Genomic DNA, 143,732 nt, shown 5'->3' with positions numbered 1-143,732 from the left:
TAGACACACAGACTCCTGTCTAGACACACAGACTCCGGTCTAGAGACACAGACTCCAGTCTAGACACACAGACTCCAGTCTAGAGACACAGACTCCAGTCTAGACACACAGACTCCAGTCTAGACACACAGACACGGGCCCCACACCGCGTCCCAGGCCGCTAGTCTGGCTCCGCGCCGTCTTTGTCCCCTACTTTGGGAGTGTCGCTTGGCACGCGACCGTCACCACGCCGCTACCAGCGGACGTCTGTGAGAAGAAAATAATAACTTCACAACTCATCGGATTCCTCCAGCATGAATAAAGATCCTGATCCGTAGAACACGCAGTGGGCTTCCGGCGCGCGTGTGAGTGCCGTCACGCCGGCAGGCTGGAGACGATGTCAACAAAGTCACAGAGGGGCCTCTCCCTCCACACTTCCCACAGAAACCAGCGATGTCGTGACGAGCGACTCCGTCCCGCCGGGGAAAATAGAATATTAGTACGGGAATTTATTTAGTTATTTACTACATTTTCTAGTTGAGGTGAAACGTGTCGCTGCTGCTATTCAATCAACCGTCCCTCATGTGGATTATTTTTTCCGTGACAGCACTTCACCGCTGGATAAAGGCATCCCCCTCCCTATGCTATGCTCATCACGGGGGGGAGGGGGGGGGTCTGTTTGACCATGTGGCCTCTTCTCCTGTAACGCTGCGTGTTTTCACGATGCGAATTGGGTATAATGCGATGAATGTGTGAGGGTGGTGATGTTAATGTGAAATCTGAGACTCAAGAGAAGGGTAGACGCATGAGCCGTGGAGAAATGAACAACTTGTGGTACGCCCAATGCAGCGGCGACATCGCAGGAATTGCTTGTCCCGTCTTTCGTCAAATAAAACTAACATCAGAAGGTGACAAGATGGTGGTAGTGGTGGTTTTGGTTGTGGTGGTGGTTGTTATTGTGGTGGTGGTGGTGTACCTGCAGCAGGTTGTGGGTTTCATCCTCCAGCTGCCGCACCCTCGCCTCCAGATGCTGGATGTACATTGCTGGGTCATCTACGGCGGGACACAGATGCACAAACGTGAGTCATCATCATAACAACAACAACAACTTCCACTTCCGCGTTCAACGCAATCGACAAAATGACGGACAATTATTTTGATAAAGGAAACCTCGTTTGATGATCTCCCGGCACAAGTGGGGAAAGCGAGCGCCAGTAGAATGTCAGCGGCGCGCACAGAAGTGGAACCCAACGGGGAGGAGGCACCACGGCCAGCAATCGGTAGAACGCACGGCACAGCCCTAGCTACAACCAAGCCACAACCAAACCACAACCAAGCTACAACCAAGCCACAACCAAACCACAACCAAGCTACAACCAAGCCACAACCAAACCACAACCAAGCTACAACCAAGCCACAACCAAGCTACAACCAAGCCACAACCAAACCACAACCAAGCTACAACCAAGCCACAACCAAACCACAACCAAGCTACAACCAAGCCACAACCAAACCACAACCAAGCTACAACCAAGCCACAACCAAGCTACAACCAAGCCACAACCAAACCACAACCAAGCTACAACCAAGCCACAACCAAGTTACAACCAAGCCACAACCAAACCTTGCCGAAAACTCGGTGAAGAGCCACTTCATTAAACGCGCGGCCACGCCGGCTCTGAGATGATCGCCTTTAGGGCCTCTCACGCGCTAACGAGGTGCGAGTGTGATTAGAGCGCAGTGGTGGAGAGGAGGAGGAGGGAGGAGGAGGGAGATGGAGGGAGACTCCACATACAGACAGCATTGGTGGGGTCTGTGTCAGGGTTAGTGTCAGGGTTAGTGTTGAGTCTGTGTCAGGGTTAGTGTTGAGTCTGTGTCAGGGTTGTTGTCAGGGTTAGTGTCAGGCTTAGTGTTGGGTCTATGTCAGGGTTAGTGTTGAGTCTATGTCAGGGTTAGTGTCAAGGTTGTTGTCAGGGTGAGTGTCAGGGTTAGTGTCAGGGTTAGTGTCAGGGTCTGTGTCAGGGTTAGTGTTGAGTCTATGTCAGGGTTAGTGTCAGGGTTAGTGTCAGGGTCTGTGTCAGGGTTAGTGTTGAGTCTATGTCAGGGTTAGTGACAGGGTTAGTGACAGGGTGAGTGTCAGGGTGAGTGTTGGGTCTATGTCAGGGTTAGTGTTGAGTCTATGTGAGGGTCTATGTGAGGGTCAGTGTTGGAGTCTGTGTCCGGGTTGTGGTCTCCCTGCCACGACACGCCACGTGCTGCCAGAGAGCACTTAAGAAGTTGCACTCAAGACCACGCGCCGCCCGGCTCAGCGGAGTTAGAGACGAGGCTGAGGGCGCTACTTGCACACAGGCTATTGTGCAGCTCGACTGCCTGTGAGCCATTGCATTACAGCGCAGGGCTTAGCCATGTAGCGGAATGCCTTTCCCTCGTCTGGCTCACCGACTTTGTCCAAACGCGACAATTTAGAAAACAACTCGCCTTGTCGCTCACGCTAAAATACGTCAGCAAAATGAGCGTAGCCCGCCTTTGTGTTGTAGAGTTGCATGCAGAAGGGGTTGCTTCGGGACTTGGCAGGCAGCTGACGAGCCTCTAAGTTGTCTGACAGAGACTGCGCGTGGTAATGGAGAGCGTGTGACTAATTGAACTGCGTGTCGAATCACGACTCTGTTTAATCAGGAGCCCCGTGTCTAATTGCCACCCTGTGTCTAATCGACAGAGTGTGTCGCATCGAGACCCTATGACTAATCGAGAACCCGCGTCTCACCAAGGCTCCGCGTCTAACCGAGGTCTCGTGTCTCACCGAGGCTCCGTGTCTCACCGAGGCCCCGTCTGGTGCCAGTCACGAGTCCACATGCACGCGTGAATTACGTTTGCAGCGGCAGAACGGCTGTAATATTACGACCGCATTCCGCCGGTTTACTCGGGAAAGCCTCGATGAGCCTCAAGGCGCGCTGTTCACGAGGGTCCTGCCAACATTTTCGCAGTAGGGGCGGGGGGACAATGTTACCGTGTTGTGTAGTCGCGATGTAAGACTGGAACAGGATTTCTCCACAACTCTGGCTGTCGCCTGATGGGGCTGGTTGTAATGACCGGCGGAACGGCCCAGTACTTGAATTGTAAATATTGTGGGTTACTCTTCAACACACCGGTGTGCTGAACTAGTAACTCATTGTCTTTCTTACGTGACAAACCTTACTAATTGGCTGTATCGGGTGGTGGCGATCTAACCCAACAACCTCGATTATGGATAATATTGGTCGCGAAAGCCGAATATTACTACGTGTTAAACTAATCGCAATTCATAATTATTTCAGCACTGGGATGGTTGGCCCAGATAATTTTACGTTGAACGTTTGATGTTATTGTTGTTTTTGTTTCATCTGTACGTGCAGTGTAGGCAACAAGCGTGTTATGTCATCTCCCGGCGTGTGCCATTCTTCCGCAAGCTGCAGACATAATTGTCGTTTTTTTCTTTGCGTCACGCGCAAAATAGCTCGTTGTGTAACGGCACACGAACCCACACCACGCATCACCGCACGAACCCCCACCACGCGTCACCGCAATTGATGTCGGCGGCAAAACAAACGGCGCCTGGCGGGGCTGAACGATGGCGACCCCTCGCTATTTTACATTTCACTAGAAACGCTTTTTTGCAAACGATGAAAAATATCCCGATTCCTGGCAAGCCAACGTACGCGGCGGCAACCGGGCGTTCACCCGGCCAGCACGTTATGATTGTGGACGACGTTCTAACATCAACTCGTATGCCTCTTCTCCACGCTTTCCATATAAGGTTGCCAGTTGTTATCCATTCGCTTGGTCGCGTAAGTCCGTCCGTCCGTAATGTAGAGTCACGATAACACCCGTGAGGATGACCAAGATGAGTGCAGCCTGTAGTACAAGGTGGACGTGTTTTCGCCATAACGCGGTTCTTCCATTTGGGAACACTTCGCACAACGGGCACCGTTATAACGCAGAACGCGTGGCGTTATCACACGGAATGTGTGTCGTTATAACGCAGCTTCTGAGCGGTCAACGATGAACTACTTTCTTGAGCTCCGTGGCTACGTTACAGAGTGATACAGGAAGGCGGCAGCCTACCCTCAGTTATTTGTCCCGCCATCTCACCGTGTGGTGCGAGTAGTCGTGCATCACATCCCGCCACACTTTAGCGTTACATTATTTATGGGGAAATTGCTTTCGCTAAACGCGGCACTTTTTAGGAACGCATGGACTAACGAGACCGCACCAATGAGACGAACGCCCAAATCAACTCTTGAGCCAGTCATGACGATCTGCCCGCCCCTGAATTGTGATGACTCTTTGCATGGCAGAGGTGGTTGCCGGGGAGGGAGGTGAATTACGGGGCTGAGGTGGCGAGATGTTGACCACCTCGCCTGGTATACAGGAGTTCGTGGGTTCGATCCGAACCCTGACGCCTGCTGCTGTACCCTTGGAGGTTGCTCGTCTCTCTCTCTCCCTGTGATCACGTGGATTTTTCTCTGAGTCCTCCGGGTTTTCCTTCAATATTTAGAATCAACATCACGCTTTTAGAGTATTTGGCTGCTATACATTTCCACACGATAAGCAACTACGTTGAGCTATCATTTGTAGCCAGGACACTTTTTGAAAAGGCGCTATATAGCTCAGTGGGCCTTACCTAATAAAAAAAAATGTACATGCCCAACACTCAGCCCATCATCCCTCCGTGGCGATAAAACGAGTACCACTACGAGTACCACTACATCAACGTGGGTTGTTCTACGCATGGGCTCGCTCCCACCATAAGATTGTGGAATTCCCACCACTGGTTTTGGAAATGCTCATTTAAGGAAAAACAATCGCTTCTGACTTCAAGTCGCACACACAGAGAAGCAGACCCCGCACGCACCCAGCCACGCGTGTGTGCGTGGCTGGGTGCGTGCGTGAGCCAGAGAGGAGCCGACAGACAGAGCAGTGGGACCTCAAGGTCGCTCAATGTAAATGCGTGCGCTTGTCCCTAACGAAGGCTGACAGCCAATCAGTACCCCGCAGTGCCCCCGCCGCTCGCGATGACGGGACAGGCCGTGGGGGTGAGTGCGCGTCGCGCGTTCACCAGATCCCGAACGAGCGCACGACACACGCCTCGCCCCTTCTTCCCACGGTCGTCTCTCCACGTACCGTATACACACCAAAGTACCTTTGTTTATCACACAAAGACAAACACACACACACGTGCACAACAAAGACAAAGACCCCCCCCCCACGTATAGCCTTAACAGACTGCAGGGGCAAGTGCTGTTGAAGAGCACCTATGAAGGCCGTCACGGCACACGAGGGGGTGGGTGGCCAGCACCACGCCTGGCCCCCTTTGTCTCCTGAGTGGTTATGTTTGCACACCGCACCAGGTACTAATTTAAGGCCGAATCGACCTAGGGGAGGCCTAAGACCGGTTCAGATAATCGTCACTGGTGGTGGCCGTGAGTAGGAATCGAACTTGGGTCGCCGGGTTCGTAGCGCAGCGCGCTAACTGCTACACTACACACACGCACACATCCCGTCAACCGCACGGCCTTGTGGGGAACGCATCCGGCCGGCAGCATTGGTTTGACGCAAGGAAACTCGGGACCAGTTTTGACATTTCAGTGTCTCATCAGCAGAGTCAGGCCTGCGTCAACGAATACCGGTGAACGACCAGATGTGTTTAGCCACCAACGGCTCTCATCTAGCAGATACACCACGAGATCAAGAGCCACCGATGCCACCCACACTCCGCCATCGTTTGCTTCCTCCTGCTACATCCTAGAGTTGTTGTAAAGTTGAAACCACCACGGCCACCATCTGGCCTTAGGTTCCCCCTCTTCGTCACCGACCTCTGGGTGCTATAGAGGGAAGCTCACACGCAGTACAGAGGGCAGCTCACAGTACAGAGGGCAGCTCACAGTACAGAGGGCAGCTCACACAGTACAGAGGGCAGCTCACACACAGTACAGAGGGCAGCTCACATTACAGAGGGCAGCTCACAGTACAGAGGGCAGCTCACACACAGTACAGAGGGCAGCTCACACAGTACAGAGGGCAGCTCACACAGTACAGAGGGCAGCTCACATTACAGAGGGCAGCTCACACACAGTACAGAGGGCAGCTCACACAGTACAGAAGGCAGCTCACGCACATTACAGAGGGAAGCTCACACACAGTACAGAGGGCAGCTCACACAGTACAGAGGGCAGCTCACACGTCTATACTGAGCATTCATCAGCAGGATCCCTTAATCCCAGGGTCGTCGAATTTGTTATCGCTTTGGCTTATGTTTTATATTTTGAAAAAGCTGACCAGTACGCTGTGAATTAATCTGCCTGTCTGCGCGGCTGGAAGGAGTCCTGATGAAATGTGCTGACTACACATTAGCCGTGCCGGCCAGCCAGCGCATTTCACATCGCTTTATGGACACGTCGGCTCCACTCCGTCGCCTAGGACTGACGCTAGGAAGAGATGCGCACGATGCGGTTGAATGTGCCTGCCACACTCTCCTGACATCCTGTTGTTGTGTCTGTCTCCGAGCTCCTGTCCGAGTCTGATGTTGTGTCGGTCTCTGACCGCTTGTCTGATGTTGTGTCTGTCTCTGACCCCTTGTCTGCCAGACTCAAATTTTCTGACAATTTGTCTGCCTGAGCGTCCGCGTCAGCAAGATCCTGAATGTTTGTCTGTCACACTTCTGATTTGATAATTTGTAGATGTGAAAAAGAGCTTTAGAGCTCATATAATCTCTCCAGTATAAATACGTATTCTGATTCTGAAAAAATATATATTCTGATTCTGATATGTCTGTTTGCCAGACCTTCTGAAACTCATGAATAGTTATCTGTTCATGTGTCTGTCTGTTTGAATGAAGTCTGTCTGTCAGACTCTTCAAACTCATGACTTTTTTTCCATCGGATAAACTCCCTAATCTCCTCAAACGTGTTCTGTCTGTGTGTGTTTCAGGAAGATCTGGTTTTCTGACATTCTGTCTGTTCGCTTACACATGTTAAACAAAAAAAAACTTTTTTTATATTTTACCAGGTAAGGCCCACTGAGCTATGTAGCTCTTTTTCAGAAGCGGCCTGGCCACAAATGATAGCTCAACGAAGTGGCTTATCACGTGGACATTTATATAAGCCAAATACTCTAAAAGCATGTTGATTCTGAATGTGGAGGGAAATACCGGAGGAAACGGAGTAAAATCCATGCGACAACGGGGAGAACGTGCAAACTCCAAATATACAGCAGGCGTCAGGCTCGGGATGGAACCCACGACCTCCTGTGTACCAGGCGATGAGTTAACATCTCAGCGGCGCCCACTTGCTTGTCTGCCTCTCTGTCTATTTCCTCCGTAATGTCTATTCACCTGTCAAGAATCTGTCACCTGTCGAGACGTCCATTTATATTCAGACACTCTGCCTATACACATACATCTGTATCCATAATAGAGGTTGATATTGGTCGCGACAGCCGACGTGTTAAACATACGTCTGTCCGTTGAATTTCTTTCGCACTATACATAGCCAACCGCAGCAATTAATCGGAGGTACGAGGGAAGGACAACAAACTAAACACAAAACGTACTTCTCGATCAGCCAGTCAATTTTCTGTCTGCATATTCATCAGCTGCTTGTTAGTCTTGTCTCTAGTTTCGCCAATCTGTCCGATCTGCCCGTCTGCCCTCAGGACAACCACCAAGCGCGTTGCTCCTGGCCACCCTATCTCGCCGTCTGGGGGGACGGGTGGCAATTATCGAAAGTGATATTTATTTAATTGCCGTAATGCGTTTTAATTGACTGATTAAATGAGTTTGAAAGGCAATTAATTGTGAGGGCCCAGCAGCGGTGCTGAGGAGTGGCATCACCTTGGGAGCCCCCCACTCTCCGCCAAAGGGTGTTATTACGACTCGGCCTCTTGCGCCATCTCACAGTCAATCGATCGGTCATTCGGTGACGACGCCACCCGCGCTAGCGGCGATGCTGCCATAGCCACCACGGTGGCTAGGGGATGTTAACTACCTCGCCTGGTGTGCAGGAGGTCGTGGGGTTGATCCCGAACCTGACACTTGCTGCTCTATATCAGGAGTTTGCGTGTTTCTCTCCCTGTCACGTGCATTTTTCTCCGGGTCCTCAGGTTTTTCCCTCCACATTTAGAAAAATGTGTTCGGAGTATTTGGCTGTTGTAAATTTGTACCTGATGAGCCACTTGGTCGAGCTATCATTTGTGGCGAGGTCGCTTCTGAAAAACAGCTGCATAGCTCGGTGGGCCTTGCCTGGTAAAATAAACAAGGTGTTTAAGTGTTTAGTGTTTCATGCGTCATGGATGTGTGTACGTTGAACTTCTTGGCACATGAGTCTGTTCCGTAACCTCCTGCCAGGGGGGCGATCAACACTTCATGTGGCCTCAAAGTGCACGTAGCCTGGTACAAGCGCCGTGGTAACGTCACCGCCGCTTAGTGGTGAATGGTGGTTGTTGCAAACTTTTTTCGCATCTTACGTAGCCGACGGTGCTAATCGAAGGTGCGTGAGCGCAAAGAACAAAAACTCGACCCATTGATCAAAAACATTGTGGCCTTAAAAGGTAAATAATACAAAACATCGCACCTCCTCGCTTTGACATTCCGCCTCTTCCCTCCTCCTCTCCCTCGAAGACACTTGGTGGAACCATCAAACGCTTCAAACTATTCACAAACAATTTGGTATTTTACCAGGCAAGGCCCACTGAGCGATGTTGCTATTTTTCAGAAGCGATGTGGCTGTCACAAACGATAGCTCAACAAAGTGGCTCATCGTTTGGAAATTTATAGCAGCCAAATACCATAAAAGTCGAAGGGAAAACCAGATGACCCGGAGAAAAATCTACGCAACCACTGGGAGAACGTTCAAACTCGAAATATACAGCAGGCGTCAGGGTCGGGATCGAACCCATGACCTCCTGTATACCAGGCGAGGTAGTTAACAACGTGGCACTTCAGAACATGAACAGCAGGCCGATGATACACATCTACTTCATGAATGGCTCATTCAAGACAAAATCCACAGCAATGTGACTGTGGCCATGGAACTCAAACTGTCTGCGCTCCTTCAAAAGGGGAGGAAGATCAACACGACACCAACTCTCTCTGCTTAAGCCCTCCTTCTCGTTGGTTTACTCCGAAGCGAAAAGCTAAACGCTCATGATTTAAACAGAAAGGAATTTGGCCAAACATCCCAACGGAGCGTGAGACTCCTCCTGAAGACGAGGGTTGAGACTTGCCGAGGCCTTCACGAACTCTGCCCTGGAGCTGTGCAGTGATAGTGAATCGTGTGTAGACTTCAGGCGCAAAGAAAAGTCTGCTTCGAATAATGAATGCGTTGTTTTTATTAAATGTAGATAAACACCGAATGAATAAGAAGCCACGATGTAATGCGTAGGCTTTTGTGACCAATATTACTCATAATAAAGGGTTTTGGGTTAGGCCGGGATAGACAAGAGCAGGACTGCACTACGGCATAGTGTAACTCTAGATATATATTAACACTATTAGACTTTTATTAAAACAGGTAAGGCGCACTGAGCTATATAGCTCTTCCAGAAGTGATCTGGCTATCACAAATGAAAGCTCACCAAAGTGGTTTATCATCGCGTGGAAATGTATAGCAGCAGCCAAATACCTTAAATGCGTGTTCATTCTCAATGTGCAGGGAAAGCTGGAGGACCCAGATAAAAATCCTCGTGACCACAGAGAGAGAGAGACACGCAAACTCCAAATAGACAACAAGCAACGTCAGGGCCAGGATCAACCCCACGACCTCCTGCATACCCGACGAGGTAGGTAAGATTTCGACCCCGCGGCCAGATTATTAAGATTGTTTACGCAGGAGAGCCTTGCTGAGTCTCAATAATATGTTTTCAGGAGGGTCCTGCCAAGTGTTCGCAGTAGAGGGGGCGATGTTGCTTTGTTTGTGATTCAAATTGAGTAATTTGAGGGTGATTTTTGCAGCATTGGGAAGCTTGGCTAATACCAGTGATTTATTTGGGATTTTAGTTTTTGTTTTAAGCTACGAGAGGAAAGAGGAGAACCCGGAGGAAACCAACGCCGAACCGGGCGAAAGGAGCACACAGACTCGGTGCACACAGAGGGAGAGACTCGGTGCACGCAGAGGGAGAGAGGCGGCAGAGTCGGGAATCTCGAACCCAGGGCCCGTCTTGCCGCCGCGAGGCAGAGCGAGCGTCGCGTCTCTAGCGCGCTGCCACCCACCCCGCCGCTCCATGCGGGTGGATGAGGTCGTGTTACAGAGCCGCTCTGGGACAACACGCGAAGCCGCCGCAGTTTGCACCGCACGAGAGCCGACACCGCACACAAGGAACACACATTTGTCCACACGTCTCGAGAGGTGAGGAGGGGAGAAACCACGGCCCGCGGTTTCACTTCGTGCGGACGGCGGCCCTCGCCACTTGGAAAGGGCCCTCAAACGACACGGTCACGAGCACCGTTTCTGACCCCGTGCCCCGACTGGACATCTGTAAAAGCGAGCTTTTTAGCTCATCGGATTCCTCCTGCAGTATAAATAAACACTCTGAATGCGATTCTCCGCTGCACTGATCAGGTACGAGAGGGAAACATTATCCATCTGGCAACAACGGCGGGTTTCAATCTTGTTTCAGCAACACTCGGTCACTCCTCCTGTCACACGGCTTCATGCCAGCAGCGAGCCTTCCACACTTTCATACGATGGCCGCAAAGTGCACCTAGCCTGGCACGGGAGCCTGTGGTGACGTCACTGCCACTTAGTTGTGAATGACGCCTGTTGTTGTGAGTGAGTGAGCGCGTGTCTCACGAGGACGGGGCTGCGTGACTAATAGGTTTCACACGCGCACTTCTGCATTCATATATCCACTGCTGGCAGTAAATCAACATTGTACGGTCTTGCACACGGCCTGGAGAAGCCATCGCAAATAATAACCAAAGACCACGGCGACGCATTGGCTCACAGAGCACAACAAGACGTGGTACCAGTGCAAATTAAGACAGCGCCCGCCACACAGAGGCAATCACAATGATTACAGCCATGCCCTTTACCCCAAGAAAGCCCCACTAAGTCTATAGATTTATTTGTTCCGAACGATCCTGCTGCAGTGGGTTGTTTTCTCAAATTCCGTGCGGCAAGACAACCGGAGGAACCCGGAGAAAAACGCAGCACGCATTTCAATCAAGGTGGCTCTGTTTACCCGTTCCCGGCTTTGGTAAGCGGTAATCGATTGTAAGGACGGTCACCGGTGCAATGGGAACTGTTGAACGACGCCGCTGTTTGATTGCAGGCAATTAAACGACAATGACAAACACTCTCGCTAACTGGGGACCGTGTCAGTTCTTGCCTGTGAAAGGATGTTTGTCCCAAAAACCTTTCATTGACATCACCTCCCGATGGGATCATTATTTTAAACGCTGTGCTAAAAGTCAAAACGGGCCAAGTCAAAATAATGACTTCAAATTGCCTTGCTGTGGGTTACGGGGCTGTTATTGCGAAGGCGATCTGTATCACGGGAGTTCCATTTCAATTTCTCATTTAAATGAGAGCACTGTGAATTTCCACAATCCACGGGTGGCCTTGCTGAACACAAATGTCATGTACCTACGTATGTTGAACTTCTTTCGCACCGCACGTAGCCAGCCGCGCTAATAGGAGGTGCAGGGGAAGGACAACAAACTAAACACAAAAAGCAGTCCTAAAGAAACGAGTTTTCAAACTAAATGATGATTTAGAAGTGCACAGCTCCGGCGGCTTTATAATATCGGAAGAGCGTTCCAGACGGCCGCAAAAGCGCATCCGAAAGCGCACGATGCAGTGACCGTCTGATTTTTAATTTGTGGTTATTCCCCCGCACCTCTGATGAGCACGGTCGGCTACGTACGGTGCGAAAGAAGTTCAACATGCAGTCCGTAGACAACGCCTCTCTACGCGGGGAGGGACGCACAGCGAGGTGAAGTGAAGGGGAGAGAGGCGGGGGGCAGGAGGGGTGGGGGGTGGATGGGGGGGGGCTTATCACTCCCCGAGGGGGGGGGGTAGTGAGAGCTCAAAATAGCTCCTCTCCCCAAACACACGGCGGCATCTTGCGTTTAGTCATCGTTTCGCCGGCTAGTCAACTGGAGTCAAAGTCAAAGAGTTCCGCCTGCTCAAATGAACGACAGCCCATCTCCTCTGGCCGACGGCCCCGCCAAAGGCGGTGGCGAAAACTCCACATTGCCATGGCAGGAGCCGGTTTATCCACAGGCCCGATCACTGTTCGTTCACAAGTCGTCATTTAAAATGATGTGTTTTCACATTACGTATAACAAAATCTCGATGAATGTTTAACACGTAGGCTTTCATGACCAATATTATTCATGTTAATAAAGTTTTTTTTTACTAATTGGCCGTGTCGAGGGGTGGTAGGTTAACGACACATTTATATTTACGCGATCTAACCCAAAAAATATCAATCTCTCGAAGAAGCCTTCCATATATGTTTCTATTCAGGTGATGTCATCAGAGGCTAGGTAGGCCTGAGCTCTGGATAGTGCTTGGTTGGGTGAACACCACCCGGCTAACGCAGGCGTTGTCGGCTTATGTGGGCGACACCGTCAGCAGAGGGCAGGACAGTCCATTGCTGTACCCCACTTCCACGTCCCTCGCTCTCACCAACCCGTACGGTGAAGTACGGCCAATGTGTAACCACGCTTGGCAACATGTTAAATACCTCGCCTGGTTCCCAGGAGGTCGTGGGTTAGATCCGGACCCCGACTGCTGCTGTATAGTTGTCGTGTGCATGTCTCTCTCTCTCTCTCCCCGTGGTTCATGTCGATTTTTCTCCCGGTCCTCCGGTTGTCCCCTCTGCATTTAGAGAATTTGGCTCCTGTAAATGTTCACGTGATGATAAGCCACTTTTGTTGAGCTGTCATATGTGGTCATTTCGCTTCTGAAAAAAGGAGCTGTATAGCTCAGTGTGCATTACCTGGTAAAATAAAAAATAGTTTAGTTGTAGTTGTCTAAAGTGTTACTCCACCCTGCCGCCCCCCCAACCCCCGCCGACGCACACGGTGCAAAGAAGCCCTCATGCAGCAGTGGATAGGCAGCGTGCGAGCGAGCGTCGATGATCGCCGTCGCCGAGTGAGCGAGCGAGCCCGCGATGGACCCCGTGGTGTAGAGAAAGCGACTCCCATCACCAGAACCCATCGCCCCCCCTCCACCGCCACCATCACCACCACCGGCGCTATCGTGCAATCGACATTTATTTATCCAGAATTGAAGCTTTCGTGACTACAGAAATCACTATACTCATTGGTTCTTTCGCTAAAGTCACGTATGTAGAAATAAATAAATTAAAATAAATCACAAATAAAATAAATCACAAATCAAATGAAAATAAATCACGACGTTTCGAACGCAACACAAGCGCTTCATCGTGAGTGCATGCTGCCCATCCCATCCTTTAAAGCCATCCATTGCACAATTGAATTTATGGGGCACAGGAGACAAATCAATTCGAGAGGAGGCGGCGGGAGGGGAGGCTGGGCGAGGGTGTTTTGGGCTTGTTTGCATATCATTATCATATCATTATCATATCATTATTCGGGACAAGACAGCCCAGGGGTAGAGCGTTCGCCGCTTGTTGCAGAGGCTTGCGGCTCGAATTCGGCAGGCCGCCCCAGTCATTACTACCGGTGCGTTAACCGTAAAATAATACGCGCCGTCTACTTGGCAGTGGATGTTAAAGAACCCGTGACGTCCTTGGCAAAGAGTCGGCTACGGTTTGCCAAATTTGGACAATTACCTGCAAACGACTCAATTGGGGGTGCCCGCGTAGCGACATCGCCCCCTTACTGTGACGCTTCTGCAGACTATGTCGATGGAACACCGCGCCTTTGCGATAGCCTCGCGCTGTAAGAACGGTGCAAATACCAAATAAAATAAATTATATTACTTGGGGACCACGTATTATCCGGTGGAACCAATTTACATTCCCTCATGGGCAGCAGCGGTCAAAATGAAACCTATTCATCCTGCGGCGCCGGCTCACTGCCGCTCCCCGCTGCGGAAACACCGCTGCGGAAACATCGCTGTACAAGAATAGGAACCGATCTATTCCCATACTACGTGTTTGGGATTCTGAGATGTGCCGGTGTGTACGTTGAACTTCTGTCGCGCCGTACGTAGCCAACCGTGCTAATCGCAGGTGCGGGGGAAGGACAACAAACTAAACACAGAAAGCAGTTCTCAAGAAATTAATTTTCAATTTATATTTAAAAGTTCAAAGCTCCAGTGGCTTCCGAATATCAGAAGGAAGCGCATTCCAGACGGCCACAGAAGCGCATCTGAATGCGAGCAATTTCGCAATTATTTTTGTGATCATAAACCATCACGCAGACCGGAGTCTGCGTGATGGTTTATGATCCTTGACGAGATCAGCAAGGTATTGCGGTTCGTTTGTGTGTAATGAATGCGTACCGTGGTATCCCCCAGCTCTATTCCGCCACTGCGTATGGCATCTACCAAAGAGGCTCCGACCTATTATCCACTAGGGCCCGACGCGCACCGACGCTCCACTCGCTGGCCGTGAGCTCTCAGCGGACCCCAGCGCTTTCCTCCCGTCGTGTAAACACGCGGACTGGGACCAACGTTAATTTAACGGACGCTTAAATTATTCAGGCAAAAACTTTGGCCGCAGATGACAGGGTCGCAGGGGGTGTCTAGGCTGGGCCTCTTGATGGAGGGGGTGGGGGGGCTCGCGTCTGTCCGCCCATCTACCGAGAAGGGAGAGCGCGGGTGAGCGACGAGCGGCTCAATGGGACACAAGCTGCCAAAGCCAGAGCAGCGAGGGAGCCTCCATCCTCGCGAGGAGGTTTGAGCGTACGAAGAGAACGAGTGTCCGCTGATAAATACACAAACGGACGTCCTCAGTGGGATGGTAACACAGACGGACACATCTCCCGGCTGTAGAAATGAACAGCCAGAGGTGGCCCGGATGGCTCAGATGCCAGGGCACTGAGCTGGTGCCGCCGAGGTCACGGGATCAAATCCAGGCAGCCACTTGTGATTAAAACCGGTCTGTGGGCTCCAGTTGCAGTTGCACCGCCTGCGCACTCGATATCCACGTCACTGCGTCCCCATGGCGTTCCAACGGCTGACTGGCGCGTGCCGCCCATCCAGCCTCCGGTGCGGCCCGGGCTTTGGTAGACGTGAGCGGACAAGAGAGACGTCCCGCGCGCAATGGGCGAGGCCATCTGCCGCGGACAGACGCTCTGAGCGCCCCAGAGGGCGTTCGTAACGCCGTTGGGGTCTCTGTCACGACAACCCTCCCCCCGCTCCCGCGTGGCGCGATCTCGCGCGTCGTCGTGGGCAAAAATTATAGCTCAACGAAGTGCTCATCATTACGCGGAAGATTATTGCAGCCAAATACTCTCATCGCATGTTTCTAAATGTGGAGGGAAAAACTGGAGGAACCAGAGAAAAATCTAAGCGACCACAGGGTGAGGCATGCAAACTCCAAATATACAGCCGTCAGAGTTGGGATCGAACCCACGACCTCCTGTAGACCAGGCGAGGTAGTTAACATCTCCTAGCCACCGTGGCGATACCCCAAAATGCACGGAATCTACTGAACCACCGCGAGCAGCCACACTGTCGTTCTTGAGCCACAGGCCCCCCTGAGGCCTTGTAGACTTGGACAGTGGTGCCTCGGTGATGTTGGCTACAGCTTTTAGTTAAAACCAATATCCCGAATGAGCACCGCACTCGCCGATCCCTCCGATGGACAACCTCCGGGATTTAAACTCAACCTCGAAAATCGATGCTCGTCCACACCATTGGCCTGCATTCAATTGAATCTGCGCACACCTCACCGCCCCGAGCTTCACTACTGCAAAGTCAAAGAGCACCCGGCGGCGTGCCATTGTGGAAACAACCGACCAGACTATCGACCCCACGGTAGTAAACCACTCTGAACTCTAAGTGGGTCTCTGTGCCAGTCAATGAGTCACTATGCGAGTCCATACAGTAATGAGCCACTGTGAACTCTACGCGAGTCAGTGGGTCTCTGTACGAGTCCACACAGCAATGAGCCACTGTTCACTCTATGTGAGTCTCTGGGTCTCTGTGTGAGACCATACAGTAATGAACCACTTTGAACTTTATGCGAGTCTGCGGGTCTCTACGCGAGTCTATGGGCCGTCACGCGAGACCAGGCACTCCGTTCCTTGGCCGCCACTCCACGATCATTCCTGATTATCGTCCATTATCCCTTCTAGCGACGTGTCCTGCCCCAAGCCCACTTACTTCCCTTAGCAGTGTGGGTGGGTGGTGTCAACTAATCACTGCGTATTATTATTATTGTTCTCGTGCGAGCGTTTGTTGATATTGCATTCGTGAAACATAAAAGTCCCTCATTGCATGTTTAAGTGTTTGGCAGAAGCTAAAAGCCGCTTTATTTAATATAAAAGTGGTGCTCATGCTAATTGGCCTTTCTGTTGCCAAACTGCGAGAATCTTTGCCAGTGTGTCGAGGAATTTGGGCTGCTCTTTTAATCACATGAGCTACCCCTATCTGGCTTCAGAGTGACCAGGCCTTGCATGAGCGATTCCAGTCATACGCTCCTCCGCATATCTGTCCGATCACGTAAAGTAAAAAATATAAATGTAGGCAGCACGTCAGCCATGCACACACAGAGCATTCTGCGAGTGCATCATTTCACATCGTTGGCTCAGTAAAATCAAACTCTGGACCACTTTCAACATCGTCTCGTATGGGCGACAGGGTGGTGGTGCAGTGGCAACACACGTGCCTCACAGCATGAAGTCCCTGGGTTCAAACCCTAACTCGGGCATCTTCCTGCATGGAGTTTGTATGTTCTCTGCCTATTGTATGTATATTGAGCTTCTTTCGCACCGTACGTAGCCAACCGTGTTAATCGGAGGTGCAGAGGTAGGACAACAAACTAAACACAAAAATCAGTTGAAATAAATTCGAGGTAACAATCTGGATGATTTAAAAGTTCATAGCTCGAGTGGTTTCCTAATATCAGAAGGAAGAGCGTTCCAGACGGCCGCAAAAGCGCATTTGAAAGCGCGCGATGCGGTGGCCGCATTTGTTCGATGGTCAGCCAAAAGCCACTAAAACGAACACAATGTTAAATGGCATTGAGCACAAACGGCCGAACACTGAAGAGTTGCCTACAAACTGCTCGATAAAGATCACACAAGTCAGCAACGTCACGCCCCACTGAGACAATTTGGCAAGACCCCCCCCCCACCCCCCTGAAAAAGGAGTCTTAGTCTTCACTGGGTAAACACATTATTATTATAATAACCAATGCTGGTGAACTGCCAGATGTGTAATGAGTAACTCCACAAACGAGCTGCAAAACTTTCCCTTTTTGTTTACACACATTAAGGATAATTGACCCTGCGACCTTCAGCTAAAGAGGCGCACATTCACTGGTAACGACAAGTCATTTAGGCCGACTTCCCCTCGGGCTCTGGCAAGCGCCCTTCAGAGCATTTTGTGCTTCTGCGGCCGTCTGGAATGCTCTTGCGATAATAGGAAGCCACCGGAGCTATGCACATTTAAATAATCTAGATTGACAAACTAATTTCTTAAGAACTCATTTTTGTGTTTAGTTTATTGCCTTCCCCCTGCACCTCTGACTAGCACGGTTGGCTACGTAGCTGTTGCTCTGTCTACATCATCCGTACGACCAAGTATAAGTCCCTTCATCCCTAAACGCACGAGCTAACTCCAATAACCCCACAACCGCTCGCCAGAAAAAAAAACCCACGCGCTCTCTCACTGCTGGCAAATCCGTGCCGCCCGCAACGGGCTGAACGCGATCACTGCAACAGTGTCATTACACTTGAAAAATGACAATCTTTTACAGGTCAAGGCGTGTGGTAAATAATCCCTCGGGGCAGTGCACAAAAGGGGACCATGTTTTGTTTGTTTGGGTGATGTAAAGTCACGTTTAGAAGACGCCACGCTTCTGACGCGCATGTCACAGCAGGAACGGGATCACTGACGTGGACATCCGACAAGAGACATCGAGCAAAAAAAAAAGGTGAAAAGTGCGCAAAGAAGCATGGAGAGGCACGTGCTTGGAACCGGAAAAGAAACACTCGGATCAGAACTTCCGTCGGTTGTGGGGAGTAGGTGGGTTTTACTAAATGGTGTCACTCGAAGGGATGGTGATGGTTGTGAGAGACTGATGATGGAGTGGTAGCCAAAAGGTGGAACACGCCAGCGAGGACTTCCGCCGTGGACACGGAGCGACAAGATCAGCTCGTGTGCAGCAGCGAGACGGACAGTGGCATCGCAAGACCACGAGCCCGTGGCGAGGGCTTGGGGAAGCCTTCATCCAGCAGTGGACTGATCATGGCTGATGATGGCAGGACCCTCCTGAAAAAAAGTCTTCAGCCTCAGTGATACTTTCCGAGGTAAATATCTGGCATGTCACTCTTGATGCTCCCGCGGTGGTGAGATGTTAACTACGTCGTCTGGTATGCAGGAAGATGTGGGTTCAATCCCGACCCAGATTCCTGTTCTATATTTGTAGTTTGCATGTCTCGCCTCCCCATGGTCGCGTCGATTTTTCCCCGGGTCTTCTCTCCACATTTATAAACACGCGTTTAGAGTATTTGGCTGCTATTTAATTTCCACATGATGATGAGCCACTTCGTTGAGCTATCATTTGTGGCCAGGTTGCTTCTTTAAAAAATCTACGAAGCTCAGTGGGCCTTACCTGGAAACATTTTAATTGTTTATAGTTTAGTTTCGAGATACATTTGGGGAGTGTCAACCAGACTGAACGATTCATCTCATCTATACTGTGGTCAACCCCCATACTGCAGGTCACACCAACACACACGCACCCACTTACTCACTCACTTACAGACTCAACCACCCTCCCACTCACTAACTCACCCACCGCACTGCAGGTCACAACACTTTATACTTCTTCCCTTGCGCCGCTTCACTCTGCAAGTCCCTTCCAATTGCCTCTTTTCCCAATTATAATAATCTTGCTCAATTCAAGAAAATGTACAAATGATTTTCCCTTTCAACATTTACAATGTTGTCTGTTGCTCGCTGCTCGACACTTTGGGCTTTTAGGGCCTGCGCCTCGCAATTGTGTTTAAAAATAAATTACATTTGAAAAATGTGCAGCTTCTGTGGTTTGCGGAGTGATGAGCACTGGAATGGAACGGCGACCGTGCGGGAAGTCGGAGCGTGAATTCGGAGGGCATCACCGAGGCCTCGCGGTCAAACCGCCAACGCAAAGCGCTTTCTGATTTTTCCGCTCCACACGCGGCGGCGATTGTTAGCAGCCAGCGCGGACGCCGGAACGACGCACCGATGTCATCGATGGGGCCAAAGCAATTTCCGCGCACTCAACGACCGCAAAAACGTAATTACTTTTGAACTACAGCCCCAATTCCGCAGCCAACGTTTTATCTCACTGGAAATTCGGTTGTGTGTTTTGAAATTCATGCGACATCGGTGTTTACCGTTAATGTGTTGTTCATTGTTAATTTGTGAGCCCGTGATCAAGGAACCAAAACACGCGTGATTTTGTCTGATATCGGAAGCCAAGCATGATTGAGCCAACATGGTGAAGTATGGTCAAACAATCCCACTGGCCGTGGGGAGGCCTTCTTCCAGCAGTGGATCGACAATGACTGATAACGAATATTATGACACCAACATCATCATCACCATCATTGGCTATGATCTGCAGGATAAAGACCTCCACATGCCATCACCATCCTTCACAACCCTGTGATGCAACAATCCGCCTCGTGGTGCCACACATTAGCCGATTCCATCGCTCCATCTCCCCCGTGGACGAAATTTTTATCCCTTGGCCGAAATTTGTATCCCTTGGCCAGACAGGGGCATGCATAATGGCCACTTTCGCAATTGCTGCACAACGAAATGGTGATGCGCTTTAGTGTAAAAAAAAGCAAAATAGAAGCAGTTAATCGACGCCCTCAAAGCTGGCTTGCGGCTGCCTGCGTAGTACACTCGTGGGGGTCAGGGCCTGGAATTCTGCAATCCCCATTCATCAATCCGGGCTCCACCCCCACAAGTGCCGAGGTCACCGTGAGTTTACACGGGAGATAATGCCCCGGCGCACTCCGTGTAATCAGCCACGCACGCGCAGCCTGGAGTTTCCTACAAATAACAGCGGAGCGCTGTTTGGTATTCGCGCTGCCGTTCTCACGTAGCGCACGGCCTGCTGTCGTGAAGGAAGGCGCTGCTGCTGCTGCTGCGTCTCACAGACAGACCTGGTGTGCAATCATTTTACAGGAGGGGGCAATGTCGCTGGGTGTAAATCCAATTGTAACCACTGGATAAACGTCATGGTTGGTACTCGAATTGTAAACGTTGTGGGTTTACTCTCCAACACACTGGCGTTGTTAACTAGTAACTAAATGGCATGTTCTGTTTACGTGACAAACCTTACTAATTAGCTGTGTCGGGTGGTGGCGGGTTTAACGACACATTTCGAATTAAGCGATCTAACCCCAAAAAATCGATTATTGATAATATTGGTCACGAAAGCCTACCACCACGTGTTAAACCAACGGAGACATTTGCTGGGTAATTGTTTTACTCGCTTTTTTGCCCGTACAGGGACGGGTGTAGATTGCAGTAAATCTGAAATATTCAATAGAAAAATTGTTCAGCTCATGATTATTAATGAGGGGAGGGGGGGGGTTGCCCCATGTGGAGTGACGTCACCCGTTAATGGTTATTGTGGAGGGGTGCGGCATGTGGAGTGACGTCACCCGCTCATGATTATTAATGAGGGAGGGGTGCGGCATGTGGATTCCGCGGCCTTGTGCGTTCGTGTAAATTTCCACGCGGGCATGAATATTAATGAAGAGGGGGGGGCTCTTTTGCAGTGAAGTCACGCACGGATGTAGCACTGTGCTGCTTAGATTTATTTTTTACCGTCACTTTCTATAAAGAAAAGTCATGTTTGAAGCGACTTTGCGTAATAAATTATTTAATTCAGCTCGACCTTCCTCTGCGTTAGTGTAAAAATCCACCCACTCATGAATATTAATGAGGGGGGTGGCCCTCATGTGGAGTTACGTCACGCGGGGGGGGGGGCTTATGTGGAGTGACGTCACGTGCAGGACACACATTGTTGGCTCATTATAGTAGCATGTTGGCAAGTTTTATGCCACGACACACGGCGGCCTTGCAAATCGCGGTGAATACACCCCCAGTAGATTGCAGCTGTGAGACTACGCACCAAGCGGCGAATTCGTTAACTGATTAAGCATCTGCAGCAACTTACTGCAATAAAAATGTTCATGTTTTTAATTAATATCCATAAGTTAAACTATTAAACTATTTTTTATTTTACCAGGTAGGGCCCACTGAGCTATACGGATCTTTTTCAGAAGCGCCCTGGCCACAAATGATAGCTCAAGGAAGTGGCTTATCGTGTGGAGATGTATAGCAGTCAAATACTCTAAATGCAAGTTTGAAAATGTTGAGGGAAAAACCAGAGCAAAATGCACGCGACCAAGGGGAGAGAGAGAAATGCAAACTGCAATATATGGGCATCAGGGTCGGGATCGAACCCACGGCCTCCTGTATAACAGACGAGGTAGTTAACGTCTCGCCACCGTGGCAAAAAAGCGTGGGGGAGGTGCGTGCTCGAAATTACACTGTGAGGCACAGAGGAACACGCGGTTTAGACACAGGAAGGTTAAAAGTCAACATTCAAACTCTTTAAGAAAAGTGAATGGGCTGGGGCAGGACGCGTCGTGACGAGACGGCCGGTGGGCGGGAAAACAACCGAGTGGCAGTCAAAGGAGAGAACGCGGCCGAAAGGGCCTCAAAGGCGGAGATGGAGCAATGGAATCGGCTCACGTGCAAGCGCTAGACGGATTGTTGAAATAAATTTGCCAAAAGCATCTATTATTCGTGAGATGAAAGCATCAGACATTTTTTCAGGAGGGTCCTACATTGAGCAGTTTGACCAATCACCATCATCAGCCATGATCAGTCCACTGCTGGATGAAGGCTTCCCCAAGCCCTCGCCACGGGCTCGTGCTCTTGCGATGCCACTGTCCGTCTCGCTGCTGCACGTGAGCTGATCTTGTCGCTCCGTCTCCACGGTGGAGGTCCTCGCTGGCGTGTTCCGCCCTTTGGCTGCCACTCCGTCATCAGTTTCTAACACCCGTCACCATCCCTTCGAGTGACACCATTCAGTGAAGCCCGCCTACTCTCCGACTCCCTGACTACGTTTCGTTCCTCATGCCATCTCAGGACTGTGAACAATAGTGTAGGGGTGTTACAGAGAGCCCGTTATGCATGGCAGCCTATGGTAAACAAGCACAGTGGGCGGGGCTACGTCAGTGCACGGGCAGGTGCCCTCTACGACGTCCGCGCTTCGGACGTTACGATCCCCCGGGGCCCCACCCCTCAGGGAGGGGGGTGTATAAAAGGGGAATGTATCAGGGGGCTCGGGAGTGATGTGTTAGCTAAGAAGAGAAGACGGAAGACGTCCTAGATAGAGCCCTGGTCTCCCCCTGGTACGCCGTCCTTGTCAGGACCGCACAGGCTCGAGCCAGTGGCGTGGTACCAGAGCCAGAGCCAGTGCTGGTCTGGACTCTTTGAGTACCGGGCCCGACTGACCAGTGTCGGGCCAAGATAGCCTCCCCTAGTCCACGAGAGGAGGACTCTGAGGCAGGCTAGGGTTAGCTAGGAGGTGTGTCCTCAGATAGACGGGTGAGGGGGCCGATACCCCCTCAAGTGTGTATGTCACAACGTATGGTGTTAATAAACCAGTGTGCCTCCAACTATCCGGTGTGAACGAGTCGTGAGCGTTACTACAATAGCATTAGCGAGACGTTAACTCCCTCACCTGGTATGCAGGAGGCCGTGGGTTCGACCCCGACCCTGACGCCTGCACTTCGTTGAGCTGTCATTTGTAATACCCAGGTCACTTCTTAAAACGAGCTATATAGCTCAGTGGTAAAAATACATTTTTAATGGTGATAGCTTTGGAAGCCTTCATCTTCCAGCAGGAAGAAATCACGACTGATGGAATTATTTGCATTAAATAAGCCAATCAGCTTCTGTGGCCTTGTGGTTGAGTCTGATTCCTGGCTATGACATCAGTGGCGCATGATAGGTCCAAACGAGTCTTGGCAATAACCAGCCCCCGACCTTCACCTGCCCGTACTGACCAGGATCCTGATGCATGGCCGCATGGCCAAGCAATTGCGATTATCGACAAGGCTGGGCTGCGGTGGGGTGGCACAATGGTAACACTAACACGCCTCACAGCAACAAGAGCCTGGGTTCTATTCCCAAATTAGGTACCTTTCTGTGTCCGGTTGGTATGTTCTACCCCCTGTTCTGCACAGGTTTCTTCCCGGTTCTCTGATTTCCTTCTATAGCAAAAAAACCCCCACGTGAAATGCAGCTGCTATTGGCCAAACATCCCACTGATGAAAAAGCAACATCGCGCCCGACTGTGAAAACGTGGCGGAACCCTCCTGAAAATAATCTTGAGACTCAGTGACAGCTTCCTGGGAAAACGAGAGTAACACGAATAATAAACCAATAAGAACTTTAAAAGGCATGAGGGTGGCCATCATCCAGCAGTGGATCGATGGCAAAGGGTCGCCTGGATTCCTGTTGTTAGTGGCGAGGAGGCGCCACACACGGTCGCGGAACCCCGTGATGAGGTCGCCTCACACTCGAGTGCACGGCAAAGGGGCGAGGGCAGCGTTGGATGGCAGGGTTCTGATGGCAGCGTTCTGATGGCAGGGTTCTGATGGCAGCGTTGGGATGGCAGGGTTCTGATGGCAGGGTTCTGATGGCAGGGTTCTGATGGCAGGGTTCTGATGGCAGCGTTGGGATGGCAGGGTTCTGATGGCAGCGTTGGGATGGCAGGGTTCTGATGGCAGGGTTCTGATGGCAGGGTTTTGATGGCAGGGTTCTGATGGCAGCGTTGGGATGGCAGGGTTCTGATGGCAGGGTTGGGATGGCAGGGTTCTGATGGCAGCGTTGGGATGGCAGGGTTCTGATGGCAGCGTTCTGATGGCAGCGTTGGGATGGCAGGGTTCTGATGGCAGGGTTGGGGTGGCAGGGTTCTGATGGCAGGGTTCTGATGGCAGGGTTCTGATGGCAGGGTTGGGATGGCAGGGTTCTGATGGCAGCGTTCGGATGGCAGGGTTGTGATGGCAGGGTTCTGATGGCAGGGTTCTGATGGCAGGGTTCTGATGGCAGGGTTGGGATGGCAGGGTTCTGATGGCAGCGTTGGGATGGCAGGGTTCTGATGGCAGGCCACCAGAGTGCTGGTCCTCAGCTCAGAGGCAAAGAAAGAGGATTTTCTTTCCACTCTGTGACTTTAAATAAAAACACAAAGGTTTTGACTTTAGCCATTTTTTTCTAGAATTCCACCACCGGCTAAAATTGTGCCGCCGCCGTTTACGACGGTCACGGTTCACAATCACCAATCAATGTTATTATTTGTTTACCATCAACGGTGCAGCATGTGTAATCCATTGTGCCCGAATAATTTTAATAAACCAGATCAGGTTCAATGCACGTGAATCAAATCATCAATTCTCTCCAGCACGATTCAAATCACGAACCGTGGAGTGCAGGAATCGATTGTAATTACAAAAACAATTAAGAAACCGTGTGTGTGTGTATGTGTGGGTTCCAGTCACAAGCGTCGTGGTGACGTCAACCGCCACTTAGTGGCGAATGTCGGTTGTTGTTCCAGTCACGGCCTTGAACAACAGCTGGTTGAATCCGATGCTGGAACAGTTGGGGGCTCTGTCACAATGATCACTGGTGGCGCACGACAGGATTTGGACCACGTCCAGGCGAGGTAATATTTGGCTGCTCATCGAACACAGACGGTCACTGCATCGCGCGCCATGAGATGAGCTTCTGGAAAGCTCTTCCGATATTAGGAAGCCACTGGAACTATGCACTTTTAAATTTAGAATGAAAACTCATGTACTTAGAATTGCCTTTTGTGTTCTGTTTGTTGTCCTTCCCCCACACCTCCGATTAGCTTGGTTGGTTACGTATGGTGCAAAGGATGTTCAACATACATACGTAAGCAAACTTGTGTTCGACTCTCCTAGGTCGACTCAGTTTAAAACGAGAACCCGGTGCGGTGTGTAAACATCAACAACAGCTAGACAAACGGTGGGGTGCTGGTCAAACCAGCAATTTCTGCGCTGTGCCGGCCTTAACAGGTATTCACTAACATCACCTACCCTGAGAGAATCTGTGTCTCTCTGCTACATCAGATACACGTCATATACAAAATGTTTGGTAACGTTATTTCATCTATCACGAAATCACCCGGAATGTGCCCGATCTCGGCAGATTTCCAAAGCCAAGTCAGCTTTGAGCCTGGATAGTGCATGGCCGGACTACAGTCACTCACCAAGCAGATGCTCTAGGCGGCTGTGGTACTATCAGCAGAGGGTAGTGCGGCAAAATCCATCGTTGTGCTATACATCTATGCTACAACGTCCATGTTTCCCACCTTCACCAACGAGCACTGACCAACGCGGTAAAGTACGGTGAGATTCCTGACGCAAACCTGCACCGGTGTGGGAGGAGGCTCGCATCCAGCAGTGGATTGGCAAAAGGGTTGGACGTGCACTTGTCAACGTGGTCAGACACGGCTTGACTGAAAATCGGACGGTATGAGTTCAAGTCCAGGTTGGTGACGGTGTGGGGTGAGAGGGGGTTGTCAACTCAGCCCATCATCTTCACTCATCCGCGGCCGATAAAAAACGAGCACCGCTTTTTCCCGATGTCTCGTTCGACGATGGGGTGCACAATTTCAGGGCAGCAATGGTGCACGTGGATGCGTGCCGCACGGTTACGAGACATTCTGAACGCAACGCACGCACCGCTGCGTTTGGCAGCCGTCGCTCCCCCACCCCCACGGGGCACTGGAGTCGAGTTGGAGCAGAGCACCCAGCGCATTCTGCGCGAGACTTTGTCGCGACCACCTCAGGGCTAAACGCCCGCCTCCCCCCATCGCACCCCTCGTCGTCGCCGTCTTCGAGGCAAGCGTGAGAGGTTGCGGTGACCAGGTCCAACCAAACAGGCCCCGCTACATTCCGTGTGCGCGCACACATACATACACAGGTGCACACACAAGCTCACTGCCACCCCCAATCCTCCACCACCAGTCTGCACTTGCAGCGATAGCCAATCGAAAAAGGCGGCCAATGCATCGTGGCGTGTTCAGATGCGCTTCTGCGGCCGTCTGGAATGCGGTTCCTTCCAATATTAGGAAGCCATTGGAGCTTTGCACTTTTAAATCATCTAGATTGAAAACTGATTAATTTCCAACTGCTTTGCTTAAAACTGCGTTTTGTGTTTAGTTTGTTGTCCTTATCCCGCGCAGAGGCAGCCGTACGACCGCTCATTGTTCTGTTGCTTGATCACGTCATATCCAATTCACATCCACGTTATGAAAAAATGTGTTCCTTACTACATTCATCGCGTTATGCCCAATTCGTGTTATGAAAACACGTGGTGTTACAGAACAGACTGTAATCACCAGGGGAGGCCTGTCCGCCTTCGAAGTCAAAAGTGGCGAAAGTGGCCACCACCGGGGCCATGTCACCGCTCCCCACCGCCCACGCACGCGGGGGGGGGCGCGGTGCCTTGGCACGCCGCGATAGGAATGCTCGGCGGCGGCGGCGGGGGGGGGCAGCAGCAGCGCGGCAGGCTGCGACCCGCCTCGCCTGGCCCGAGCGAGCCTGGCGGTGGAGCGGCCAAGCATTCCTCTCACTTCGCGAACGCAACTCCGCGCGGCCCCGCGCGCTGGTTTGGAACACACCTTACAGGTCTGAACTAAACTATATACTCTTTTAAACATTTTACCAGGTAGGGCCCACTGCGTTGTTATATGGGTCTTTTTCAGAAGTGACCTGGCCACAAATGATAGCTCAACGAAGTAACTTGCTTATCATCGGGAGGAAATTTATAGCAGCCAAATACCCTTCACGCACGTTTCTAAATCTGGAGGGGAAAACCGGAGGACCCAGAGAAACATCCATGTTACCAGGGGGAGAACATACAAACTCCAAATATACAGCAGCAGGCGTCAGGGTCGGGATCTAACCCAGACATCCTGCATACACGGCGAGGGATTTAACACCTCACCACCGCGGTCGACTTTGGCCAACAGGTTTGGTTGCCCTCTCTGCTGGTTATACGTTTATTTACGTGGCGGGTTCAGATTCATGGAGTGTTGCTTGCTTGTTAATTTTGTTATATTCTCAATGACACGAATGATTATTTTTGTGTTGGGTATTGCAGGTATAGTTTTGCATAGAACAAAGACCCCTATGTAACAGGGAGTGTCCTTGCCTATAAACATCTGGCAGTTCACCAACTTTGGTTCAAACAAGCCTGACTATGCTGATGCGTCACTTAATGTCGAAACCGGCGCAGAGTTTGCTGGTGTTGACCCAATGCTGCTGAAATTATGCGCTCCCAGAAGGCCGTGCGGCTGATGGGATCTGTTTATTATATAGAGGAGCATGTGAAGGCAGAGCATTATCTGCTTATTTATTTTATTACGTATATCCTTCACGACGACGCTACATGATTATCTGGTTTTCCCAGGACCATCCTCTTGGGGAGGAAGCAAGCCGTCCTGGGAAATATGCAATCTTCCTGGGATATTAAAAGCCACGGTTTTTATAGTCCGAGTAAGAATCCACCACTCAAGACATGAAGTTCCCCCCCGTTATGTTGGTATTGTGCGCGATTCTTTTTCCCATTAGAGGTCCAATTTTTTCTGTAACTCAACAGGTGGTGACCCAATGCACCAATGAGAAAGGTTGGTCTCAGTGGATACAGCTGCGCATGCTCCGCACAGATAGATTCACGAACCTACTTGCATTACCGGCCATCTCTTTTGAGTTTCACAGATCTCCACGTGATCCGTCAACCCGTGCCTCCAAATCGTTGGACTACATAGTCACCCACAGAGTGATGTTTTGAAACATATAATTTGTTTAAAAAATAATTAACAGACCTTTTTGTTAAAGAAATGCACTACGAGACAAAGGCTTTCTCATACCGTGCACGTTTCAGGGGTTATTTTACCACAAAATACTTCACCACGCTGGTCAGTGCGAGTCGGTGAATGCAGGGAGTAAGACGTGGGAGCATAGAAGTACACAGCACAGTACAATGGAATGTTCTGCACTGCCCTCTGCTGCCCACAATTGGGTGCCGCAGCATCCTGTTTGTGGGAATTGTGGGTACACGTGAAAGCACTAGCCAGGCTCAAACCAGCTTGACATCTGAGATACGACGAGATCTGGGTGCATTCCAGATGATTTAGTTGTGGGCAATGGTCATAGTTAAAACAAAAACCCCGTCATATATGTTTCCGTGCATAAATGGCTTTCATTGGTCTGGAGTGGAAAATGATTGGAAAAGTAAAGTTCAAGCCAAGAGGTTTCCCTGGTGAATACACCTGCAGTAATAAGCGGGGCGGCCCGATTGGAAAGCGGCAAACGCGCCTCCGCTGGGGCACGTCACCGCCCCATTCTAACCAGAGCACACAAGAGGGAGATAACATATTTCAAATAACATTCAGAACTGTCCGCCCACGCCAGGATCTTTTTCATACTGGCGTGCACGGCCAAGTCGGGGTCTACGTGCCAAAACCACGGAGGCAACTTTATCGCTGTAGCTGGGAGGGGGGGATGGATGGTGTGACAAGATCACAAGGCATGTTTTATCAGGTGGGGCGTCTAAACACTGAACCAAGGCCTGCTACCTCTCAGGGATCAGTCAACACGAGCAGGCATTCTATTTTAACTAAACTATTCGCCACTGATGTTATAGTCAGGAAATAAACTCAACCTCAAATCCACAGAAGCTGCAGGGATTCTGATTGGCTGACTGCATTCAAATCATGATCATCAGCCGTGATTTTTCTTTGTTGGATAAAGGCCTTCCCAAGCCATCGCCATTAAGTGACCTGGTTATCACAAACGATTGCTCAACGAAGTGGCTTGTCATGTGGAAATTACGAGCATTCAAATACTCTAAATGCACATTGATTATAAATGGAGGGAAAACAGAAGGATCTGGAGTAAAAATTCACACGACCACGGGGAGAGAGACATGCAAAGTCTAAATATACAACAGGCGTCAGGGTCGGAATCGAAGACCTTCTGTATACCAGGTGAGGTGGTTCACGTCTCGCCACGGTGGCACCCTTACACGAGGCACGAGGTGGCGTGAACCTGTGAAGCCGAGCGTGCGATGGTTTTTACAACCGCTAATTTTTTAGATGAAAAGAGTTCATTGGATAGGGGTACACGAGCAGCAGTGGGGGATAATTTTCCATCAACATCATCACCACGATTCCATGGGCAGAGCGAGGTGTCCACATTCCTCTGTCTCCTGCGTCAATATGCTCAAGTAGTGCAACATCTTCCTGGCACCAATCTCTTCTGGCGGCGGCGTCGTCAAAACATTCTCTGTTAGGTCTCATATTTTTACGAACAACACATTTTTTATTTTCCTGTTGTTGTCCATCCTACATGTGTCCAAATAGTGTCAGTTTCCTTCTCATCACTGCCTGCATTATGCCTTCTATGTGCAACCTTTTTCTTACTTCTACTTTGGTCACTGGGCGAAATAAATAGCGGGGTTTCTCCGGGCACTCCGGTTATCTCCCACAAGAATCAAACCACTGCTTTCTTTAAATTGGCCAAAAAAATGGCCAAACATCCCAATGCAGGACTTGAGTAATTAATACAAATAACAACATAAATACAAAAACGGTAATAATAATAGCAGCACAACAGTCTCACGCAAACACGTGGCTACGGACAGTTGCCTCTTGGATGCCCCCGGTGTGTTTTTTATCGTGAACTTCCCCGTGACGGTGGGGCAGATGAGGGTGTGGAAACGAAAGCGAGGATGGTATTTAATCTTTAGAAAGTCCGAGTGTTTAGTGGGAGGTGGAGGAGGGCTTCAGTGCTCACGCGACTCGTCTGTAAGTGCAGCAAAGCAACTGCAACGTCTCTGGGCATCGATCACGGGGGCGTGCGAACAGACAGCTTGGAATGAACAAGGTCGTGTGGAAATCGCTTGCACCAGCGGGAGGCTGGAATGGTAAAGGGGCACCACGATGGCGAGATGTTAACTACCTCGCCTGGTATACAGGTCGTGGGTTTGATCACGACCCTGACGCCTGTTGTATATTTGGAGTCTTGCATGTTCTCCCCGTGGTCGCGTGGATTTTTCTCGGGGTCCTCCGATTTTCCCCTCCACATTTAGAATCAACATGCTATTCGAGTATTTGGCTGCTATAAATTTTGACACGATAAGCCACTTTGTTGCGCCATCATTTGTGATAGCCAGGTCATTTCTGAAAAAGAGCTTCACAGCTCAGTGAGCCTTAGCTGGTAAAATAAAAAAGTTTATAGTTTAGTATAGTAAAAGTACAGCCCTGTAATTACTTGCTCATGCCACTGCGAGTCAGCCCCTCCAGCGGATATGTTGGCCTACATTTCCAAACTGGCTCTTGGAGTATCACACTTAGACCGCGCCACATGACCTGCCGATGCGACTGTGGTGTACCCATTTATACAGCTTGATGGACCGCGGCTGGGTGAGGGAATAAATAACGTGATCACTGTCACTGACTGCCGCGCCTGAATATCAATTCGAACCAGCGGCCTCCGGATTTCAAGTCCAGCGTGCGAACCGTTACACCCACGGCAGCATTGATTCACCGACTAGCATTCATTATACCGAGGCTCACAATACGTGCAACAAACGGATTGCATGCGAATCGATTATTAATGATTTGTGACGATGGGAAACCGATTTTCCATGGAGGCTCATGGAAAGGACAAAACTGTACAAACGAGACGAACCAAGTAAGAAGAATCACGCACACGCATGTGTCCGTAACGCTTTCCAACATGCGTTTGTTCTGGGGAGTATTATGCATGTTGAACTTGACTTAAAGCTTTCGTGACTGCAGGAATTCTTATTCTTTGGGTCTTTCGGTAAAGTCACGTAGATAAATACAAATGTATACAAATAATAAATATAAAATAAACAAAAAACTACGTTCTGACGATCGCTTGTGGTGTGATCGAACGTCGTAGTTTTTTGTTTATTTTATATTTATTATTTGTATATATTTGTACCTATCTACGTGACTTTACCGAAAGACCCAAAGAATGTTGAACTTGTTTCTCACCGTACGTAGCCAACCGTGCGAATCGGAGGTGCGTTTATCACCAATTTGCGAAACTAACGGTCGCCATCTCTCGCTCGGAGTGCAGGAAGCAGCATGTCCGTAGGGCACGTTGAGATAGCAGGGACTCGGCTAGTGGCCCTGCCCACCAGGGAGTGCCTTGCCAGGCAGGGCTGGGACACAGAGGTGGGTCCTTTTGAGCTCCGGTGTGGGAAATTCTCTTAATTAATTTGGTCAGTTAATGAACGGAGGTGATCGCTGTTCATCTGCAGAAGCGAGATGGATTGGGGCATGACCAATCTGCGAATAATGGCAGCAGCGTGCCTGGGGAGGCCTTCGTCCAGCAGTGACTTGAAATTGGCTCATACCGACAGGGACCATGAATAACTCGACAATTGCTGCAGTGCTGGGAAAAAAATATCCCCAAAATCACCAACGCAGTGACTGATATGAGCATATATTTTTCTACTTTGGTCTGTTGAGTCATCGACCCCGAGGTTAAGGCTAGAACACGCAATCATAACACCAGCATGATGCCCCGAGCAGGAACCCGCGGAACTTGTGGTAAAAGGATGGCGAATTTGTACGTTTTATCACCACTGCCTCTCCTGGACCTCACCAATGTCGCATGATGTTATAACCCCCCCCCCACCACTCCCATGACGTCATAATTCCGTCGTCCACCTCACCCATCTCGCGTGACGTCAACCTTCTCACCAACGCACCCCAATTTAGCGTCACCTCATCACCCCTCTGCTGCAACTCATCAGTGTCGCGTGACGTCATCACTCCTCCTGGCTCCTCACAACCTTCTACGTCTCGTGATGTCATGAACAGCCCCCACCTCCTATCACCCCAAATCTTGCGTGACATCGAGACTCCTCTTCCCCAACAGCCCAGTGTCTATCAGGTCATCAGCCCCTCCCCTCCACCTCACCAGCGTGGCGTCATAACGCCCCCCCCATCCCCACCCGGCCAGCGTTACAGACAAACAAGCGTCTTATTATATAAGATCGAGATGATTAAATATCTCTGCAGGGGGCCGTTGCATTACACTGTGTGGCGCTTCATAATTACTGCTACGCACGTTTGCCGAGTAAAACCTCGCTGAGTCTTAAGGTTCTTTCAAGAGGTTCCTGCCGAGTCTTTGCAGCCAGGGGAAATGTTGCAATATGTCATCGCAACTGAACCATTTGCAGGACATTTTCCAGCATTGGGATATTTAGTCAATGTCAGTAAAAACTCAAGTAAAACTATTTTTTTTTATTTTAGTAGGTAAGGCCCACTGAGATATGTAGCTCTTTTTCAAGTTCCCTGGCCACAAATGATAGCTCAACGAAGTGGCTTATCATGTGTAAATGTATAACAGCCAAATATTCTTAACACATGATGCTGATTACATGTGGAAAGAAAAACCGGAGGACCCGGAGACAAATCCACGCAACCAAGGGGACAGACACACAAACTCCATATATTCAAGTATCATGGTCGGGATCGAACCCATGACCTCCTGCATACCATGCGAGGTAGTTAATATCGCGTCACCGTCGCGGCCCACTACAACGTATGTTTTTTTTTAGCTATGAAAACCGGAGGACAGAACAGGGGGAGAACGTACAAACTACACAATGGTAAGGCAGCCAAGTCAGGAATCGTACCCAGGCCCGACCACCAAAACACATGGTGGTATTGTGTGTACTGGATAGGAGTGCCTAATGGTGGCCACAGCAGCAGCAGCACACGCGTTCCTCGCCGGGAGAAAGATTAACCTCGCCGCCAAATCGTAATGAAAACAATGAATGCTTATTAAGGGCTGAATGAACGACTTTCATGCTGCAGGTGTACGGGACGTCGAAATGAAACTTTTTTGTATAAATTCAACACAAAGCTACATTGAAAGCACATGCAGGAATGGCCTCGGTGATTTACGTGGAGTGTACGCAGTAAAAACAAGGTGAGGAATTTCAAGCACGTCCACCAGTGACAAAGTCCAACATAAACACACGCACACCTCGTACATTAAGGCATGCATGCGTAGCCGTTGGAACACCACCTTTGACCAAATCACACGGAGAGTGCCCGATCTCGACAGATGGGTGATCACCGTGTGTAAAACAGGTTGCTATAGGCTGCTGCGGGTCTGCGTTGTCAGCAGAGGGTGGCGCCACGGTGGAGAGATGTGAACTACCTCGCCTGGTATAGAGGTCGTGGGTTCGATCCCGATCCTGACGCCTGTATATTTGGAGTTTGTATGTTCTCTCCCCCTGTGGTCGTGTGGATTTTTCTCCAGGTCCTCCAGTTTTAGTTTTTTTCCTCCACATTTAGAATCAACATCACGCGAGTATTTGGCTGCTTTAAAATTTGCACATGATAGGCTGCTTCATTGAGATATAATTTGTGGCCAGGTCGCTTCTGAAAAGAGCTATACATACATCTCAGTGGGTCTTACGTGGTAAAATAGAAAGTTAGTTTAGTCTTTAGAAAAACCCATTGTTTTACTATACTTACACGCTTCCACGTCTACGCTGGCTGCCTTCACCAACCCAGCACTGACCAGCATGGTCAGGGACGGTAAAATAACCGCATGCCGCAGGGGAGGCGCCCCTCATCCAGCAGTGGAGAGACAACAGGGCTGCACGGGTGCATGTGTACATGAGCACAACGGCTGAGAATGCAAAACCGGAAATGGACAAACGTTAAAAAGCGCAAGTGAACGCGCACGGCATTGAGCGAGTACCGTATGTACGTGTGTGTGCGTGTGTACACACGAGCACCGTATTCAGCCATGGCCCTCTTGGCTTCCCCTCAGCCGTCACATGGCAACAAATAAAAACCTCAGAAATGTATGGATATATGTACGTTGAAATTCTTTCGCACCGTACATAGCCAACCACGCTAAGCGGAGGGTGCGGGTGAAGGACAACAAACTAAACACAAGAACCAGTTTTAAAGAAATGAGATTTCAATCTAGATTTATTTTTCCATCTATCATGTATGATAAGACCAGTCGAGTAATGCGTTTGGCATGGGCCCTGGCACCAGAAATAAAATTGGGGCACCCCCTGTCCAATTTCACGCCCACCCCCCCCCCCCTTCATCATAGCCCAGCACGTGGGTCTCCTCCGGGCCATAGGCCCCAGTGCAGTGACACTGCCAACTCACACAGTGGGCACGCCACTGCTCAGGACCACACCTAGGATGTGGGTTGCCGTTAAGGGAATGGGCGGGTGTGATTGGTGGCTCAAGTACGCGGTAGAGATATGCGTGAAACTCCCAATCCTGCCCAAAGCTGACTACTGGGCCACAAAAGGGCGTCAGGAGATGACAGTACAGCAACAGGGTCGATGAACCCATAAGTGTGGAACTTTGAACATTAACCACGCTCGAATCTACGGCCAATTTTCTCTCGGTATTCTGGGGTCAAGCGGTGGTGCAGTGGTTGGCATCAGGAACTATGAACCCGGCAACCAAAGTTTTATCCCGAGCCACGGCTACCATGTGGCAAGTGATATATTAACTGGTCCTGGGGCCTTCCCCTACTACCTTCACGAAGCCGCACGAACCAGTGAGGTGAAGTATGGTCAAACCCCGCCTCACCAACACAGTGTGCGGAGCCAAAGTGAATTGACAAATGTCTGTAAATTATATTTATTATTAATCTGGTTTTTCATGACACATGATACAAAACACCTCTTGAGGTCATCCTCTTCACGATCCATGGGCAGATATCCCACCGGTATCCACTGCACATTTCGTCATCTGTTTCTACTTTCCACTGTCTTGTGCCAATATGCTCAAGTAGTGCCACATCTTTTTGGCACCGATCTCTTATGTCGTCAAGTCATTTTCTGTCAGGTCTTCCTCTGTTTCCGGTTCCTTCCATTTTTACGGACAATACAATATGGAACTAACCAAATATTACATTGCTGGACCCTTCTGAAAAATATTCCTTAGACTAACAAAAAAAAGGCTCTCCCAGATATCCAAAAAATTCTAACAAGAGACTTTACAGTTTTTGTTTGTGTTCGCACTCTGCTTCATTACGCATAACCGACAATTAATTCACACTTAGAATTACTCCACTGTCCCGCACCGAACTCCAATAACCAACACCAAGATGAAACAAAAAAATTATCACAGATGCAGCAAAACATGCCTGGCGTAGATAATTTCTTTTCAATAAATTACAATCAAATTCACGCACGCCAGACATTTGCACTGCACTGTCTTCCACAGAGCGCCTTGCTCAGTGCAGCGTTATTCCAGGGGGAGGTTGAGAGGAAGGAAAGTAGTGCAGGAGTGATTTTGCACGATTGCTCTGCAGCACCCAGAGCGAGATGTAGCTCTCCTGCGTGGCTCCGCGACACTCGCACACACTGTACCCTAGGCATGTAACGATGAATTGCCACAAGGAATTGTCACAATTCGTGCTCATGGATTGATTCAAGAGTAATGATATTTATCAACGCGCAACCCTTACAAACCTAGGTTATCACGTGTGTGCAATATTCATACACTGTAAGCTCTATTGAACAGTTATGACTTTCATTTTCTACTGAACTGGTGAACTGCCTGTGAGGAGCCTCGAACACATCAAAGCAGCGAGTTCCAGGCCGATGGTCTGCTGACCTCCAAAGCTGCGTGGCCCGAATCTCGCTGTCCGAGCGTGCGGAAACCATCAGCAGGTCGCCATGAGCTGCCGAGCAAAGAGGGCGACGATTGACAGTGGAGTGGACGGGCGCACACCACGTGTCAATTAAGAGTTGAGTTTATGAAATATTTATATTAAAAATGCCATTTTCCCACTGCCTCATTTGTGCCGTCCAACCTCTGATGTTGGTCTCCTGTGTTGTATATTAAAACAAGGTACAAGTGCAGCCCTGCAATATCTTGCTACACTCCACTGCTGGCAGAAGACCAATCATGTAGTTTCCAACCTGTGGTTCACCACTGGTCTGCAATGCTTTTGGAATTGGTCCGTGGAATGGAGGCAGATACGACGATTTAGTCGGCTTATTAAAATAAAAACATTATTGCTGAGTGGTGGTGTGTGAAAAAAATAACGGTTGAAAGTGGTCCGAATGTCTAAAAAGGTTGGGGAACCACCGCCTAAGAGAGCATTGTTGGCCTACTCTTCCACACTGACTAAACTTCTTGAAAGAGGTCGGAGTCCCCACACGTTACCTCACCACACCACATGCAAGCCACCGATTGACTGTGGTGTACAGTACCAATGTATACTTCTGGCTGGAGGACAGAGGTGGGTGGGGGAAGATTCAAGAAACGTGCCTCACTGTCTCAACCGCCACGCCGGGAGATCGAACCGGGTGGCCTTTGCATTGCAAGCCCAGTGTGCTAACCATTGCACTGCGGCAGCATTCCTGTCCAGCACACACACACGTACACACGCACACACACGCGCGTCACTTTAATTTGCATCTTGTTTGCACTCTGGAGTGTACCGTCTCATACCATCGGGGTTTGTTCTGCCCCTTTCATTTGTTCTGGCTTACACTATCCCCGTTCAGTACGGTTTGTACCCTTTCGTATGTTCTGCGTGACTCGGTTTAATTGTCTGTCCATTAGCCCGAAGGTATAATTAGCAAATTGAAGCCCTTGGAGAGAAACATGTAACCATTGCACGTGATAAGAGATCGAATCTTCAAACTAGAGGATAAAAATTATGCAGATCTCTCTCCATATATATCCAACCAGGAACCCACAACATTGCTCTGAAGAAGAAATTCCAGAAGTTCCAGATGCCACACCTCAATTTGCATCGTTACTTAACAACCGATCGCCAGGGTGCGATCTGTTCAGCTGCCCCCAAGCGTGAGAACCGCAAGCGCCTCTCGTTACATGCCGACTTCAAGGCCAACATTTGCCCCCGTTTACTTCAACGGGGACTTTGTTGAAAACTCATTTCCTTAGAGCTGCTTTTTGTGTTTAGTTTATTGTCACCTCCCCCCGGCACCTCCCGATTAGCGCGGTTTGCTACATACGGTTCGAAAGACGTTCAACATACATACACAGCAGCCTCACTTCATTTAATGCCGAGCTCCGAGGGGCCGGCACTCAGGTAATGGACATGGGGGAAATGGCTCATTCGCCCCACCAGGGGTGCGACACACAGCCCCCCACCCCAGTGTCAGGGGCTGGTGAAATTTTTTTATCGGTGATCAAGCCAATACACGTTGGGCATAGCAGACTTCCGTACTGTACAGGTTGGTTCAGATGTCTTGTAAACCTCATTAAATTCTATAAAACTTAACATTTGTTTTATATACCAATGTGTGTGTAATGTAATTAATTTCCCCAAAAAAATGTTCGGATTCGATTCATTGGGGGATCACAAGACATTTGGACCATCCTAAACATGGCGACGGTGAGAGCTCGAGCGGGAGGATACACGCTGGACAGGAGCAGACCGTACAATACTCGTTCTGTCGTTTGTTGAACATTTGTTTAAAGTTTGTCTAACGCCGACTTGTGTTGTGGCCACCCCGCCACCTCCCCCCAAGACTTTTGTTTCGGCCCCCATCTAAACAAGCTCACGCCCGCACGACAAGACAGGGGGGTGTGACGTTTGTGGGTAGCACACGCCGCAACCTAACGGCGAGGTGGTAATAACAGTAATCATCTCCTCTGTTTGAAAAAGCGCCTTTCATATTGATGTACATCTCAAAGCGCTGTGCATACACGTAAACTACACTCACAAATATAAATCAAATCTAAGCGAAATAGAAAGCTGATCACAACAATATTGACTGCTCTCTAAATTCCAATGAAACGAAAGACCTATGATGAAAGCGAATAATAATAATAACTGCACCACCCGCGGAGACTTTGGAATAGAGCCGCGTGCACCGACTTAACTTAATTGTTGACGGCGCAAAAAAAACACGGAGGTGTCACGAGCAAGGAGAAAGCAAAGGCACGGAAAATGCAAGCGTTAGCACCCAACTCCACGCACCCTGAGAGAGCGCTTAAGTCTCGACTTGTCAAGCAGCAGTCGTTGGGAACGCCTCAAGAATCACGCGGAGTGCCTCTGTGTGGGGTCTCAGAGCCTTGAGAATGATCCCTCAAGAAAGGAAATGGTGCTCTAGTCTGGCTGAATGAGAAACAGGCATTAACCATTGAGTTATAATAACCTTAATCTGGCTCTACAAGCCTCGGGCATTCAGAATGTGTGTATGGTGAAGTTATTTCGCACCGTACGCAGCGCCAACCGTGCTAATCGGAGGTGAGGAATGAACCCCAATGTTCCTAAGGGTGCTTCGGTGTGGCCTCGATGACAGAGGAAAGTGTCAACTTTAATGGAGTACTTATCTTCCAAGGGATGCCTTAAGATGCTTTAGTCAGGCTCTGCAAACCTCAGGCGCTGTGATATGAAATTCATCCTGAACGATCTTCAATGGTACCCGAGTCAAACTCTGTCGACGTTGGGTATTAACAATAAACGCGAAAAATCCGAGTGGTGATTTAGGTAGTTGACCATTGTGTATGGCTCAGGAATTAACAGTGAACTCTTAACAATTATAATGGAACATCGAAGCTTGAAGCCAAAAAACATAAAGCAGCCCACAGAAGAATTCATCCCAAACATAACAGTGGACAGCGACTCATCACCACCTTTGCAATTCTATGAATCTGATAATACCGAAAAAACCTAAGAAGTCTGATAATAGGGTTTTCCCCTTTTTTCTGGCAACAAAACAGGTGTTAAGATGTTGTAACACCAAACTGAAATCTTTTACAAGGAATCATGTCTGCATTAACCACAATGCTTGTGGTGAGAATTCAAACAAAAAACATACTCTGATTAAAAAAAACACTCTGATTCTATGAATAGTAAAGATCTGGAGGGGGTGGAAGGGGTCCCAATTAAATTTAATAATCGATAATTTTTTTGTCACGATGGTGAACAGAGTCTGCAGTGATTACAGGAGTTTACAGGAACAGATTACATACATCACACACAAATACTTAATAATCGATTCTCGCACATGGACGCATGTTTCACGAGCGTAAAGAATCGATTTTAAATAATCACGTGTGAATTGTTAAATACCACGACACTTACGGTGCACTTATGGTGCAAAAGTATAACGCGTACCTGATAAAGGCGCAGCCCTGCGATTGCTTGCTCACCACCACTGCTGGTGAAAGGGCCTTTACTCGAGGGAGCTCCTGAGCTCCCATCTAGAGGGTATTTTTCCGACTATTTCGCACCGGCCAGACATCTCGGAAAAGGTGGAGCACCCACATTTTATCTGACCACACGTGATCTGCTGATTGGCTAACTGTGGCATTCCCATGTATACTGCCGGGTGAACAGAGGTGGGAGCCGGGGGGATTTTTAAGAAACTTGATCAAAACTGCCGCGCAAGGAGATGGAATCAAACCTGCAACCTCTGGATTGCAAGTCGAGAGTACTAACCATTACAACACCACTGCGGTGGTGGCGTCCTCCTCCCAACGCAGTGCATTGACTCTTATTTCACTAGACAGACATGGGTGTCAGGGCAAACAGCCTTGGCTATTGATACCAAAACAACAAACAAACAAAACCACTACTCATGCAGCAGGCTGCTCGCCCAACGCAGAGCGCTCGCCAGAGACAAAAACACGGAAGCAAAACAATCTTGTTTTTGGTGCATGGGGCCAAAGGCAGCAGCACCCATTTGTATTCACAGAAATCTATCGACCAACATTGGCTGCAGTTTTCAAATAGGGTACCATAGATTTAAAAACTTCGCACCTGTGCATTTTTCAGTGTGAGACTACACACACGCACATCGCACACTTGCATGTAAGAGAATTGGTTAGAAACGAAAGTGAAGGGTGCTGGTGCTTGTGCAGTTGTGACAGCTTCTTGTGTAAGGGAAAACTAGGGCCGGATTTTTGGGAGGTGAGGAGGGGGGAAGATGACATTTGTCCAGGGTACAACTCTGAATAAGGTCCCACAAAATAAAGATTTTTTTCTTAACAAAATTCGGACTGTTTATTCATATTATCCTTTTAATATGAACAATATAAACAATGCTATCTTCATTGGAGTGTGTACCGCAATAGATTCGGGTTTTGTGTGTCTTTACATGTCAGGAGAAGGGGTGGTCTTGTCTGCTCTAGTGTGAGGGACAAGGAATTAAAATCCGGCCCTAGTGACCACCTGTTGATTGATGTATGTCTGGAGCTTCCAAAATGCCAGTCCCTCACGTCTTCTATCAGGTAACTGCCCCACATCGACAGCAGCAACACCTCCACTTTTTTGTATGCAGCTTCTTAGCTCAGGCCCAAATACTCAACATGTCAAGCAGGCAGCGACAGATCGCACTATTAAAGATGTGATAGATAAGATTTAACACGTTTCTTGAATTCAGCAAGGTTATAAGAGACAATGAGAGAAGATTCTCAAATGCAGCAGTGCGAGGGAAGAAGCAGAGCGAGAAGTGTTGTGACCTGCAGTGTGGTAGGTAATTTGGTGAGCGTGTTGTTGTGACCTGCAGTGTGGTGAGCAGGTGAGTTGTCGTGACCTGCAGTGTGTTGGTTGAACACTGTGTCGATGAGGCACGTGAGTCAGTCTGGTAGACCAAGTCCTCAACATGGGTGGAGAGTTCAATGAGTGAGATGTGACATGTGGGCTAAGATTTATCTTTATATTTTACAACATCCCAGTCTGCACCTCAGTGCACACTCAACACACTCGTCGTTTCCAATATAGAAGCGTCCTGCTGATCAAATGAGCAATGGCGGCTTACACTTATCGCCATTGACAGTCCTGAACGAGCCATGAAGAATCCACATCCCTACGGTGGGACCAATCTCACCGTTGACTTCCCACAAAGTGTTACCTCCCACTTGCTTATTGAGCCTGGAGAGATGACAACGACGATTTTGATAACAATGGGCTCAATTGGCCCCTGACTTTGACCTTGTGAACTCTGGATTGTGAGTCAGGCAGTCTGCCACAGCACCGCATATAGCAAGGGTCATCTACAAAATCATGAAGAATAAGCCCTCCCTGACAGAACGGGGTGAAACCTTAAATATTTCTAAACTACACTCCTCCCTCAACCACCCGGTCACGAGTGACCTCCAAACCGTTGATCCAACAAAGCTGCATACATTGTACGTGAGTGACATTACTCAGAATTTACGAAACTATTCCCATAGGAACACGAAGAAAGTTCGGAAATGTCTAAAACTATGTAAGTTTACCATAGGATGACATTTTTCATCCGTAGCTTTTTTGATCAAGTTGAAAGGTCTTAGGTCACACGTAGCTCAGTGTCAATACCATCGGTCCCTGGTTACTTCCGGTCAGAATGAGCCTTCACTCGCCTACAAGTGCTGTGACTGGCAGACGGACTCACAACAGACGAGAAAATCATTTTTTTTATAATGTAGACTAGATGGCAGCCCATCCTATGGACGGGGTGAATCTTCCTCCACGTGTAAGACTCTGGAGGGAGAGACAACCACGTGGCCGCACGCAGGGGAGCTGGAGTTTGGGAAGCTCCGAAGCTACCGGCGCGTACGAGGTGCGGTTCTCGTACCGCTCACTCCGTTGGGGTAGCCGAGCCCACGGATCTGCTGCTGGTGCTGCTGCTGCTGAGCATCCACAAGGTCCTCTGCAGACGCCCTCAGCTGAGCCTCCCGGGCAACAGCGTTGGCACCTCCTTGTGCCGCCACCGCCGCCGCTGCCGCCGCCGCCTTGTGCTGGTGATCCGGGCTGCTGGTGCTGCCGCTGCTGGACGAGCTGCTGCTACTGCCGTCGCCTCCGTCTCGCACGATCGCCCCGCCAGCCGGGGTCCCCGCGCCCGGCGAAGGCGCTGCCACGGCCGCTGCCGCAGCGACGACTACACCGGCGGGTGCACCGACGCCACCCGTGGGGGCGACGGCGCCGGTGGCGCCCGTGAGGCTCGTCTGGCTGCCCACGGAGCCGCGGCTGCCTGCGGCGCCACCGTTACGCTCCTCATCCAGCATGAGGCAGAGCTCCTTGAGGTCGGAGTTCTCGCGCACGAGCGCGTCCTGGCGCACCTCCAGCTCGCGCAGGCGCCGCTGCTGCGCCGCCACCTCCTTGCGCAGCACGGCGGCTGTGTAGCGCCCGAAGCGCTGCCACTCCCACGCCAACTTCTTTGCCTTCTGCCGGTCGTCGTCCAAGAAGCAGCAGAGGTCGCGCAGCTCTTGCGCGTCGTCCTGCAGCCGCTGGTTGACGTCCTTGAGGCCGCGGATCTCGTGCAGGTGAGTCTGCAGGCGGCGGTTCACCTCCTTCATCAGGTTGCCGTGGTCCATCATCAGCGACATCTTGTCGGCCTCGGACTTGCGCAAGCGCCGCACCAGCTCCTCCTTGCTCCAGCGCAGCAGCTCCTCGTCGGGCAGCTTCGACAGGTTCTCCTTGGCGTCCTCGCCGCTCTTCGCCATGACGGTCACCGTCGAGTGCGATCGGTGGGGTGCGCCGGGGCCTATTGTCCTCCCGGCCACTTCGCAAGACGGGCTCGGTGTCTCTGGATGTCTTCTCGGTGTGGCTCGATGCGACAGCGGCTGCTGCTGAGATGCTGAGGTGATGAGTATGATGCGTGCACTGTGATGGGGGTGGATGCTGAGGTGTATTCTACTTCGTAAAATATGTAGGTAGGTCTCCCCCCTTCCAATATCTTAGTGTCGATTTACGCTCACCTAGTAAATGAGAATAAACTATAAGATATATACACTTATCACCCGTTCAAAATACTTATGTGAATGGGCTCTCTACAAGTAAAGGATAGTAAACGAATAATGTACACTAGTTACGAGAACGCTCTTGCAAGTCTTGTATCAATAGGGTTTCTATTGGAAACGGCTACTCCAATCTAATACATATTCAGACATTATATACACACAACCCTTACACACCACCAATGAGATCCCACTTAGGTAAAGAACAGTAAACTAATAGATCTAAGACTTGCATCAAATGGGCTCTGTATTAGCAAAGGGTATCCCACGAAAGTAATACAAAATATACACTATACACGGAATTAGCCTTCGAAGTATTTTATCATTTCGCGTTCTATCTAGCCTAGTAAACAGATAACATTAAATCGTGATAATATTCACGCAGTTACAAGAGAAGGAACTGCCTGTCAAGAGCCCGGTGTCAAATGGGCGAATTATTCAGTAGAGGCCACTAAAATAAATCCGTCTATGTATATTGTAAAGATATATAGACTGCACATTCTCTCTCCTGCATACAATGTGCAGATATAGGTCTCTGCCTCGGCTGGTAACAGTATATACTCGTCTGATTACTGCATACAGTACTATTAAGAGTGTTGTGTTACAATATACACAGAAGTGAGCAAAAACTGTTAACACTCCATAATGAATTAACAATCCTCCAGTATGTCCAAAGCGCGTACAGTAGTCTTTACTGCATTGCATATGCAATGCTACAGTATATAATTGCACGTCACTATATTATACAGTGCAGTGCATAGACCAACATTAGACGGAATGCATTTGTACACTGTGTTGAAACCTAGAATAACGTAGTTTGATTACTCACTACTTAAAACGATACACAAACTAATTGTTGTAAATGTGTACTGTAACGCAGCGTACGGCATACAGTAAATCACGACAGTATACATATACTGTATTGTACAGGAAAACCAAAACGCTGGTCGATAGATATACTCCGAACGATTAAATCCCAGAATGGTAAAATGAAGACGTCAACAATAATGAAACCACTGCGTGTGTTGTGATGGAATGGTGGTGGGTGAGGTTGGCGGTTTAAGTCTCTGCTCAAAGCGAGGTCCAATGACGTCTCCACAGCAGCCGGCGTCTTTCTCCTGGCGGTACTCCCCCCACCTCCTCCTCGTCTCCTCTTCCTCCTCTTCTCCTGCTCTTCACCTTCTCCTCCTCGTCGTCGTCGTCGTCTCTACAAACTCCTCAATCCGCCCTCAGTCGAAAGTCGCCTCCCATCCCATTCATTCCAATGGTAGCAGCAGGCAGCGCTGAGGTAAATTGTACTTCATAATTTTTTAAAATCATTATTACAAATATATAGAATACTGTTATAATAAAAGAAAATAGTATTGTGTTTGACCCGCGATGTTTATTGAGTGGACGAGAGCGATTATCCCGCGATCGGCGGTGGTTGGCGGCTCTGAGGCGAGCCGAGTCCGCGCTCTGAGGCGCCGCCGCTTCTCGCTCCGCGCGCGCGCGAGCCCCGCGGCCTTTCCCGCGCGTTACGTCACTTCCGGCGCGAGGCCCCCCCCAACCGTCGCACAGGCCAAGCCCCGCCCCTCATAGCCCGAGCCCCGCCCCTGAGCTCCAGTCCCACCCCTAAGCCGAATGGTTCGCTCCTTCATTCGATAACACTGTGGCACGATACCTCGTAAGAGACGTTTCGGACAATGGCCCTTATTCATGGTGTAGTACAGGATATAAAGAAGGGCCATTCCACGACATAAGCCCCTCCCTCCTTTGCACCTAAGCCTCGCCTCGTCCCCATAAACCACGCCTCTCACTTTAAGCCCCCGCCCCCTCCGTCCTACGCCCCTCCCACAATCACCGCCCCCCGTATTCACTCCACTTACCCCCTCGACAATACTGAGCCTCGACATGACCACGTGCGTCGATTGTTCCATTCAACTCGTAGCGCCCCCCAGAGGCAGTCCACCACACAGGTGACAGGCGTCTTCACTGGGGTCAAGGGGGCCTGGGCTCAACCCCCCAGGGTCTCAGAGTGCGCGTCTCCCTCTGCGTCTCTCTGACTCACGGCACAGACAGCCGGCAAGAGGTGGCGTAGCGCCCCCCAGTGGCGTAGCCCCCCAGTGGCGTAGCCCCCCAGTGGGGTAGCCCCCCAGTGGCGTAGCGCCCCCCAGTGGCGTAGCCCCCCAGTGGCGTAGCCCCCCAGTGGGGTAGCGCCCCCCAGTGGCGTATGATAGGCGACGTTTCGGTCCACGGTGTCTGGGAGCTGTTAACTACCTCGCCTGGTACGCAGGAGGTCGTGAGTTCGATCCCAACCCTGACGCCTGCTGCTGCTGCTGTTTATTTTGAGTTTGCGTCTCTCTCTCTTTCTCTGTGGTCGTGTGGATTTTCATCCGAGTCCTCCGGGTTTCCCCTCCACATGTATAATTGACATCACGCGTTTAGTGTATTTGGCTGCGATACATTTCCACACCGTGATGATGATGATGATAAGACACTTCGTTGAGCTATCATTTGTGATCGCTCACCGAAGCTACACAGATCCGTGGGGCCTTACCTGGTAAACTACAAAAGAGATAGTTTTTAGATGTCAGAGAGGTGGAGCCCGTGACACACGTGGACTCGACCCGCTCACACGCAAGTCGCCCCTGAGCCAGTGCTGACGGACTCCGAAGCGAATGCAGCCAACACGTCCTTCATGGACCAAGCACGCAGCCTCATCACCAACACCTCCATCACCATCACCACCATTACCATCACCAACATCACCACCACCATCACCACCATTACCATCACCACCATTACCATCACCACCACCTCCACCATCACCACCATTACCATCACCACCATTACCATCACCAACATCACCACCATTACCATCACCACCACCTCCACCATCACCAACATCATCATCATCACCATTACCATCACCAACATCACCACCACCATCATCATCACCACCATCACCACCACCTCCACCATCACCACCATTACCATCACCACCATTACCATCACCACCATTACCATCACCAACAGCATCATCACCACCACCTCCACCATCACCACCATCACCAACATCATCACCACCACCATCACCACCATAACCACCATTTCCACCACCACTATCATCACCACCACCGTCTGTCTCATCAGCAGTAGCAGGCTCCCTTGAAACAATGCTGGCGAACTGGCAGATGTTACAGGCAAGGACCCTCTCGTGAAGATATGGGTCTGTATGTATGCACATGTGTACGTATGTTGAACTTCTTTCGCACCGTACGTAGCCAACCGTGCTACTCGGAGTATCTTTCCTCGTCCTCATTCAATGTCGCTGAAATGATGCATTCCAAGAACGTCGTGGGCCGATGGATTGTGTACAAATGTGACTTCATGTCATTGCCGTGGAGAGGCAGATGGACGTGGCCGCCTGTGACCCCGCACTGTTGAGGCGACAGAGAGGGGGCGAGCCACTGGGGTTCAGCGAGGGGGGGGGGGGCTTGTGTGTGTGTGCTCCCTTCTGTACGGGGGGGGGGGAGGGGGGCAGAGTGCTGCTGCCTCGCTCGCACACGTGGGGGTTTCTCCGGGTGTCTAGACACATGAATTGGGCCGATGCCACCTCCATGAGTAGAGGACCGCAGAGCTCGGGCAATTGTTGGTAGCGCCGGATCCTCACCGCGTGGCTGCTGCTGCTGCTGCGGCTGCTGCTGCTGCTGCTCCTGCTGCTGCTGCTACTCCTGCTGCTGCCTTCCCACTCCTCGTCTGTGGTCCCTCCTCCTGGCGCCTCCGAGTCGTCCTCTCTCTCTCTGAGTCGTCCTCTCTCTCTCTGAGTCGTCCTCTCTCTCTCTGAGTCGTCCTCCCTATCTCTCTCTCTGAGTCGTTCTCTCCCTCTGAGTCGTCCTCTCTCTTAGAGAGAGAACAGATATTTTGCAGTGTGTTACTAATTGAAACTATGTTAATATGATATTGTTTGCTTATCTTGATTACACTACGGATACGTCTTTCAAATGACTTGCAGTCAACACTGATAAGAAATTAATGTTTATTGAACTTAATGATTACCAGCTCAGCAGAGAATTACAGGCACTTCTATAAAACTTGTACCGTGATATTGTGTTTGACTTGGGTATATATTAATTATTAACATTATCAAGGTACATCACGTTTAAAAAATATACACTTACTATAACCTTAAAATAATGTGGTATGCCCACTAAAGACGGTAACGAGAGGGTGAATTTACCGTGAGCAGTGAGAAAGGCCGACGACATACAGCCCTGTGGGCAAGGCACGACTTGTCATCACGTGGCCTGACTTGTAACTTGTAAACTAAACTACTTAAAACTTAAACTTGTTTTTGTTGTACCAGGTAAGACCAACGGTGCTCTGTATGGAGGGAAACCCAGAGGAGCCGGAGAAAAATCCACGCGACCACGGGGAGAGAGACACGCAGACTCCAGCAGCAGGCATCGTCAGGCTCGTGATCGAACCCACGACCTCCTGAGTTCTCACAGCCGGTTAACAAAATAAACTGTGTATCTCGATGTGTCTCCCTGGGTTCATAGGTATCTCTCTGTATCTCTATGTGTAATTGTCACGGTGTGTGTGTGTGTGGTTGTCACGGTGTGTGTGTGGTTGTCACGGTGTGTGTGTGTGGTTGTCACGGTGTGTGTGTGTGGTTGTCACGGTGTGTGTGTGTGGTTGTCACGGGGTGTGTGTGTGGTTGTCACGGTGTGTGTGGTTGTCACGGTGTGTGTGTGGTTGTCACGGTGTGTGTGTGGTTGTCACGGGGTGTGTGGTTGTCACGGTGTGTGTGTGGTTGTCACGGTGTGTGTGTGGTTGTCACGGTGTGTGTGTGGTTGTCACGGGGTGTGTGGTTGTCACGGTGTGTGTGTGTGGTTGTCACGGTGTGTGTGTGTGGTTGTCACGGGGTGTGTGTGTGGTTGTCACGGTGTGTGTGTGTGGTTGTCACGGTGTGTGTGGTTGTCACGGTGTGTGTGTGTGTGGTTGTCACGGTGTGTGTGGTTGTCACGGTGTGTGTGGTTGTCACGGTGTGTGGTTGTCACGGTGTGTGTGTGTGGTTGTCACGGTGTGTGTGTGTGGTTGTCACGGGGTGTGTGTGTGGTTGTCACGGTGTGTGTGTGTGTGGTTGTCACGGTGTGTGTGTGGTTGTCACGGTGTGTGTGTGTGGTTGTCACGGTGTGTGTGTGGTTGTCACGGTGTGTGTGTGGTTGTCACGGTGTGTGTGTGGTTGTCACGGTGTGTGTGTGTGTGGTTGTCACGGTGTGTGTGTGGTTGTCACGGTGTGTGTGGTTGTCACGGTGTGTGTGGTTGTCACGGTGTGTGTGTGGTTGTCACGGTGTGTGTGGTTGTCACGGTGTGTGTGTGGTTGTCACGGTGTGTGTGGTTGTCACGGTGTGTGTGTGGTTGTCACGGTGTGTGTGTGGTTGTCACGGTGTGTGTGTGGTTGTCACGGTGTGTGTGTGGTTGTCACGGTGTGTGTGTGGTTGTCACGGGGTGTGTGGTTGTCACGGTGTGTGTGGTTGTCACGGGGTGTGTGTGGTTGTCACGGTGTGTGTGTGGTTGTCACGGTGTGTGTGGTTGTCACGGTGTGTGTGTGGTTGTCACGGTGTGTGTGGTTGTCACGGGGTGTGTGTGGTTGTCACGGTGTGTGTGGTTGTCACGGGGTGTGTGTGGTTGTCACGGGGTGTGTGGTTGTCACGGTGTGTGTGGTTGTCACGGGGTGTGTGTGGTTGTCACGGTGTGTGTGGTTGTCACGGTGTGTGTGTGGTTGTCACGGGGTGTGTGTGGTTGTCACGGTGTGTGTGGTTGTCACGGGGTGTGTGTGGTTGTCACGGGGTGTGTGTGGTTGTCACGGTGTGTGTGTGGTTGTCACGGTGTGTGTGTGGTTGTCACGGGGTGTGTGTGGTTGTCACGGGGTGTGTGTGGTTGTCACGGTGTGTGTGGTTGTCACGGTGTGTGTGGTTGTCACGGTGTGTGTGGTTGTCACAGTGTGTGTGTGGTTGTCACGGGGTGTGTGTGGTTGTCACGGTGTGTGTGGTTGTCACGGTGTGTGTGTGTGGTTGTCACGGGGTGTGTGTGGTTGTCACGGGGTGTGTGGTTGTCACGGTGTGTGTGTGGTTGTCACGGGGTGTGTGTGTGGTTGTCACGGTGTGTGTGTGTGGTTGTCACGGTGTGTGTGTGGTTGTCACGGTGTGTGTGGTTGTCACGGTGTGTGTGGTTGTCACGGTGTGTGTGTGGTTGTCACGGGGTGTGTGTGGTTGTCACGGTGTGTGTGGTTGTCACGGTGTGTGTGGTTGTCACGGTGTGTGTGTGGTTGTCACGGGGTGTGTGTGGTTGTCACGGTGTGTGTGGTTGTCACGGTGTGTGTGTGGTTGTCACGGTGTGTGTGGTTGTCACGGTGTGTGTGTGGTTGTCACGGTGTGTGTGTGGTTGTCACGGGGTGTGTGTGGTTGTCACGGTGTGTGTGGTTGTCACGGTGTGTGTGGTTGTCACGGTGTGTGTGTGGTTGTCACGGGGTGTGTGTGGTTGTCACGGTGTGTGTGGTTGTCACGGTGTGTGTGTGGTTGTCACGGTGTGTGTGGTTGTCACGGTGTGTGTGTGGTTGTCACGGTGTGTGTGGTTGTCACGGTGTGTGTGTGGTTGTCACGGTGTGTGTGTGGTTGTCACGGTGTGTGTGTGGTTGTCACGGGGTGTGTGTGGTTGTCACGGTGTGTGTGTGTGGTTGTCACGGTGTGTGTGTGGTTGTCACGGTGTGTGTGTGGTTGTCACGGTGTGTGTGTGGTTGTCACGGGGTGTGTGTGGTTGTCACGGTGTGTGTGTGGTTGTCACGGTGTGTGTGGTTGTCACGGTGTGTGTGGTTGTCACGGTGTGTGTGATGGCACGTTTCATGACGACAGGATGTTAACTAGAGCGAGGGTTAACACTGCTCATGTATATATTCTATGGGTTTAAAAAGAATAATCACAGCAAGTGCTGCGAGCGCACGCTCATGAAGGGAGCCCTCGCGCACGAACAACAAGTCGCGGTGCTGCGCCCAGAGACCACGCAGTGCTCATGTTTACACACGGCGTCTGGGTTATCCAGTTAAGGCCGAGTCGATCTAGGCGAGGCCCCAGGTCCGGTTCCGATGTTCGCCGATCGCTGGCGATCGCGAGCGGCGATCGAACTCGGGACCGCCGGGCGACCGAGCACGGAGCGCGCTGACTGTTGCGCCACCGCTCGCTCCCGTGAGCACACACACGCACGCGCACACACACGCACGCACAAACGCACACGCGCACACACACGCACACACGCACACACACACACGCACACACGCACACACACACACGCACGCACATACGCACACGCGCACACACACGCACACACGCACACACACACACGCACACACACACGCACACACACACACGCACGCACATACGCACACACACACACGCGTGCACGCACGCACACACGCGCGCGCCATCGGTCAAACACAGGGATGTAACCTTAGAAGGAATATACAAAAACAACGAATGCATCAACAAATCCCTAATAATCAAGAGGCAAAAGGGCAGCGTCACCGCCGCGAACGCAGAGACGGGGTTTTGACGACGCGAGGAGGGCGAGAGTTTAAACATCTCGGTTCAGCGATTTGATGACGACGGCCAAAATCGTCGCCGTGTAAGAACCCTCCGCCACCCGACGGGACCCAAACGCACCGAAGTTGTGACGCGCGCGCCAGCTGCGTCACCGCTCGCCCGTCGCCGCCGTCGTCGCCGTTGTTGTCGTTGTTGTTGTTGTCGTTGTTGTTGTTGTTGTTGTCGTCGTGCTAAAACTTTTTTTCCGGAAATATTTTGGTATTTTTTTAGGAGGTAAGGCCCCACTGAGCTCCATCGCTGTTTTTGTTTTCAGAAGCGACCTGCCCATCACAACCGCGAGCTCGACGAAGTGGCTTCTCATCATCATCATCACGTGGACATGTCTAGCAGCCGAATACTCTTGACACGTGATGTCGATTCTAGACGTGGAGGGAAAACCCGGAGGGAGCTGGAGAAAAATCCACGCGACCACGGGGAGAGAGACGCAAACTCCACATATACAGCAGCGGGCGTCAGGGTCGAGATCGAACCCACGACCTCCTGTACACCAGGCGAGGTAGTTAACATCTCCTAGCCACCGTGACACCCGTTTCACAATGCGCCGATTGTTATTAAACTCGCCGGAGAGCAACCACTTCTCGCGGCCGGGTTTAGCAACGAGACCGATTGCTGCGATTGCATGGAATGAGATTCGGGTGGCTCAGACGAGAGAGAGGTTTCTTGTCAAACTTGGCCCGTTGCTCGTTCGCTCGCTCGACGATTCCGTTTGCTGCCGGATGGTGGAGGGGTTCTCAACAACGCAGATTTGGCCGGGATCATTGCCGTGGCCGAACCCACACATCCGATGTCAGAACGATACAAATATAAAATATTTTGGGCAAAGCGGGGGAGGGGCGGGACAAGCTTAAAATATAAAGTATAGAAAGTCTCCGTCGAATGAGTTTATATATATACACAGGCTATGCGGCCAGGTCACGCAGAATGCGAGCGGCACACCGCGCACGCAGAACGACGCGAGCGGCACACCGCGCACGCAGAACGACGCGAGCGGCACACCGCGCACGCAGAACGACGCGAGCGGCACACCGCGCACGCAGAACGACGCGAGCGGCACACCGCGCACGCAGAACGACGCGAGCGGCACATCGCGCACGCAGAACGACGCGAGCGGCACACTGCGCACGCAGAACGACGCGAGCGGCTGCCGGGGCGAGGAGGAGGAGGAGGAGGCGGCGGCCCGCAGGGGGCTGGGTGCTGCCGGTGCAGCGCCGCTCCTGCTGCTGCCGCCGCCGCCGCCGTGCACCCCCCACGGATGCAGCACGCGGAGAAGCGACTTCGGCCCGCGGAGACGCTGGGGGGAGGAGGGAGGGTGGGGGGGGGGCCCGGGTGGAGATGGGAGGGGGGGCTGAGAGGGGTTCGATGAGGATAGGAGAGCGGAGGGGGGGGCTGCCGACGTCACTGCGTGCACCCCCTGCGTCGCTACGATTCGAGCGTGGCGACGACTCCATGCGATGGGGCGGGGCGGGGGCCATCCGGAACGTCCGCGCCGGGCGGCTCTGCGCTGTGTGTGGGGGTTAGTGGGGGGGGGGGGGGCTAGTGGGGGGGGGGGGTTAGTGGGTGGGGGGGTTAGTGGGTGGGGGGGTCACGATGACGACGCTGGGACTCAGCGGTTGCCGAACGGCTGGCTCGTCACGAAGATGTGCAGGCGTAGCAGCGAGGACGTGTGCAGGCCCAGCAGCGGGTGCACCGTGAACACCTCCAGCTCCAGGGGGATGTCGCGAGGCCCTCGCACCGCACGGATCAGCGCCAGCATCGCCGTGTGCTCGTTCAGTTGCTGCGGGAGGAGGGTGGGCGGAACGTTGGCCGGATGGGTGGGGGGCGAGAGGATGGGTGGGTGGGTGGGCGAGAGGGTGGGTGGGTGGGCGAGAGGGTGGGTGGGTGGGCGAGTGGGTGGGTGGATGGGCGAGTGGGTGGGTGGTTCGAGTGGGTGGGCGGTCGAGCGGGTGGGTGGGCGAGCGAGCGGGTGGGCGGGCGGGCGAGTGGATGGGTGGGTGTGTAAGCGAGAGGACGGGTGGTAGTGTGGGTGGGCGTTTGGGCAGGTGGGCTGGCGAGCGGGCAGGCGGGCATCAGGTTGGCAAACGCGACCTGCCGCTGGGGGTGACCTCTCTCACCCTGAGCACGAATTCCTTGGCCTCGTTGCCGGCGCGGATCTGGAAGGAGTTGTAGGCGCCCTGGTAGTGGACGCGCGACTGCAGGTAGAAGATGTCTGCGGGGACGCGGCGCCCGCCCGCGATGTCCATGAACTTGTAGCGCACTGAGTAGGGCAGGTCCGTGCACGCGGGCAGCTCGCTGGGGCACACGCACAGGCTGCACACAGACAGACACACGAACAGACACACGCACAGACACACGCACAAACACACGCACAGACACACACGCACAGACACACACAGACACACAGGCACACGCACAGACACACGCACAGACACGCACAGACATACATACACACGCACAGACACACGCACAGACACACACACACAGACACACGCACAAACGCACAGACGCCCAGACACACGCACAGACACACGCACAGACAGGTGGGTGGGCGAATAAGCGAGTAAGTGGACGAGTGTGTGTGGGTGATTGGGTACTCGGCTATATAATGCTGTACTTTATTTGGAGTTTTTTTCTCCGGGTCCTCCGGTTTTTCTCTCGGTTCTCCACACAAAGTACACGCGTTTAGAGTATTTTGACTGCTATAAATTTCCACATGATAAGCCACTTCATTGAGATATCATTTGTGGCCAGGTGGCTTTTGAAAAAGAGCTACATAGCTCAGTGGGCCTTTGGTAAAATAAAAAAATAGTTCAGTTTTGGGTACGTGTGCGGGTGAATGAGTGAGTGGGTGAATAAGTGAGTAAGTTGGTGAGTGAGTAGATAAAGTAGTGCGTGGGTAGTTGAATGAGTAAGTGCGTGAGTGAGTGGGTAGTTGGATGAGTGAGTGGGTGAATGAGTGGGAAGTTGAATGAGTTAGTGGGTAGATAAATGAGTGGGTTGATAAATGAGTGAGTGAGTGGGTGGGTGGGCTGATGAACCAGTGAGCAGGTGAGTGAGTGGGTAAGTGGGTAGTTGAATGAGTGAGTGGGTGAGTGAGTGGGTGAGTGAGTGGGTAGTTGAATGAGTGTGTGAGTGGGTGAGTGAGTGAGTGAGTGAGCAGGTAAGTGAGTGAGTGAGTGGGTGAGTGAGTGGGTAGTTGAATGAGTGAGTGGGTAAGTGAGTGAGTGGTAGTTGAATGAGTGAGTGGGTGAGTGGGCTGATGAACGAATGAGCGGGTGAGTGAGCGGGTGAGTGAGCGGGTGAGTGAGCGGGTGAGTGAGCGGGTGAGTGAGCGGGTGAGTGAGCGGGTGAGTGAGCGGGTGAGTGAGCGGGTGAGTGAGCGGGTGAGTGAGCGGGTGAGTGAGCGGGTGAGTGAGCGGGTGAGTGAGCGGGTGAGTGAGCGGGTGAGTGAGCGGGTGAGTGAGCGGGTGAGTGAGCGGGTGAGTGAGCGGGTGAGTGAGCGGGTGAGTGAGCGGGTGAGTGAGCGGGTCAGTGAGCGGGTCAGTGAGCGGGTGAGTGAGCGGGTGAGTGAGCGGGTGAGTGAGCGGGTGAGTGAGCGGGTGAGTGAGCGGGTGAGTGAGCGGGTGAGTGAGCGGGTGAGTGAGCGGGTGAGTGAGCGGGTGAGTGAGCGGGTGAGTGAGCGGGTGAGTGAGCGGGTGAGTGAGCGGGTGAGTGAGTGGGTGCGTGGTCCACTCCTCGGTGGACTCGACATGAACACGCACTCGTCTGCGGACTGCGTGTAGGGCTCGCGACACACGAGCGCGTCGATGCAGCGGTGCCCGCCGGGCAGGTTGTAGCAGCGCTGGGAGTCGCGGCAAGCGGGTCCCCCAGACCCCCCCTCACACTCGTTCACGTCTAGCCGGGGGGCGGGGGGGGGGCAAGGGACATGGAGAGGAATGAGGCACGGAGACACGAGGACATGCAGGGGCACACGGGGACAGGATGATGACGACAATGATGACGATGATGATGACGATAATGATCATGATGATGGCAATACTAGCGACGATGATTATGTACATATGTTGGACTTCTTTCACACCGTACGTAGCCAACCGTGCTAATTGGAGGTGCGGGATGCTCACGATGATTATTATGATGCCGATAATGAAGTCTATGATGATAACGGTGATGACAATGATGATGGAGACGGTGGTGATGATGATGATGATAACGATGATGACAATGATGATGGAGACGGTGGTGATGATGATGATGATAACGGTGATGACAATGATGATGGAGACGGTGGTGATGATGATGATGATAACGATGATGACAATGATGATGGAGACGGTGGTGATGATGATGATGATAACGGTGATGACAATGATGATGGAGACGGTGGTGACGGTGTTGACGGTGTTGATGGTGCGAGTCACCCAGGCAGCTGCGGTTGTTGCTGTGCATGGAGAAGCCCTCGGGGCAGCTGCAGTGGAAGCTGCCGTCCGTGTTGTGGCACCGGTAGTGGCACAGCGAGGTGGAGTGGCGGCACTCGTCCACATCTCGTGGGGTGGACAGACAGAGGGTGAGCGACAGAGGGTGAGAGGGTGAGTGAGATAGAGGGTGAGCGAGAGAGAGGGTGAGCGAGAGAGAGGCTGAGTGAGAGAGAGAGGGTGAGTGAGAGAGAGGGTGAGCAAGAGAGAGGGTGAGTGAGAGGGGGGTGAGAGAGAGAGGGTGAGTGAGAGAGAGGGGGAGTGAGAGAGAGGGTGAGTGAGAGAGAGGGTGAGTGAGAGGGGGGTGAGTGAGAGAGAGAGGGTGAGTGAGAGAGAGGGGGAGTGAGAGAGAGGGTGAGTGAGAGAGAGGGTGAGCGAGAGAGAGAGGGTGAGTAAGAGGGGGGTGAGTGAGAGAGAGAGGGTGAGTGAGAGAGAGGGTGAGTGAGAGAGAGAGGGTGAGTGAGAGAGAGGGTGAGCAAGAGAGAGGGTGAGTGAGAGGGGGGTGAGTGAGAGAGAGAGGGTGAGTGAGAGAGAGGGTGAGTGAGTGAGAGAGAGGGTGAGCGAGAGGGTGAGTAAGAGAGAGGGTGAGCGACAGAGAGGAAGAGCCCAACACCTTCATGCTCAAGTAAATTAATCTAACTAATCTCAATCTAACGAATCTCAATTTCACCGTTTCCCGTGACGAGTTCCCAAAAGCAAATTCTGAGACTCTCTGGTCTCCATCGTCATCATCATCGTCATCATCGTCATCATCATCAGCGTCATCATCATCATCATCATCATCGTGATTATCGTGATCATCATCATCATCGTTATCATCATCATCGTCATCATCAGCGTCATCATCAGCGTCATCATCATCGTCGTCATCATCATCATCATCGTCATCATCATCATCGTCATCATCATCGTCATCATCAGCGTCGTCATCATTGTCATCGTGATCTTCGTCATCATGAACATCATCGTGATCATTATCGTCATCGTAATCACCATAGTGATCATAATCGGCGTGATCATCATCGTGATCATCGTGATCATCATCATCGTGATCATCATCATCGTGCTCATCATCATCATCGTGATCATCGTGATCATCATCATCGTGATCATCATCATCGTGATCATCATCATCGTGCTCATCATCGTGATCATCATCGTGATCATCGCGATCATCATCGTGATCATCATCGTGATTATCATCATCGTGATCATCATCATCGTGATCATCATCGTGATCATCATCATCATCGTGATCATCATCATCATCATCGTGATCGCCCCTGCCAGTGCGGTACCGGTGCAGGCCCGGCGGTCGCGAGCCAGCGAGTACCCCGCCTCGCAGCGGCACTGGAAGCTGCCGTGCGAGTTGGCGCACAGCTGGGCGCACGGCGGCTGCTCGCCCGCACACTCGTCCACGTCTGCGCGCACACAGACACAGAGGCGAAGCTCCCCCAGGTAGCCCCGCGCAGGCAAGACAAATGAAGAGCTCTTTTTAGAAAGTGCCGGCACGGCGCGCCGATGAGCGCCCCCTTTGTCGCAGCCCCGGTACGATGTTTACACATCGATATTTACACATCGTACCGGGTACTGTAGTGCTGAGTCTATGGGTAGTGCTGAGTCTATGGGTAGTGCTGAGTCTATGGTGCAGTGTTGAGTCTGTGGGCAGTGCTGAGTCTATGGGTAGTGCTGAGTCTATGGTGCAGTGTTGAGTCTGTGGGCAGTGCTGAGTCTATGGGCAGTGCTGAGTCTGTGGGAAGTGCTGAGTCTATGGTGCAGTGTTGAGTCTATGGGCAGTGCTGCGTCTATAGACTGCAGTGCTGAGTCTATGGACTGCAGTGTTGAGTCTGTGGGCAGTGCTGAGTCTACGGGCAGTGCTGAGTCTATGGGCAGTGCTGAGTCTACGGGCAGTGTTGAGTCTATGGGCAGTTCTGAGTCTACGGGCAGTGCTGAGTCTATGGGTAGTGCTGAGTCTATGGTGCAGTGTTGAGTCTGTGGGCAGTGCTGAGTCTACGGGCAGTGCTGAGTCTATGGGCAGTGCTGAGTCTATGGGTAGTGCTGAGTCTATGACAGTGCTGAGTCTATGACAGTGCTGAGTCTATGGGTAGTGCTGAGTCTATGACAGTGCTGAGTCTATGACAGTGCTGAGTGTATGGATAGTGCTGAGTCGATCTTCTTCTTCCAGACGTCTGCTGCTGATGTAGACGCAGAGCGACGTCTCCAGTCTCACACTCAGGTGGGGCAAGCGCAGACAACGGCGTCAGGAGCACGAGCGGAGTCGTGTCACCATCGTCGTCGTCGCTGTGATGATGTCTCCTTCGCTAACGTGTCGTTCCACGTTGTACTACGCTCAGTTCTGGATGACCACAGTCAGACCACCAGTTTGTTTATTTCCCATTTGTGCATCATCAGCTACCATCCGCATCTCCCGCTGCCGTGGTTTGCGCGGTGGATGCTCACAGACCTGTGGCTCGCTCGAGCGCTCACCCTGGCACGAGTGGTCGTTGTCCGCCAGCACGAACCCCGCCGAGCACTGGCAGCGGTACGAGCCCGGCGAGTTGACGCAGCGCTGCTGGCAGTGCCCGTACAGACACTCGTTGATGTCTGGGGGGGGGGGGGGCGGGGGGAGACACGCGGAGAAGTGGAGGAGACGCCGGGAGGCACACGGAGACGCCGGGACACACACGGGGAGACACAGCAGCCGCAGATTATTTCTGTACCCCATACACTAGGTGACTAGGCTGTATCCCCTTGCTGTACCCCATATACTAGGCTGTATCCCCTCTCTGTACCCCCTCTCCGTACCCCCTTGCTGTATCCCCTTGTTGTACCCCCTTGCTGTATCCCCTCTCTGTACCCCCTTGCTGTACCCCCTCTCTGTACCCCCTCTCTGTATCCCCTCTCTGTACCCCCTTGTTGTACCCCCTTGCTGTACCCCCTCTCTGTATCCCCTTGCTGTACCCCCTTGCTGTACCCCCTTGCTGTACTCCCTCTCTGTACCCCCTTGTTGTACCCCCTTGCTGTACCCCCTCTCTGTATCCCCTTGCTGTACCCCCTTGCTGTACCCCCTTGTTGTACCCCCTCTCTGTATCCCCTCTCTGTACCCCCTTGCTGTACCCCCTCTCTGTACCCCCATTGCTCCACCGCAGGGGTCGTCAGCCTGCGGCTCTGGCGCTGCAGGCGGGTGGCTCTCTAAGGACTGCAGTGGGGCTCTTGGACTTCGGTGATTTTTTATTTTTTATCTTCTTGTTAGTTTTATCTTCATGTTAGTTTTATTTTAATTTTTCTTGTTATTTTTTATCTTCTTTTTTTATTTAAATCTTCGTGTTATTTAAATTGTTTTATCTTTTTGTTTTTATTTTTTATCTTCTTGTTATTTTTTTAATCTTCTTGTTATTTTTATTTTTTGTCTTCTTGTTATTTGTTTATCTTTTGTTATTTAGTGCGGCCCCAGACAGCACACAGATAGTGAAAAGAACCCCACCACCCCCACAACCACCGCAACCCCCACCACCACCACCCCCACCACCACCCTCACGCTCACCACCTCCACCACCACCACCATCATCATCGTCGTGCTGCTGTCAACCCCCCGATGTCCCCGTGGGGCGGCCACTTACCGACGCAGACGCCTCCGTAGCTCTCCTGGTAGCCGCTGGGGCACTGGCACGTGTAGCTGCCCGCGGTGTTGGCGCACGTCTTGGATGGGGGGCACACAGGCTCGCCCCCCCCCACACACTCATCCACGTCTGTAGCGGCAGAGAGGGGGCGCGGAGGGGTCGTGGGGGAAGTTGACCTTGACGGGCGCTCTCGAACCGGCGTTAATTACGCACCGATCAGTGTGGTGAAGTATGGTCAAGCACCCCCACCCCCCCCCACCACCACCACGGACGAGTCGTGGGGAGGCCCTCGTCCAGCAGTCGATTGCCAAAGGGGCAAGGACTGACGTCGTGATTCCCCGAGAGTAAACACGTGAGTGTACACACGTGCATCCACACACACACTCACACACACTCACACACACGTGCATACACTCACACACACACTCACACACACGTGCGTACACTCACACACACACACTGACACACTTATACACACGCGTGTACACACACTCATACACTCACACACACTCACACACGTGCGTACACTCACACACTCACACACACGTGCGTACACTCACACACACACACTGACACACTTATACACACGCGTGCACACACACTCATACACTCTAGCACACTCGTACACACACACACGCTCTCACATACGCACATACACTGGAATATTTTTTATATTCACACACACTCTAGCACTCAACAAAGACAAAGGTCCCCCGTGTAGCCTTAACAGACTGACTGTTGGCTGTCCGCGAGCAGCCCCTATGAAGGCTACCGGCACTGTGGCACACGAGGGGCTGGGTGGCCAGCCCCACGCCCGGCCGCCTTTGTCTCCCCAGTGGCGATCTCTTCACATCGCACCATTCATTTGAGGCTGAGTCGACCTAGGGGAGGCCCAGGATCGATTCAGATAATCGCCACTGGTGGTGGCCGTGAGCGGGAATCGAACTCGGGTCGCCGGGTTCATCGCGCAGCGCGCTAACAAAGACAAAGATCCTCGTATAGCTTGAACAGACTGTTGGGGCGAGTGTTGTTAGCCAGCACCTATGAAGACGGGCACGACACACGAAGGGGTGGGTGGCCAACACCACGCACGGCCGCCTTTGTCTCCCAGTGGTGATGTTTACACACCACATCGTGACACACACACACGAACACACACCGCGACCATCATCCCCAAAGCCCCAGAGCTCTTCACATCTGCGAGCCCGCGTGTTTCCGCTCCCCCCGCCCCACCCATCACCGCCAATGACCCCACTCAGGGGACATGTTGATAGACCCCCAAATCGGGAGCACATGTGGGTGTGTGTGAGTGTGTCAGTGTGAGAGTGTGTCAGTGTGAGAGTGTGTGAGTGAGTGTGTCAGTGTGTGAGTGTGTGAGTGTGTCAGTGTGAGAGTGTGTGAGTGTGTCAGTGTGAGAGTGTGTGAGTGTGTGAGTGTGTCAGTGTGTGTGTGTCAGTGTGAGAGTGTGTGAGTGTGTGAGTGTGTCAGTGTGAGGGTGTGTGTGTGTGAGTGTGTCAGTGTGAGAGTGTGTCAGTGTGAGAGTGAGTGAGTGTGTGTGTGTGTGAGTGTGTCAGTGTGAGAGTGTGTCAGTGTGAGAGTGTGTGAGTGAGTGTGTCAGTGTGTGAGTGTGTGAGTGTGTCAGTGTGAGAGTGTGTGTGTGTGTGAGTGTGTCAGTGTGAGAGTGTGTCAGTGTGAGAGTGAGTGAGTGTGTGTGTGTGTGAGTGTGTCAGTGTGAGAGTGTGTCAGTGTGAGAGTGTGTGAGTGAGTGTGTCAGTGTGTGAGTGTGTGAGTGTGTCAGTGTGAGAGTGTGTGTGTGTGTGAGTGTCCGGCAAAACAACCTCCTACCTCCTCGCGGTGCCGGACGGGCAACATTGTCGTGGGCAGTGCTGTGGGGGGAGGGCCAATGCCCATTGGCCTCTCCCCTCATGGCGTCTGTGACCACCACAGTGGCTAAACGGGGGCTCTGGACGGGTGCGAGGGGCTGGTAACCCCTCCACCTTCAATTAACCACCACTAAACTACGAAGTAAACATAAACCTGTAATTAATAAGCTTGTGCCGGAGGCCCCGGGGGGTCAGGCTTTTATGACGTCTCCTGGCCAAACCCCATTTGGCGGAGCCAGGAGATTGAATTTTAACCCTCGGGGCTCCTCCAGAAACAACGAAAAACCATTGCGGATGGCCACGTGGAATGTTCGAACGCTCACTGCGGAGGAGAGGCTGCCACTCCTCTGTCGGGAGCTGGACCGGTACCGCCTGGATCTCTGTGGCATTCAGGAGGTCCGGTGGACCGGTTCTGGCTCCTGCCACCATGAGGGGTGGACAGTCCTCTACTCGGGGCAGGAGACTGCCAAACAACAGGGTGTGGCTCTTCTTCTGAACAAAAGAATGAAGGGGGCGTGGGAGCGTGGCGGTGAGGTGTGGGAAGCTGTAAGCCCCAGGATACTTTGGGCTCGCCTTCCCATCAACCAGAGGCGAGGAGTGGTGGTCGTGGTTACTTATGCCCCCACCGAAGACGAACATCTGTGGAGGGATGCAGGCAAAGCCGATGAGTCGGACGCTTTCTATGACCTCCTGTCACAGGTGCTGGCTAAAGTGGCCACTCGGGACAGAGTCATCTTGTTGGGTGACTTCAATGCCCGAGTTGGTCATGATGCTGGCACCTGGTCTGGAGTGATTGGAAGGCATGGGCCAGATCAGCTCAATAATAACGGTAGGAGGCTGCTAGATTTTTGTGCAGCCCATGGGCTTGTAATTACCAACACGCTCTTCCGGCATCGGCGCATCCACACAACATCATGGATGCATGCCGGGTCCAAGCAAGAACATCTGCTGGACTACGTAGTGACGGACCAGCGGATGCGAGCCCATGTCCTTGACACCAGGACCTACCGTGGAGCTGATCTGCCCTCTGACCATCGACTAGTCATCTGTAAGATGCGCCTGCCATTCTTCCACTCCGGTGGTGGGTGTACACCCAGGATCCCATTCCAACCAAAAGTGGCCTGGTCTAAGTTAGCTGATGAAAGTTGCAAGCGAGAATTTCATCATCGCTTGCAGCTGGGGTTGGCATCGTCCCCCACTCCACCTGATGTCGAGGGTAAATGGGCGAGGTTTAAGACTGTGACTCATGCAGCTGCAATGGCTGCTTTGGGTACGCGGTCCAGACCTCCCCGGGAACCCTGGCTGACGGAGGAGGTGTTCAGGTTAATTGAGAAAAAGCGACAGGCCCACTCTCATCGCCTACAGCATCCCACGTCAGAGAATGAGGAGGTTTACCGCAGTCTTCGCTCGGAGGTTCGGAGAGCCGTGAGGCGCTGTAAGGATGGGTGGTGGTCGCGGGTTGCTGAGGAGATGGAGTCTGCCTCAGTAGCCCGCGATCACAAATCACTATTTAACTCCATCAAAAAAGTAACCTGCAGCGCCACACCTATTACCATCATTAGAGGAAAAAACGGTGATCCAATCTCCGACCCCCAGGAACAGGTTTGCAGATTTGCTGAGCATTTCTGTGAGGTCCTGGGGGAGGGAAAATCTCTCAGCCAGGAAAACATCATGGCACAAAGTGGGGATAACCCTGCTGAGGCTGCGGTGCCTCAAATATTGGAAGAGGTCACCCCCTGTGAGTGGCTGGCTGAGGTACCGGCTGTTGAGGAAGTACTGAGGGCGATCCGGAGTCTGAGACCAGGGAAGGCACCGGGCAGAGATGATCTCCCAGGCGAAATGCTGAGGGAGGGTGGCGTTTGTGCACAGACTGCCCTATATGACATCATAACAACAGTCTGGACCACTGGACGGGTTCCGCAGGACTGGAAGGATGCCCTGGTGGTCCCCCTCTTTAAGAAGGGGGACCGTACCGACTGTAACAACTACAGGGGCATCTCACTCCTCAGTGTGCCGGGTAAGGTCCTGGCAAGGATTATTCAACATCGCCTTGCTAGGCATGCTGAGGAGAGGCTTGCGGAGCCCCAATGTGGTTTCAGGAAAGGGCGGTCCTGCACAGATGCCATATTTTCTGTCCGTCTGCTACAGCAGAGGTGTAGGGAATTCCAAAAAGACCTACATCTCTGCTTTATTGACCTGGTCAAGGCCTATGATACCATCAGTAGGACTGGGCTCTGGGTTGTTCTTCGTGCTTTCGGAGTCCCTGACCCTCTGCTCACGATCATTAAGGACCTTCATGATGGTGAGCGGGCCCGGGTAAAACTACGTGGCCGGGAGTCGGAGCCTTTCCCTGTACACCTTGGGGTGCGACAGGGATGTCCTCTGGCTCCCACATTATTTAACATCTATTTCGACTGCGTAGTTCGTGAAGCCTTCAATAGCTGTACCGGGGGAATTACCATTTGGTACAGATACAATGGGAGGCTGATCGACGCCCGGGTGCGATCAAGGGATGGCTCCCTATTGGTCAACCACGTTATGTATGCCGATGATTTGGTAATAGCTGCTCATTCAGAAGAGGAGTTGGAGACGCTGCTGCTGAGACTGGAGCGTGCCACTAAGAGGTGGGGCCTTACCATCAGCCCCACCAAAACTAAGCACCTGCCTGGGTATTTTGTACCATCGGGCACTCCACCCCCACAACTCCCAATCGGTGATGGGGCAGTTGTGGAGAGAGTAGAGAGTTTCCCATACCTGGGCAGTGTGCTCATGACCGGCTCCAGTTTATCAGCAGAGGTCTCACTCCGAATCAGTCGAGCGGCAATATCTTTTCATCGGTTGCGTAACGCTGTGTGGAAGCTACCTGGTCTGTCGCTCCGCACGAAGCTTCAGGTCTTCTCGGCCACGGTCATTCCCTCCCTTCTCTATGCTTGCGAAACGTGGACCCCCCTAGTGGAGCATCTTCGCCGGTTGGAAACATTTAGGCTGGCCTGCCTACGATCCATCCTGGGTTTAACCAGGCTGGATTGTGTGAGGAGCTCACAAGTCCTTGAAAGATCTGGGCAAAGTCCCATCAGTGAGCTCCTCCGGCAGGCAAGGCTGCGTTGGCTGGGTCATGTAGCCCGCATGCCCAGCCACCGCATGCCTAAACAGCTTTTGTTCGGCCGGATCGAGGGGGCTAAACGGGCGCAGCACGGGCTAGAGAAGAGATGGAGTGATGTGGTACAGGAGGACGTGGAGCTGAGTGGACTTGCCGATGACTGGTACCAGCGGTGTCAAGATCGGCCTCAGTGGAGGAGGCTCGTGAAGGACGCTACTGGGCAGTTGGAGGCAGTCGCCCTCCAACAACAACGGAGGGCGGAGGAGCGACGCTCACAACAACGAGCGGAGCGCCGGGTGGCTAAAGCACAGCAAGTTGGCACAGTAGGGGGCACAGGTGGTGCATCAGCCAGTCATCTCGGTCATCTCGGTCAGTCGACCCGTGGCACCTGCTGGGTCTGCCCCGTGACCTCCTGCCAGCGGGCGTTCGACACTTCACGTGGCCTCAAGGTGCACATGGCCTGGCACAAGCGTCGTGGTGACGTCACCGCCACTTAGTGGCGAATGGCGGTTGTTGTTGTTGTTGTTGTGTGTGTGAGTGTGTCAGTGTGAGAGTGTGTCAGTGTGAGAGTGAGTGAGTGTGTGTGTGTGTGAGTGTGTCAGTGTGAGAGTGTGTCAGTGTGAGAGTGAGTGAGTGTGTGTGTGTGTGAGTGTGTCAGTGTGAGAGTGTGTCAGTGTGAGAGTGTGTCAGTGTGAGAGTGTGTGAGTGAGGGTGTGTGTGAGGGTGTGTGGGGAGCGATAGTGCAGCGGTTAGCGCGCTGCGCAATGAACCCGGCGACACGAGTTCGATTCCCTCTCACGGCCAACACCAGTGACGATTATCTGAACCTCCAACTCCTTCTAAGATTGAACAGCAACCACCAGATCGTCAGCGTACATGACATGGTTAACCAGTCGGGAGCAATCCCTTGACTGCACGCGGGCATCGATTCGCCTCCGATTGCATCTGCACTAGATGGGATTTCCACTGGTACAGCCATGTAAGGCTTCCCGAACTACGTGGCCGAAGACGATGTTAAACAATGTGGGAACTAGAGGACAACTCTGACGCACTCCAAGATGAGCAGAAAATGGCTCTAACTCGTGGCCACACAACTTTACTCGGGCCTACCCACCATCACGAAGGGCCTTGATGATTGTGTGCAGAGTCAGGGATCCCGAAAGCACGAAGAACCCAAAGCTCTAGCCTGTTGATGGTATCATAGGCCTTGACCAGGTCGCAGAGATGTAGGTCCTGTTGGAATTCCCTACACCTCTGCTGTAGCAGACGGACAGGGATTATGGCATCCAGGCAGGACTGCCTCGGCCTGAAACCACATTGGGGCTCCGCAAGCCTCTCCTCAGTGTACCTGGCATGGCGACATTGAATTGTCCTTGCCAGGACCTTTCCCAGCACACTGAGGAGGGAGATGCCCCTTAAAGTGGGGAACCACGAGGGCATCCTTCCAATCCTGTAGAACCCATCATGTGATCCAGCCAGTTGTGAAGATGTCATGTAGGGTAGTCTGCATAGAGACACTTCGTTTGGGAAATCATCTCTGCCCGGCGCTTTTTTCCTGCTCTCAGACTCGGGACCGCCCTTTGCGCTTCTTCGACAGATGGCGCCGCAGCCGCCCCCACCTCGCCCCGTGACGGTGTCTGGGCTGAGGGAATTCACCCCCCCCCCCTTCCAAGACTTCACATAACAAAAACCTGTTCCCTTAAGGATGGCGACAGTGAGGTGTTGCATGTTACTCTTTTGATGGAATTACAGAGATTTGTGATCACGGCTCACCAGGCAGATTCCATCTCATCAGCAACCCGCGCCCACCACTCATCCTTACAGCTGCGGTAAGCCTCCTCGTTCTCCGACGTGCGATGTTGTGGTATCAGGTGGAGGGGTTACCAGCCCCTCGCACACACGAACCTCACTAACTACATGCCCAAACACAGCCTGCACCACCCATTCAAAGACAAAGATCTCATACAGCCTGAACAGACTGTTGGGCAAGTGCAATTAACGAGCACCTATTAAGGCTGGAACGGTAGGCATCGGGGTGGGTGGCCAGCCTGACCGCCCTCGTCTCACCAGTGGAGATGTTTAACACACCGCACCAGGTACCCATTTCAGGCTGAGTCGACCTAGGTGAGACCCAGGACCAGTTCAAATATTTGTCATCGATGTTAGCCCTGAGCGCGATTCGAACTCGGGTCACTGGGTTCGTAGCGCAGTTTGCTAACCACTACACTGCTCTACCCACCCCCCGCACACGCACCCACACACACGCACCCACGCACACGCACCCACGCACACGCACCCACGCACACGCACCCACACACACGTACCCACACACACGCACCCACGCACACGCACCCACGCACACGCACCCACACACACGCACCCACGCACACGCACCCACGCACACGCACCCACACACACGTACCCACACACACGCACCCACACACACGCACCCACGCACACGCACCCCCGCACACGCACCCACACACACGCACCCACGCACACGTACCCACGCACACGCACCCACACACACGCACCCACGCACACGCACCCACACACACGCACCCACGCACACGCACCCACGCACACGTACCCACGCACACGTACCCACGCACACGCACCCACACACACGCACCCACGCACACGCACCCACGCACACGTACCCACGCACACGCACCCACGCACACGCACCCACGCACACGCACCCACACACACGCACCCACGCACACGTACCCACGCACACGCACCCACGCACACGCACCCACGCACACGCACCCACACACACGTACCCACGCACACGCACCCACGCACACGCACCCACGCACACGCACCCACACACACGCACCCACGCACACGCACCCACACACACGCACCCACGCACACGCACCCACACACACGTACCCACGCACACGCACCCACGCACACGTACCCACGCACACGCACCCACACACACGCACCCACACACACGTACCCACGCACACGCACCCACGCACACGTACCCACGCACACGCACCCACGCACACGCACCCACACACACGTACCCACACACACGTACCCACACACACGTACCCACGCACACGTACCCACGCACACGCACCCACGCACACGCACCCACACACACGTACCCACGCACACGCACCCACACACACGTACCCACACACACGTACCCACACACACGTACCCACACACACGCACCCACACACACGTACCCACGCACACGCACCCACACACACGCACCCACACACACGTACCCACACACACGTACCCACGCACACGCACCCACACACACGCACCCACACACACGTACCCACACACACGCACCCACACACACGTACCCACACACACGTACCCACGCACACGCACCCACACACACGTACCCACACACACGTACCCACGCACACGCACCCACACACACGTACCCACACACACGTACCCACACACACGTACCCACACACACGCACCCACACACACGTACCCACACACACGTACCCACGCACACGCACCCACACACACGTACCCACACACACGTACCCACACACACGTACCCACACACACGCACCCACACACACGTACCCACACACACGTACCCACGCACACGTACCCACACACACGCACCCACACACACGCACCCACACACACGTACCCACGCACACGCACCCACACACACGTACCCACGCACACGCACCCACACACACGCACCCACACACACGTACCCACACACACGTACCCACACACACGTACCCACGCACACGCACCCACACACACGCACCCACACACACGTACCCACACACACGTACCCACGCACACGTACCCACGCACACGCACCCACACACACGCACCCACACACACGTACCCACGCACACGCACCCACACACACGTACCCACGCACCCACACACACGCACCCACGCACACGTACCCACACACACGTACCCACACACACGTACCCACGCACACGCACCCACACACACGCACCCACACACACGTACCCACACACACGTACCCACACACACGTACCCACGCACACGCACCCACACACACGTACCCACGCACACGTACCCACGCACACGCACCCACACACACGTACCCACACACACGTACCCACGCACACGTACCCACACACACGTACCCACGCACACGCACCCACACACACGTACCCACGCACACGCACCCACACACACGCACCCACACACACGTACCCACACACACGTACCCACACACACGTACCCACGCACACGCACCCACACACACGTACCCACGCACACGTACCCACGCACACGCATCCACACACACGTACCCACGCACACGCACCCACACACACGTACCCACACACACGTACCCACACACACGTACCCACGCACACGCACCCACACACACGTACCCACACACACGTACCCACACACACATACCCACGCACACGTACCCACACACACATACCCACACGTACCCACGCACACGCCATCCTGCAGGCCGTGTCCCGGCGCGCAGGGGCTCATCACGTCCTCGGCCGCGTCCCCCACCTCCGTCACCGCCCTCCTGGGCGGGGGGGCCGCGTGCCCCCCCGGGGGGCTCTCCCCGGCGGGCTGGAAGGCGCCGCCCCCACCGCCGCCGTGGGTCTCGCCCGAGGGGGTGCGGATGACGAGCGCCGAGCGGGGCAGGCACAGGTAGCCCCCGAAGTGGTTGATACACTTCAGCTGCCCCTTGCACGCGTCCGGGATGATCTCGCACTCGTTCACGTCTGTGGGAGTCGCAATGTGGGGGCGGGGGCCAGGGGGTTGGGGGGGTGCGTCTATGAGTCTCTCTGTGAGTCTATGGGTCTCTCTGTGAGTCTATGGGTCTCTGTGTGAGTCTATGGGTCTCTGTGTGAGTCTATGGATCTCTATGCGAGTCTCTGTGTATTCCACGATCTCAGCGGTGCTGAGCCCGGCGTCTCCGACACGGCCATGAAGGACCAACCCACTTTGCCATCATCACCATCTGTGGGCCACGCATCTGTCTCCGTCCAAGACGTCAGCAATCGTGGCCGTCTCTCTCCCGTGGAGCTTTGTCCATGATGTTTGCTCCAGAACATTGCATCAGATTTTCCTCCCCGTTGCATTCGATTGTAAAACTCAATTCAATGCCTCTTTATACTCCACGTGTAGCGTAGCCACCACGGCCCAGCTGATAGCCGGCTTCTTAAAAGCCACCACCGAGGGCACATCTCATGCCCTCCTCCACAGTACAACTCTCCCACGCAGGGCCGTCGAAACTAAACTAAACACATGTTGTTATTGTACCAGGTAAGGCCCAATGAGCTATGTGTCTCTTTTGCAGAAGCGACCTGGAAATCACAAGTGATAGCTCAACCAAGTGGCTTCTCATCACGTGGACATTTACAGCAACCAAATACTCTAAACGCGTGATGTCGATTCTAAATACGGAGGGAAACCCGGAGGATCCGAAAAAAAATCCCAGACGACCACGGGGAGAAAGACACGCAAACCACAAATCTACAGCAGCAGCAGGCGTCAGGGTCGGGATCGAACCCACGACCTCCTGCACACCAGGCGAGGTAGTTGACATCTCATAGCCACCGTGGGGCCGGGGCAAATCCCGCTGTGTGGGCCCCCAAACGCCTTCAAGCTCAAGCGGAGCGATTACACCTGAGGCCGTGACGTCAAGGCACGGGGCCCCCCAAAGCGTGGGGGGCCTGGGGGGGGGGGGGCCGGGACGGTCGCCCCGATTCGCCGTGACTCACCCAGGCACTGCTGCCGGTCGGCATTCCACAGGTAACCCTCGGAGCAGTCCTGAAACAGACAAAGTATCGACTATTGTTAGCCCGCGCCTACTCAAACTAAACTTTTTAAAACCATCTTTTATTTGACCAGGTAAGGCCCACTGAGCGAGATAGATGTATTTCAAAAGCCACCTAAATATAAATGATAGCTCGTGGGCTGATCACGTGGAATTAATTTCAGCAAAGACTCTAAACGCGTGGTGATGTTGATTCTAAATGTGGAAAGGAAAAGCTGGAGGACCCGGAGGAAAATCCACGCGACCACGGGGAGAGAGACGCAAGCTCCAAATACACAGCAGCAGCAGCAGGGGTCAGGGTCAGCATCGAACCCACGACCTCCTGCACACCAGGCGAGGGAGTTAACATCTCCTGTGTACCAGGCGAGGGAGTTAACATCTCCTCGCCACCGTGAGGAGGTGGGTCGGGTTGTGGCCACCACCACGCCCCACTGGCCGCCTTTGTCTATCCTGATCTTTACACACAGCGCACCGTGTTGAAGCATTTCGAAATGAAAGTGTATTTCCCATTGATCGAAGCAGCTCTTTTTCAAGAGCGGCTCGGCCCACAGACAACATCGTTTAAGGCCGAATCAACCTAGGGGAGAGCCAGGAGCGGTTCAGCAAATCCGTCACTGTTGTGAGCCATGGCCGCACATGGAACCCGCGTGGCGGGGGTTGCAGCGCAAGAGCACACAAAGACAAAGATCCCCCGTAGAGCCCATGCAGGCCCTAGGGGCAAGTGCTGCTTGCGAGCACCCTCTGAAGCCAACACGGTACCGCGAGGGGGTGGTGTGTGTGGCTATCCCCACGCCCGGCCGCCTTTGTCTCCCAGTGATGATGTTTACACAACGCACCAAGTGTTCATTTACGGCTGAGTCAACGTAGGCGAGGTCCAGGATGTTGACCGTGAAGCGGGAATCGAGCTCACAACCACAAAGTTGGGAGCGCAGTGCGCTAACCACTGCGCCACGACTCCCCCTGTATTGTGGGAGCGGTCGTGCACTGCGCTATGAATTCGGCGTTCAGAGTTCGATTCCTGCTCACGGCCAACACCGGTGACGATTATCTAAACGGATCCCGGGCCTCCCCTAGGTCGACTCAGCCTCAAACGAGTACCTGGTGCGGTGTGTAGTAAACATCGCCACTTGCCCCCAAACAGTCTGTTAAGGCTACACGGGGGATCTTTGCATGTAAGTATTAAACGCTCATAAGTACACACATGCAAGAAACGTTGAGCTGTGGCAAAATGCGCAACGCTCAGCAAAATCTGAGCGCCGATTACATAAAGAATGCATTGTGCGTGTAAACAGAGAGGTTGCCGTGATTACGGGACACGCGGGGTTAAATGACAGGGGTTTTGTTACATTGTAACACACACACACACAACACTGTCCCTCTCCCCATGCACACGGCGAGCGATGCACGTGGCCTTGCTGATGAGATCCAATGTCCATTGCGTTGTCATTGCACAACTCAGGATCAGAATCTTGATGTCGACTGCAGGAGGAGGAATCCGATGAGCCGTGAAGCTCTTTTTGACAGATGCCCAGTATGGGCGGGTCAGCAAAGTTACAACAGCAAACACAATGACACACAAACACAATGACACACAGACACAATGACACGCAGACACAATGACACACAAACACAATGACACACAAACACAATGGCACACAAACACAATGACACACAGACACAATGACACACAAACACAATTACACACAGACACAATGACACGCAGACACAATCACGCACAAACACAATCGCACACAGACACAATCACACACAGACACAATGGCACACAAACACAATGACACACAAGCACGATTACACACAGACACAATGACACACAGACACACAGACACAATGACACACAAACACAATGACACACAGGCACACAGACACACAGACACAATGACACACAAACACAATGACACACAGACACAATCACACACAAACACAATGACACACAGACACACAAACACAATGACACACAAACACAATGACACACAGACACAATCACACACAAACACAATGACACGCAAACACGACAATAGTGCAAAATAGATGAAAAGGTAACATGAAGTCACCAAACCATAAATCAATAATGTTTTTAAGTCCGATTTACCCAGCTTGGACAAGAGGCGACGGCAAATGTTTCACGCTCAACCAATGAAGAACAATCGCGCAAACGCATGGACTCCACGAAGATTTGTGTTCAAATCCAGTGATGCAGTCAAACTTGAACGCCGCGATTTCGTCTTCCCACATTTGACGTCGTCTCGCAAATCCGTCGTCGTCACGTGATGAGAACCGCCACCCACCCGATCTGCGTCGTGTCAAGCCCCACACCCACGTCGTGACAAGCCCCACACCCACGTCGTGACAAGCCCCACACCCACGTCGTGACAGACAGGCTGACGGACGTAGTGCGTAAACACTCTCGACCATTCGCCATCTCACTTGGTCACTCGTTTACTTCCCTTGCACTGTAATCTCTCGCCAACTCATGCATCATGAAACTCTCATTCACTGTCACATTCTCTTGTCCAGTCGCTCTTCAATGATCTCATTCTCTGAACTCGTTCACTCACTCATTCATTTATTCTTTTACTTTATTCGCGCATTCACTGACGTCAACTCTCTCACTCACCGTTCCAGTTGCTTGCTCTACCTCTCTGGCTCACTTCATTCACTCTCATTCCTCGTGTTACTCATTCATCACACAGGCCACTCATTCATTGACTTCACCGTACACTCATTCACCGAGTTAGCGATCATGCATTCGTTCAATCGCTTGCTCTCTCACTCATTCAGCAGTTTCCTTACGCTCACTCACTCATTCTCTCGCGTGATAGAGAGGATGGGGCGGGGGGGGGATAAGAGATGGGATGAAAGAGGGGATGAGAGAGGGGATGATAGGGGGTAAGAGATGAGAGAGAGCAAGAGAGGGGATGGGATGAGAGGGCACGAGAGAGGGGGTAGTCGAAGGAACCCCCACTCACCGTTAGTGGTGCCGTGACCCCGTTGGGACTCTGCGATGAGGTGAGACTGGCGAGGAGAAAACAGACCCCGACGAGACGCGGGGCCCAGACCCCAGCAGAGGGACCCCCCCCTCTCCTCCCGGCCAGCATGGCACTTGCCCTGCTGCTCCCCTGCTTGCTCCGAGCTGCGTGCTTCCTCTCTGCTCCTCCTCAGCTCCTCCCTTGCTTGTCCTCTGCTTCCACCTTGCTCCCCTCCTGCTCCCTATCGATCAGCAGCAGCGGCTGCCAGGTCTTAGCGCCGCGCCCAATGCAATGTCCCGAAAGCGCCCGTTGCTGGGGCCGCTGTGGTAGTGATGATGGTGGTGATGATGGTGGTGATGAGGTTGGTGATGAGGTTGGTGATGATGGTGGTGATGATGATGGTGGTGATGGAGGGTGCTCCTCTGTGAACTCGCGACTTCACAGCCTCCACGCAAACTCGCAGGCAACTGCACGCGGGGCGGAGAGCAGCGCGGACGCTGATGATGCTGATGCTGCTGATTGTGAAGATGCTGATTGTGAAGATGCTGATTGTGAAGATGCTGATTGTGATGATGCTGATTGTGATGATGCTGATTGTGAAGATGCAGATTGTGAAGATGCTGATTATGATGATGCTGATTGTGAAGATGCTGATTGTGAAGATGCTGATTGTGAAGATGATGATTGTGAAGATGCTGATTGTGATGATGCTGATCGTGAAGATGCTGATCGTGAAGATGCTGATTGTGAAGATGCTGATTGTGATGATCGATAGGTACGAGCTGCTGCTGCTGCTGATTGTGATGATCGAGAGGTACGAGCTGCTGCTGCTGCTGATTGTGATGATCGAGAGGTACGAGCTGCTGCTGCTGATTGTGATGACGAAGAGAGGCGAGCAGAGCGCGCTGAAGTGCGATGTAGTTGAGCCCCCCTCCCCTCGCACAGTCCCCCCACTCTCTCCCCCCTCTCTCTCCCCTCTCTCTCCCCACTCTCTCCCCACTGTCTCCCCCCTCTCCCCTCACTCTCCCCCCACTCTCTCCCCCCTCTCTCCCCCCTCTCTCCCCTCTCCCCTCACTCTCCCCACTCTCCCCCCACTCTCACTCTCCCCACTCTCCCTCCCCCTGCTTCTTTCCTCTCTCACGCTCTCTCTCCCTTCTCTCTCTTTCCCCTCAATTCGCCCCCCACCTCTTTGCATTTCACTCTCTCTGCAGCTCTCTCCCCCTTTCCCCCATAGTGACCCCCCCCTCTCTCTCCCCCTGCTCACTCCCCCGGTTGTCCCTCCCTCTCTCCCTCCAATCTCCCCCCTCTCCCCTTTCTCGTCCCCCGCTTCCCCCCTCTCTCCCCCTTTTCCCTCTCTCCCCCCAACTCTCTCCCTCTCCTCTCGCCCCCCCCCCTTTTCCCTCTCTCTCCGGGCTCTCTCTCTCCCCCATGTTGTTGTGAGATTCACTCAGAGATTGCGTAAAACGAGTGCAGAGCGGGGATTGGTGGAGAGCATTGGGAGATTGAGGTGAGAGAGCGAGAGTTCACGGATGAGTGAGTGGGTGAGAGCGCGAATTCGAGGGAGAGAGAGAAAAGGGGTGAGTGAGTTAATGAGAGAGTGAGCATCAGAGTGGGTGATGAGGTGGGTTAGTGCGTGAGCGAGTGGTTGCATGGGTGAATGAGTAGGTGAGTTAGTGGTAGAATGGATGAGTGAATGAGTAACTGAGTAAGTGGTTGATTCAGTGAGTGGGTGAGTAAATAGGTGAGTGGGTGAGTAGGTGAGTGTTCATACTCAATGGAGCCTCCCATCCCGAAGCCCCATATGGTTCGGGTTAGAAGAGGGCGCAGGAATGTGGGATTCAGTCAGCCCCTTTTATCCCCTAACTCTCCTCCCCTCTTTCTCTCATCCCATCTCTCTCTCTCATTTACTCTCTCCTATCTCTCATCCCCTTTCTCTCTCATTTCCTCTCCTCACCCCCTCTCTCCTCTCTCTCATCCCCGCTCTCTCTCTCTCATCCCCTCTCTCTCTCTCATCCTCTCTCTCTCATCCCCCTCTCTCCAATTTACTCTCTGCTCCTCTCCTCTCTTTTTTTTTTACGATCAGTGGAAACAAGAAGATGCTCGGTGTATTCGGCACTTTGTTTCGTTCATCATTTCGTAAAAAAAAAAAATTAATTCCCTCCCGCCTCTCTCTTCCTACTCTCCCTTTCTCCTCCCTCTCTCCCCTCTCTTCTGTCGTCCACCAAATTCCTTCTCCACCGTCGCCTCTCTTTCATCCCCTGTCAAATAATCTCATAATCTACGACTCCGTGTCACTGAGAAGGCTGAGAGACAGGGCCATTGACTCACGCATAAAGCCAGATGGTGATGCTGCTGGTTATTTATTTTTATAAAAATTATTCCGCTTGTTTACACAGGGAAGCCTCACTTAGTCTCAATACTTATTTAAAGTATACAGGAGGTCGTGGGTTCGATCCCCGATCCAGACCCTAATGCCTCTATATTCGGAGTTTGCGTGTCTCTCTCCCGATGGTCGCGTGGATTTTTCTCCGGGTCCTCCGGTTTTCCCCTCCACATTTAGAAACTACACGCGTTTAGAGCATGTTGTTGCTGTCAATGTCCACGTGATAAGCCACTTCGTTGAGCTATCGTTTGTGATAGCCAAGTCGTTTCTGAAAAAGAGCTATATAGCTCAGCGGGCCTTACCTGGTAAATAAAATTGTTTAGTTAAGGTGATGTTGCTGCTGCTTTGTTTGATCTCAGCTGAGCAACGTGCACGTGATTTCTCAGCATTGGGATGTGGTTTTGGCCAATACCGGTTACATTGTATTGGGCCTTTGTATTTGTCAGCTACCGGAGAAGTCGAAAGAAACCCACGCAGAACAAGGGGAGAGAAATACAAACTCCACTCACAGGGAGAGGCGCCCTAGTCGGGAATCGAACCTCGGCAAGGTTCTTGGCTGTGAGGCACGAGTGTGTCACCACTGCCGCCAGTCTCGTTTTATGTTTCGTTTGTGCCATTGAGGAGTCGCTGAGGAACTACGGACGAGCTGGAAGGCGGCAGCAGCAGCAGCCTGGCGGTGAAGCCGGCACTATCAATATTTACCCGAGCTCTGTGGTCCTCTATATATTAAGATGTTTTCATCTAAATAATGAGTGGGAGGAAACCAGAACACCCGAAGGAAAAAACTCACGTGTATGTATGTTGAACGTCTTTCGCACCGTACGTAGCCAGCCGTGCTAATCGGAGGTGCGGGCGAAGGACAACAAACTAAACACAAAAAGCAGTTCTCAATAAATTAGTTTTCAATCTAGATTTAAAAGTGAATAGCTGCAGTGGCTTCTTAAAATCGGAAAGAATAGCGCTCCAGACGGCTACAGAAGCGCATCTGAAAGGACGTGATGCGGTAACCGTCTTTGTTCCATGGCTAGCCAAAAGCCGCTGCGAGGATGACCGGAGTTTGCGTGTGAAGGGGAAACACTCTATCCCATCCAGCAGGGACAAATAGTCGGTACCTTGCTGTTGAGTCAGGGTTCGGCTCCTCCTCGACGCCCATGGGAAGAGATTTGTTGCAACATTCGTGCGGTGATCCACCAACACTCACTGCTTGCCCTCACAGTGCTGGACCACAGAAAGCCACGTGAAACGGAGTCACCAGCACCAGGCCCCGGACTGACCACAGGGAAGCGGTCCATAGGGCAAATGCCCGGTGGGGTATTCTATTTCGAGGGCCAGTAGGGGGGGGGCGGTCTATAAGGGGGATTGCAAGTGTAATTAAAAGTTTTAAAAAAGAATATCATTTTTTTCATAAAATGTTTGCACTACAATGTTCCTAATCTGTACTGCAATGTGTCATATTAGGCAGCCCCAAATATTCTTGCTCACCGGCCCATTTGTCTTTTTTGGACCAGCCCAAATGGGCCAATGAGATCGCATGGCAATTTGGGCCCGGTCCGTTTACAAATGCCTGGGGGCCGATTTCTAGTTCCAGTTCGTCATTGACCAGCACCGTGCCCCAGTACGAGACTGCCGACGGTGGCACAGATGAAGTATCTGTCAGAAGGAAGGAAGCGATGGCGAGGAGAGGTGGCATTCAAGACACTGGCCATCGTGAGCTCTTGACCATGAGAGGTCACCGTGGGATGATTTGAGATCGGTGAGCTGCAAGGTGGCTAGCAGATGGCAGTGCAGTCTGTGTGGAAAGTGCTGTCACGTGACTATGGAAGGGATCTCAGAGGTAGCTCTGTGGTATCCACTTCCATGGGCCATCATATCACACGAATGATCTCGCTGCTTTGTGAGAGATCTGGACGGACAGCACAGATAGTGGGTTAAAGTCGCAGTCCGTGGTTCACTAAACTCCCAGAGATACAACGACGGCTTAACTCGAGCAATGAATACGTTGGTGTTGGAATTTTGTCCCTTTCCAAATACAAAAAGCATTTTAAGTTCGATGTATTTGTCACTGCCAGTGATAGCTGTTCATTTGTCTTCAGCCCATCATCACGAAGCCATGTTTCATTTGACCAGGTAAGGCCCCACTGTAGCTCTTCTTCAGAAGCGACCCTGGCTATCACGAATGATAGCTCAACCAAGTGGTGGCTTATCGTGATCGCGTGATGTTCATTCTAAATGTGGAGGGGAAAACCGGCGGACCCGGAGAAAAAACCACGCGACCACGGGGCGAGAGAAATGCAAACTCCAAATCTACAGCAGCAAGGACCGGGATCGAACCCACGACCTCCTGCATACGAGGCGAGGTAGTTAACATCTCCTGGCCACCGTGGCGCCCATCATTACATGGGGGGGGAGGGGTAAAACGAACTGCGTAACAGTTTGTGGAAAGTCAGTGGTGCATGGCAACCCCAACTAAAGGCATCAGCGAGACTTGTCTGCAAAGCGTTGAGGGGGAACTCGAGAAGTTGAAGGGAACCCCAAGGAACGTGCAGAGCGCCCCAAGCAACCGAGGCGGCGGCGCAGCGGCCTGCCACGCAGGTGAGGGCCAGTCCACTCTTGGGGAATGAGGGGGGGGGCGAGGGGTTTAGTAAATAAGTTTGCTTGGCGCTAAGAGGCAAATGGGAACTAGCACTTGTGGACACCCCCTCCCATAGTAACTTAAAGGGCCATCCATTTAGTCACTTTAGTCCGTACGCATGGGCGGGGGAGGGGTGCAAAAGGTCCGCGTAGGTACCTACTAAATGGATGGCCCCTAAGTGTGTGTATGTTGAACTTCTTTCGCACCGTACGTAGTCAACCATGCGAATGGGAGGTGCGAGAAACCGCTAATAACCTTGGATAGTTGTGAGTTTTCCCAACTTTTTCTCATAGAAAGGCAGAAACAGAACGGACGCTGTGAACTGGAGCCACCGCCAGGAGCTGCCTTCTGCACCCCATGAAACACAGCACGGTAGTAGAGTTGCATCGCTCACCCAAGATGTAGCAATGTCACAGCGCTCTCTGTAACAACGCAGAGACCTCTATATATATCTATATATATAGAGGTCTCTATATAATAATATATAATGATAGAATCCAATGCACGCCCGCGCGCCCCTCTGGAGGCTGTGGAGTCTCTCGGCTTCAAGCCCCAGAGACTTGCACGCCGGAGTGGCTGCAGCAGCAGTAGCGCGGTGAGAATCACATTAGAGAGCCCGGACATTCACGCCGCGGGAATACGATGAGCTATAAAGCTATTTTCACAGCTGCCCCCCCTCCCCCCCTATTCGTGCACATTGTGTGTGCAATTACCGCTGTTTTTAAACAACAACAAACCATAAGAAAACACAAAACATTACATAATAATCTTATATATATATTTTTTAAACCAAACCTCCCCCCAGCATAAATCGCACGTTATAAACCGTACACCGCATAGGGGACTCGTGCCGTCTCACCACTTCCGATTGGCTTCCGCGCTTCACGCGCTCGCGCAACGGACCAATGGGAGGCGCCGTTACGTCGCGGCGTGCTTATCCGTGCTGGGAAATGTGCAGCTGGGATCCCCCCCCCCTTCCACTTCCCCTTCACGGCGGCTCCTGCCATCTTTACCCGCCGACTGCTCCTCGGCCCACCCGCTCGCCCGCTCGCAGCCTCCTCACGGTGCCTCTTTCGCCCTCACAACGAGGAGAGCGGGGGGAGACGTTCCCCCCTCACGGTTTCCTCGCGGCCGTCTGTGCGTCGCGTGCGTCGCGTCCTGTCGCGCTCCGGTTCGCGACGACGCCGCCGCCGCCGTCGTTGATTTACGCGGGAAAATCGTGCGGCCTTCCCCGCAGCCTCCACTCTCGGTGTCTCCGTTTTGGTTTCCTCACTAAAAAACCCATTAACTCGATGGTTATCGTTCGTTTTGAGGGGATGGGGGGGGTACACACGACCAATCATAATTGTTCTTCTGGGCAGGTAAATCGAGTACCTGTTGGAAGTCGTCTAGGCATGCCATGGGAATGTGGAATATCCGCCACTGGCTTGGAAACATCAGTTTATGACTACAGTGGCCACATCGCTGGAGACATGTAAAGTACGGGCTCCCGGCATAGGAATGTGGAATTCGCCACATGTTGGACGGCTGATGTATGTATGTTGAACTTCCTTCGCACCGTACGTAGCCAATCGTGTTCTTCGGAAACTAAAACAAGCTAATGTCAGTGAGTCGGCATTGTTGTGCTGTACTCTCACGTCGTCCTATGCCCCCCCCCCTTCCCGCACTGACCGGCGTGGTGACTGGTGAGGCACGTGCAGGCAACCCCCACCAGAGGCCCTCATCCAGCAGTGGCTTCACGAACTCCGCGCACAGGGGCCGCCAGCGAGCGCGGTTTGCTTAAATCTGCCTGGCTCTCATGTCAGACGATTGAGTGGCACGCAGCGTTTTCAGTGGTGCGCAAGCATAGTTAAATGGAACTTAACACATCGACAAATATAATGGTGTGAGGGAGGGCCATTGCCCGAAACGACGATTATAGACTTTTTCTTTAAAAGGCCACAACTGTTATTGACGAACGTGAGTTTAAATGTGACGTTTGAGTGCAATGTCACACTGACGCGTTAATTTGTTATTGGATTATGATGACAGTCCTTCACCAATGTTTCCCAGGTTCAGTGTCTGGGCAGGCGTAGGGGACATTCAGAGTGCAGCCGGCGTGTCCCATTTAAGCCACCGATTGCTCCCAACTGGCTGTCGCGATGTCGCAACCATTACCGGACTCGTCTGATAGCAAGAACATTTGAATCTTTTATTAGAATATTGATTAATTCTGGAGAAATCCGATGAACTATGAAGCTCTTTTTCACAAGTTTTTGGGGGGGGCAGAAAATGAAAAGTATCGCCTCGATTTCCAATGTGTGCCGCTGGACGGGATGTCACGGGCGAAGCTTGGTGGAGCTATCGGCATCATCAGGCGCGTCGTGCTGGGCACGGCTGTGGGGGGGGGTCCACTTTTAATGGTGCCCGTGTAATAGTTTACAAAACAAGTTGATAACAGTTGTCAGTCGATCAATTGATTTAACCGTCTCACCCCTAGATCAGTTTCAGATTTAGGGGCTAAACCCCGGGAGCCCTAACCCAAGTTTAGCTTCGGGTTGGGTGAAGAGAATGCCATGGATTTAGAAACGAGTTCATATTTTCTATACACATTAACAATGCGTTTGTAAAGGTGTTTTGCTATGCAGGTATTGTACCGATCCTTGTGGCGATGTGAAATTTACATCACCATCTGAGAGCCTTCAACGTACGAGCGCTTGCTTGGCGGCCACCTCTGTTTTTGTTTGGTTCCGTAACATTTTATTGAAATTAACCGGAATGACAAGTGATTAACCGGTGTGTATTGCCCCGCTATGACGTGTGGATGAGAAAGTTGGAAATTGATGAAAACATTAAACAGAAACCCTGAAAATTCTGCATAAGAAACGTGGAATTACAATCGAGACGCAGAAAGGGGAACGCGGTAGAGAGTGGCGACGTGGCTATCGCCACCCTCTGCTGCACAGGACCCTCCTGAACAAGAGTCGTGAGACTCAATGAGGCTTTACTGGGTCAACGAGTGGAACGGGGAGAACTTACAAACTCAACATGAAGACTTTCGCCACCAATGCCCATAATAAAGGTTTTTCTTATGGATGATATTTTGGGTTAGATTGTGTAAATATATTATTAAATCCACCACCACCCGACACAGCCAATTAGTAAGGTTTGTGACGCAAACAATGTGCTTATTAATTACTACTTCAGCACAACGGTGTGTTAGAGAGTGAATTCACAACATTTACAATTCGAGTACGACGTTTCAGCAAAACAAACAGTTTCATCGCCTGATGAAGCTGATTGTAACGTGATCTAACCCCAAAAAAACCTTTGATATGAACTTGGAAACTTACCACAGAAAGGTGCCCAAGTCGGGAGTCGAACCCAGGCCCGCGCTGTGAAGCACAATCGTTACCACTGCGTCACTCTGCCTTCCACGCATCTCCAGTTTTTAATGGCTCAAATGCTTTTTTTACCATTTCGAAAATAAAAGTTGTTGATTGTCAAGTTAGAGCTATTGCATCTGACATTGCATCCACTTGTTTTGAGTGTGCACCTGTAGCATCCCTTGTGTCAATCCACAGCTGGATAAGGGCCTCATGCCGTGTGGATTGTCTTCATAATATGAACATACTTCACCAAGCTGGGTGAAGTAAGGATGCTCGTAGTAACTACATGCTACACTACAACAGACGATTTTTGATACACACCGCCCTCAATTGACAACGGAGCAGCACCGCAGCAGCAGGACTGGGTCTGGCTTAGCTTAAGAGAGCCGACGACATTGGTGGCATTGCAGCTGCTTTGGTTTTAAGTTATCGGTTTGTGTTTTTGCATCGCAGCTCGCGCTGCCGAGCACTTAACTCGTGTATTTCCGCAGAAGTGTCCCGTTATTTTCAGGTTATGCCCAGAAGGAAGTAAGTGGTGTGGCGCAGGAAGTGAGTGGTGTGCGTGGGAGCGTGACGGCGAGCGCACCAGTTGTAGGCTGGTGCTCGTAGGGTAGGCAGATGTGGAGTTGAGCTGCGTTCCAACAGTCGGTGATAAGAACAGCTGGGGTTAGAATAGAGGTTATTGCCTCGGTCTGGTTGGGTGATGTTGCGAGGGCTAGTGTGGCTTGGGGTTCAGTCAGGGTCTGGTCAAATAGTGTTGCTTGGGATAGTGCTAGGGTCGGTTTGGGTAGTATGGCTAGGGATAGTGCTATCGTCTGGTTAGCGCATGTGGCTAGGGATAGTGCTAGGGTCTGGTTGGATGGTGTGGCAAGGGGTCGTGGAAAGGTGTGCTTGGATAGTGTCACTTGGGGTACTGCTCGGGTTTGTTTGGCTAGTGAGGCTAAAAGAGTTTGATGTTGCTAGGGATACAGGCATCCCCCACACCTACGACCTAATTGGTTCCTGGATGACGGTCGCAAATGGAGCCGTCGTCAGTCGAATCCTTATTTCCCATAGGCACAATGTTTCCATTGGGGTTCCGTTCCTGGAAACCCATTACGTAACATAAAAATAGCAAAATTGACCACGAAAATAAATGAAAATAACCCTAACAAACATTTTTTGTAACTTAACATTACTTTTATAAACATGTATTAAATAAAAACAAACACATTTGAAAATCCTTAAGTACTGTTCTGTATGTGACTCACATTTCCTCCTCTAAGACAGGAAAAGGCGAACATTTTTTTTATTTGAATAAAATGTTGTAAAAAGTGAAGAGCGTTGCAAAAGAGACGCTGCGTTCGCTGGAGGCGCAGCTGCAGACTGAGAGGCTCCACTGTACATAGCCGTAGAGCTGAAAAGCAAAGCGGCGCCAATCGTCGGTAGCAGTCGTTAGGCGGTCATTTATACGAGTTTTGTGGGGGTCTTACTATAAGAAAGGTCGTAAAAGTGGTGGGGGGGGGTGCAAGTCGAGCCGTCGTTAGTCGGGGGTCACCTGTAATGCTCTGGTATTGGCTCGTGTAATGAGGGTTAAGGTTATGGCCTGGGTCTGATTAGCCGGTGTAGGTCGAGTTAGGGGAAAGGCGAGGATTTGGTGAGCTGGTGTAGCTAAGGTTAGGTGTAGTGTTAGACTAATTAGCTCGTGTGGATAAAGTTGTGGGTAGTGTTAGACTGATTAGCTCGTGTGGATAAAGTTGTGGGTGGTGCTAGATTGATTAGCTCGTGTGGATAAAGTTGTGGGTGGTGCTCGACTGATTAGCTCGTGTAAATAAGGTTAGGGGTAGTGCTTGGCTGGTGTGGGAGGCTTCGGGCGAGGGCTGTTGTAATGAGGCACAGAGAAAACGTCGTCGTCCCCCACCCCCGGCCTCTCCGTCATCGTTACTCATGAGCTGGCGGTCTCTGCTCTCCCTGCAGATGGCGCCCAAGAGGAAGGCCGGTGGCCTGCACAAGCTGCCCGAGCTGCTGGCGCCCGGCGAAGTGCTCTCCGACGTCGTCAAGAAGGAGTGGAAGCTGGGCCGAGCCGTGGGCGAGGGTGGATTCGGCCGTCTCTACCTCGGTACGGTGGGGCAAATAGGGGGGGTGAGGGGGACAACCGGAGGGGCGAGTGGGGGGGTACAACCGGAGGGACGAGTAGTCGGGGGGGGGGGCAACTGGAGGGGCAAGTGGGGGTGGGGTAACCGGAGGGGCTAGTGTGGGTGGGGTAACCGAAGGGGTGTGTGGGGGGGCAACTGGAGGAGCTAGTGGGGGGGACAGACGGGCTAGTGGGGGGGTGAATCGTTACATCGCTACTTGGTGCCAGTGTGAGCTGTCTGGCTAACTGCGCTCGGCGTGTTTGATGACGGACGTGTCGATCTTGCGTTGTTGTCGTTTGTTGATTTTGTTTTAGCCGCCCAGAACACCTCCCAGCCGGTCGGAGAGGATGCCGACTATGTGATTAAAGTGGTGAGATAAACCGTGTATACTTATTCGTACGTCCGCATCCACCCTGTGCTCGGCCACCGCCGTTGCAGGCCACGGCATGTCCCCCCTTCTCTCCTTATTCCATCGCGCTGTACCTATGTAGAACTTCTTTCATACCGTACGTAGCCAACCGTGCTTATTGGAGGTGTGGAAGGACCACAAACTAAACACAAAAAGCAGTTCTGGAGAAATGTGTTTTCAACCTCGATCATTTAAGTGCACAGCTCCAGTAGCTTCCTAATATCGGAAGGAAGAGCGTTCCAAACGGCCGCAGAAGCGGATCTGAAAGCTCGCGATGGGGTAACCGTCTGCTCCACTTGGAATTTTATTCCCCTCTTTGCATCTTTTCCTCTTGTTATGACGGTAGTGATGATAATCACCTTGCTCAATTACACCGCTTAGCGATTATAATTTTTATAGTGCTGGGCCCTTGGACCTGTGCTCAGCAACTGGTTATAAACCAAACAAACACTCATTCATACCACACACATCAGGGTTACGCGTGTATATACATGCTTACACGTATGTATATGTGCTCGGGATGACGTTAAGAAAAATGTTAGATGTTTATGTTGCGTAATTTACATGATATGTGACGTCAACTTAACACCTCTTCATGGTACCCAATGCCACGCGATGCCCTTTTTGGTGGGGAAAACGTGGAAGTGACATCATCATGAGTAACAGAATGTGACGTCATCATGTATGTATGTTGAACTTCTTTCACACCGTACGTAGCGAACCGTGGTAATCGGAGGTGGGGGGGGGGAAGGACAATAAACTAAATACAACATGCAGTTCTAAAGAAATGAATATCAAATCGATCTGAAACATTTTGTATACAAGACCGATTTTCAGATTTATGAGCACCCACACCATTGTGTGGCGTGTCGGCCTTTATCGGTGCTCGCTAACGGCACTTGCCCCAACAGTCTGTTCAGACTATATGGGGGATCTTCAGCGTTGTTTGGAAGGCCCCGGCATAACATCATGATTAATAAAATATCACTTTTGCCATCGTCCACACAGGAGCCTCATGAGAACGGGCCCCTCTTCACGGAGCTCAAGTTTTACCAAAGAGCAGCGAAACCCGAGCTCAGTGAGTGTTGCCGAGCTGTCACAAGCCACCGCCGGTGCCTCGTGTTCGCAGAAGCACTCGCTAGGCCGTGCAGCCACTTAAATCGATGCATCAGCAACTTCCATCGCTCACACCGCTATTGTCAACAACCACAGATGCCATTCGCCACTAAGTTGTAGTGACGCCACTACGGCACTTGTGTAAATCACGCTAGGTGCACTCCGAGGCCACGTGAATTGTTGAAGGCTAGCCGGCAGGAAGTCACGGGACCGACCCAGGTGCCATGGGTTGACTTACAGATGATCGGCAGGTGCACTACTTGTGCCCCCTGGATGCCCGGCACTCCGTTGTTGTGAGCCCTCCACTATTGTTGGAGGGCGACTGCCTCCAATTGTCCAGTAGCATCCTCAACGGTCCTCCTCCATAACGTCAACACCACCACCACAACGTGACTACATCACCAGCACTTCCACTCTACCACCGTACCATCATGCAGCTTCAGTCTACCACTACCAGCAACGCTAATACCGCTGGACAGCCGCGTAGCTCACTTATGCCTGACGGTGGGAAGCAAGCGCCTGGGTTCGATTCCAGACACGGGCGCATTTCCGCACCAATAAACCGGGGCGGCCTGCAGGGTTCGAGCCGTGAGCCTCTGCAACAACAAGTGGCGAATGCGCGACCGGCCGGACCGTGTCGCCCGCCCTAGAAGGTGCCGCTAGACCGTTCTATAAAACCATTGCCGCTATCACTTGTGTGCTCCACGCTCACTCCCCTCCCTTTATCTTGTCGTTTCTGTTGCACCCTGCCCCCCTCCGTTCTGCAGTTGAAAAGTGGGTGAAGGAGAAACGTTTGAAATTTCTTGGAGTTCCACGCTACTGGGGAATGGGGATGCTGGAGAAGAAGGGCAGCGCGTGAGTTGTGATGTCTGACGCTTCGGATAAGATTATTATTATTTCTATTGTTTTGGTGGTTTAGCCAGGACAACTTCACTGAGTTTCGAGACTGACTTTCAGGAGGGTGACGACAGTTATTTTTGCTCTGATTTCTATTTGCTTCATTGCTATACTTTTTGTTTTTACTTTTGTAATATTTACTGACCCAGGTGGTCACTCTTGCAAATGAGACTCATCCTGGTCTCATGAGTTCCCCTCAACACGGTTCTTATCTTATTTTATATTTACACAAAGCGACTTCACTGAAGGCGCTTAACATAGTAAAGACAGTAGATTGTGCAAGGGTTACTAAATTAAAACCATTTTTATTTAACCAGTCAAGGCCCACTGAGCTATATGGGTCTTTTTCAGAAAGCGACCTGGCCACAAATGGTAGCTCACCGAATTGTCTTAAGTGCAAATTTACAGCAACCAAATACTCTAAAAGCATGTTGATTTTAAATATGGAGGGAAAAACCGGGGAGATGGACATGCAAACTCCAAATATACAGCAGGCGTCAGGGTCGGGATCGAACCCACAACCGCCGGTATACCTGTCGAGGTCGGTAACATCTCGCCATCGCGGCGCCGCGCGGTTGAATAATGGGTGGCCTTAATAGAGGGTTACTTAGGAGGGGGTCACGGTTAAGCGAAGCACACTTGATACTTGACCTGATGTTGCCAATGTCTCTTTTATATGCACTTTGACAGAATGCGCTTCATGGTGATTGACCGTTTCGGGAGCGATCTTCAGAAGGTACTGGAAGAGAACGGCAAGAAGATTCCTCGGAAAGCGGTCCTGCAGCTCGGTCTGAAGCTGGTACGCACCTTCACATGCCTCACTGCTGCTGCCACTGCCATTTGTTAACGCTTTCCAGCAAAGTATGAAAGTGTTAAAGTGCATAAGCTCTGTCTCGTTGTCTAGCCGAATGTATTTTAGACTGTCCGTCTGTCCATCTGTTTATCCATCCAAAGGCGGTGGTCACCGCATCGCGTGGCGCTTTCAGATGCGCTTCTGCGGCCGTCTAGAAGGCCCTTCCTTCTGATATTAGGAAGCCACTGGAGCTTTGCACTTTTAAATAATCTAGATTGAAAACGGATTTCTTTACAACTGCTTTTTGTGTTTAGCTTGTTGTCCTTGCCACGCACCTATGATTAGCACGGTTGCACACGTACGGTGTGAAAGAAGTTCAACATGCATACATCCATTTGCCCAACTGTCTTTTTGACTCCATTCGTCTGTCAATCTATCGTGGGGTGTCTCAAAACGGGATGCGTTTTCTCCAGATATTTTGGTTTCTTCCAAAGGCGCGCAGCCTCAAATGTATACAATCTCTATCATCGATGCATTGAGTAGTTTGCCTCCTGTGCTAGTTTGACACTATAAAGGCCTCCTTAATTGTATTATTATTTAGCTTGTTTTCTCAGGAAAGCCTCACTGAGACGCAATACCCTATTCTGGAAGGGTTCTGCCAAGTTTTTGTAGTCGGGGTGTGATGCTACTGCGTGAAATCTCAATTGAGTAATTTTTAAGGTAATTTCTCAGCATTCGGATGTTTGGCCAATATCAGTTACCTTCTATATACAGTCTCTAGTCCTATAACGCTGTAGTCGTAGCGTTTCTGAACAACAACACGTTATGGAAAAATCGTGTTATAATATATAATATAGGGGTAAAGCACACTTCTGCGATAACACGTGAGATGCGTACGCAGGTCAGACAAAGACCGAGGCGCGTGGGTAGCATCTAGTAGCATCCAGCAGCATCCCACTGCCTCGTGCAACGCTACGCCGAGGCCGCCGTACGACCGCTTAATTATTCCTACTCGTGCGACGTAGTTCCGGTCGCTCAATCGCGTTATATCCAATTCACATTCGCGTTATAAAAATGTGTTCCCTCATGCGTTCATCGCATTATTCCCAATTCGCGTCGTGAAAACACGCGGCGTTATAGGAGAAGACTATTTTTGTTTTTGCTTCGATGAAATTTCCCAAGCATGCATATAGAGCAGAAAACCTCTGAAAGTGAGTCATGAGGCCCGGTGAGGCTGTGCTGGCTAAACGAGTGACGTTGTTTATCACAGCTTGACATCCTTGAGTACATCCACGACAATGAGTACGTGCACGCGGACGTCAAGGCGGCCAACCTCATGCTCGGCTTCAAGGATAAAAACCAGGTGCCTGACTGTGTGCATGTCTCTCTGTCTCTTGTGTCTCTCCTCCACTGTCACTCTGTGTGTCTGCGTGTCTCTCTTCCAATGTGTCTCTGTCTCTCTGTGTCTGCGTGTCTCTCTTTGTGTCTCTGTCTCCAGCTCTGTATCTGTCTGTATCTATGTGTCTCAGTGTGTCTGTTTTGGTCTCTGACGCTTAGTTTTTTTTGTATAGTCTCTGTGTGTCTCTTGGTCTCACTATGTCTGTCCCACCATGTCTCGCTATATCTGTGTCTCTGTGTGTCTTTCTGTTTTGCTGTCTCTGGGTTCTGCAACTTTTTCACAGTCTGGGACAACGTTAGCGATGTGTTTCCCAATAAAGTAATTTGCGGTGTAATCTTTCAAAATCGCAAAATGTAGACTGTGACACTGGGACAGTTGACCTAATCTTCTTTAAGTGACATCACGGAATCCTTCACGTCCACCGTGAATCGCTATTTTACGGTTTAAGTACAACCCAAAGTTATTAACTAGGGCGGCCTGCTGTATTTGAGCGGTGAACCTCCGCGTCAATCTGCAAACGCGGCGCTACCGCCGGAGCCCCCTGTGTCTGGACGTGTTTATATTCACCTCCTCAAAGTGCACCTGGCCTGGCACGGGCGCCACGGTGACGTCACCACGACTTCGTGGCTCATGGCGGGTATTGGTATATCAATCAGCCAACACCAGTGACAAATTTTTGAACCGGTCCTGTGCCTCCCCTAGGTTGACTGGGCCTAAATTGATTACTTGGTGCGTCGCCACTCGGGAGACAAAGGCAGCCGAGCGTGGTGCTGTCCACCCACCCCCTCGTGTGCCTTTCCAGCCTTCATAGGTGCTCGCTAACAGCACTTGCCCCAACAGTCTGTTATGGCTATACGGGGGGTTTAAAGGATATCGACTGAGTACCAAAATGACAGACTTGTTTACCTTTGGACTTAGGTTAGCCTGGTGGACTATGGCCTGGCGTACCGCTACGGCCCCTGTGGGGTTCACAACAAGTACAAGGAAGACCCCAAGCGCTGCCACGACGGGACGATTGAGTTCACCAGCATTGATGCGCACAAGGGAGTAGGTGCGTACGTGCCCCACGGTCAGATCGCCCGGGAACGCACCTGATCTCGACAGGTCTCCGGATAGTAGATGGACTGATGACCACCATGCATGACACGGGTGTGTTGTAGGCTGCAGGGGATAGGTGGTGAGTGCGACAGAGGGGAAGTGAGGGGGACAATCCAATCCTGTACTGTACTTCTGCTCTCCCGCGCCTTCACGGGTGTGGGGAGACCCTCATCCAACAGTGGATTCACAATAGAGCGGTGGCTGCACACGTCACGTTTATGGCAATGGAGTTAATGGGACGGAACGTGAAAAGCAGACGATACAAATGAGACAGGCAGTTGACAAATACGACTGTCGATTCTAAGGTTTCACACGGTAAGCAATATCCTAACCTATAATCACAATAGACAACCAGACCCCAACCACGCTAGCCCTGCCTCTACCCTAACCATAACCACACTGGACACGCCCAAACACTAGCCGACCTCTACCCCAGCTTCTACAAAGACACTAGCCACCTAGGCGCTAACCCTGCCTCCAACCATAACCACACTAGCCACCACCCAGACGCCAGCCGTCCTCTACCCCTCACTGTAACCAACCTGGCAAGCCAAGACGCCTTGCCCCTGCCTGTATCCCTCACCAGGCTAACCACAAACGCTAGCCCCGGCCTCTACCCCTCACCCTAACCACGCGAGCCGTGTCCCCGTGCGTGCAGCCCCGTCGCGCCGCGCTGACGTGCAGATCCTGGGCTACTGCCTGCTGCAGTGGCTGTGCGGCAAACTGCCCTGGGAGGACAACCTCAAGGACCCCAACTACGTGCGCGACGCCAAGATCAGGTGACGCCCCGCTACCACACAAATCCACCAACAACAATAACAACACTCGGGTCATTGGCTTCGTGACTTATTGTGCACCGGATTGCCGGATAATAATATCATTACCAAAAATAGCTTATTTCTGCACATTCTTGAATAACATGTTTGAGGTGTTGTATCTTACGTTTTTTTATTGTTTTTAATGTGTTTACAATATTAAATTGGCATAAATAAACATACAAAAGTATAATATCCTCTTGTAATAAGTTACTGTATTTACTGTATTGTACTTACCACTCCAATCTCGAAGACTCTGCATGGGGTGATGACAGGGGGTGTAGAATTGGAGGTGGTTATTCAGTCGGAATCCAACTTCACAAGTTGTGATAGAGATTCGTCAGATTGGCCTGGGACCGCTGGATAATGTTTGAAGCCGGATAATTGTTCGCCGGATAATCGATGATCTACTGTATTGCTTATTATTCTATCTTTGGTCTAAGAGGGATTTAGGTCCGTTGTCGTGGTGAAGTTGCACCACTCGTGCCCCCTACCACTACCCCGTAGCAGCCACAATCCTTTGTCTGGGGGGGTGAAGGGGCGGGGCCTAAAGAAGTGGGTGGGGCTTAAAAAGGAAAGGTGCGGAGATGGAGGAGGAGGAGGAGGCAATGGGGACCTCGTCAGGAAGGGATGGGGCCTACGGAGTCGGGGCGAGGTCTGAAGAGAAAGGGCGGGACCTGCAGAGGTTGGACTTCCCTGTTGATTTAAGGCCATAGAAGCAGAGACTCAAATAACGGGCAGCAGGCAGCAGCATAGCTGTGGTGCTGCAGCTGCGGCCACAGCCACGCTGAGTCTCGGGACTAATTTATTCGGGAGGTTCCTGACAAGTTTTTTTGCTTCTGCTGGGCCATGTCAACACCTCACACGGCTGTTGCTGGATACCGTGTGTGAGTCTTGCGCTGTCTGCCTCACTCGTAGGTTCAAGGACAATATTCCTGAGCTCATGAACAAGTGTTTCCCCCCATCGCAGGAGAAGCCAGGTGCGTGCGTGTGCACTTTACACAGAGCTGTCCTCTGCATCGGTGTGCTTTGGTGCATCGTGTTGTGCCGTTGAATGTGTTGGTACTTGTTGGTGTGTATGTTGTTCCCGTGTTGTGGTGTGTTTACGTGTTGTGGTGTGTTCACGCGTTGTAGTTTGTGGTGTGCGTTTGTGTGTGTTTGAGTCTTTGTGTGTGTTACGGTGTGTTGTGGTGTTTCCTTGTGTTTGCTGGGGTGTCAAGCTGTGTCTTTGTGCGTTCATCGGTGTGTGTGTGTGTGTGGTAGACTGGTTTTGTGTGTGTGTCGGCGCTCCGTGGCGTTCGTCGCCCCGCGTTGGCAGTGCGCCGTGGCGTTTTTGGCGTCGGTTCACCGCTCCCACGCGGTGCTGTGTCCCCGCCTCCGCTCTGACCCCACTCCCATACCGGACATCTGCGAGCTATATTACAGCCCATTGGATTCCTCCGGCAATGATGGATATTCTGATGATTATTCACTCCCGCAGCCGAGATTGCCGAGTACTTGGCGTACGCCCACGCCATTGGCTACGAGGACCGGCCCGACTACCAGAAACTCCGCACCATCCTCACCAGGGGCCTGCGGGCCATCGGGGGCAAGGAGGACGACCAGCTGACCTTCCGCTTCGGTCCCGCACGCACCGACAGGCCCGCGGCCACTTCCGCCAAGCAGGTTCGCTCATTTGAGCCATTCATTTGTTCGTCCATGCATTTGTCAAGGTGTCTGTTTTTTAAGTGATCTCTAGTCGTACTGGAAGTGCAGCAGACCCCAGTGGGTGGCTTTATTTCATGGTCAGACCCATTGCGCTATGAAGCTCTTTCTTTTTCAATGGGGACGGCGGCAAGCGAGTTGCATGGGGAGGGAGGGTTTACAGGAGCTGCATGGAACAAGCGCACGATTAATACACAAACAATAAACACCCAGAACGATGTGCAAAAGAAATGTAATGAGCCATCTATTTTAACCTTTTTTAAAAATAACTTGAACAAAAATTTGTTGAGTCTTGCCACCAGCCGTTGGATCGAAGTGCCCGGTCCTCTCAGGTAAGCGCCTAATAGCGGCACGACTTTACGTGAAGTTGAGTTCGTGGATCGTCTTTACGAGTGTTGCCGTGACCCCGCCCCCTCCACCGCTATAGACAGACAGACTTGCAGAGCTCACGTGTTCAAGCGCTCGACCTTAGTGGGAAAGCGTTACGAAAGATAAAGGGGGAAAGAGATGCACTTGAAAAAGGGGGGCTCGAGGGGAAAAGGGGGGAGGGAGTAATGGGGGCACACTGACTGCCGGGCCCGAACCGTCGACCTGTGCGACAAACTGCGCTACTGCTTGGCCACTATCGTCGCTCGGCTCTTGTACCTACGCAAGTATGTTGAACTTCTTTCGCACAATACATAGCCAACCGTGCTAATGGGAGTGCAGGGGAAGGATAACAAACTAAACACAAAAGCAGTTTGAGAGAAATTCGTTTTGAATCTCGATTTAAAAGTGCATCGTTCCAGCGGCTACCTCATATGAGAAGGAAGAGCGTTCCAGATGCCCGCAGAAGCGCACCTAAAAGCGCGAGATGACTGGAGTTCACGTGATGGTTTATGCTCCTTGACGAGATCGGCAGGGTGTTGTGATTCATTTGTGGCAAGCACTTTGTGTGGAATGAGCACGACCTTAAAAGTTATTAACGACTCGTCGCCGTCGTGGTGGTGGTGGGGTGTGACTCATTGCAGCGTTCGGCCGGGACCGCATCTGCCCGGAGGAAGCAGCAGCAGGAGGACGGGGCGGGCGAGGTGGTGGTGGAGCCGTTGAGTAAGAAACGGCAACGGTCGCCCGCCACTACTCCCTCCTCCCAGGCGGCCGCCGCCGCCGCAGCCGCCAACGGTCGCGGCAGAGCGCGGCCACCCGTGTCCTATGCCGAGCTCGACGAGAGCATGGAGGAGGACGAGGAGGAGGATGAGATCCGTCTGCTCAAGTCGAAGGCTTCGTCCACGCGCGCGAGGAAAGGTGAGCGGCGGACAGAGGTGCGGGGGCGTCATCGTGGTGGTGGGGGCGGTGGTGGTGGTGAGTGGTAGGGAGGAGTTGGCACAGTGGGCACAGCTGGTCCATCTTCTGGTCATATCAGTCGGTGGCACCATCTGGGTCTGTCCCGTGACCTGTCGGCGAGCCTTCAACACTTCGCGTTGCCTCAAAGTGCTTTATATGAATCTCCTGAAAGTGCACCTGGCGTGGCACAGGCGCCCTGGTGACGTCACTGTCACGAAGTGGCGAATGGCGGGTACTGTATTGGTATTAGAGGAATGGAGGAGGGGGAGTGGTGGTGATCGTGGTGGGGGAGTAGAGTAGTGCTGATGTTGGTGGTGTGGGAGGTAATGGTGGTGAGTGATGGGGAGTTGTAGTGCAATTTGTTGTGGTGAGTGATAGTAATAATTAGAATAATATCAACTTGTGACATTCCGCATGACTTGCGAGGAGGAACCACAGACAGGCAGGTTCGCAGCCACGCGATCAGCCGATGTTACCAACAGCTGCCCAAACTTTTCAGTCCTCGATTGTAAGGTGTTGTCGGCCAATCAACGAGTGTTTACATGCGAGAGGAAACCAGAGCACCCAAAGAAAACTGAGAGGGAAACACTATCTCATCAACATGGAAAAGGTGGAGCACATTTTTGCTGTAATGCCTTCTCATGGCGAGCCAGGGTGTGACTCCTCCCAGACGCCCACGGAAAGGGAGCTTCTCAGCATTTGTGCGGTGATCAAGCAACCTTCGCTGCCTCCTGCTGGATTACAGGCCACTTGCATAGCCACCACTTTGCCACTCGGGAGTCAACAGCGGCCAGGCGTGGTTGCTGGCCGCTCGCCCTCTCGTGTGCCGCGCCGGCCTTCGTAGGTGCTCGCTAACAACACTTGCCCCAATCCTGTTCAGGCTATATGGGGGATACTTGTCTTTACTAAATCGAGTAGTAAGTACTCTGCGTTATATGTTACTTTATAATAATTACTAACTACGACGTAAATCTTTGTGTGTTGGAAACACGACTGCCGGTTGCGCAATGTGCAGCGCCTGCTGTCGCCCCCCCCTCGTCGGATGCAGGTGGAGCGGCCCGAGGTCGCAAGGTCGCGGCGGGCAAGGCCAAGGCCGCCAAGGCGAAGGACCTGGCGGAGACCGCGACACAGACGACCCCGAGCCTGGCTCGCCAGAAGCACAAGAGATAAACCCAGAGAGAGAGAGAGAACGGTCATCCCCCTCACTGTCTGTAGCTGCTTGCAGTTGCGCCTTTCTGTGCATGGTGCAGCGCTATGGTTTATTCAGAGAGGCCGCGCGGGGAAGGCACGAGGCACGTGTGTGTGTGCGCGCGCGCGAATGTTTGTGTATGTTCATGTTTGAATGTGGCTGTGAGTGTGTGTATTTTTGTGTGTAGGTATGAGTGTGTGTGTGTTCATAAGTGTGTGTTTGTGTATTCGTTTGTGTATGAGTGTGTGGTGCTCGCTAACACCACTTGTCCTAACAGTCTGTTAAAGCTATACGGGGGATCTTTGTATGATTTTGTGTGTACGTGTGTTTGTATTCATGTCCTTGTTTGTGGGTATGAGTGTGTGTATGTATTAGTGTCTGCAACAAGTTGGCACAGTAGGGGACACAGCTGGTGCATCTGACAGTCATCTCAGTCAGCCAACCCATGGCACCTGGGTCTGTCCCATGGTCTCGTCTGAGCGAGCCTTCGACACTTAATGTGACGTCACCGCCACTTAGTGGCGAATGGCGGTCGTTATTACGGTGTGTTCATGTGTTTTTGTGTCTTGCTATGAGATTGTGTATTCGTGTGTGCGCGCCTGTGTGTTTTCGTGTGTGTGTGTATTTGTGTGCGTGAGTCTGTGTGTGCACGCGTGCCTGTTTGTGTGTATTTGTGTGCCTGTGGGCGCTTGTATGTTTGTGTGCCAGTGTGTGTGTGTGTCGCCGCTCTTGTTTGGAATGTTCTCTTTATTGGAAGTCAACCTGAACCTGATCCCATCTGGTCCCCCGTGTTTCTCTCTGCGTCTGTCGACCAGGTCACCCGCACACCCTTCGCAGCTGCTTGGGCCTCCCCCTCTCGGTTTTACAAATCCCTGTTGGACCCTCCCCCCCCACCTTGTGTTTTCACGCGACCTGCCATCGCGTTCCTTTTTTGTCAGATCTACCCACCCCCCTCCCCCCTAACCACCCCCGCCCCCCTCGCCGCCACCGTGCGCGTTGGGTCCTGCGAACGTTTAATGCTCACGGCGTCGTCAGTTTTATTTTGACTTGTTTTTTTTTTTCATACAATAAAAGTTCAAACCGATTTGTGATTAGTTCGGCTTTGTGCAGTGTAACGCGAGTCGTCGTTATTGTTTATTTTAAACTGCCGTGGTTTTGGACTTAGACGCCTTGTCAACTGGCACATCCACGCCGAGCCAGCGTGGGGCCCATCACGGCATGGGTGGTTTTTTTCCTACCGGCTATTTGCCGATGAGAGCCAAAACCAAACCGTGCTACGCTTCCCTCGCGCAACTTCTGAATTTTGCTCAAGCGGGGCCAAGCGGTGGCGCACACAACGCGTTCACTGCGTGTAACGTCGGTACGCCGTGGACGGACACGTTGGGGTGGGGGGGGACCCCCTTGGGGACACGGCGTCACCATACCGTCTGCGTGCGTCTCGGTTCGTTCGCAGCGTCGTGCGTGTGATGTCGGTACCCCCTGGGGGGACACGGCGTCACCGTATCGTCTGTGCGCGTCTCGGTTCGTTCGTTGCGCGCGAGGCCAGCGGCTCGGCTTCTGCAATGGGAAGACGAACGGCGCGGTGCAAAATGAACAGCGTGGGTCTGGCTCGGCATGGCCCCGGCGCGGATCGGGTTGTGCAGTAGAAGAGAGGTTTTATCGGTCGAGTGAGTGCTCTGTGAGTTTGGGGCCAAGCTACCAAAAGAAATGCATTTTTAGGACAAGTCATATCTCACTCTCTTCGTGACCAGACTAATACATCTCTAGGCACGTCTAAGTAACTTTAATAGCAACAAATGCCGTTCAATGAAGTGTGTAGAATGCTGTCTTTGGCAACATGGGTGTGCTTTATAGGTTTATGGTAACCGCCGTTTATCTTTATATTCCACTTGTACTATTTGTCTCGTCATTATAGGAGAAAAGACAAATTTGGTGCTTGCCGCAAGCAGCGTAACGTGTTAAAGGAGGTTATCTGGAAAATGACGACAGAACTACTTCCGAGGTCCATCCAGTTGGTTGTTATTCACACGAGGGTGGCTCGCATGCTCTCAGATGCGCTGCCATGTCAGGGTTCGTCTCCGCTGCAGTCACACCTAATTTGTATTTTTGTAACGGTGGTTCCCAACCACTGTCAACCCCTACCTCCGATTAGTACGGTTGGCTTCGTACGGTGCGAAAGAAGTTCAACATACGTACAAACGTACCCACGCAACATCGTCGCAGGCCACCTTGGACAGACAACGATTCTTTTCAAAATTAAAACTCTTATTCAAGGTGTGGTTCAATGTTGCATAGGAAAGCCATGGACACCATGAACTTGCATTGTTTTGATTGACTATACCGCGACGGGCGGTACGAAATCTCGTGTTTCCTTTCTGCAACATTTCTGCGGACCACTTCTCTACGGCTTTGCGGGTGCACCATAGGTTGTGAACCACTGTCTTGGAGCATGAGAATCGACCGATTCGGAGTGAAAACACATTCGATTTTGCGTGTTTTTTCTTGCGAGCGATCATCGGTGACGGCGCCCGGAACCGTCGGCGCCGCTGTCTTCTTGAGGACGCTCCGTTCATTTCGGGCGCGGCTGAAACCTGGATTGGAACCCAGGCTGTCGGCGGTGTTGGCGGTGTCGGCGGTGTCGGCGGTGTCGGCGGTGTCGGCGGTGTCGGCGGTGATGTCTTGGACGCGGTATTGGGCCACCTGAAGCCACCAAGCTGCCCGTGGAGAGTCTCGAACAAGACGTCAGCAGCGCGGTGAACCCCCGGGGTGCTTTGTACCAAGGGCATGAACGCGTTACTCGCTGCTGCTGTTGGTGTGCCTACGCATCGGGGCACAAACAACGACGACGACGAAACCACGTTCGGAATTTGCTGTAGCTCCGTTAAAGGACAATATCCATGGCGTTTCAGGCCATGTGCAATTGTGGGGGGGAAGCATTTCCCGAAACGTCGCATATTACACAAAGCCACAGTGTCGTTTAGGAACGCATTGAGTTTTTTTTTAATGCAGTAAACTGTACAGGAGGATCCATGTATAGATACCCCACTGATTTCTAATGGTCCTCGGTTCTCAACGGCTGATTTGATATTGTGAAAGCGTGACAACGTTTTCAATAAGTGTATTGCTATTTGGTGGGGGGAGATGGTGCATGTAGAGCGTTTGAAAATAACATTCAGTTTTCTCTCGACTATCTCCCTATTATATTTAGTAGGGGTATCTATAAATGGATCACCCTTGCTATATGTTCCACGCACGGATTGTCCGTGCAAACCCCGAGCCGTCGATGAAAACATTGCATTTATTTATTTTACCAGGCGAGGAAACCATTGATGTTAAGACCACTCCTGCAAGCAAGAGTGAGGTCCGAGTTTAGTGCCAACCGATTCGGAGTAAGATGTCCATAACGCCGCAGCCAATTCTTTATCGGCCAACCTCGCTCCCCGGGATGTCAACAGACAACGTATTTTACTATCGAATTAAATTATATTAAAACAACACTTGATTCTTTACGTGCAATGCAGTCGTGAACACGTCTAAAAAACTACAAAATAAGCAGACCATACCCCGCTATCGATCTGTCTCTCCACGTAAGAACACTAAAATATTTATTTTGCACAAACCCCTTCAGCCACACGACCTACTCGGAGTGACTTCTTTCGCAGGGTTGCTTTTCATTCACCCTGGACCGGTTTTGACATTCAGTGGCTCATTGGCAGTGGCGGCTGCTGCTGCTCGTGGCCGCATTCGCAGCCGCGGCTCGGCTCTGTCTCGGCATCGTTTACACTCCAGCTCAGGCCGAGCTGCTCAGTTGCTTCCAAAGAGGCACGGATGTACGTAAGTTGAACATCTTTGGCACCGTATGCTAATGGGAGGTGCGGGATAAGGACGATTAATTAAACGCAAAAAGCAGTTTTTCAATTTTGATTTAAAAGTGCATAGTGGCTTCCTAATCTCGGAAGGAGCGTTCCAGACGGCCGCAGAAACGCATCTGAAAGCACGCGATGACCGGAGGGAGTTTGCGTGACGCGAGTGAGCGACTTCGCTGTGGCACGGCTCTGGTTCCTGTAAAGTCCCGAGCCTGGCTGGGACCATGCTTGGAGCCGGAATTACGTTAAGCACAGGGGCTTGGAGGCGGCTCTTGAGCCGAAGCCAAGCCTGAGCCGGGCTGTGACTAAGAAAACGGTGGCGCCACGATGGCGAGATGTTAACTACTTCGCCTGGTATACACGAGATCCTGAGTTCGATTGCCCAATCCTGACGCCTGCTGCATATTTGGAGATTGCGTTTTCTCTCCTTGTGGTTGTGTGGATTTTTCGCCGGTTCCTTTTCTCTCCACATTTATAAACATGCGTTTAGAGTATTTGGCTGTTGTACATTTTCTCGTGATAAGCGACTTAGTTGAGCGATCATTTGTGGTAGCCATGTCGCTTCTGAAAAATAGCTCCGTAGCTCCGTGGGTCATACCTGGTAAAATAATTAAAAAATAGTTCATTTTAAGAATACCGGGTATCCAGGCTATTCTCCACTGCAGGCCGCGGGTCCGTGTTTGGAGGGAGTGACTGGCTGGGTGCGGAGAGACAGCAGCTGGCGATGTCGTCGTCTGGGTTTGCTTCGGTGTGCATCGTGGACTGGCGCGTGTGTTCACGCGCTGATTGTGCGCCAAGGTAGCGACTGATGAGTCCTAATAAACACAACACCGATCTACAATTGTCTATATCCGTCTCGCCGCTGCCCGTCAGTCGTTACACGTTTGCTCAAATTTATTTTGATGGTGAACTAAGACGAAGAGGAACCACAGTGCAGTTCCTCAGGAACCGTTAGGGAGTTTTTTTGCAAAACGCACAAAGGTCGAGGGATTTTTACATGCGTCTCTTGTGTGTTGTTTGCAACATAAGGCACAGCTGGCTCGGACTACTGTGAAGTATTTTCTGTGTAATGCCCGATTGCTGGGTTATGAAGTGGCTCATTTATTATTTTTAACGCTTCGTAGCCTGACTAACATATACACAACAACTAAAGTTCTAAATAAAGAGCTATTAACAAATAATTGCGTGCTTTGGTTCTTGGTTTTTTTTCTCTTTCGGAATCAAATTATTGCTTTTGGCAGTGATATTGATGTCACCTTGGAGTCGATTGAATTACTTGATCCCAATGTTGAGAGATCACCGTGATTTCATTCCCGACTCGGGCGTCAGTGCGAGTGGAGTTTGCATGTTCTCTCCCCCTGTTCAGCATGGGTTTCTCCATGTTCTCTGGTTATCTTTAATTGTCCATTTGTGAATGTGTGCTATGGAGGAGGGCCATTGCCAGAATCATCACCAAATTTAATAGTAATATAGGTGTTCGGTGAGGTTCCAATGGTGTAGGTGTTCGGTGTTGGGTGGTTTTGTTTTATGAACCGGGAGGGAAGAGACCTTCGTCCGGCAAAGTGCCGTGTCCGGAGCGGTGGCGGGGATCGGTGCTGGCTCGTGATTGGCCCTCGCAACACGGAGGGGTGTCGCCGGTTCTCTCTCGTGATTGGTGGATAACAGCGCGAGGCTCCGGGAGAGAGCGTGGGGAGAGCGCCAGGAGAGTGCGGGGGGAGCGCGAGTCGGGAGCGAGTCGAGCGCGAGTCCCAAGGCTCGGGACTCAAGAGGAGGAGGAGGGGGGGCGACCCCCACAGAGTTCGCGGCCTTGCGGCTGCAGAAGCCATCGGGAGGGGATAGCGGCCCCCGCGTCCCTCGCTTCCCCGGGCCAAGCGCAGGTGAGCGTCGCTAGGCCTCAGGCTTCAAGCCTGCGGCCTAGGCCCTGTAGTGGATTTTCATGCGGCGCCCCCTGCAATTGCTGTCGAAATGCCTCTGCTGTTGGAAGGGACCTCCGCTTCGAGGCAGCTCTCGACTCTCGAGGATATTTGGCCTCCTATTCCACGCTCACCAGACTGCGGTGGAAGAGATGAGAGTACCCACGACTTACCTCACGACACGCTTACCCACCCATCGTAGATCGCCACAGTTCTGCTGCTGGACAGAGACCGAGTCGTGGGTTCTAGAACCGTCCTGGTGCCACTGCCGCGCCGGGAGATGGGGACTCGACCCCGTGTGGATTGCAAGTCGCGCAGTGCGCTCGGCGTGTGCCACGGCCGCAGCTGCTCTTGAGTGATTAATGCTGTGTGGGCACTGGGGAATGTTGTAGATTTGTCGTATCGGGGAAATATTGTAAAATTAGTTTAGTTTGCCGGGTCTGGATGAATTGTTGACATCGCAGGCTCGCGATAGGCGGCGCTTTCATCCAGCAGTAGATTGGCCGCGGCTGACGACATTATTTAGTAGTTGGATAATGAAAGGTGATGTTTACAGCGGCGATGGCTGTCGTTGGCGGGGAGCGGTGGCGTAGTGGTTAGCGCACTGGCTCCAAATCCGGTGAGGCGGGAGTTCGACTCACAGCCGACACCGGCGATGTGTTTCTGGCGCGTCGTGTAAGCGCCTGCTCTGGGGAAGGCAAAGGTGCTACCCACACCACCCCCTCGTGTGCCGTAGAGGTGCTCGCCAACAGCACTTGCCCCAACAGTCTGTTAAAGACTATGCGGGGGACCTTTGGCTGTTGTTGAGACTGTGTCGACTCTGAGGTGTGGACTGATGAGGGTTGTTGGTGCAGAGAAGGGGGGCGGTGGCGCAGTGGTTAACGCACTGCGCTTTAGAAAGCGGAACGCAATCCACGCGTATGAATGGGGGATCGGGTCCCAGTTTAAACATAGATCTATATATCTGTGCGTCTCACGTTGGCCCTGAATAGTGCCGTGACTAGCACGCTGCACTACGAACCCGACGGCCCGAGTTCGATTCACTCTCGCGGCCACCAGCAACCACTGACGAGTATCTGGGCCTCCCCTAGGTCGACCGGGCTTCAAAAGAGTAACTGGTGCGGTGTGTAAACATTGTCACGAGGGAGACAAAGGCGGTCGGGCGTAATGCTGGGCACCCCCTCGTGTGTCACAGTGCCGGCCTTCATAGATGCTCGCTAACAGCACTTTCCCTAACAATCGTCTTACGGCTATACGGTGAATCTTTGTGTGTTAGTCTATGGGTCTCTATTTTAGTCTATGGGTGTCTGTGTTAGTCTATGGGTCTCGGTGTTAGTCTATGGGTGTCTGTGTTAGCCTATGGGTCTCGGTGTTACTCTATGGGTCTCTGTTAGTCTATGGGTCTCTGTGATAGTCTATGGGTCTCTGTGTGAGTCTATGGGTCTCTGTGTTAGTCTATGGGTCTCTGTGTGAGTCTATGGGTCTCTGTGTGAGTCTATGGGTCTCTGTGTTAGTCTATGTGTCTCTGTGTTAGTCTATGGGTCTCTGTGTGAGTCTATGGGTCTCTGTGTTAGTCTATGTGTCTCTGTGTTAGTCTATGGGTCTCTGTGTTAGTCTATGGGTCTGGGTGTTAGTCTATGGGTCTCTGTGTGAGTCTGTGTCTCTGTGTTAGTCTATGGGCCTCTGTGTGAGTCTATGTGTCTCTGTGTGAGTCTATGTGTCTCTGTGTTAGTCTATGGGTCTGGGTGTTAGTCTATGGGTCTGGGTGTTAGTCTATGGGTCTGGGTGTTAGTCTATGGGTCTCTGTGTTTGTCTACAGGTCTCACAATAACCCGTAGGTCTCGCGCGGAGCAGAGCCACGGCGGTCCCCCTTTCCTCTGTGCCGCCTCCTCCACGGCCGCGACCATGTGGCACGAGGCGCGCAAGCAGGAGCGCAAGCTGCGGGGCATGATGGTGGACTACAAGAAGCGCGTCGAGCGCCGGCGCGAGTACTACGAGAAGATCGTGAGTGGCGGCGCGGTCGTGAGCGTGCCCCGGTGTTGGGGGCGGGGGGGGGGTTCACTTCATCGCTGTGAGGTTTTCCCGTTGAGCTACGGCGACCGGGTCTGAGCAGGGCGCGTCGCGAGGTTAAAAGCCGGCGGGGTTGGGACAGGAATGAATTAGCGAAATGGGCACGAGGGAGGAGTGAACGAGAAAGTGGGACGTACCGGTGGCGAGATGTTAACCACCTCGCCTAGTGTACACGAGTTCGTGGGTTCGATCCCAACTCTGACGATGCCTGTATGTACGGAGTTTGCGTGTTCTTCCAGTGGTCGTGTGAATTTTCCTCCGGGTCCTCTGGTTTTTCTCTCCACATTTTTAATCAACATGCGTTTAGGGTATTTGGCTGCTATAAATTTCCGCATGATAAGCCAATTTGTTGTGCTGTCATTTGTGGCCAGGCCGCTTCTGAAAAAGAGCTACATTGCTCAGTGGGCCTTACCTGGTAACATAAAACAGTTTAGTTTTTTAAACGAAGCGAATCGCACCGAGCGTAAGCAGTCGATGCACTGGGAAGAGCACGGTCCAGGTCCCGAATCTCACTTGGCTCCATGTACGGGGACGCGCAATGGAATTTCTGCAGCGTCCCCAGAGGGCATTCTCATGGGCGGACTCGTGGCGAACGTGGTGCGTTTCATCGCTGAATCTGTTGCGTCTCCCACGATGCATCACACACGGTGACGGAGCTGTAGTGCGGGTTCCCATAATGCATCACACTCTGTGATGTACCTGTAGTGCCGGTTCCCACAATGCATCACACTCTGTGATGTACCTGTCGTGCCATCTCTCACAGTGCACCTCACCTCTTGGCGGGAGACGCGTTCACGTGTAGGGCAGTAGCGCCACAGTGCTCTCGCCAGAGGGCGCCATCGTGACGCTCCTGAGCGGACTGGCCCAGGACTGGCAGAGCTGAGTGCCGGTGCGCAGTGTTTGTCAAGCTGTGAAGCGACTGGACGGGTGTGGAAAATAGCTTCATAGCTCATCGGATGCACATGTACAGCGGTGAATGTACCTGCACCACCTTGATCTTTTTGAGATTCGTATAGCGCTTTTCCCAAGGCACTTTATGGCAATAATAAAATTGTACATAGGATGATAATGATTTGAAATGAAGAATTGGGTTATTGTAAGTGACGGTATAGTTTTTATGCAGTTGAAACAAGAGGGATTGATAAGGAGGGGTTGGGATAGGCCTGGTCGTAGCTGTGGTGGGGGGGGGGGGCGTAAAGCTGGGGGGCTGATAATCGGGCATCATTGCATTGGGAAGCCAAAGGGGGTCGGTGAGAGGCAGGAGCCAGGAGGGGGAATGAGGGGGAGGGGGCACTTGTGAAGCGACTGGACATCTGTGAAAAAAAGCTTCGTAGCTCATCTGATTTCTCCAGGACAAATAAAGATTCAGATTTTGCTGCCCACTGTGTCGCCCCGTAAGCCTCCTGTGACAACCTGTGTGTGCCTGCCGGTCACTCGGCACCCATTCGCCAGGCAGTGGTCGCAGTGCTGCACGTGGCTGCCTGTAATTCACGCTGTGAAGGCAGCAGCGAGGCTCGGTGGATCACACACCGATGATGTTGTGGAACTCCCTCCCCTCCCGTGGGCGGCGAGGAGGAGCCATACCCTGGCTTCCCGGCATAAGACATTTTAGCAAAAATGTGGGCTCCCATCTGTATGTATTTATGTATGTTGAACTTCTTTCGCACCGTGCGTAGCCAACCGTGATAATAGTCTATGCGGTAGTGATTCCACCTCGCATGCGTGTGTATTCTTTGGGTAATCGGTTTCCTCCAACGTGTAAACACTCATGAGTTGACCGACAGAACCTTAATATATAGAGGACCGCAGAGCTTGGGCAATTGTTAGGTCCGGATGATCACTTTGCTGCTGTTTGGTTTCTCCTCGCGCCTCCTGAGTCATCGCGTGACTACGAGAGTGAGCGACCATCTCCGCTCACAGTCATGTTGCGCACAGTGCTGGGTACGGGCCTTGTGTGTAGCTTGGCGTCATCGCTATCGGATCGCCTCGACAGTATCACGGGGTGGCGATAGATGGCGGCGGCTCTCGGATGTGCCTCCATCCAGCAGTGGGTCGATCATGGCCAGGGGTCATCAACCTGCGCCTCTGGAGCTGCATGCGGTTGCTCTTTAACGACTGCAGTTTGGCTCTTGAAATTTGAAAAAATGGTTCCTCTTGTTATTTTGGTAGCCGACCCATAATCATGGCTGATGATAGTGAATCAACCGTTATGCATTTTTGTTCTGCCGAACTGTCCCCCCCATCCCTTCCCCCCCCCATGCTCCTTCACGGCACAGAAAAAAGACCCGGCACAGTTCCTGCAGGTGCATGGCCGGTCCTACAGGGTGAACCTGGATCCAGCCGTGGCCGTGGCAGCAGAGAGCCCGGTGAACATGTGAGTTGCTGTACTCACCTCCACTCGCTCTCCTACCACACTCACCACCACGTCTCACTCTACTCACCTCCACTCGCTCTACTCACTTCCACTCACTCTCCTACCACACTCACCACCACGTCTCACTCTACTCACTCCCACTCGCTCTCCTACCACACTCACCACCACGTCTCACTCTACTCACTCCCACTCGCTCTCCTACCACACTCACTGTATGCACCCCCATGCACGCTCCTAGCACACTTAGGAGAGATACGGGGGGAGCTAGGGAAGGAGGGAGCTAAGGAGGGAGGGAGCTAGTGTTGTATATGTTGGGTATGAAAATTTTGATGTGTTGTATGCGTGCGTGGGTGAAATTATTATGTTGTATATGTGGGTTATGAATATTCAGTGAAAATAATAATAATCAAATGAAATTTGGCCAAATGTGTAATTATCCGGAAATATGTTAATTTATGTAATTATGCACATTTAATTATGCCAATTCGAGAGGTAATTGTAGTAATTATGCGAGTGGGTGTAATTATGATAATGCAAGTCGTTATGATAACCAGACCCCGCCTCGGTGACGAGGGTGGGTTATCGATCGGAATAAGGCAATTAATCGTATGCAGTTATGCAGGTGTGGTGTAAGTATGCAAGATTAACTTAGATTAACTCGGCATCGTTGTCTAGGTTCGTCTCATTCTCGCTTATATTTTAGGTCCCCGGTTCACCCCGTTATCGCTTTAACATTTATTGAGTATGTATTAGTGTGTTTATTAAGGTCACCAAGTTCAGATCTCAACGCAGAAGCAGATCTTATGCATAGATTTCAGGAAGGAATCACACAACCACTTCTGTATTAATCAATTTATTACTAATTCAACCTCAACTATGATATAGTATGCGAACTCTCAATCCCGGAACGTCAACACGGCATCAATACAGTATCATCAATGATTGTCTGATTTCACTTTGACAACGGCACATGGATCCCGCATAACGCGATGGATGGTTGTTAGTGAGAGAGAGAGTCGTTAAAACATGCAAATACTATGCTAAGAAAAACCTTAACTTTAATGAATGATTATACTCAATATTGTTCACGCAGTACCACCCTCCTTATTGATCATACGCAACCCTTATCACGTTGTTAGCACCTTGGGTCACGGGACAGTTGAATATTCTGTAGAGGATGCGAGTACGTGCGGCGATTATGACTGAAAGATACTTGAAAGATTATACGGCGATAAAAAAAAACACAATCAAAAACAGTTATTATTCTTAAAGGCACCAATCTCAACAGATACATCGGCAGGTTAGCTGACAACAGAATGGCTCGGAGTAAGGGCCTGCGACGGTGCTCCTTTTCCGAAGATCGTTATCTCATATCAAGTTTACTAATTGGGGACCAGATCACCTGATAAGGATCTGGTGGGCCACCACTCCCCACGTGAGCGTGGCTCGGCGGAAGGAGGTGCCAGGAATCAATTCGTATTGATGGATCTGTTGGGAATTTATGCGATTAAGAGTACAGCCCACTAAATATTAAAGATAATATTACGAATACTCTTATAAACGACGGATGGCCATCACTCGGTCTCGAGTGTTTTCTTCACAGCCACGGATGGCTTATGGGTTCGAGTGTGTTTGAGTGGTAAGAGTGGTCTTGAATAGTCAATGTTCGGAGTCGGTTCTTTATGTCAAACAGACGCCTGGTGGCCGTGTGGTGAGGGGGCGGTGCGCGTCATACGTATCAGTCGCTCTCCTGTCGCCGTGTTGAATTGGTTTGGATGCCTGTTGATACGCTGTCGTAGTTCGGAACCCGGTCGGTAGGTGGCGCCCACAGCTCGCTCGCAGCGTCGTCGCCACGTCGCCAAACCGCGACCGTCAGCTGCAGAGAGACCTCCGACTCGGCAGAGGTTGACCCACGCAGGCCGAGTTGAGCTGTCAAGCGGGTCTTGCCCGCCTGCAGAGGAGATGGGGAGCCGCTTGAGTCGAGCCCCGAGAGCCGGCTGAACTCGGCTGAGTCCCAGAAGCTGAAGAGTCGAGCCGACCCGTTGGTCGCAGCTCGCTCCTGAGTCGACCCTCCCGGTCGAGCTGAAGATGAGTCGAGCCGACCCGCTGGTCGCAGCTCGCTCCTGAGTCGACCCTCCCGGTCGAACTCCTGAGCCGACCCTCCCGGTCGAGCTCCTGAGCCGACCCACTGGTCGAGCTCGGCTGATGAGTTGACCCTTCTGGTCGAACTGGTTTCCAATGCTCAGGGTCCTTTCTTTTATGCCGAAAAATCCCTTTGGGTCCTGCCCACAAGGCGGGGTTTCTTTCGATTTTTGCTGTGTCAGGATCTGTCCGTAGGTAGGTGTGTCCATGTGTGTGTCCGTACGTCCGTGTCCTTGTGTGCATCACCCACGGTATATTCCGTTGTCATACTCCCTCCATAAAATCCATGAGCAAACAATCAGATGTTACAAATTGCCTCGAAATCGTCTCTCTGTCTGGGTGCAATATTATCTCTTGTCTGGCCTTCTTCATGAACCAAAACACAGACGTTACAAATCGTCTCACAGGCGCCTCTGTCCGTGTTGCACGACTTGGAGGGAGGGGCACACTCCCTCCGACCCTCACAGACGCACACAGACATGGTTAAAAAGTTTTAAATTAACATTTGTCCCTTACCATTTCCCAGTTATGATTCTGTATGTAACCTAAGGTGTGTCGTTTCCCATCGTGGTGCTTGACCCAAGTGGAGGTGCCTCCCCGAGCGCATACACACTCCCATCCCGCGCTGCGGGGATACAAAGACGGCCGGGATCTCCCTTTCTCTCCGACCCTGGGTTTAACATCGCTCTTTTATTATGTATTTTATTTCGACCTGGTGGTGATTTATCCCGCTATCCTGGCTTCTCATAAGTTTTACTTTTGTCTTTTCATGCATAGGCTTATTATTATTAATTTATTTCCGATATCTTAGGTTAAGGGGTAAGTTTCTTGATCCTAGGAATTCGTATTCCTTGGTGTCTGCATGGTTATATAAGCGGAATATAGTTGACGGTGAATAGCGTTAACATTGATGTTATGTACGATATTATGTATTGTGATGTCTTTAACTTAACTTGTTGGTCAGGGCTTTACTGACATGAAGTTGCATTTTATAGCCTCGCAGTCTTTGCCTCACTCTGTCTCTGCTCGCCGTTGTTGTTGCTGTCCAGCTGACGCCGTTAACTCAAGGCCTCATTAATTTCCGTCACTCCTTGTAGGTGAGGGCGGTTGAACCTTGGAGTCAGTTCTGGTTTTTGTCTGCCTGCTTCTTCTGATGTCCCCTGACCCCGGGAGTTATTATTTCTACTTTTATGGCCTGTCGAAGCCCGACTCGCTGTTGCTGGGCTGGTGGGTCGCTGGGTTGGTGTGTTCCCGGCTTTTTTGCTTACGTTTGCAGTTCGCCGTGCTCTTAATTTCCTTCCCTCTTCAACCTTATATCGACTATTCGCTCCTGTCTGGGTGCGATTCAATTTTGACTTAGGAAGGTTCTGATTGTCATATGCTTTGGGTCGAGTTGTATATTAAAGTATGGAAATAACATTTCATATTGACTTAATGATGGTGATGGTTCAGTAGGCGTAACTTGTGGCCTGGTTTAATTGGAGTGGGTGTGAATATCAATAACTTTAGCCTACCCTGTTGTTAAATTCTGACTTTAACGTTACTTTAATAGCAATACAGAATAATTGAGCTTTTCGTCTTAACTAGGCGAACGCGAACTTCTGGTGACCCCCGCAGCCTTGTTAATCAGCTGAGTCTGCATCCTTGAGATATACAACGCTCTTATTCGTCTCACTGTGGCCATCCAACCTTCTGCTCTGGGAGTGTTATTCTTAATTTCAGGTCAAAGGCCCCCTCACGTTCAGCCGTGCAGGGTTGTTAATCAGCTCCCCCCCCTGTGTACACAACCTTGAGCTGACCCACTTCGTTTGACCATTCACCCTGGATTTATCTTTCCTTGAGGCAAGGTTGCAAATTCTGTCATCCTAGCCCTCCTCCAGTTCATTACTTAACAACACCTGGTGTTTTGCAGCCTGCTGCTTCTTGGTGTGTTTTCATTCATTATATATCAAGTAAAAAGATAATATATAAAAATATCAAGTTTGGAAGAAGGGTTTAGTATACAACACTAGGGAGCTGGGGAGGGGGGGAGCTAGGGAGGGAGGGAGGGAGCTAGGGAGGGGGGGAGCTAGGGAGGGAGGCAGGGCAGCGTGGAGGGAGGAATGGAGGGAGTGAAGGAGGGAGGGAGGGAGGCAGACAGTCGCCCACGCACGTTGCTGTCGGGTCCCGCGGGGAGCCGCGTGGTGGTTGCGATGTCGCGGTGGCAGCGGCGCTCGGAGCAGACAGATGGGAGGTTCGCTCCAAATGTCACGGCGCTAATTTGATGATAATTCGGCGGTCGCGTGGGGCCTGCTTGTGGGCGGTGGGGCTCCCAGCCAGGGCTGTTGACCCCCGCACCACCGGCTGCTCCCAACTTTTCGACGCCGCGGCGCGACGACCGCTTCTGCTCCCACCTCCCTCGCCTTGCCAACGCGCGAGCGACCGCACGCTGCCGAGGAGATGTTATCTCCCCTGCTGGGTATGCAGGAGGCCGTGGGTTCCATCCCGACCCTGACGCCTGCTGTGTATTTGGAGTTTGCGGTATCTCTCTTCCCGTGGTCGCGTGGATTTTTCTCAGGTTTTTTCCTCGACATTTGGAACCAATGTGCATTTATAGTATTTGGCTGCTATACATATCCACATGATAAGCCACTGCGTTGAGCTATCATTTGTGATAGCCAGGTCGCTTCTGAAAAATAAGCTATGTAGCTTAGTAGGCCTCTGACCTGGTCAAATAAAAATCATTTTACAGATTTAGTTTAGTGTCCGGGAGGGAGCCCCTGGGTGATGTGCCCTGTCTTGTGTCTCTCCGCAGGATGCCCTGGCAGGGCGACTCAAACAACATGATTGACAGGTTCGACGTGAGAGCTCACCTGGACTTCATCCCCGAGTTCAAGGGCCTGGCTGCCGGTGACAGGTGACCAATGCCCTCCGTTGCTTTACACCCCCCCTGGTCGTTTTGGTTTGCCGGCCGGCTGGACATTACCGTTTGCAAGAGTAGTGAGTGGCTGCATGGAAGGTTGGGTGAGTGAGTGAGTGGGTGATTGAGTGGTTGAGTGAGTGAATGAATGATTGAGTGGCTGGATGGATGGTCGGGTGAGGGAGTGGTTGGGTGAATGAGTGAGTGAATGAGAGTTGGTGGTTCAGTGGATGGTTGGTAGAGCCAGTGAGTGGGTAGGTGAATGAGTGGTTGAGTGAGTGAGTGGTTGAGTGGCTGGATGGATGGTTAGGTAAGCGAGTGAGTGAATGAGTTGGTGGTAGAGTGAATGGTCGGTTGAATGAGTGGGTGGGTGAATAAGTGGTTGAGTGAGTGGTTGTATGGCTGGGTGGATGGTTAGGTGAATGAGTAAACGAGTGAGTGATAATTGTTTTTTTACCCTTCTATCTGGCAAAAGGCACCTTTTGGCGTCATCTGGTCCAACCCATGTGAGACTAGGCTCTAAGCCTAAGGAAAGCTGTCTCGGGTGTGGACCAATCAACTTCAAGGACAGTGCATACATTATCAGAGTTATGTTTTTTGTTTGCATTATGACTGCAGGTATTGTGGTCTATGCAAACATGACTCCTTGTAAAAAAGGTGTCAGTTTTGTTGCCAGATAGAAGGGTTAAAAACCAATTATATTTTTTACTGGCAAATGAGGTTCCAGTGGTGTGAGTGAGTGAGTATTTGAGTGGCTGAGATTAAATTAATTTTGTTTAACCAGGTGAGAACCCAAGGGACCAGGAGTGGCCATTGAGCGAGCAGAGGACGTGTGTGCTAACCCGTATGTGCGCGCGTGTGTGTAGCCATGTGTGCGTGCACTTGCTTGACTGTCCTTCTGAGCATTAGTTTAGCGGTTAGCGGGCGACGCTACGAACCTGGCGACTCGAGTTCGATTCCCGCTCACAGCCAACACCGGTGACGATTATCTGAACCGGTCATGGGCCTTCCCTAGGTCGACTCAGCCTCAAATGAATACTTGGTGTGGTGCGTAAAAACATCGCCACTAGATATTTGACTTTGTGTGTGCGTGGTGCTGTGCAGCGTCTGGGAGGATGGGGACGAGCGCCGGTGCAACTACGAGCGCTACCGCTGCCTCGTGCAGAATGAGTTCGCGGGAAGTGAGTGATTGCCATGCACACACGCACGCGCACGCACACACGCACGCACGCTCGCGCACGCACACACGCACGCGCACGCACACACGCACGCACACACGCACGCGCACGCACACACGCACGCGCACGCACACACGCACGCGCACGCACACACGCACGCGCACGCACGCACACACGCATGCGCACGTACGTGCAAAAGACAAAGATCCCCCGAATAGCCTGAACAGACTGTTGGGGCAAGTGCTGTTAGCGCGCACCTATGAAGGCCGGCATGGCACACGAGGGAGCGGGTGGCCAGCACCACGTCCTACCGCCTTTGTCTCCCCATTGCTAATATTTACACACCACATCAGATACTTGTTTAAGGCTGAGTAGACCTAGGAGATGTCCAGGACCGGTTTCGTATCGCAGTGCGTTAACCACTGCGCCACTGCTCCCCCACACCAAAGACGAACAAAACACAAACTATTGTGCGTAACAGTGTTGCCTTAAAGCTCATGGGAGTGCACATGTACACGAGTGCGCGTGTGTTTGCCGTGTCTGCTGTCTGTGTGTGCGTGTGTTGCGTAGGTTTCATGCGTGGGTTTGCGCGTCTGCCCCATGTCTCACGCGATTGCGTGTCACGTGTCTCACGCGATTGTGTGTCACGTGTCCCGTGCGTGCGCGTGTCGCATGTCTCGTGCGTGTGTCGCGTTTCTTCTTTCTTGCGTCACATGTTAACCCATAACCCCCTAGGTCTGTCCCGTGAACCTCCTGCCAGCGAGCCTGTTACACTTCACACGGCCTAAAGTACACCTAGCCTGGCACGAGCGCCGCGGTGACGTCGCCGTGAATGGTTGGCTGCTGCTTCTGCTGTGCCAGCACTTGCCCCGAAATTGCGTTTTTAAAGGCTACACCTGCGTTGGGGCGTCTGGGAACCTTTGTCTTTGTGTCGCCACGGCAGTCTCGGAGGACCAGTGTCTCTACCAGATCTACATGGACGAGCTGTACGGCACGGCAACCAACCCCCGCATCCTGGAGGAGGAGAAGAAAAAGTACGGCACCCCTCACCACCCCCACCACCCCCCACTTCCGATTAGCGTGGCTGGCTACGTATGGCGCGAAAGAAGTTCCAACGTACAGACATGCAGCCGCCCCCAACCACGACCTCGTTAAACATTAACGGCCGCTGACATCGCCGCCCCGTGTTCCGCCTCACTTTAATGGACAAGCGGCAGTGGCTTAGTCGCTCGCTGCTGCTGCTGCTCTGCGCGCCGTCTCCGCCCGCCGCAGCCCAGGGCAACAGGAGTGGCTGCTGCGCTGTCGTGGTTGCGCCTACCTGGTGCTTCCGCCCGCCTAGGGGTCAGGGTTAAGGCTGGCCCGGCACTGTGTCGAGTCTTCTCGTTAGCGAGGGCCCAATTGGACTCGCGCAGTCCGTGATAACACGTGAGATGCCTACGCAGGACGAACTAAGGCCGAGGCGCTTGGGTAGCATCTAGAAGCATCCAGCAGCATCCCACTGCCTCGTGCGATGCTCCACCGAGGAAGCTGTACGGCCGCTTATTCCTACTCGCGCACTCAATCGCGTTGTATTCAATTTGCATTATGAAACACGTCTTATAGGAGAACAGACTGTATGTTGAATTTCGTTTGTACCGTACGTAGCCAACCGCGTTAATCGGAGGTGCGGGTAACCCACAACAACGACAACAAACACACCCGCTTTTCGCCGCTTGGTTGTGGTGACGTCACCACGGCGCATGTGCCAGGTTAGGTGCACTCCTGAGGCCATCCTGCGAAATGGGGAAGGCGCTGCCGGCAGGGGGTCACGCTGGACAGACCGAGGTTCCATGGGTTGACCGATTACGATGACTGGGAGATGCACCACCTTTATCTCCCCGCTGGGGAACACGTTGTGAGCGTCGCTCCTCTGTCCTTCCGCTGTTGCTGGAGGGCTGGCAACCACAGAATGGATTTGGCACATCACATCCGGTATAGCTGGCGCATAGCTCTCGTTGTAGCAGTGGTTACGAGTTGCGGCTATAAACAAAGCCCTTGGTAGGCCTCGTGTGTGCTCGGGCCTGCCGGGTCCAGCCATCGGCTCCCTCCCTCCCTGTGCGTGTGTGCACCTCTGCCTGTGCGTGTGTGCACCTCTGCCTGTGCGTGTGTGTGCACCTCTGCTTGTGCGTGTGTGTGCCCCTCTGCCTGTGTGTGCGTGCACCTCTACCTGTGTGCGTGTGTGCATCTCTGCCTGTGTGCGTGTGTGCACCTCTGCCTGTGCGTGTGTGTGCACCTCTGCCTGTGCGTGTGTGTGCACCTCTGCTTGTGTGTGTGTGTGCACCTCTGCCTGTGTGTGTGTGTGCACCTCTGCCTGTGTGTGTGTGCACCTCTGCCTGTGTGTGTGTGCACCTCTGCCTGTGTGTGTGTGCGCGCCTCTGCCTGTGTGTGTGTGTGCACCTCTGCCTGTGTGTGTGCACCTCTGCCTGTGTGTGTGTGCACCTCTGCCTGTGTGTGTGTGTGCACCTCTGCCTGTGTGTGTGTGCACCTCTGCCTGTGTGTGTGTGCACCTCTGCCTGTGTGTGTGTGCACCTCTGCCTGTGTGTGTGTGCGCGCCTCTGCCTGTGTGTGTGTGTGCACCTCTGCCTGTGTGTGTGTGCACCTCTGCCTGTGTGTGTGTGCACCTCTGCCTGTGTGTGTGTGTGTGCACCTCTGCCTGTGCGTGTGTGCACCTCTGCCTGTGTGTGTGTGCGCGCCTCTGCCTGTGTGTGTGTGCGCGCCTCTGCCTGTGTGTGTGTGCGCGCCTCTGCCTGTGTGTGTGTGTGCACCTCTGCCTGTGCGTGTGTGCACCTCTGCCTGTGCGTGTGTGCACCTCTGCCTGTGCGTGTGTGCACCTCTGCCTGTGTGTGTGTGTGCACCTCTGCCTGTGCGTGTGTGCACCTCTGCCTGTGTGCGTGTGTGCACCTCTGCCTGTGCGTGTGCATGTGGCAGGGGAGCGGCAGTGCAGCGGTTAGCGCCGTTGCGCTATTGACCCCCGTAACCCGAGTTCGATTTCCGCTCACGGCTAATACCAGCGACGGATTGTCTGAACCGGTACTGGGCCTCCCCTAGGTCAACTCGGCCTCAAGAGAGTACCCGGAGCGATGTGTAAACATCGTAACCGTGGCCGGGCGTGGCGGTGCTGCCCACCCCCCACATTTGCCGCGGCGGCCTGCGTAGGCGCTGCTCGCTAACGACACCGCTCCTACTGAACTATTTTGTATTTTACCAGGTAATGCTCCTGTGAGCTATTTTGCTCTTTTTCAGAAATGACCTAGCCACAGATCAGCGAAGTGGCTTATCATGTGGAAATTATAGCAGCCAAATACTCTTAAACGCATGTTTGTCAATGTGGAGGGAAAAACAGGAGGACCCGGAGAAAAATCCATGTAACCACGGTGGGAGAGAACATGCAGACTCCAAATATACAGGCGTCGGGGTCGGGGTCGAACCCACAATGTAAACATTTCGCCACCTTGGCGCCCCACTCGCCCTCGGCAGTCTGTCGAGGCTACACAGGGGACCTTTGTCTTTTGTGTGCGCTCGTGACAGGCTGGCGGAGAAGCGCGCAACTATCGGCTACACTTACGAGGATTCCTCCCCGGCGGTCGCCCCCGATGACGCCATCCCCTCCTCCTCCTCCACGGCCACCGCCGCCGCCGCCTCATCCCACGGCAACAACAACAACAACAACAGCGGCGGCGGCGGCAGCAGCCACGGGCCTGGAGCGCGCGGAGCGGAAGAGCACGGGGAGGGAGCCGATAGAGACGGTGGCGGCGACGAGGAGAAGGAGGAGGACGACGACGACGAAGAGGAGGAGGGAGAGGAGGACGAGGAGGGGGCCGGGGACAATGGCGGCGATGGAGACAGCAGCAGCAGCAGCGAGTCCGACGGAACCATCCCCGACATCGGTACGTGTCTTTGTGTGTGCGGTGCGTGCGGTGCGTGTGGTGCGTGCGGTATGTGTGGTGCGTGCGGTGCGTGCGTGTCTTTGTGGGGTGGTGCATGCGGTGTGTGCGTGTCTTTGTCGGTGGTGTGCTTGTGGAGCGTGTCTTTGTGGGTGGTGTGCGTGCGGTGCATGTGGTGCGTGCGGTATGTGCGGTGTGTGTGGCGCGTGCGTGTCTTTGTGGGTGGTGTGCGTGCCGCGTGTGCGTTAGCGCGTGCGTTGTCGCTGTCTCGCCCCGTGCGCGTCCCACCCGCTAGACGTGGAGGTGGACATCGATGAGCTGAACTCCGAGCAGATCGCCGAGATGAACAAATGCGCCACCAACTACGGCATGAGCGACGCCGACTACGTCCGGTGAGGCCCCCACACCCCACCAAAGACAAAGATCCCCCTGTAGCCTTAACAGACCATTGGGGCAAGTGCCGTTAGCGAGTTGCACCTATGAAGGCCGGAACGGCGCATGAGGGGGTGGGTGGCCAGCACCACGCCCGGCCGCCTTGGTCTCCCCAGTGAGGATATTTACGTTAATGCCCCACCCCCACCCCGTCATGATGCTTCACCGCAGGATGCTCCGGAAGGACAAGGATGAAATTGAGGCCATTAAGTACGCGAAGGCCCTCGAAGAGGAGAAGTCTATGTACTCGGTAAGTCGAGAGTGGGGGCAGTCCAGAGGGTGGAGGGTGGGCGCTCTGTGAGTCTGGTCTCGACCAGTCCACCGAGTGGTGAGTGAATGAGAGGCGGGTGAGCGAGGGGTGAGCGAGCGGTTTGTGAGGGAGTGAGCGAGGGAGCGGTGGGTGAGCGAGGGAGCGGTGGGTGAGCGAGGGAGCGGTGGGTGAGCGAGGGAGCGGTCTGGCTGCCAAGCGGACTCGGTGTAAGAGTTGGGACGCTCCGTGCGCGCGCAGGGCAGGAAGTCGCGCCGTCAGCGACGCGAGTTCCGGGAGAAACGGCTGAAGGAGAGGAAGATTAGCCCTCCCAGGTAACCCCTCTCCTCCTCCACGGTCTCGATGCACATCCACTGCCCTCTTTGTTAAGCCGCTGCTGCCCGGCGTCCCACGGGCAGTTCACGTGACGCGCGACCCACCAATCGCGGATGCCAGACCACGACGATTTGCCGCTGCCGCCACCCCCACATCCCTCCCCCTCCCCACCCCCCAGCCGGGACGCCCGGGAGGCAAACGGCCACGCCGCCAAAGCTGATGCTGCCAGGACCCTCCACGATCGCTCGCCCCCCCACACCACGGCCCCCACCCCTCGACCCCGCCCCCTCTTCGTAGCCCGGTGGCCGGGCCACATGCCCCCCCCCCCACTCTCGTTGCACCGCCTGCACACTTCTCGATAGCTCCGCCATTGTCCCTCGGCGCTGCGACCCCTTTGGACACCCTTCCACGATTCTACTGAACCCCACTCTGGCGACGTGGGTGGTCGTAGCGGCTTTAAGGGGGGTCCGGGAACCACCCCCCCCCCCCCCCCCACTAGGTGGAACCCCCTCGTTTAGACGGGGTTTGGGGGGTTGGCGGCGGATCCCCCGTGCCTCCGGTCGTGACGCGTCCACCTTGTTGTTCTGTGTTGCAGCTACGCGAGGAGGGACAGCCCGACCTACGACCCCTACAAAAGGTACCGGCATGCGCATCCACTCGTTACGGCTGTTAGGCACCCAAGCGCTGTCCAGCCTCAACGCTGCTGGGCTCCCGTGGCTGGTCGTGGGCGCAGAGGAGTCGGAAGCCGAACGGGAACGGCAATGGCTGGGCTTGTAATGATTCGCCTAAATAAATAAAAAACTCGATCTGTGTATATATATTTATAACTAGCAGAAGTACCCGGCGTTGCCCGGGTGAAAAATATATTTCTTAATAACCTTACATATATACACAGATGGGCTGCTACCCCTGCCCCCCCCCCAGCCACGATCTCCTCGGCCGCTGTGCAGTAATATTTACGGCCTATAGTGTGGTGGGGTGTCGAGGCCTAGTACCGTGCAGAGCCTCCGGCCTCGCCTAAATTGCCCACCCGGCTGAGGCTGGGTACTGGGGCCGTTACCCCCCCCCGCGCTACAATAATACTGTCTAATCGCTATAATTTTATTATCTACCGACCCTATAATAGTAATTTCACACATTGGGGTGGGGGGGGAGTGAAGAGGACGTGAAACTTTGATGAATTTACCTCAGAGTCGCGTGTTAATGCGTGCGCATATTTTTAACGGGAATTAAAAATGGCGTCCACCCCGCAGCGAATGCGTCGCTACCCGTTGCCAGGGGCAACCGCCGTGGAAAACCAAACGGACCAATCGTGTCTCGCAAATCCCTCACATTTCGTCCAATGAAACTGCGTATGGTCCGGCGACACACAGACAGACAGACACACACACAGACAGACAGATTTGCGATTTTATATATATAGATAGGTGACGATTCGGGCAATGGCCCTTTTTCATTGCACATCTTCACGAATGGAAAATTAAAGGCAAGCCACAGTCGTGCGACTGTGGCCATGCAACCCAAACTATGGACCGTCTCGTAAACCCAGAGACACGTGGAGACACACCGGAGACCCACAGAGATAGAGACACAGAGAAACGTAGAGATACATTAAAGACAAGCGACAGTCGTGTTACTGTGGCCATACAACCTAAACTATGGACCGTAAACCCATTGTGGTCTGCGCTCTTTCAACGGAGGAGGAACAGCACAACCAAAGCAACTGGCTCCCGAAGCCTCTCGTTGCTGTCAGGCCTCGACATTGGCATGGAACTCCTGAGCGCGTTGCGTGATACGCGGGGATGGAATAGCACGCACCCAGCAAACATGCTGACGTTGACCCAACTCGTACACACGGCTATACAAAACTATAATGTGCAAGTATTTCTAGTTTCTAAGAGACCTGGCCACAACTGATATCTCAACACAGTGGCTTATCATCATGTAGGAATTTATAGTCGCAGCCAAATACTATAAACGCGTGTTGATTCGAAATGTGAAAGTTAAAACCACTCTCTACCTCCTCCGCCTCCACACTTTTTCGCCGGTGACTGGCTGAATTTAAGAGAGGGGGGTGGCGGCTGTGGAAAAACTCACTAACCCACGGGGCAGATCATTGTCCACCCCGTCAAGCACTGTGCCGGCCTTCATAGGTGCTACTCGCTAACAGCACTTACCCCAACAACTCTGTTAAAGGCTACACGGTGGATGTTTGTATCTGTGTGTCTCCGTGTGACCACGCGTGTCTTTGCGTGTCTCCGCGTGCCTCCGCGTGTCCCCCGCGCCGCCGCAGGTCGCGCTCGCGCAGCAGCTCGAGCTCGCGCTCGTGCTGCACGTCGCGCGACCGTCTCGGCCAGATCACCTTCATCACCAGCTTCGGGGGAAGCGACGACGAGGGGGCCGGCGGGGCGGCCGCGGCCTCTGGCGCCGCGGCGGGGGGCGCCGTCGCCGGGAAGGGCGCCACCGCCTCCTCCTCCTCCGCTGCCTCCGCCGCCGTCGCGACGACTTCGTCGGCGACCGCCAGGGCCGGGGATCGAGCCCACGCCGGGGGGACGCAGAGACGCGCCGGGGGAGGGTCGGCGGCGGGGGGGGCCGCCGCGGCGTCGCGCTCCGGCAAGGCCAACGCCCCGGCGCTAAGTGATAGCGCCGCGTCCCGGTCGGTAATTTTCAAACTTTCTCACTTCTCGGCCCTGTGCGTGTCGGCGTGCCTGTGTGTCGTTGGGACCAAGTGTGATTGTGTCGGTGGCACTGTGTGTGTGTGCGAGGCTGTGTGTTTCAGTGCGACTATGTTTATGGCGGCCTTCATTGGTGCTTGTTAACAGCGCTTGTCCCAATAGCCTGCTGATGAACCTTTGTTTTATGTTCATGAGCGGTAGTGCAGTGGGTAACGCACGGCGCTACGAACCTGGCAACGCGAGTTCGATTCCCGCTCTCGAGCAATAAGGAGTGACGATTATCTGAATCGGCCCTGTGCGGCTGGGCGTGGTGCTGGCCACACACCCCCCTGTGCGCCATGTCGGCCTTCATAGGTTCTCGCTAACAGCACTTGCCCCAACATTCTGTTAAGGCTATATGGGGGATCTTTGTGTGGTGTCTTCCTGTGTGCGTGTCAGTTTATGCATCTATATGAATGTGTGTGTGCATTGTGTGTAATGTGACCTCAAAATGCACCTAGTCTGGTGCGAGTCCGGTGGTGATGTCGCCATGACCAAGTGGAGTCTGTGTTCTGTCCCCCTGTTTTGCGTGGGGTCTCTCCCGGATTCTCTGGTTTCCTTCTCCAATAGCTAAATAATAACCGCACACAACCGCTATCAGCCAAACATTGCTGCAAAAATTACCTACAAATCACCACACGCAGCAGCAACATCTACTGAGACAACCTGGCAGGACCCTCGTTGAATCTTGGGTCTTGAGACTCAATGAGGCTTTCCTGGCTAACAAGCTTAAAAATAATAATAATATTAATTTATCTTCCTACAATTTTCTGGATTGGGCTGTCATGTGATTATTTAAAATTGGTGGTGTTTCCTGTGCATGCCGTCCAATCACAGTAGAGCTTCACGGTAATGGTGTTACCCGTCCGTCCCGTCCAATCACAGTTGAGCTGCACAGTGACGGTGTTACCCATCCCGGCCAATCACAGTGGAGCTTCACTGTGACACTGTTAGCCGTCCGTCCCGTCCAATCACAGTCGAGCTGCACTGGGACGGTGCAACGCGCCGGCACACGTTTCCCGGCACCGGCTCGGCCACTGGCGACGGCACACAGGAAGCGCTAATTGACGCGCGTTAGCGAGCCAGGCGCAAATGGCCGAACCCGGCAGCTCACACCTGCCAGCATAAACTGGCGGGGGACGGAGGTGGGGGGCAGGGGTGGGGGGCGATGGGGTGCGGGGAAGCGGGGGGACAGGGCCGCTCGCCGTTGGGTTTAGCGGCTCGTTAAAACAATTAAGCGTTGGCGGACACCGCGGTCCCTCGTGGTGCGCCGGCCTCGTTAAGGAGGAGCGAGGCTCCGTGAAGAGGGCGGCCGTTGGTGGGTCTCCGGCTCTCGCGGCCGCTCGCTTGCGCGCTGCCGCCTGTCGTCGTCGGGGTTGTCTCGGTGCTCGTTTCACCCAGGAAAGTCTCGCCGAGTCTCGGGACTCTGTCATAAGAGGGTCCTGCCACTTTTTCTCAACAGAGACGTTGCTCCGTATTTTCTCCCAGCTGAGCAATTTGCGGTGCGATTTGATTCTTGATTAAAATTTGCCAATGTTTGGACCGTGACGCGGGGAAACGCCACACGGCCGGTGGCCCAACTCTTCGGCCGTCGTGACGACGCCAAATCCACACGTCCACGCTGCGTAGATTTCTCCCGAGGTCCCCTGGTGTTTCCCTCCACATTTAGAATCAACATGCGTTTAGTGTATTTGACTGCTGCCATGAATTCCTAAATATGATGATCCACTTTGTTGAGCTATCATTTGTGGCCAGGTCGCTTTTGAAAAAGAGCTACATATCTCGGTGGGCTTTATCTTATGAAATAAAATTGTTTAGATTTTCTGAAAAGCGGTAGCGGCTACGTTTGACTTGTGAAACAGAGGAGGCACAGGTGGTGCACAGCCGTGCCAAGACGCAGGGAATTCTTCTTGCACATTGTGGAAGGCACGTTTTGCAACGACGGTGCGGGTGTCAGAGGAGCCGACTACGTGTGTGTGGAGGCGTTAGAATGCAGCTCACTGGGTGATGGTGCCGTTGGGTAAACAACGACATAGAAACACGGAGACACACGGACACGGAGACACACGGAGACGCACACACAGACACGGAGACATGGAGACGCACGGACACGGAGACACACACACACGGAGACACACGGACACGGAGACACACGGACACGGAGACACACAGACACGGAGACACAGACATGGAGACACACGGAGACACGGAGACACAGACACGGAGACACACAGACACGGAGACACACACACACGGAGACACACACACACGGAAACACACGGACACGGAGACACACGGACACGGAGACACACACGGAGACACACACGGAGACACAGCAACAACCGCCATTCACCACTAAGTGGCGGTAACGTCACCACGACGCTTGTGCCAGGCTATGTGCACGTTGAGGCGAGACACACACACGGAGACACACAGACACGGAGACACGCATACACAGACACGGAGACACAGACAGAGACACGGAGACACGGAGGCACAGAGACACACAGATTCACGCCACTGTGGGTCCTGCATTCTCGTTGCTCGACTGGACATATTCGAACGACTTTCGTGCGCTCATTATTTGCCACCCCCCGTAATCGTCCCCCCATCTCCATCCCCCCCCCCTCTCGACTACTCCCCCCCCCCCCCCCCCCCCGCAGGAGACGGCGCTCGCGCTCCTCGTCGAGCCGGAGGTCGAGCTCGCGCTCACGCTCGAGCCGTCACTGGCGCCGCCCGGCACCGCGGCGCCACCGCTCCCCCCCCCCACTCGTCGTCACACGAGCGGCGCAACCGCTCCCCCTACTCCTCGCGGTGACGAACCCCGAATCTCCCCCTTGTGTCCCCCCCCCCCCACCCTGCCGCACGATGAACATCACTCCTGCCGCCCCTCCCCTGCTGCGTGCTCGGACGTAGCTCTGCGACGTCCGCTTTCGCAAGCCGCTCTCCCTCTAACCCCGCTCGGTCCCATTGATCGGTTGCCGCCCTCGGTAATCATCTCCCCATCTCCGCACCCGCCCCCCTCTCTACCAGCCCCCCTCCACCGTTTGCGTGTGTCGTGACCCCCCTCCCCCACGAAGTACCGCCCCCTCCTACTGCGTGCTCGCGGGTAGTGCTGTGAGGTCCGCTTCTGCGGGCCGCTTCGTCTCGCGTGCTTCGTCCCGTCGAGCGGGGAAGTGACCGGCGCTCCCCCCTGCGCCCCACCCCAGGTCGCGCGCCCCGCGGCGCTCTCGCTCCCGCTCCTCCGAACGGTTCCCTCGGCAGGGCCGCCGGGCCCACAGCCGCACCCGGAGCCGGACCCGGAGCCGGACTCGCAGCCGCAGCCGGAGTCGGAGCCGGAGCCGGACTCGCAGCCGGAGCTGGAGCCGGACTCCTCGGACTCGCAGCCGGAGCCGGACTCGCAGCCGCAGCCGGAGCCGATCACGAAGCCGGAACCGGAATCGGGGAAGGGGCCAGATGAGCGGCGGCCGCGGCCGGGGAAGCGGGCGCAGTCGGTCCCCGCGCAGTCGCTCCCCCTGCTCCCCCGCCCGGCCCCCGCGCGCCACGGCGCTCAAGCTCAGAGCCCCCCCCCCGGCCTCGGCGGTGGGGGGGGCGGCAGCATCCGCCGCCGCCGCTGCTGCTGCCGGAATCTCCACCGTGGCGGCGGCATCCTCCTCCTCCTTGTCGGGCTTCTCCGGGAACCCCCCGGGCGGCACGGCTGAGGCCGTCGGGCCCAGACTTAAAAAGTAAGAGCGCCCCGCTGCGTGCTTGCGAGAGCGTGTGTGTTTAACACGTGTGTGCGTGTGTGTGTTTAACACGTGTGTGTGTGTGTGGGGAGCGGTTGTGGAGAGAGTGGAGAGGATTCAGGACCATGGCAGTCTGCTAATGACCAGCTACGGTTTTACAGCAGAGGCTGTACTTGAGCAATTTACATCTGTTACAGATACAATGGGAGGCTGATTGGTGCCTGCGTGCGGTCGAGGGGATATCTCCCTATTGGTCAACCATGCTATGTGTGCTGATGATCTGGTGATTGCTGCCCACCAAAATTAAACACTTGCCTGGTTATTTTGTGCCATCAAACGCTCCACCTCCTCAACTCCCTATTGGTGATGAAGCAGTTCTGGAGAAAGTGGAGAGTTTAGCATGCCTGCGCAGTCTGCTTATGACCAGCTCCAGTTTGGCAGCAGAGGGCTCATTCCACATCAGCCGAGCAGCATCTTTTCAGCAGCTGTGTCACGCTGCTTTGTGGAAGCTACCTGGCTTGTCGCTTCACACAAATCTTTGGGTCTTCTTGGCCACAGTCATGCCCTTGTCTTTGCTTGTGAAATGTGGACCCCCCAAATAGAACAACTTCGCAGTCATAAACATTCAGGCTGGCCTGCCTACGATTTATCCTGGGTTCAACCAGGTTGGATTATGTGAGGAGTTCACAAATCCTTGAAAGATCTGGACACAGTCCCATCGATGAGCTACTCCAGCAGCAAGGCTGCGTTAGCTGGGTCATGTAGCCCGCATGCCAAGCCACCGCATGCCCAAGCAGCTTTTGCTTGACCGGATAGAGGGGGCTAAATGGGCCATGACACGGACTGGAATGATGTGGTCCGAGAGGATATGGAGGTGAGTGGACTTGGCAATGACTGGTGTCAAGATCGGCCTCTGTGAAGGCAGCTCGTGAAAGGTGCTACTGGGAAGTTGGAGGCAGACGCCTCACAGCAAAACGGGAGGGCAAAGAAGCAACACTCACAACAACGAGTGGAGCACCGGGCAGCTAAAACACAACAAGTTGGCACAGTCGGGGGCACAGGTGGTGCATCTGCCGTCATCTCATTCAACCCATGGCACCAGGGTCTGTCCCGTGACCTGCCAAGTGCACCTGGCCTGGCACAGGCCCCGTGGTGACATCACCGTCACTTAGTGGCGAACGGTGGGTATCGATATTGGTGGGGAGCGGTTATCGCGCTGCGCTATGAACCCATCGACCCGAGTTCGGTTCCCGCTCATGGCCACCAACACCGGTGACAATGATCTGAACCGGTAGTGGCCTCCCTAAGGTCGGCTTGGCCTCCGTGCGTGTGCGTGCGTGGGTCTGTCCAGTGACCTGTTGATTGCAGAGTGCTCCTCGCTCATTGGGTTTTTGTGTTTTGCAGGCCGGACACACCGACTGGTAGAGAAACTGGAGCTGCCAAAGTCAGTAAGAATTTAGCTTTGTCTTTGTTTCAGCTGCCAGTCATGCAGACACCGTGTCTGTCTGCTCGTGCGTGTGCACGTGTGTGATTTAGTTTGTGTACGCGTGTGTGTACATGTGCGTGTATGTATCTTTGTGTGTGTGTGCATGTGTGTCTTTGTGCTTGTATGCATATGTGTGTACGTATGTGTGGGCAGTGGTGGCGCAGCAGTTAGGGCACTGCGCTACAAATCCGGCGACCCAAGTTCGAATGTCGCTCACGACCACCAACACCGGTGACGATTATCTGAATCAGTCCTGGGCCTCCACTAGATCTACTCGGCCTCAAACGAGTAACCTGTATACAACATGTAAAACATCACCACCGGGGAGAGAAAGTCGGCCGAGGCGTGGTGCTGGCCACCTTCCCGCTCGTGCGCCGCGCCGGCCTTCATCGGCGCTGCTCCTCGCTCACGGCACTTGCCCCCGACAGCCTGTGAAGGCTATCCGGGAGGGAGGGGGGGTGGAATCTTTGTCATTGTGTGTGCGTGCATTTGCACGTGTGACACGGTTGTCCAAAACTTGAGACCGTGTGCCAGTCGAAGTGAATCCTTTACTGGTGCAAACATCGTGGGTGACGCCGAATGCGCCGGCATCGCCGGTTCCCCCTCCCCCCTCTCTCTCGGCCAGAGCGCACGTCACCTCGTCTCTGGCGTGCGGAAACAAAAATACAAACGCACCGCCGCCACGCTTTGCCGACAATGACACTTGCCGGTTGCTCCGTTGGAACCACGCCTTGCCGACACCTTTTAGTTGGCGCGGTTGGCTACGTATGGTTGTGAAATAATTTCAACATACATACGTGCGTACTCGGCAGTGATCAGCGCCCCCCCCCCCCCCCCACTGAGAGATATACGCGAGACTCGGTGAGGCTTGAGTGGCTAAACAAGCATAATTATTACTAATGTATTAACAGGTCAGATTGGTGCGTCTGGTCAGAGTGTTCAAGCCGGGGGGTCAGGGGTCAGGGTTTGTGTTGGGGAGAGGTGACCCAATCATCACGTTCATCATTTTCATCGTCAACAACAACAGCAGTAGCAGCAGGAGTTCTCCTTATCGAATTATCATCGTTGTGATCAGCTGTAGAAACATTAGCAACAGTGTCATTAGCTGCTGCAACGGCAGTATCATTATCAGCAGCAGCAGCATCATCACGAATGCCATTTTCCTGTAGACCGCAGAGTAAACCCACTATGGTCTGCGCTCCTTCAACGCAGGAGGAGGAGGAACAGCGAAACGACACGAACTCTCTCCTCTCTCTCTCTCGCTCTGCTGAAGCCCTCTCGGCGTGGCGAGCAGCAGCACCTCCACATTGGCGTCTGTCTCCTGGACACATCGTGTTGGGTTGCACGGCCACAGTCGCGCACCACTGTGGCCGTCTTCCGTTTTCCATTCGTGACGGAGATGTGGTGCAGCGTCGTCGGCCTGCTGATGATGATGTTCTGATGTGGCCGACGGTTACACCGCCGGTGTCTTGGAGGAAGATGCGGAATGTCAAAGCCAGGAGGAGGTGTACCATGATGACGTTTGGGTCTTGAAGGAGGAGGTGTTTATTATTCTAGACGTCCACGCTGTTCCCACGCGATGCACCAGCAGCGCGGCGGCGTTCTTCCGCATCATTGTGCTCGGAGTGACCCGAGTAATTAAGCTTAATTGCCCAATAAAAATAAAAAGATCCCGTGGGAAGGAAGCGCACGAAGTTACGAACATCGTCCTCATCATCGTCGTCGTTGTCACGCACCAACAACAATTCCTTGAATATGTCAGCCCACTCTCGGGACACAACGTGGCAAATTCGAGGTCTCCGTCTTAGCTTGCGATTATTTAAAGACCCCTGAGTTAATCAAGTTGTGGGATGCTAACAGAAGCATGGGGGGTTTGGGTGGAGGAGGGGTGGGGTGACGTCGAGGCAACGCCTGTCTGGCGTAGCTAATCGCCGCTGGAGTTTAGGTGGCACACCGAGTGTTGGCGGTGCGCGCGTGGCGCGTTAATGATGGCGGTGAGAGTCGTCGCTCACCGCGCCGCTCGCCGTGCCGTTCCGTTGCAGGCCAAGATGACGCCGCGGGAGAGGCTCAAGATCAAGATGCAGAAGGCTCTCAACAAGCAATGTGAGTCGCCACCCGCTCGCCGCGTCCGCCCCTAGACGCCGGGCGCGCTGACCACCCGCTTGCTGTACTGCCCACCCCTTCCCCCCACCCCCCCCCCTGGAAAGACGCCGGTTCGATCTCCCGGCGGCGGCAGTTGGAACGGTGGAGCTCGTTTCTCAAATGTCGCGACCACCCACCACCCCTTATTCCTCCCCCAGCGGCGCCCTTGAGGTGTACACCACCGTTAGGTTGTGATAGGCGGCTCGTGTACGGTGGGGTGAAGTGTGGGTTCTCTTCTCGCCCCTGCGACCCGAGACGTCCCGGCCAGCCAGCGTCAAAGAGCAGACCAAACACGACAACTGGAAGGGCTCTCCAGAGCTCCCTCTAGCGGAGTTCGTGCCGTCGGCTGTGGCCACGAGTGAGCACTTGCAGGGGCTACGCATTCATCCGATGCCTTGAGCACCGTGAGTACACGCACCGTGCGTGCGTACGCACGCACGGTGCGTGTACTCACGGTGCGTGCACGCGCAATAACCCCGAAGCCCACTCGAGGCCCGGCGCCGCCCGCTGCTGTCTCACCGCATCACGAACGCCGGGAGCCACGTCGGTCACGCCGCTCGCGCCGACCGCAATCCCGGCAGCGTTAGGCGAGAGAGCGAGCGAGCGAGATGATGATGGCGGGCGTTTCGCGAGATTTAAATAACCGTTTGGGGCTGCTGCACCCTCTTTAGCTAGCCAGGCCCTCGGGCGGCGCGTTAATTTTTTAGCGTCCGCACTCTCCCCTCCGCGGCCGGATCGCTACCCTAACGAGCCGCGGGTCCGTCGGCGGCGGGGTTTGTCCCGAATTAAGTGTGACGAGCGCGGCGGCCGTGAGCCCGGACCGGGAGGCTGCGTGCCTAAGCCGACCTGACACTTTGAAATGCGCAGCGCCATCTTTTATGGATCGGCCGGGCCGCCACTCGGGGCCAGCGCGCGCGGACCGCCCCGCCGCCGCCGCCGCCGCTTTAGCGCTAATTAGAAGTGGCTGCGCGTGCGCTGCGGAGCATTAATTATTTAGGCTAATTGCTGCGTCCTCTCCACCCCGAGAAACACTCGCACACTCGCGCTCACGCGCTCGCAAAATAAAAGGGGGAGTGGGGGGCCGGCACCCCCCCACCCACCAACCCTCACCCCGATGTTCAATTGATAATTGTGAAAACTTTGCGGTCGTGTCGAGTGCTAATAGCGATTAACCCGATCGCTCGCCGCTCGTCGCACAAGCCACCACCTGTGGCTCGTGCTACCACCACCGCCGCCGCCACCACCGCCGCCGCCACCCCCCCCCACCACCACCACCACCCCCCCATCACTACCACCGCCGCCCCCCCCCCCGCCACTTGCACCGTCGCCGCCGTGCGGTGGGTTTCTCGATCGCGGCATCATCGGGCCTTAGGTCTCACCCGGGTCGGTCCGCGTCACCATCAACCCGGCACACCGCCTTGGGTATCACCCTCTCCTGGCTGCGGCATCTCGTCACGTAGCCACCATTTTCCAGCAGCTAGCCGGTGACCCGGTGACGCGTTCGGCGTGACGAACGCAGCAGCTCTGGGCATCGTGTCTGGCCACCCTGGCTCCCCCCCCCCCCCTCACTGCCCCCTGCCCTCTCCCACCGTCACAGCGGCCTTTGCTTTGCTTTGCGCTGGACGGTAGCCGGACCGGGCGCCCACAATTGCAACTGGCGTTCGCCCCTAAGTAACGGTGACGTCACCACGGTGCTTGTGTGAATCTCAGATTCTTTACCCGTACCCGGCCGCACTAGGGTCGCAAACGGGTACCCGCACCCGATACCCGGCCGGGTACCCGTACCCGATACCCGGCCGGGTACGGGTAGCCGGGTATCGGGTAGGGTACGGGTATCGGGTACCCGATTGCGACCTCTGGGATGAAGCCATGTTGCAGGCGCGGGTGGGTTGATTCTAGGAACTTTAATTGTGAGAAGAGACAAGACGTTGGGAAATAAATGACAAACAGTGACTCACCGCCTACCCGTACCCGGCCGCACCAGGCTCGCAAATGGGTACCCGTACCCGACCGGGTACGGGTAGCCGGGTATCGGGTAGGGTACGGGTATCGGGTACCCGATTGCGACCTCTCGTCTCGGTACACTTGAAGGCGTGTGAATGCTCGGTCGCAGACCGCACACACTCACACACACGCACCGCACGCACACACTGCACGCACGCACCGGGTACACGCACCGCGTACACGCACCGTGTACACACACCGCGCACACGCACCGCACGCACGCACCATGCGTGCAGCGCCGTGGTCCTACCCTAACCGGTTAGCGGCGGTGATTGCGCCGCGACTTTCAACACTGTGCGGCGCCGCGTTGTCACGCGCCCCGGAACGCGCTGCTCACAGCCTCCGTGCCAATTTGCAGTTCTGGCGCTCCCGAAAAAAAATCCACAGCGTTCATTGAATATTAAATTCACCTTGTTTTTAATTGAATTTGTTCGTGGGTGGGTGGGGGGTGGTTTACCCCCACCACCATTCGCCCCCATCCCAAAAATAAATTCAAATTAATAATTATTTTTTTGATTGGATAAAAAAAACTGCATTCGCGAGTAAAACCCTGCGCCGAAATGTGAGCGCTGGAGGGCCGTGCGCGCGTTTGCGTGTGTCACGAGCTGGCGGCCTCGCTCGCTCGCCCCCCACCCATCCCATCCCACACGCACCCCCACCCCCCCTTCCTACCCACCCACCCACCTCGTTAATGTGTTGTCAACATCGCGTGTTTTATTAGCGCGCGACGTCGACTCGCAGGGAGAGGTTCCGGTCCCAAGCCGGCCACGGTTGGCCCACGCCATCGCCACATGCCGCCCGATGTTTCCCCGTGGTTCTGTCCCGTCGGTAGCTGTCGTGGTGGTGGTAGCGTAGACCATCATCATCACGGCGAACTCCGCCCACCACCCTCACAGCAGTGGCTCTTGGCCGGCCATCGGAATAAAGACGGCGGTCACCGCATCGCGTGGCGCTTTCAGATGCGCGTCTGGAACGCTCCTCCTTCCGATAGTAGGAAGGCACTGGAGCTATGCACTTGTAAATCATCATCATCAGATTTTAGATTGACAAACTCATGTTTTTAGAACTACTATTTGTGTTTAGTTTATTTCCCTTCCCCGGTCCGGCTACGTTCGGTGCGAAAGAAGGTCAACATACACATACACATACATACACGTACATACATGTACATACACGTACATACGTCGCAGTCCTGCATAGGAGATTCGGCCCTTGGTGCCACCTGGAGGGTCTCTCTTCTCTAAGAGCCGCTCCCAGCAGACACCCTGGCACCGGCGGCGGTGGCATGAGCAGGCAAACTGCAGGGCTGTTAACGTGCGGGCTCACGGAGGCAAACAAGATCGTCAAATGACACTGGTTGGGGGAGGGGGGGGACGATTAGAAACGATGTAGATCAGGTGGTTTAAGATGTACCCACTGAGGTATGAACTTATTTTTCAGAAGCGACCTGGCCACAAATGATAGCTCAAAAAAGTGGCTTATCATGTGGAAATTTATAGCAGCCAAAATACTCCAAATGATCGGTGGTCAGACCCCTGCTGCTGTGGCGACACCTTCCTGAAACCCGTCGTTGAGACTGCCTGGTGCTTGTCACTCCGCTGTTCAATGTGACCGTGAGAAACAGCGCTCCTGGATTCTGACCGTGAATGTGGACCTTTCACCAACACCCACCCCCCCCCCCTCTTGACCACAGATAAAGCCGATAAGAAGGCCGCACATCACAAACAGGCACAGCAAGCCCAGGAGAGAGAGGTGAGCGGGCGTGGGGGTGATTGAGTGTGGGGCTGTCTGTTTGGGTGAGTGAGTGTGTGGGTGAGCAGGTATAGAGCTGTGAGGATGTAGAGGTTGGCGGGTGTGGTGCTGGCCACCCTCCCCCATCGTGCACCGTGTCGGCCTTCCTAGGCGCTGCTGCTACTCGCAAACAGCACTTGTCCTGACAGCCTGTTAAAGGCTACACGGGGTGTCTTTGTCTCTGTCTACACACGCGTGTGCGAGCGAGCATATTTGCGGTGCATGCGTTCGCTTGGCTTGACTTGTTTTCACCGTGCGCTCTTTAAACAGTGCGAGTATTTTACCCAAACTGTTGCCGAGATTGCCATTCGGGGTAATGGTGCCGCAGTTTCGCCAGCGCCACGCAAATGAGCGGCACTTTTTATTATTATTAAATAAATAAATCCAGCGGTTGGCTACAATTATTTACACTTCTCCAAAATGTAATTAGGATTACACCCCATTAAATTTTTATACAGAATGCAATTACAATAGCATTCACTTTTATGTAAAGATGCGCATGTCTGCTGTGCGTGTCCGTGCGTACGCGTGTCTGTGTGTCGGGGAGCGGTGGCGCAGCGGTTAGCGCTCCGCTCTACGAACCCGGCTTCGAGCCGAGTTCGATTCCACGCTCAAAACCAGCAGTGACGATTATCCGAATCGGTTCTGGGCCTCACCTTGGTCGACTCAACCTCAAAATGAGCACCCGGTGCAGTGTGTAAACATCGCCACTGGGGAGACAAAGGGGGCGGGGGGGGTGGGGGGCACCTTCTGGGTGCGTCGTCGCGAGCCGCTGGACGACGTGATGATGCTCTCGGTGCTGCTGCTGCTGCTGCTGTGGTTGTTGTGGCCCCTAGGAGCGCGAGCATGAGCTGAGGGCGCTGGCTCGACGAATGCGACAAAAGTAAGAGGCGTCGTAGTCGGAACCCCCACCACCCCGTGATTATTGGCAAGACACCGTGACGTTACCGTGAACACTGTCGCGACGTAGCGAGTGACTGCTGCGTCGTGCTCAGCCCACGGGCGATTGGTCCCCAGGCGCCCGGCGCAAGTTACCGTTTGACGGCGATTTGCTTTTTTATTTTGGTTACACAGGCTCTCGTAAATGAGCCTCTTATCCTGGTCTCCTGAGTTCCGCCTCGCCTCGTTAACTTAACGACGTTCAGTGATGCTGCTGCGGCATTGGCAGTGGTGCACAAACAACAACAACTCAACCCCTGACCTCTGACCCGTGCGCCGTGTAACCCGGGATACAGGGAGAGGGAGAAGGACCGCGATGAGTGGGACGACGATCGGCACGACTACCGGGAGCGCCGCAGCCGCTCGGGCAGCCCCAAGCACGGTGAGGAGCACCCGCAACGCTCTCCCAGTGGCGCCCGGGTTCCCCGAGTCTCCCCGTCATGCCGAGCCTCTCCCTGCCTCTCCCTGCCTCTGTCTGCCTCTCCCTGCCTCTCCCTGCCTCTCCCTGCCTCTCCCTGCCTCTGTCTGCCTCTCCCTGCCTCTGTCTGCCTCTGTCTGCCTCTGTCTGCCTCTGTCTGCCTCTGTCTGCCTCTGTCTGCCTCTGTCTGCCTCTCCCTGCCTCTCCCTGCCTCTCCCTGCCTCTCCCTGCCTCTCCCTGCCTCTCCCTGCCTCTGTCTGCCTCTGTCTGCCTCTGTCTGCCTCTGTCTGCCTCTGTCTGCCTCTGTCTGCCTCTCCCTGCCTCTCCCTGCCTCTCCCTGCCTCTCCCTGCCTCTCCCTGCCTCTCCCTGCCTCTCCCTGCCTCTGTCTGCCTCTGTCTGCCTCTGTCTGCCTCTGTCTGCCTCTGTCTGCCTCTGTCTGCCTCTGTCTGCCTCTGTCTGCCTCTGTCTGCCTCTGTCTGCCTCTGTCTGCCTCTGTCTGCCTCTCCCTGCCTCTCCCTGCCTCTCCCTGCCTCTCCCTGCCTCTCCCTGCCTCTCCCTGCCTCGCCCTGCCTCGCCCTGCCTCTCCCTGCCTCTCCCTGCCTCTCCCTGCCTCTCCCTGCCTCTCCCTGCCTCTCCCTGCCTCTCCCTGCCTCGCCCTGCCTCGCCCTGCCTCTCCCTGCCTCTCCCTGCCTCTCCCTGCCTCTCCCTGCCTCTCCCTGCCTCTCCCTGCCTCTTCCTGCCTCTCCCTGCCTCGCCCTGCCTCGCCCTGCCTCTCCCTGCCTCGCCCTGCCTCGCCCTGCCTCGCCCTGCCTCGCCCTGCCTCTGTCTGCCTCTGTCTGCCTCTCCCTGCCTCGCCCTGCCTCTGTCTCTTACTCTGCAGTTTTGCGGAGAGAACGCCCATCTCTTGAGTTTCCTCCCACGTCTCGTCCCGCGTCTCGTCCCGCGTCGTCTCCCGTGTATTGTCCCGTGTCTCCTCCCGTGTCTCCTCCCGTGTCTCATCCCGTGTCTCTTCCTGCCCACAGGTCGAGACTACGGCTCCTCCTCCTACAAGTCCAGGTACACCTCACTCGCCACTCTCTCACTCACTCGCCACTCTCTCACTCACTCGCCACTCTCTCACTCACTCGCTCACTTCTCGACATGCTCATGAACTCACTCAGTCACTTGCTCATTCGCTCTCCCACTCAATAACGTTTTTCACTCACTCACACTCTCACCTTCTCACTCACCCTCTCACCTTCTCACTCACCCACACACCCCCACCCACTTGTCTACTCAACTTCTCACGCACTCATCCACCCATTCATATACTCATTCAGTCTCTCACTCACCCACCCGCTCACTCGCTCACTTTTGTCTGTCTTTCTCATTCTGTCTCTCTCTGTCATTCTAGTCGTTCTCACTTTGTCTCCATGTGCGTCTCTCTCGCATAACACGACTGTTTTGCATACCATTCTGCAGCACTCATACCACCACCACTGTCACCACCTACACAACAATCATCACCACCGCCACTCACATCACCATCCACACTACCGCCACCACTACTGCCACCACTACCACCGCCACCACTACCGCCACCGACACCACTACCACCACCGACACCACTATCATCACCACTACCACCACCGCCACCACTACCACCACCACTACCGCCACCACCACCACTATCGCCACCACTACTGCCACCGCCACCACCACCGACACCACTACTGCCACAGCCACCACTACCGCCACCGACACCACTATCATCACCACTACCACCACCGCCACCACTACCACCACCACTACCGCCACCACCACCACTATCGCCACCACCACCACTATCGCCACCACTACTGCCACCGCCACCACTACCGCCACCACTACCACCGACACCACTACTGCCACAGCCACCACTACCGCCACCGCCACCACTATCATCACTAGCGCTACTTACACCGCCACCGCCACGCGTGCACAATTAGCGCTGGGTTGGCCGGCGCGCTCTCTGGTACCGGCGCGGCGCTGGCATCGATTTTTGGCGGTGGGTAGCCGCGCGCGGCAGAGGCGCCGGTAATTGAATTGCGCGGGCCTCTTTGTGTTATTTCTTTCGAGTTTTGGGTCAGGCGAGCTTCCCGAGACGGGCTGAGCTCGGTGCCCCACCCCCCCCTCGTTAATAATGCACGAGGTTTGATGTCTCTCTTTGTTGCCGGTGGCTCACACGGGGAGTTCTGTTGCGAGCGATCACACCGCTCTCGGTGACTTACACGGACACCCCAGAATAGAGACCAACAGGCTCGCACAGAGACCCACAGGCTCGCACAGAGACCTACAGGCTCTCACAGAGACCTACAGACTCGCACAGAGACCTACAGACTCGCACAGAGACCGACAGGCTCACACGGAGACCTACAGACTCGCACAGAGACCTACAGGCTCGCACAGAGACTCATGCAGAGACCGACAGACTCACACGGAGACTCATGCAGAGATCGACAGACTCGCACCCACAGACTCACACGGAGACTCATGCAGAGACCGACAGACTCGCACCCATAGACTCACACGGAGACTCATGCAGAGACCGACAGACTCACATTCACAGACTCGCATGGAGACTCGTGCAGAGACCAACAAACTCACACCCACAGACTCACATGGAGACTCATGCAAAGACCGACAGACTCACACCTACAGACTCGCATGGAGACTCATGCAGAGACCGACAGACTCGCACCCACAGACTCACACGGAGACTCATGCAGAGACCGACAGACTCACATTCACAGACTCACATGGAGAATCATGCAGAGACCAACAGACTCGCACCCACAGACTCACACGGAGACTCATGCAGAGACCGAGAGGCTCGCACCCACAGACTCACACGGACATCGACAGACTCACACATGGACCCATAGACTCACACCCATAGATACACAGACACCCATAGACTCGCACTCACAGGCACTCACACACAGACTCGCATGGAGACCCACAGGCTGTGGTGGTGTTGGTGTTTGTGGTGGTGGCGATGATTGTGGTTGTTGGCAGCGGTGTTGGTGGAGGTGCTAATAGTGGCTTCTCTCACCGAGTTGACTAGACGACACCAACTACGGAATCAGAATCTTTATTTATTTATCCCGGAGGAATCTGTAGAGCTGTGAAGCTCTTTTCACAGATTTTCAATCAACAAAAACAAACCCTCCCCACGTGCGCTCACATTCACAATGGCAACTTTTGCCGTTTACAGCATTGTTATTATAATTCTTAGTACGATTATTATACATATTGTTTACACGCAGTGGTATTGTAATTCTTAGTACGATTATTATACATATTGTTTGTGTTGGGTGGAGGGGTGTTGGGGGAGTAGGGGGGGGTTAAGTGGAGCCGTGCGGTAATTTTCTGGTTGTGAGCCCTGCCAAGAGGTGGACTAAATGATCGCGGTTCTCAACCTGTGTACGTGTGTACGTGTGCACGTGTGCACGTGTGTTTTTGTGTGAGTAATATGCGTGCGTGCGTGTATGAATGTTTGTCTTTGTGTGTATTTGTGAGTACATTGCATGTGTGTAACCGCGTGAATGTATAGTGTGTGTGAGTGTGCTGGCCCCCCACCCCCTCGTGTGCCATGTCGCCCTTCATAGGCCCCAACAGTCTGTGAAGGCAATACGATCTTTGTGTGTTTGTAAGTGTGTAGTGTAGCGGTTACCGTGGTGTTGGCCATGCCGCTCATGGCCAAAACCTGTGACGATTATCTGAACCCGTCTTGGGCCTCCCCTAAGTCGACTCAGCCTAAAATGAGTACCTGGTGCGGTGGTGTGGAGTAAACATCGCCACTTGAGGAGGCAAAGGCGGTCGGGCGTGGTGCTGGCCACCCACCCCCTCGTGTGCCGTTCTGTCCTTCTATGAAGGCTAGCAGCTGTTGCAGGCTATCCGGGGATCTTTGTCTCTGTGTGTATGTGGAGAGCGGTTACCTCGCGGTTAGCGGACTGCGCTACGAACCCGGCGACCCGACTTTAATTCCCGCTCACGATCAACACCAGTGACGATTATCTGAACCGGTTACTGGGCCTCCTCTAGATAGACTCAACCTCAAATGAGTACCTGGTGCAGTGTTTAAACATTGTCACTTGGGAGGAAGACAAAGGCGGCCGAGCGTGGTGCTGGGCACCCGCCCCCTCGTGCGCCGTGCCGGCCTTCATAGGTGCTGCTCGCTAACAGCACTTGCCCCAACAGTCTGCTCGGCTATACGGGGGATTTTTGACTTTGTCATATTTGTGTATGTATGTGTGTGTGCTCGTGCGCGCGATAAAATATTTTGGTGTGTGTGCATGCGTGCACACATCTATATACATATTAGTGCTTTTTAAATGTGTGTGTGTGCGCGTGTATTGCGTGTGTATATGTGTGTGTGTGTGTTTTGGGTGTGCGTGTATTTGCGTGTACATGTGTGTGTATAGTATATGTGTGTGTAGTATGTGTATATAGCGTATGTGAGTGTGTGTGTCTATCGTGTGTATAGTGTGTAGTGTGTATAGTACGTGTGTGTATAGTGAGTGTGTGTGTATAGTGTACATGTGTGTATAGTATGTGTGTGTGTATATAGTGTATGTGTGTGTGTATCGTGTGTGTATAGTGTATGTGTGTGTGTATCGTGTGTATATAGTGTATGTGTGTGTATCGTGTGTATATAGTGTATGTGTGTGTATCGTGTGTGTGAGTGTCTGTGTGTATAGTGTATGTGAGTGTGTGTATGTGTGTGTATCGTGTGTGTATAAAATCACACGGAGGCAGTGATTTTTATTTTATTTTACTTTTATTAATTTTATTTTTTTACCTACGTGACTTTACCGAAAAAACCTAAGAATATAGTGTATGTGTGTGTGAGTGTGTGTGTATCGTGTGTGTGAGTGTGTGTGTGAGTGTGTGTGTATCGTGTGTGTGAGTGTGTGTGTGTATCGTGTGTGTGAGTGTGTGTGTGTTGCGGGGCTAATTTGACACTCAAGTCAGGTCAGCGCGCAAAACGAATGTCTTCTCGTCAGCTCGGCGCAGTGCGTCCCTTCTCGCTGTTGATCTTTCTACTGCCCCGCTTGACACCGAGCTCCGTTCGTGCGGGGGGCGGGGGGGTGGTGGGTAGGGGGGTGGTGGGCGGGGAGGAGCCCCCCCCCACCACCACCCCCCCCGCCCACCCGTTGCCGCCACCTCCTCCGCCACATTGCCATAAAAAACCCGGAGAGAGAATATCTAATTTTTAATTCTAATAAGCGCGTGCGGTGCAATGGAAATGTCAGAGCGAGTGGATGATTATAGGAGCGGGTCCTGGCACAGCGAGCTGCATTGTCGCTGTAATTGGATTGTCAGTGAGGTGCAAACGCGTCCCCCTTTTTTTTATTATTTATTTTTTCTCGCCGTACAAGCTACCACCTCCGCCACCGCCATTGGCACCCTCCCACACCTCCTTCCTCCCTCCACGCTCGTGTGTTCATGTACCGGGGCGTGCGTGCGTGCGTGCGCGCGCGGGTGTATGTGTGTGTGCGCGATGTGTAAACATCGCCACGAGGGGACAAAGGCGGCCGGGCATGGTGCTGGCCACCCACCTTTGTTTTTGTCTTTGTGTGCATGCGTGTATGTATGTGTGCGTGTGTGTATGTACGCGTTGTGTGCATGCGTGTATGTATGTGTGTGTGCTCGGGGAGTGGAGGCGCAGAGGTTAGCACGCCGCGCTACAACCCCGGCGACCTGAGTTGGTTTCCTCGCCTGTGAAAAATATCGATGTAGAATAATTGAACAGGTAGTGGACCTCCCCTAGGTCGACTTAGCCTGAAATTAGTGCCTAGTACGATATGTAGACATCGCTACTCGTGAGATAAAGGTGGCCGGGCGTGGTGGTGGCCTCCCACCCCCCTCGTATACCGTGCAGGCCTTCGTAGGTGCTCGCTAACAGCACTTGCCCAGAACGTCTGTTCAGGTTACACGGGGGATCTTTGTGTTTGGGTGAGAAGCGGTGGCCGGTGACACCAAGTTCGTTCCCCCGCTCGCGGCCAACATCGGCGGTGAACGGTCCCTACCCCCGGTGTGTTTGAACCGCCGCTAGATGTGGAACGATCCCTACCCCCGGTGTGTTTGAACCGCCGCTAGATGTGGAACGATCCCTACCCCCGGTGTGTTTGAACCGCCGCTAGATGTGGAACGATCCCTACCCCCGGTGTGTTTGAACCTTCCCGCTAGATGTGGAACGATCCCTACCCCCGGTGTGTTTGAACCGCCGCTAGATGTGGAACGATCCCTACCCCGGGTGTGTTTGAACCTTCCCGCTAGATGTGGAACGATCCCTACCCCCGGTGTGTTTGAACCGCCGCTAGATGTGGACTCGGCGCTGAGAAGGACAAAGGGTGGCCGTGTGGCCCACGCCCGCCACCGCGGGTGGCGGTCACCAGCGGCACTTTGCCTCCACGCCCGCGTAGGCTACACAGAGGCGGGGGCACCTTTGTCTGTGGTGCGCGCACGGTGGGCGGCGGGGGCGGCGTGAAGTTTCTGCGTCGCGTTGTCGGTTGCGGGGGGCCCCCGGACCGGGCCCCCCATACGCTCCTCGCCACGGCCCCACGAGGGGGGGGGGGGGCCTGTACGCTTGGCGAGCCGCACGTCAACAACAACAACAACAATAATCGTCGTCGTCGCGATACTTTATTATTCAGCGGCGCCTTCCTCCGTAGGTGGAGCAGCAGCAGGCCCGCTGCGGCTCACCACGTGAACGTCTCGACGCCGTGCGAGACGGCGTCCCGCGGCGCTAGTCGGTAATGACCCTGTGCCCGTGCCCGTGTGTGCGTGCTCGTGCGGCGTTCAAAGAAAGAAAATAATATCTTGAGGGGAGGCTTTGGGGGCAGTTGACCCTTCTTGGTTGCGCGTGGAGAGCGAGGCCGGCGGTGGCGGTGGAGCGGAGGGTCAGAGTTGGCGGAGACTGCGCCGGTTCACACCGCGAGAGGGTGGGGGGGGGGGGTTGGGCCGCGGTGCCGATGACCGGTTTGGTGGGTGCGGCGCAGGTCTTGTGGGGCGGGGGGGGGTGGGTGTGGAGGGGGGAGTGGGCCCATCACGTGGCTGTTATCCTACGGGGAGAGAGCGAGAGAGGGGGGCGCCCCGCCCCCCCCCCGGCACTCGGCCCTTGCCAAGTGGCACAGGCCAGGGACGGGCGGCAGCGCCCGGCGGCTTTGAAGGCCAGAAGGAGGAAGCGCGCGGACCCCGATGGGCGAGCGTCGCCCGGTAGCAGACGCGGAGCGGCGCGCTACCGGCAACGGCGAACCACCACGAAAAAAACAACACGATTCATTATTTATTTTAAACCTCGCGGAGGGGGAGAAGGAAACGCGCGTTGGGCTCTTGTGGGGCCCTCGGACAGGAAGTGGCTGCAATGGGCCCCCCCCCTCTTCCCCGTTCTTCAAAGGTGGCCGTGCCGCCTGGTGCGGCCGCCGTGCCGCCTGGCGCGCGTTCAAGGGCTCCTGACGAAGGCGCGAGGCCCTTCCCGCTCGCCGCGACGCTTCCTGGGAGCGCGGGGGGAATCGCGGGGGAATCGCGGGGGAAGCGCGGGGGAAGCAAGGGGAGGGGCGCGGGGGAAGCGCGGGGAGGGGCGCTCGCCACGGCATTGGCATCGGGCACGAGAACACCTCGCGTCCAGCTCACCGTCACCGCCCCCCCCCCCACCATCCACCACCATAGTAGCCACTGGAGGGGCTTTGTTGTACGTATCTTTAATTTTATTAGCACCGTTATGTAGCCAACCGTGCTAATCAAAGGTGCGAGGAAGGACAACAAACTAATGATGTTATTAGCGCAAAGCTTGTTTAGCGGTGGCTAGGAGATGTTAACTCCCTCGTCTGGTATGCGGGAGGTCGTGCGTTTGATCCCGACCCTGACGCCTGCTGCTGTATATTTGCAGTTTGCGTCTCTCCCCGTGGTCACGCTTTTTTTTCTCTCCGCATCCTCTGGTTTTTCCCTCCACATGTATAACACTGTGGAACAAATTTTAGTATTTTTTTTATTCCTGGGTTGTAAGTGTTATTTTCTAATTGCTTATGCCTCAAAAGTACAGAACATTTCTGTTATTCCCCACAAACCTCTCTTTGTGTTAGTCTATGGGGTCCCTGTTAGTCTTTGGGTCCCTGTGTTAGTCTATGGTTCTCTGTGTGGTGAGTCTATGGGTCTCTGTGTGGTGAGTCTCTACGGGTCTCTGTGTTAGTCTATGGTTCTCTGTTGTGGTGAGTCTATGGTTCTCTGTTGTGGTGAGTCTATGGGTCTCTGTGTTAGTCTATGGGTCTCTGTGTTAGTCTATGGGTCTCTGTGTGGTGAGTCTGTGGGTCTCTGTGTGGTGAGTCTACGGGTCTCTGTGTGGTGGTGAGTCTATGGGTCTCTGTGTGGTGGTGAGTCTATGGGTCTCTGTGTGGTGAGTCTACGGGTCTCTGTGGTGAGTCCACGGGTCTCTGTGTGGTGAGTCTGTGTGTCTCTGTGTGGTGAGTCTATGGGTCTCTGTGTGGTGAGTCTATGGGTCTCTGTGTGGTGGTGAGTCTATGGGTCTGTGTGGTGAGTCTACGGGTCTCTGTGGTGAGTCTACGGGTCTCTGTGTGGTGAGTCTACGGGTCTCTGTGGTGAGTCTACAGCTGTCATCGTGCTTTCTCACTATCCCGGAGTGAAGCATTGCATAGCTCTCCCCCCCACCATCCCCCCCTCACCCCCCAGGGCGTTGTAATACGCGTGCCGTCTCGTTCGCGCTACCAGCGTGCGGCCGCAGAAAGCACTTCTTCTGTGCCCCCCCTGCCAGCGCCGCACCCCTGCCCCCTCGCCCCACCCCCCCATACCCCACCAACGCTTCCCTTTCAATCACAGCACCTCTGCCGCCTCCCCTCCCTCACTGCTCCCTCTCCTCCGTGCGACGGCAGTGGCGCTGCTGCTTCACGTCCCATCGTCACCGTGTACACGCCACCAACACCGCCTCCAACACCGCCACCAACACCGCCACCAACACCGCCACCAACACCGCCACCAACACCGCCACTAACACCGCCACCAACACCGCCTCCAACACCGCCACCAACACCGCCACCAACACCGCCACCAACACCGCCACCAACACCGCCACTAACACCGCCACCAACACCGCCTCCAACACCGCCACCAACACCGCCACCAACACCGCCACCAACACCGCCACCAACACCGCCACCAACACCGCCACCAACACCGCCACCAACACCGCCACCAACACCGCCACCAACACCGCCACCAACACCGCCACCAACACCGCCACCAACACCGCCTCCAACACCGCCACCAACACCGCCACCAACACCGCCACCAACACCGCCACCAACACCGCCACCAACACCGCCACCAACACCGCCACCAACACCGCCACCAACACCGCCACCAACACCGCCACCAACACCGCCACCAACACCGCCACCAACACCGCCACCAACACCGCCACCAACACCGCCAACGACAGCCATGTGGTTCCTCACCACTCGGTGACTGCTGCTGCTGCTGACTTCCTGCTCCTCGTCTGTGGTTCCTCCTCCTGGCACCTCTGAGTCGTCCTCTCTCTCTCAGAGTCGTCCTCTCTCTCTGAGTCATCCTTTCTCTCCGAGTCGTCCTCGCTACCTGTGAGGGCGATGAGCGGATATTGTTTGGCGGAATTACATCAGAAACTGTAATCATAATAATGATGTCACGTAATAATTATACTGCCACGTTTTCACGCGCCCCCCCACCCCCCAGTGTCGCCCGCTGTGCACGCAGAGACGCGCTCGGCCTGCCTCGACGAGACCTTCGCAAGTATCGAGGTTCTGTTGAACGTCGAGAAACGTGTCTCCGTCTCTCCCCCCTCTTCTTCGTTTTCCGTGGTCCTCCTCCCTGCCCCCCCCCCCCCCCGTGTCCCCCACAGGAAGTCTCGGTCACGGAGCCGCTCTCTGTCACGCTCGCGCTCCCGCTCGCGATCACGGAGCCTCCACCGCTACAGCCGCCACTAGGGAGAGACACGCGGGGTCACCGGGGCGACGAGGTCCTCGGGATCGCCACGGCGACGAGGTCCTCGGGATCGCCACGGCGACGAGGCCTTCGAGGTCACCGCGGCAACGAGGCCTTCGCTGTCACCACGGCAACTAGGCCCTCGCTGTCACTGTGGCTACGAGGCCCTCGCGGTCATCCTGGCGACGAGGCCCTCGGGGTCATCGTTGCAACGAGGCCCTGGCTGTCACCTTGGCGACGAGGGCTCGCGGTTACCGCGGCGACGAAGTCCTCGGGGGACCGAAGCGACGAGGCCCTCGGCGAGGTTCTCACGATCACCGTGGCGATGAGGCCTCCAGAGTGACTGCGTGGCGGCAACGAGACCTCGGTTACCGTGGCGACGGGGCCTCAGGATGACCGTGGCGACGAGGCCCTCGGGGTAACCACGGTGGCGAGGCCTCGGGGTTACCGTGGCAATGAGGCCTCGAGGTTACCACGACTACCTGGCCCTCGGGGTAACCGCGGCGACGAGGCCTCGGGGTAACCGCGGTGTACGAGTAACTGCAATGCTTTGATGGGGGGGCGGGGGGCGGCGCTGGGGGGGTGGTGACCGCGCCCCAATTGTAAGTGCTCGTCTTGGTGTAACGATGGCCACCCCCCCTCTCGCCACACACCCACCCACCCACCAACCCGCCTGTTCGCTCACCTGACAACTCAAACCACTCGATCACCCATGAGTCCACCTGCTCACTTTCCCACCCGCCATCTCACCCGACCGCTCGCCAGCTCGCCCACCCACCCACCCGCCTGCCTGCCTGCCTGCCGCTGTAGAACATTGCTCGCCACCGGTGTTAGCCGTGGCGAGCAATCGGAATTTGCCTCACCGGTTTCACATCACGGTGCGCTCACCACTGCGCCACCGCTCCACCCCAACGCCTCTCGCCCCCCTCTCCCCCGTCCGGGTTATTGCACTCGGGCGCCTCGCCTTCACACGCACACGGCAAAGACGAAGATCCCCCGTATAGCCACGACGCACTGTTTGGGCAAGTGCTGTTCGCAAGCACCTATGACGGGTGGGTGGCCATCACCACGCCCAGCCCCCTTTGTCTCCCCAGTGACGATTACACACCGCACCAGGTACTCATTTTTGAGGCTTAGTCGAGCTCGGGGAGGCCCAGGATCGGTTCAAATAATCGTCACCGCTGTGGGAGGCCGTGCCGCCAGGTTCCTCGGGCCGCTACCGCTCCCCCATCGACATGCACACTGACGCACTCACACTGACACGCTCACACTGACACACTTACACTGACACACGCACACTGACACACTGACACGCACACTGACACACACACTGACACGCACACTGACACACACTGACACTCACACTGACACTCACACTGACACACGCACACTGACACACTCACACTGACACGCTCACACTGACATGCACACACTGAGACACGCACACTGACACACACTGACACACGCACACTGACACACTGACACGCACACTGACACACACACTGACACGCACACTGACACACACACTGACACTCACACTGACACACGCACACTGACACACTCACACTGACACGCTCACACTGACATGCACACACTGAGACACGCACACTGACACACACTGACACACGCACACTGACACACTGACACGCACACTGACACACACACTGACACGCACACTGACACACACACTGACACTCACACTGACACACGCACACTGACACGCTCACACTGACATGCACACACTGAGACACTCACACTGACACACACTGACACACGCACACTGACACGCACACTGACACACACACTGACACTCACACTGACACACGCACACTGACACACTGACACACGCGTTGTCACCCCTCGCCCCGTGTCGCCCAGGGCACGATTTCTATTGGCGTTGCGGTGGTGTCCTCGGCAATGCGGCGGTGCCGGTCCGATATTTAAAACGTAACCGGGCCAGGCAACGTTGGTGGGTTCTGGTTTGAATTGTCTTGTGGTGGCCAAACGGCTTTTGTATTCGAGGCTGTGCTGCTTTTTTTTATTGGAAGCGACCTCGAGCGAGGGCGGGTGAGTGCGTGAGCGAGTGAGAGGGCGGGTCCGGGTGGGTGGTGTGGTGTGGGTGGGTGGTGTGGGGTGGGTGGGTGGTGTGGGGTGGGTGTGTGGGGTGGGTGGTGTAGGTGAGTGGGTGAGTTGGGTGAGTGGGTGAATGGGTGGGTGGCGTGGGTGGGTGAGTGGGTTGGTGGTGTGGGTGGTGAGTGAGTGGGTTGGTGGTGTGGGTGGGTGAGTGGGTTGGTGGTGTGGGTGAGTGAGTGGGTTGGTGGTGTGGGTGAGTGAGTGGATTGGTGGTGCGGGTGGGTGAGTGGGTTGGTGGCGTGGGTGGGTGAGTGGGTTGGTGGTGTGGGTGAGTGAGTGGGTGAGTGGGTTGGTGGTGTGGGTGAGTGAGTGGGTTGGTGGTGTGGGTGAGTGAGTGGGTTGGTGGTGTGGGTGAGTGAGTGGGTGAGTGGGTGGGTGAGTGAGTGGGTGAGTGGGTTGGTGGTGTGGGTGGGTGAGTGGGTTGGTGGTGCGGGTGGGTGAGTGGGTTGGTGGTGTGGGTGAGTGAGTGGGTGAGTGGGTGGGTGAGTGAGTGGGTGAGTGGGTGGGTGAGTGAGTGGGTGACTGGGTTGGTGGTGCGGGTGGGTGAGTGGGTTGGTGGTGTGGGTGAGTGAGTGGGTTGGTGGTGTGGGTGAGTGGGTGGGTGAGTGGGTTGGTGGTGTGGGTGAGTGAGTGGGTTGGTGGTGTGGGTGAGTGAGTGGGTTGGTGGTGTGGGTGAGTGAGTGGGTGAGTGGGTGGGTGAGTGAGTGGGTGAGTGGGTTGGTGGTGTGGGTGGGTGAGTGGGTTGGTGGTGCGGGTGGGTGAGTGGGTTGGTGGTGTGGGTGAGTGAGTGGGTGAGTGGGTGGGTGAGTGAGTGGGTGAGTGGGTGGGTGAGTGAGTGGGTGAGTGGGTTGGTGGTGCGGGTGGGTGAGTGGGTTGGTGGTGCGGGTGGGTGGGTGAGTGGGTTGGTGGTGCGGGTGGGTGAGTGGGTTGGTGGTGTGGGTGAGTGAGTGGGTGAGTGGGTTGGTGGTGCGGGTGGGTGAGTGGGTTGGTGGTGCGGGTGGGTGAGTGGGTTGGTGGTGTGGGTGAGTGAGTGGGTGAGTGGGTTGGTGGTGCGGGTGGGTGAGTGGGTTGGTGGTGTGGGTGGGTGGGTGAGTGGGTTGGTGGTGTGGGTGAGTGAGTGGGTGAGTGGGTTGGTGGTGTGGGTGAGTGAGTGGGTGAGTGGGTTGGTGGTGCGGGTGGGTGAGTGGGTGGGTGAGTGAGTGGGTGAGTGGGTTGGTGGTGCGGGTGGGTGAGTGGGTTGGTGGTGCGGGTGGGTGGGTGAGTGGGTTGGTGGTGCGGGTGGGTGGGTGAGT

At 53.5% G+C, this 143,732-nt stretch overlaps 4 protein-coding genes across 7 annotated transcripts in view; 2 read left to right on the top strand and 2 right to left on the bottom strand.

The window, feature by feature from the left end:
* Positions 1–44,481, bottom strand: part of LOC144734679 (coiled-coil domain-containing protein 85C-A-like) — a 74,386-nt gene extending 29,905 nt beyond the window's left edge. For both annotated transcript variants that reach the window (XM_078616980.1, XM_078616981.1), the window contains exons 1-2: positions 41,811–44,481; positions 956–1,032 (exon numbers count right to left, since the gene is read on the bottom strand). In XM_078616980.1, coding sequence (XP_078473106.1) covers positions 956–1,032; positions 41,811–42,678 — 945 coding nt within the window. In that variant the 5' untranslated portion in view covers positions 42,679–44,481. The remainder of the gene's footprint in view (positions 1–955; positions 1,033–41,810) is intronic.
* A 7,686-nt stretch (positions 44,482–52,167) lies between these two features.
* LOC144734712 (EGF-containing fibulin-like extracellular matrix protein 2) lies at positions 52,168–76,155 on the bottom strand. 2 transcript variants are annotated; one of them, XM_078617036.1, is made up of 11 exons: positions 75,964–76,155; positions 72,469–72,709; positions 69,426–69,474; positions 68,133–68,423; positions 58,708–58,836; positions 57,575–57,691; positions 56,386–56,508; positions 55,034–55,156; positions 54,374–54,506; positions 52,727–52,922; positions 52,168–52,389 (listed from the first exon to the last, which is right to left on the bottom strand). In XM_078617036.1, the coding sequence occupies exons 2-11, from the start codon at positions 72,595–72,597 to the stop codon at positions 52,219–52,221; spliced, it is 1,461 nt and encodes a 486-aa protein (XP_078473162.1). In that variant the 5' UTR covers positions 72,598–72,709; positions 75,964–76,155; the 3' UTR covers positions 52,168–52,218. The 2 variants fall into 2 exon arrangements, with proteins under 2 accessions (XP_078473162.1, XP_078473161.1); XM_078617035.1 differs by lacking the exon at positions 75,964–76,155 and having other exon boundaries at positions 72,469–73,393.
* A 2,285-nt stretch (positions 76,156–78,440) lies between these two features.
* Positions 78,441–98,755, top strand: LOC144734710 (serine/threonine-protein kinase VRK1-like). Of its 2 annotated transcripts, none has more exons than XM_078617034.1 (13): positions 78,441–78,547; positions 82,808–82,949; positions 83,280–83,335; positions 84,383–84,452; positions 85,258–85,345; positions 86,078–86,186; positions 87,451–87,543; positions 88,498–88,630; positions 89,336–89,456; positions 90,411–90,472; positions 90,973–91,157; positions 92,207–92,480; positions 93,568–98,755. In XM_078617034.1, the coding sequence occupies exons 2-13, from the start codon at positions 82,808–82,810 to the stop codon at positions 93,687–93,689; spliced, it is 1,455 nt and encodes a 484-aa protein (XP_078473160.1). In that variant the 5' UTR covers positions 78,441–78,547; the 3' UTR covers positions 93,690–98,755. The 2 variants fall into 2 exon arrangements, with proteins under 2 accessions (XP_078473160.1, XP_078473157.1); XM_078617031.1 differs by having other exon boundaries at positions 93,535–98,755.
* A 471-nt stretch (positions 98,756–99,226) lies between these two features.
* LOC144734617 (uncharacterized) lies at positions 99,227–142,403 on the top strand. Its single transcript, XM_078616886.1, is given in 24 exon segments — positions 99,227–99,451; positions 101,307–101,491; positions 103,834–103,931; positions 108,868–108,969; positions 110,077–110,153; positions 111,094–111,184; positions 113,718–114,076; positions 114,369–114,465; positions 114,677–114,755; positions 115,014–115,087; positions 115,684–115,725; positions 117,382–117,902; positions 118,780–118,842; positions 119,087–119,186; positions 120,466–120,520; positions 120,522–120,616; positions 121,012–121,527; positions 122,932–122,971; positions 125,056–125,116; positions 128,853–128,911; positions 129,787–129,833; positions 130,186–130,271; positions 131,331–131,364; positions 140,225–142,403. Coding segments are annotated over 23 exon segments (2,880 nt in total). The 5' UTR covers positions 99,227–99,451; positions 101,307–101,392; the 3' UTR covers positions 140,310–142,403.
* Positions 142,404–143,732: the final 1,329 nt, after the last annotated feature.

Source organism: Lampetra planeri, chromosome 52 (assembly GCF_965212315.1).
Source record: "Lampetra planeri chromosome 52, kcLamPlan1.2.h2, whole genome shotgun sequence".
NCBI lineage: Eukaryota > Metazoa > Chordata > Hyperoartia > Petromyzontiformes > Petromyzontidae > Lampetra > Lampetra planeri.
This window is presented reverse-complemented; position numbering and strand designations above follow the sequence as displayed.

What these genes read in the sequence shown, in the direction of transcription:
- LOC144734710 (XM_078617031.1), top strand. Translation starts at nt 82,808, where the DNA reads ATGGCGCCCAAGAGGAAGGCCGGTGGCCTGCACAAGCTGCCCGAGCTG. An exon ending in CTGGAGAAGAAGGGCAGCGC is followed by an intron (nt 85,346 to 86,077) that starts GTGAGTTGTGAT and finishes GCACTTTGACAG; the next exon opens with AATGCGCTTCATGGTGATTG. An exon ending in CCCATCGCAGGAGAAGCCAG is followed by an intron (nt 90,473 to 90,972) that starts GTGCGTGCGTGT and finishes TCACTCCCGCAG; the next exon opens with CCGAGATTGCCGAGTACTTG.
- LOC144734712 (XM_078617036.1), bottom strand. Translation starts at nt 72,597, where the DNA reads ATGCTGGCCGGGAGGAGAGGGGGGGGTCCCTCTGCTGGGGTCTGGGCC. An exon ending in CGACCGGCAGCAGTGCCTGG is followed by an intron (nt 68,424 to 69,425) that starts GTGAGTCACGGC and finishes CGACTCCCACAG; the next exon opens with ACGTGAACGAGTGCGAGATC. An exon ending in CAACAACCGCAGCTGCCTGG is followed by an intron (nt 54,507 to 55,033) that starts GTGACTCGCACC and finishes CCCCCCGGCTAG; the next exon opens with ACGTGAACGAGTGTGAGGGG.